General features: G+C 35.3%; 2 protein-coding genes, 1 long non-coding RNA gene and 2 other non-coding genes across 10 annotated transcripts in view; all 5 read right to left on the reverse strand.

The window, feature by feature from the left end:
* The window catches only part of LOC112696898 (valine--tRNA ligase, chloroplastic/mitochondrial 2), a 15262-nt gene extending 6427 nt beyond the window's left edge, over positions 1–8835 (reverse strand). For 2 of the 4 annotated variants that reach the window (XR_003150986.3, XM_025749831.3), the window contains exons 1-13: positions 8448–8835; positions 8230–8356; positions 7548–7631; positions 7107–7201; positions 5705–5796; positions 4774–4827; positions 4069–4121; positions 3924–3985; positions 3142–3217; positions 1813–1896; positions 547–695; positions 342–459; positions 105–221 (exon numbers count right to left, since the gene is read on the reverse strand). Coding sequence is in view for 2 of the 4 variants with exons in the window: in XM_025749831.3 (XP_025605616.1) it covers positions 105–221; positions 342–459; positions 547–695; positions 1813–1896; positions 3142–3217; positions 3924–3985; positions 4069–4121; positions 4774–4827; positions 5705–5796; positions 7107–7201; positions 7548–7631; positions 8230–8356; positions 8448–8725 (1389 nt within the window). In the remaining 2 variants the exon portion in view is untranslated. Of the gene's footprint in view, positions 1–104; positions 222–341; positions 460–546; positions 696–1812; positions 1897–3141; positions 3218–3923; positions 3986–4068; positions 4122–4773; positions 4828–5704; positions 5797–7106; positions 7202–7547; positions 7632–8229; positions 8376–8447 lie in introns of all 4 variants that reach the window. The other 2 variants (XR_011862453.1, XM_072197274.1) reach the window with 1 other exon arrangement.
* A 23882-nt stretch (positions 8836–32717) lies between these two features.
* On the reverse strand, positions 32718–49424 carry LOC112696899 (uncharacterized). 3 transcript variants are annotated; one of them, XR_011862454.1, is made up of 5 exons: positions 49247–49424; positions 49101–49155; positions 48884–49012; positions 47810–48026; positions 47079–47406 (listed from the first exon to the last, which is right to left on the reverse strand). It is a non-coding gene; the product is annotated as an uncharacterized lncRNA (long non-coding RNA). The 3 variants fall into 3 exon arrangements; XR_003810871.2 differs by lacking the exons at positions 47079–47406; positions 47810–48026 and adding an exon at positions 32718–33041; XR_003150987.3 differs by lacking the exon at positions 47810–48026.
* LOC112700128 (small nucleolar RNA R71) lies at positions 40347–40450 on the reverse strand. Its single transcript, XR_003153046.1, has one exon. It is a non-coding gene; the product is annotated as a small nucleolar RNA R71 (small nucleolar RNA).
* Positions 49425–61217: 11793 nt separating the features above from the next.
* Positions 61218–73150, reverse strand: LOC112696900 (cationic amino acid transporter 2, vacuolar-like). Its single transcript, XM_025749833.3, has 14 exons — positions 72705–73150; positions 72437–72638; positions 71434–71518; positions 70947–71087; positions 70739–70857; positions 68714–68810; positions 68462–68634; positions 68001–68067; positions 64224–64382; positions 63344–63623; positions 62847–62952; positions 62592–62704; positions 62349–62424; positions 61218–61711 (listed from the first exon to the last, which is right to left on the reverse strand). Exons 1-14 carry the CDS (start codon positions 72811–72813, stop codon positions 61555–61557), a joined length of 1884 nt encoding a protein of 627 aa, XP_025605618.1. The 5' UTR covers positions 72814–73150; the 3' UTR covers positions 61218–61554.
* Positions 73151–96629: 23479 nt separating this feature from the next.
* Positions 96630–96738, reverse strand: LOC112700615 (small nucleolar RNA R71). Its single transcript, XR_003153522.1, has one exon. It is a non-coding gene; the product is annotated as a small nucleolar RNA R71 (small nucleolar RNA).
* Positions 96739–125936: the final 29198 nt, after the last annotated feature.

The raw sequence follows: 125936 nt of genomic DNA on the forward strand, positions 1-125936 counted from the left end.
TTAAAAAAAGATCGACAACAGTTAAGCAATTACGCCATAATGTACCAATTGATTGTAGAAGTAAATCAACTACGTATATATCAATATAAGTAAACAAGACACACCTTCTCAAATCTTTCTGGAATTATCTTCAACTCTCCTTTCTCAACAGCTTGAAGAGCTTTCTCAGCAAGAGGCTCCATAGTTACAAACCACTGCTTACTGACAAGAGGCTCTATCACCTAATGAAAGAAGGGGAAAAACACCCAGTGGGAGGCAGCATATCCAATACAAGATTTAATCAGTCAATGAACATATTGCCAACTCATTATTAAAAACAAATTATGAAAACATTGTCTCACTTCTCCACCACGCTGAGATCTAGGAACTCGTAAAGTATGTGGTTCCTTTTTAACAGCTAATCCTGTCTCCTCAAGCTCTGCCCATAGTTTCTTTCGAGCCTCAAAACGATCAAGGCCACTAGTAATACAGGTTTTGCATACAAATATCAGAGCCATCACAAAGGACTAAATGTTCAACAGCTAATATGGATCTCTGGCAAAATACCTGTATAAGCCAGCAACATCATTTAGTGTTCCATCCTTGTTCATTACATTGAGTATTGGAAGTCCGAGCTTCCGAGCAAGAAAATAATCATTATGATCATGTCCTGGGCTGATCTTCAACACTCCAGTTCCAAACTCTTTATCAACATGCTGTGACACAAAGCCAACCAATATCATGGAATTCATATTAGATTTATCTGGGAAGCAATGTCTCTAACATTATGCATAAGGCTAAAAGAAACATGTGAAAAATTGTGTTAAGACTTTCTGAAAAAAAAAAAAAATCGTCTTATGTTTACATAGCCCATCCCAAGCCCGGAAAAACGAGGAGGGTTGTTCGGTGTGCAACTGCCAACGCAGAACAATGTCGCATCCCAATACATGGCCATGACGCAATGACGTACTTGAAGCCATGTTGGATTGTGTTAGGCTTGCGACAGCCAACGTAAAACGAGGTCGCATCTTAAAGCATAGACACGAGAGAAAGGGCTCTGATAAGTAAGTAAGTACACAAGGAAAAGAAATAAAATTTAACAATGTACAAGAATCTGAATGATTCTTACAATAGGGAAGCAAAAAGACTTTAAAAAGTCACAAGCTGAAATTGATATTCATCAGACAATGAAGCAAAGCCAAACTGATGCACGAAAACAGCAGTTGACATGATTTAAGAGCCTAATTGGTTTATATTTTCATTTTCAGTGTTTTTTGTTTTCAAGATTTTGTGAAGGAAAAACTGATAATAGTGAAAACAACAGCAGTACCTAATTACAAATTGAACAGTAACTGTGAGCGAGCACTTAATTACAAATGTTTTTAAACTCTAAAGACTAAATTAAAAAAAAAATTCAACTATGAGGACCTATTCACAAATTAGATGAAACTATAGAAACATCCAAAGTAATTAAAAATTTTCTTAATATAATAAGAAAAAAATATTACTTTTTGAAACTTTCACTAAACAAGAAAGCAATAATACCAATGCTGGAGGACAATATATCCTCCTTTATCATAACAAGCAAGAGAAAAATATAAGAAAAAGAAATAAACCAACACAAATGAATAAATAAATAAAGTATTCAAACAACTTAGTATATACAATCAAGAAGACCCTGAAAAAAAAAGTCAACTTTATATTTTCTTTTCAAAGGACCAACTTTAACAATAAAGAAACAACTAGATTACAATAGTATGCATTTATCCAGCATTAGAGTAATATTTTAAAAAAAAGGAGAGAAGGGGGGCTAGACATAGTGGACTTTCATACCTTGTCAGCAAGAATAGGAACATGACGGCCAAATGTCTGAGGCACAATTGCCATCTGACCAATAAACTGAGCATAACGTTCATCCTGCAAATTTAATATATTAGGCATCCTTTCCCCATATGTTTTCTGAACGCTCTTCAACTTTAACATCTCCCATCCATATTAGCTTGTTTGCATGCAGTGAGGGTATTCAATTTTTTTCAGCCTTTTTCCAAATTCAATCTCTAGTTAATTGTAGTTTTAATAATATCAAAGCAGTCATGAGAACCTTAGACCTTAACCAAAATGCTGTTATAACTCTAGGACACACTTGTATTGTATTTAAAGCTTTAAGCATGTAAATGTTTCCAGTTTACAGGATGAAGGTCCTCGGTTGTTTAGGCTTCGATATTATTTTTTTAACCTAATAGACTTTTAACACAGCTGATCTTCCACAGGTTGAGGAGATCAAACATTATCTCCTAACATACCTCTTTGTGCCTTTCTAGCTGCCAAAATTGTGTTCATTAAGATTTGGGAATTCATCAGATATCTGTAATATTTGGGACAAGTTCTTTTAACTTCAAATGTTGGCTGAACAATGGGTTTGTCTTCAAACAACGAGAATATTTTTTACTAGTTTCCAAGGAAGCCAAAACTCTAATATAAGGAAAAAGATGTTTTCCATGTCATATTTTGTTAGCATGAAATAGCATAACTTCATGATTAGCTTCATGCTGATTTTCAGATATCAGAGACTTTAGACTGACCAGTGAGCTCTAAAAATGTGTGTTCAGACAGGTGAGAGATTTACTTGTTTGTATTCAATAGCACTATCAAAAGGTGAAGATTTAATCACAATTTTTAAATTATAGGGATCCAATTGAAAAATGTTCATATAACATAGGGACTTCATTAGAAACAATTAAATTATAGAAACTTGATTGAAAGTTTTTGTCCAATATTTGGGATTGATTATGAACATTTAAACTAAAAGGGAAGCACGGTGCACAAACATCCCACACTATATAGGGTCTGGAGAAGGATCATACAAAGGAGTATAATATAGGCACTCTAACCTTAGACAAGCATCAGTGTCTTATTTCACAGCTTGAACCCATGATTTTGAGGTCACACAAAGACAACTTAAACCATTGTTCCATGAAAATGAGTGAAACTATAGGGACCTTCAGAGTAAATAAACCAGGAAAAAAGAAAATGCAGTGTCACAAAAGTGCTGATGCTAATGCCTTTCAATTACCAACCATTTACCATAACATACATCTCAGCTATTGCTGGTACAAATATTATTAGATGCACAAGCATGCAATGACAAAAAATCTATCCCACCTTTGGATTAACTGCCAAAGCTACATCACCAAATAAAGTTTCCGGTCGTGTTGTAGCTACTGTCAGAAAGTCACTCCTTCAAAATGAGTAATTATCAAATTATCAATGCAAATTGTAATGGAAATCTAGAAAGGTGAAAATATAAACAGCACATATAGCTCATTTCTAAATATGGTAATAATAGCATATTAAACAATAATCAAATTCAAATAGAAAGATCCTAAATCTGGTTCATCATTGACTGACATCAAATCAACTTTTAATATCATGCATCCCCAAGAAAGAAATAGATTCCAAACTATATATTTGCAATTCTGACCAAACTAACTACTTTCAGACACACGAAAGTCAAAAGCAAGTAAAAAACAAATAAAAAAATAACATCATCTTAAACAAGGGAATCCAGCCACTTTGCAAATCAGACAAGGAAAATTGAGAGTTGAGACTTCCCTAAATACTCATGAGAAGAAATGCAAAGAGATTATCGGGTTCCACTAGTTCAGAAAATGAATACAAGAATAAAGGCAAAGTCACATTCTGGATCACAGTTACCACATTAAGCAGGTTCAGCAAACATACTCAAGGATCAGGGAATTCTTCCAAACCAAATATTTGATATTTAATTGCAGAGAATGGGCCACACAAATTCAATGAAAATTGCAAACTTTAAATAAAGATTATTAAAACCTGAGCTAGACCAGAGTTATGTTTAAAACATGCTTCAGGGAGAAAAGCGGGGTTATGGATGAATAACAAAACACAATTTCCTAAAATGTTGATACCTTCCAGCAACGCGATATTTTATATAATATAGGTGTCCAGATTCTTCTGAATATTCTACTTCCTGGGGAAACAAGAAAAACTCAATCCTCACATTGAAGACAAAATCATGCATAAGTACAAGTGAGATGAAAGCTAGCTACTTGCCAGGTCTGAAACAGCAGTCTGTAGAGAAGGAGACCAATTCACCATATATGAACCTGAAATGGGGAGCATATGGGTATTCGTATCATACCCCATTAGTTAATGTATCAGGATAAGTGTTATATTAGGATAATATACATATGAGCAAATTTTGATTCTGAAGTAAAAGATGCTTCCAAAATCAAGGTTAACAATTTTATGAGAAAAGCTTAAAATCAAGCTCCTGTTCTAAGAAGTTACTCTTTTACTACAATCCTTAAAGACAGAAAGTTCAATAATAAGGAGCACTGTTCAAAAAGACTTGTCATATCCAAGCAAGCAGTACGTCATTCCTATAATATAAGACCCTCTATTTGGATAATTTTATGCTTATACAACACTCTGGATATTGGATAAACAGATTTCAATAATAAAAAGAAAATAACAGCAAAATGACAACTAGCCCCCTGCATGTGGTAGTATTTATTAGTGGGGAAGGACTAATAATTAATCCATAATATCAAATACATCAATAGTCCATAACAGATATTGTACATTCCTGATGGGATTAACCATTTTATTTGTTAAACTTTTTTCATAAAAAAAAATATCTTTAAGATTTAATAAGTCTTCCTTTAAACTGTTCCACAATTCCAGTTTGCTACTAGCATCATGGAAGAACTAGAACCCAATGTGATGTTACTACCATATTTTAACTTCATCTTATACCTTGATAAATCAAGCCTTTTTCATGAAGCCTAATAAATGCCTCAATTACAGCTTCTGCAAAAATTGTAAGGCAAGGTATCAGTACGTAGTGGAACATGAATAAACAACAGGCTAGAGGTGCAGGATAAACAACATCAAGACAATTTTAGATACATTATGTTGACATTTGGAAACTAGTACAGAGTAATAGAATGTTTGAAAGCGATAAAATGTGCCAGAAATCAAGAAAAACTTATGATTTGTCTGGTTTCTATTTTCATTTTCAATATTTGATTTCAAAATTTTGTGAAGAAAAAGGTGAAAGTAGTGAAAACAATATAATTCCATTTTCAATTTTCATTTTCTACTTCACAAAAGCTCAAAAACAGAAAACATTAAAAATGAAAACACGAAAAGAAAATAAGTGAATAAACTAGAAACCAAGCAGACCCTCAGTATCATCAACATCCTTGGGTTGATATCCACGAGAAATAAGATGTGAAACTCAAGACAGTTCCTGGATTTAAAGGGACTGTGCCACTCCCAAATGTCCACAATCCAATGCTAGCTATCACACACACTTCCCCCTAATTTAAAATACCCCTTTCCCAGCATTCCCCAATTCTCTTCCCCAACTAACTAGAAAACAGCTTGGCATTTAGTAATGGGGGAGTATGCCCCTCCTCAAAACCAACTCAATTTTTTTAATGTTTTCTCCAATTCTCTTAATCCCCCTATTCTTTTGCTGCCCAAGAACTTCTTCCCAATCATACCAAGTCTAGGACGAGTTTCTAACTTTCTATGGAAGAACATAATGTAATTAAGTTATCCAAAGAGAAAAACAAGCAACAATAATTGTTGCCTTCTTATTGTGATCACCATAATTTTTTCAACACAAGCTCATAGACTTTCTAGGTTAGCTAGAGTTCCAATTAGTAGAAAACTGCCTTACGACTTAGCTGTTCATCAAGGGTAAAGTGCTCTCTAGTCCAATCACAAGAAGCACCAAGTCTCTTTATCTGATTCGTGATGGTCCCACCATACCTGATATATAACAGAGTAATATGAACAATATGAAAAGAAGGAGGTAGAAAGTGTTTTTGAATAGAAGAAAAAATTTACTAAGATGCAGAGAGAATTAGGAAGGAGTTTGGAGGATAAGGAACCCTTCTAATCCAAAGAACAAATCATAAAGATGAAGGAGAAAGATCATGTAACAATATTTTAATTCTTCATCATCTCATTTAAAGAATCCACATCAAGACATGGGCTTTACACCAAATATATACTACTGCCTGTCTAAATTTTAGTAATCCTAGACAGCAATTCAATAATAGGTGACATCTTTTGAAAACTGTGAAATACTCACGTGGCATATACAAGTGCCTTGAATGTTAGCCTAGTTCAATGTAATTTTTATATCCAGGGGGAAAAACCATGTCGGATTAAAAGAAACCATGTTGTCATACTGTTGAAACAAGATAAACACAAAGGATGGTTGAAGGAAATCCTAGTGGAGAAGAATAGAGGATTGCCCTTTCCAAAAGACTTGTGGTTTTGCCATGGGGATCCATGGCTCTAAAGCTTCGAGCTCTGAGAGAGAGAGAGAGAGAGAGAGAGAGAGAGAGAGAGAGAGAGAGAGAGAGAGAGAGAGAGAGAGAGAATAACGAGTGAAATTATCTTTTTGTTATTCTAGCCTCATAATAAAGTATATATAGAATTGTATTTGGATAGCTTGCTCAGCAAGAAACATGGGCAAAGTGGTAAACCTATCCTCCAGTAGGTACGGCAGTTAATACAGGTCCAGAGGGATCTAGATTCTCTGCAGTAATCCTATGGAACCTATCATACACTCTATCATTGGATTAGAAGTTCTGCTTGAAACAATTATTTCAGAAAACACTACTAAAAGGAAACTTTCTAATCGCTTAAATACACACTCGGTGGATATCACCCATGTACCCACAACAGGGAATAAACTGCCTACAAGGCTAGAAAGTACTTCAACTCTAATAGTAAGCTCAAGTATGATCCATTTAGCTGAAACAAAATGCATAACTTTTTAAGAAACCATCTCAATCTTTAGATAATTATAGTGTAGAACTGTCTTTATGACCTCCCATCAGTGCTCAGCCCATGGTTTCTTCAAGGGAATTTTGCCAACAGTAACAGATACTCAGAGAACCTGGTATTGTTGATAAGGCTGCTTGTATTTTATATTTTTCATTGAGATGACATTGTATGCACAGACACACATTGCTATTATACAAAAACTGAAACATATGTTTCATTGGTTGTGCAATAACAAAATATAGATAGCAGAAAGATATGCAAAGATGCAAGATAAAACATACTTTTCTTTCCACTGCCAGACTCGTTTTGTGAATTCGTCTCTACTCATTTGAGCTCTGCTTATTCCTTCAGATGCTAGCATTCTTTCAACAACCAGCTGGTGGAAGAAGAAAATAAATTCAAAGTGGAAAAACAACAGCTTCAGTGAATCAATACTAAGAACATGTTCCACTTGTTTTTTTGGAATTCCTAAAGCATATTAATAAAAATCCTCCCAAGGTACACAACAAACTCACTATTACAGGTAGTTCCAATAATCAGACACTACACATTCCAGGAACCTATGTTTCTTGGAGCCATGAAAATACGTAATTTAATGGATGCTACAGACAACCTTGTTAGACCATTACATCCACTAAACAAAAAGAAATTAGTAACACATCCCACAGAGTACTACTAAAAACAAAAATAGCCTTGCATTATTTGAACGTTTGATGACAAACCTGAGTAGCGATACCAGCATGATCAGTCCCAGGAAGCCAAAGTGTTGGCCTTCCCTTCATTCGATGGTATCTTACCATAATATCCTGCAAGAAAAATCACAAGAAGAAATGTAAGTTGTTATTTTAGTAGTGCACGATTCAAACGAAAGCAAGAAGAACTTAGTACCACCTAACATAAAAAACGACAAAACCTATAAAAATAGCATCACTATGTGATCAAGCAAGCAGAGCTAAACATAAAAAAGAGGAACAAAAAATCTTTTTTCCTTCTTGTTTTCCCAGAAATGCTATCAACCACACATCATGTCCACATAAATTCCAAGCAAGCATATGTTGAAGACTTTTAAGAATGCAAGAAACTAAAACCAAAGCTGACAAAACTGTACCAGTTATTTGAATAAATTTCCAAAATTTGCAAATTGCACCAATCATTTTGCTAAATTTGCAAAACAAAATAGCACAAAATCAGGAAAAAATGGAAGCTTGGAACTATGGAAATAGAGGAAAGCATTATAAACCCAAACAAACAAAACTTGTAGATGCGTCACATGGGACATTTCCCATGGCGTCAATTGAAACTTAAGTACACAGTACATTATTACATGAAGTTATGCATCAACATTTATGAATTTAAACATAATAAATAGCAGGAAGAAAATATATTTTTAAAGAAAATAAGGACCTCAAGGGTGACAAACATGGCATGTCCCATGTGGAGGGAACCGGTAACATTAGGAGGCGGCATTGATACCACAAAAGGATCGCTTCCTCGGTCGAAATTTGGCCTAAAATACCCTTGAGACTCCCACCTATCATCCAATCCAGTAACTGTAATCAAATCATTGTTTCCATTTTGAAGACATTTCAATACTCAAAAAACAAGTAGTGATGAAGGTGTACCAACTGTATATACGTTCCTCCGAAGCAAAGTCGAAAGATTTTGCAATCTCAGGAGAAGAATTGTTGTAGGCTCCATTCTCCGATGCAGCAACTGAAGAGAGAAGGCGAGGTCTGAGAAAGTGAGGGGTGAAGTGGGAGTGGGAGTGAGAGAGAGGCAGGCGACGACGTCGTTTGTAGAAGAGGAGAGAGTTGAGGGCGTTGCGTTTGGAGAGGGGAGAGAAGAAGAGTGAGTAAGAGGAAGAAGCAGAAGAAGATAGAGCGAGTTGGAGGGTGCTCATGACTTAGCTTGAGAGAGGTGAGGTTTTAGTGGATGGCACTGGGCGGAAGGATGCGAGGGAAGGGAACTGAAACTCATTCATTGCTTACAAGTTACAAGGATTTTAATGTAGCTGTAAAACGGCAGGCTGCCGGGTTGGAGCTAACTCCGGTTCGAGCCAGCTTCGGAGTTAAAAAAAATGGATTTGGATCTTGAATTTCACCTTAAAAAATAAAGTATAATTTTTTATTATTTATTTTATAAGTAAGACAAAAAATAAATATAAAAAAAATTATTCAAAAATAGAAGATTATATTTTTTTCTCCAACACTATATTTATATGAGTGAAATTTGAAAGGAAAGAAAATATAAGAAGCAAAATCGACTCTAGTTCACAAAATAAATTAAATGAAAAATCAAAAAAAAATATGTGGGTCCATATAAAAGTTTTTCCTCAACTTTGCCAAGAAAATTGGTGGAGAAGGAGAAACATAATTAAAATTCTATATTTACCCTTCTGGTTTTAATAATTTTAATATATTATTATAATAAAAAATTATATTTAAATATTATATATATATTAGATAAATAATTTAAATTAAATATATAAAATTATAATATTTTATAATATTTATAAAATATATAAACATATTTATATTTTATTTTATTATAAGAATATTAATATAATTTTATATTATTATAATTTTTTTCTCATTTTTCTTTTAATCTAAACGATATAAAATTTTTTTCTATTTTCTTTTCATCTATTTTCTCTCAATCCAAATAATATACAAATAATTCTATTTTTCCATCTATTTTCTTTCTTTTCATTTTCTTTTCTTTCATTTTCTTTCTTTTTATTTTTTTCTCTATATCCAAACAAGTCTAAAATAAAATTCAAATTTTAGAGAATTTAAATTCAAAATGAATAGCTTGGTCTGGACCCTTAGTACACAAGAAAATCTATTTGTGGGAGCTAACGACTAACAGGCTAGATGGATTAACTCCTTTGAGTTTTTTTTTCTATTTTTTAACCTAAAAAAAACTAAATTAAGAAAAACTTTTAGTTAAGTTCAGTTTTTTAATTTAGTAGTATATTTTTTTTTTGTGACAATCTAGTAGTATATGTGACAACTGACAAAGGACATCCGACAAAAAAAAATTATAATTAGCCCACAGAACAGAAGGATCGAAATTATATTGTTAGAAATGTTATTACAATAATTAGGAATAAGTATTGTTTTGGTTCCTAACGTTGAGGGTCAGAATCGAAACCATCCCTAACGTAATTTTCGATTTAGAATTATCCTTAACGTTTTTTTCGTATTTAAATCGTCATTTTTAATAAAATTTTTAATTTTATTCCTAAACTATCCCTAATTTAATAAAAAATTATAAAATTTAAAAAAAAAATAAAACAACGCGTGTGTGAGGGGGAAGAGGAAAGGGGAAGGGGAAAGGGGGAAGGGAGATGGCGGCGGCGAAGCTTGGAGCCGCCGTCGCCGTCGCCATGGCTGTCGCCGTTGGGGATTGCGAGGGAGAGAAGAGACGCAAGCCACTGCCACCGCCTCGCTGCCTCCGCCTCGCAACCTTGCCGCCTCGCCTCCTTGCCGCTTTGCCATCTCATCTGCATCGCTTTCTGCTTCTGCATCTTACTTCTACTTTCTTGCTTTCCTGCTTTCTTGCTTTTGCTTTCTTACTTTCCTGCTTTTTTGCTTCTGCTTTCTTGCTATATGTTTCTGCTTCTTGGTTTGGTGTTGGTGGTGGTGTTGGTGCTGGTTGTGGTGGTAGTGGTATTGGTAGTGGTGTTGGTGTTGGTGTTGGTAATGGTAGAGGAGGTAATTGTGCTGGTAGTGGTGAGGGTATTTTTGTCCGAAAAAATTAAAAGGACGATTTTAATACGAAAAAAAAACGTTAAAATGATGATTCTAAATAGGAAATTACGTTGGGGACGATTTCGATTCTGACCCTTAACGTTAGGGACCAAAACAATACTTATCCCCAATAATTAACTTAGGCTTAGTTTGGTAAACTTTTACTATTTAAAAGTAGTCTATAAAAATTAATTTTTAAAAAATAATTTTTTAAAAGTTATAGTATTTATGTTTGGTAAATCAAATTAAAAATAACTTTAAATAAACACAAGCAACAATAATTGCCTTTAATAAAATAGCTTTTAAAATTTAAAAATATTATAATAGACATAAATATAAGCATTAAATTTGAAAATTAGTTAACATATGAGGTTATATTAGACTTTAAAATTTTGAAAAACATAATCCAACTTTGAAAAACTCTATCTTAAGTGTTTTCAAAATTACTCCGATCTTTTAAAAAATGCAAACACAAGTATGGTCTTTTTTATTTACCAAACACAATATGAATTAAAAAGCACAAGTACCTCTTTAAAAAGCTTTATCAAACCAATATGTAAGAACAAAATATTAAAACTGACAAATTTAACTATAAAAAAATTAAAACTAACTTATAATCATGAAAAATAAATTTTAATAGACAAAACTATCTATTTTCTAAAAATTTATCAAAAAAATTATAAATTATCTTCTCTAACATAATCTAACAACACTTAAACCCTAACTCTATTTCATTTCTAATCTTTCAATTATTTTTTCAAATCATATTCTTTCTAATCAATTCGATTCCGTATAGAACCCTCTTCACATCCATAAATTTAAAAGTATTTTAGATTTGATTAATGAAAGAGTATTTAAATTTTGATGTTAATAGGTAAATTTTGTGATTGTAAAAATTAGTGTGTTTTGTCCCATGAGACTACTAAAATGAATCAATGGCAACATAAAAAATTCTTCATTCAATTTTCCATTAAAGTAAGATTTCCTGTCAATTTTCGTTGATTGAATCCCTTTGTACCACACTTAGAAGAAACTAAAGCCACTTACCCTTGAAGAGAATATTGATCTTAAACTTACAAGTTGCAACCCAGAGACTTGTTGAGCTCTACCAAAAATGTGTGGATGGAAGATATTTAAATTGGAGATAGGATAGAGTTAGAGTTGAAATAGTTAGATTAGATTAGAGGGTAATTTAAAAAAATTTTATAATTTGGATAGTTTTGTCTACTAGAACTTATCTTTTATGTTTATAAGTTAGTTTTAATTTTTCTATGGTTAAATTTGTCAGCATTATAATCTTTCATGGACAATTTTGATAATTTATTCATTAACTTAATGTCAAACTTCAAATATAATTTATTTTTGAGTAGATCATATTTTTTATCATCAAAGATTTGAACGTTGAAGAAATTAATCACAAAAAAATAATTAAACTAATGTTATACCTATAAAAGACAAGTTCTGTTATACAAAAATACCTAATCGTCAAATTTTTGTTGACTTTGTTAAAAAGCAATTTAAATTTCTAAATTACCTTTCAATCCTCCTTTTCAACCTTTTAAAACCTAATTTTTCTTAAAACATCCAAAAATTCAAATCAATTCATCCCCATTAACACAAACCACCATTACCCATTTTAAGGGACAAATTATTAGGAAAAGTAGAGATTATCCAAATTATTGAAAATCCAATCCAACCTTTAATCAAAGTACTCACATGTCTTCAAATCGTTACCCTTAGTTAAAGGAGTAAACTTAGGAGTCAGTGATATGGAAAGCATGGCACTAAGGGAAAAAGGTTCCAATAATGTTAAAGCAGAGTCAGAATGCAAGAAGCATGGAGCGAATAAGGGATGTGGGCATGTGGTAGCACAAAAGGGTCTAATCTTAACATCATCGGAATTGCAAAAGAGCATAGGTTCCGTCCAACAAACTCTAATGTAGATGACGAAAAAGAAAAAGCAACTGTGGCGTCTTTCACTATCACATCCATTTTATTCTTTCTGGTAATAGTGGTGTTTCCTGCTAGTGACGATGGTAATAATTATTTCGTTAGATTAGAGTGTCTCAAAGTGGCACCGTCTAAATTTGTTGGGTAGTGAGATGTGTGGTTGATGTGTTTCAAAGGGCTATCTCCAGTTTTGTTGAGTTCAACAATGGTGGTTTCGTTGATGATTTTGGTGTCTCTAATGCAGTTTTTGAATGTGTCGATGTGCTTGACTTGTCCTTTGATGAGCTTAATTGGTTAGTTTCTGTCTACTTATTCCAATTTAGAGCAACATCACATTTTTCTATCTAATTTTGAAAAACAAATTAATAACGAAATTAAAAACACGCACAGTGTGAGGATGCTTTTTTTAACCGCTATGTCCATTCTTAGCATCGTATTTTTTATTTAAATTAAATAAATATATAAATTACGAAAATACATAAAATGTGATGTATTTACAAAAATGCGTACACTTACTGACTTACACATCTCGAATGCTGAGTGATAAGTTAAAAATTGAACATATCTCGGTGTTTGAGACTCCGTGCTGTGACCGGACAACGCCGAGACATATCCTGAGTGTACCCGGGATATGTGTTATTATGGAGATCGGGAACTCAACACCCAAAATATGTGGCAACTAAAAAAAGGGTCTTAGTACCCAAGATATATAAGATTTGCCTGATTGGGGTCTCAATATTCGAGATATAGTCAATGGTGTAATTTGGATCTCAGCACCTGAGATATGTGTATTATGATTTAGATGTCTTTGCACCTAAAATATATTGGAGAATAACTCTATCTATAGAGCACATTCCTCAATCATCTCCTCACAATTCACAAGTCAATATTTTCTTCCTCTTCTTTCTGTTTTGTTTTGGTGGAGAATACTTAATTCTTTTTTGTTGTGATTTATCCCAATAGGATAGTAAAACACAGTGATGAAGGAGTGATTTTCGAGTCTGATAAGACTGTCATGTTGCGCATCAACCGGATTGATATCCTACATGCGCTAAAGACGGTCATACTAAGCAATATGGGGGGAATAGGTACCAAAGAGGTTGGACAGGTTGCATATAGATTTTTGCACGTACTTCCGAATGGTGGATTTACCAACAGGTTATTTTGGATTGATGGGGATCAGCATGTGAGGGTCATATCCGACGTACATGTACGACTAATGCCACAACATATTATGGAGTTGTATGCTGTAGTCTGTGACGTGGTTGGTGGTAGTGGGTTGTCTCCTTCGAGTCTTAACGTTGTCCCCCTAGAGGCCACACATATCCACTATGGCCAGCCTCATGATAGTCCCAACAACACCGACAATGAGGGTAATTCAACTTATGTTGTCCGGTCCAAGTCATCTAGCGATACTGCTTCCGTTGATGAGTATGTGCCGGAGACTCCCACTGGCGGTGTTAGTCGATTTCTCCTGCCTCCCCCTTGGCCATTCCTCGATTATCAGAAGTTCCTAGTTATTATTACACTTTGAATTTGGACGCAATGCAACTGGATGATCTTTTGAATGCCGGTGAGGGGGAGGATTACAATACGGATGGTGGGATGGAATTCCGAGTTGGCCATAGGTTCAGGAACCATGATGCAGTTCTAATAGCGGTGAAGAATTACAGTATTTGACGAAATATAGAGTACAGAGTTTTGGAGTCAGATAGGCTTAAATACTACTGTAGTTGCAAGCAATTCACTCATAAACCAGTTGGGCGCAATTTGACGTAGCTAGAGATCCTCGTATGGTGTACATAAAAAATGTTCACATAGTATTAAAGTACCATAATTAGGAGCAACATACCAATGCATGAAATAATATAGAAACCAAAAAAGGTCGTACCTGGTTAAATGTGAGGCCATCGATGCGACGACGTAGAGTCTGGATCCTGCCATCATGATGATCTCTACTTTATTGTCCTAGTCCTGCCAACCCACGCAGAATAAAAATATTCAAACAGAATTTAATTAATTACATTAAGTAACACACATTCAATGTCTACTACTTGTTAAATTAAAATTTATTTACAATATGTACATTTGTAGCTGCAAGTGGGAACCTAACAATGTTATATCCCGCCAGACTAAAACACGGGAACCTATGGTAAATATAGGAGATAAGAAGTGACATGCAACCCATAATGTCGGTCATATCACACCCTGTCGCAGTGCACATTGAGTGGTACGTATAACAAAGCAGTGTAGACCCCATGACAACTGGATGCAACGATGGAAATCCCGCAGTAGCGGCAACCATCTCAAAGGGACAAGTGTAGCAGACTTGTCGATGAATAGAAATCCCCCAATAAGCATCATCAAGTAGCACCGGGCGTGATGATGGAGTGTATCCGGAGCTACTTCACCTGGAATCTATGAAACCCTGTCCCTTAGCAAGGTTATCCTCACCTCGAAAACCCGCTTCCCTCCCTTTGGCTGTGATGGCGGCCTGGCGCTAAATAAATCCTCAATCCATTCCAAGGGAGTGTCCATGCCATCATTAGAAGTCTCTGGTACAACCCCCAATTGGCTCTCCATCAGTGTGCAAACCAATGTGATAGGCAACATCCTAGAGCGTAATGCTGACCTCATCCCATGGAAGGTGGAACGTGTGGGTCTCGCGTCTCAACCGCTCGACAAATGCAGAGATCAAAGAATTGTCAAACATGAAATTCCTTAACTCTACTGCATGTCCAAATCCCGTCTTCCTAATATAAGGCAATAGGATGTCCGGTGGGGGAGACCTAGGGTCACATAGCGTGATAACAGTAACCGTGATCTATGCAATATCCATAATATTTACTCTTGCATATTAATCTCGTCTAAACCATTAATTGTATTTAACCATTACTAAAAATATAAACAAGTAGATAAACATCGATAATAAATGCAACAGATACATTATGAATATAATTTGTATTGCTAATATTAATAGCACTTACTAAAGACAGAACTATCAAGCAATATGTAAAAAATTAAAGGAAAAGTATTCGTAACCAAGTTAGAATCTGCCAAGATTTGCCGACAGTAATTAATTATTAATTTAAATTAAAAAAACAAAATTTAAATAATTAGCATTAAATAGAATTTGAAATATAAGGATTAGGAAAATAGTAACCTCTTAAAAAACCTCTCCGCTCCTTCTCATCGCAGCTTCGAAAGTGTCCTGGCTCCCATCATGCAAACCGCCGCATCCCCGCCTCTACAGTGCGCTGCACACATCGTTAATCTCCCGTCGCGCCGCCGGCTGATTTGCGTCACTTGCACCCACGCCGTTCGCCTGTCGCATCTTCGCCACTCGTGACTCGCATACCCAAGGCCAAGCCCGCATTTGCGCTACCGCGACCTACACCTCGACGATCCCTTACGCAGTGCCCGTGCCCTCCGCAACCAACCCCCGTAACCGCAATGCACTCTCTACAAGCGCTATTTCCTCCTCCGCAGGACCACTGTAGCATCCTTCTCCTCGTGATTTGCATTGCTACTGACCACCATACCACACTCCCTCTCTCTCGTGTCCACCTTTTCAATCCTTTCTACTTCCTTCTGGTGAGCCAATTCATCTTCTTTTATTTTTTCTTTTTCGATTTCTTTCTTTTTCCTCTATTTTAATTTAAAAATCAATATTTTTAATTGTTTTGTTTGTTCCAATATACATGTTATATCTATTATATACCATGATGATGAATGTGGCAGCGGTGGATCTGTGTCAAAATTTATGATTTTATTATTTTTTTTCTGGTTGTTGGTTCATTTTAGAATTTGCATTGTTTGTTGATTTTGTGTTATATTGTTGCTAATGAAAATTTAGGTATGAGATCGTTCTTGGTATATGATTCGACCTTTGTTGTGAAGTTGTTGCCCCATGAATAGCAGAATTAAAAATGTGAATATTATAAATTAGATTGAAAGTTTTAGGTTTCAGAATGTGTTTTTAACTCTTAAACTGTCAATCTGTTATGGTCTCTTTTTAATTAACATAAATTGTGATTATCTTAAGGTATAAGCAATATTTTGAAGTCTGTAATATATTGTTTGTGTTGAAATGTAGTTTTCTTTGGATTGAAAATTGAATTCAAGCATGTATAATCTCCTGATTTGTGGATGTTACCTTTTTATGTTGAAAATTGAATTCTAGCTTTTTTTTTTGTTATTTATCTTCCATGAGCAATTAAGATATGATTGTTATATGGTTGGAGTTGTACTCTTCGGCTTATGCCTTCCATAAAAGAGTAGTTAGTTTCTTCAGCTTCTACTTTAAAAGTCTTGAAGCTCTCAAAGCATCAAAGTATCACACATTTATATTTGAGGTCTGCATTCTTCTATGCCATAATGATTTTTGTTCTTTACCTAAATGTTATTTGATTGTGGTATCAATAATTCAACTGTTGCATTTGACTTTCATTCTATTTTGTTGTCATAAGATTCTGTTTCACGGATCAAAGCTAGAGTGGTTGCTGGGATGCTTGTTATTGGTATAGCCAAATGGAATGTAGAGCTGGTGCTTGTTGAGTATGAATTACTTGTGTAAGTAGTACCTTTTGAATTCTGTTTAGGGGGCGATTTGTAATAATATATAGTACATAACCAATGTTACTTTTAAGTAGACAGCAAAAACTTGAGGTTAATTTCTGGTAGCATTGTGTACTATCTTTGGCTATGAATACCCTGGTGAAGCCCATATTTGCAAATACAAATTCATAAAGTATATTATGAATAATTTAAAATTCTATGAAGTAATTAGATAGACTATAGTTACATTTTTCACAATTTCTTCAATAATAATCTTTCTACTAAAACTGTATAATAAGCTTAATGTTGCTAATCTATATGATAAAATCAGTCCGTTCTAATATATCGCAATAGAATTTTTTTTCCAAATCCAAAGGATTGAAAAATCAGATCTAACATGTTCATGTAAGATAATGGATAATCATTTTATTTAGAGTCATCTCAACAATTGGTAAAATGCTCTATAAAATTAAATTCTTAAGAAAATTTTTTCACTTCAAGATTACAAAACTTTGAAAAATCAAAGTTCTTATATATATGATGAACGCAGAGAATAGGCACGTCAACCCAAGAATTAGTCTACAAGTTTAGGTATGGAGTTAGCTAGGTTATCTGCTGCTTCTTGTGAAGATACCTTGGCATACACGCGAACAACATCTTCCGTGCCAGATGGCCGCACAAAGCATTGATCTTGAGAATACTTCCCCTATAAACACACAAGAAAAAGAAAAATGATGACAAAGTTGCAATGTAATAGTACAAGTGTTTAACAAATACAAAATATACACACCAATGTCCTAACAGAGAAGACACATCCACACCAGAAAAAATTCCACAAGAGTCTCAATAGAGACACGCACTAATAAGTCCAACAAAGAAGAAAAGTCTAGGCCTGAAACAAAAGCAAGTCCACAAGTCTCTCAAAGCAACATCGAAGTTCTAATCATAAGACACATCTATTAAAGACATATTCGAGCCAATTTTAAACAGAAGACACATCCATTAAAGACACATCCAATAAAAGACATATCCATTAAAGACACATCCGAACAAGTTTTAAATAGAAGGCACATCTCTATAAGTTTTAAATAGAAGACACATCCATATAAGTTTTAAACAAGTGTTTAACAAAAGCCAAAAATCCAACTAATACTAAATTAAAATAGAATCATAGCTTAAAAAATAACCACCCACAAATAGGTCTATCCATTAATCACATTTCAACTACACATAATTAAAAAAAAACTCAGCAAGAGGAACATAATGTCCGTACCAAGAGCAACTTCAAACATTTCTACATAATTCAGACTATTCAAAGCCTATAAATCAATAAATTTTAAACAAAGACTAATTCGACAAATAAATAATCTAAGTCTCAAGTTCTCATTTTTCAAAAACTCTCAAACCATAGTGGAAGCATCAACTAAGTACAAGATACAACGACAATAAGACATAAAATTATTCAACAGCAACATCCATTAATCAAACTAAAAACTTGGAACATTGAACGAAACTAATTAAATTCAGTTACTGACAATTTCACGTAAAATCTAAATCATGGAAATAAAAGACACCTCTATTAAAGACACATCCAACAAAAGACTCTGATTAATACTAAATTAAAATAGAATTACAGCTCAAAAAACAACCATCCACATATAGTTATGAAAAATTAGTCTATCCATTAATCACATTTCAACTAAACACACAGTTAAAAAAAACTCAACAAGAGGAACATAATCTCAATACCAAGAGCAACTTCAAATACTTTTACATAATTCAGACCATTCAAAGCCTATAATCAATAAATTTCAAATCAAGACTAATTTGACAAAAAAATAATCTAAGTCTCAAGTTCTCCTTTTTCAAAAACTCTCAAACCACCATGGAAGCATCAACTAAGTACAAGGTACAATTACAACAAGACATAAAACCATTCAATAGCAACATCCATTAATCAAACAAAAAACTTGGAATATTAAGATAAACCAATTAAATTTAGTTACTCACAATATTACGTATAATCTGAACCATGAAAAAGTGCATAAAAATGAAATTGAAACAGAAGACACCTCTATTAAAGACACATCTTACAAAAGACACATTAACTAATTAAAGACACATTTAAGCAAGTTTTAAAAGAGGACACATCCATTAAAGAAAAGGTCCAAAAGAAGACAAATCAATGTTTATTGCATGAAGACAATAACACCTAGAGGTTTCTGAATAAGAAGAACTCAACATAACTAGCCTGATCAAAGGATGCTAGTAACAGTAGAGAAGGAAGCACCTCTTAATAACCTTTAAGAAATTAATCAGCATCACAGGTAGAACCAATTGATGATTGGATTTTTGACGGTTTAGAGTTTCACAAATGAATTCTCGTTGCAAGTATAGTTTCTAAACCAACAATAATCCTTTCATAGAAAATATTGTTTGTCACAAGTAACAAACCCCTAATTTTATAAACCGAAGTATTCAAACCTCGGGTCGTTCTCCCTAGGAATTACAATAAAGTGTCTTGTTATTGGTTATGAGTTATTTTGGGGTTTTGGATAAGAAGCATGAAAAGTAAATGGCAATGAAAATAAACTAACAACTATAAAAGGCTCTTGGCAAGGTATGAAAACTAGAAGTCCTATCCTAGTTATCCTTCTCAATTGTGATGAGAATTGTTCATTGCTACCACTTAGTTAACCCTTACTAAATAAAGGAAAGTCAAGTGGATGAATTGACTTGAGCCACAAGTCCTAGCCAACTCCCAAGGAAAGACTAGCTTTAGTGCACTCCAAACCAATTAGCAATCTCTCTAATTATCAATCAACAAAGGAATTAGATAACTTAAGTGTCACTAATTACTCTACCTAGGCCAAGAGGAACAAAATCTACACTAAAACTAAAAGAGACATTTCAACAAACACATAAAGTGCAATAGAAGTAAACATTATTAAATGCAAGAATTAAAGGATTCTACAACTACAAAAACAAGAGATCAACAATAGAAAAGCAAAGAAGACACATTTAGTATGAATTACCTCTTATTGAATTGGAAGAATGTAGAAGGAACAATACTAGATCTACAACAAAATATAAGAACAACATAAAGGAAATTGCAACAAAAGAATGGAAGAAGAATGAATGTAACAACAAGGAATTGAGAAGATAGAAGTAGAAGAAGGTGAATTAAAATCTAGATCTAAGAACTAAACCTAATCCTAATCCTAATCCTAGAGAGAAGTGAGAGCTTCTCTCTCTAGAAACTACTTCTAAAACTAAACTATGACTAATAGTCAAAAGTATGTTGATTTCCCTTCAATCTTTGGCTTAAATAGCATCAGAAATGAGTTGGATTGGGCTCACAAGGCTTCTAAAATCGCTGGCCACATTTTGCTTTAAGTGAACCAGGTGGCAGCAACGGCGCGTGCGCATACTATGCACGTGCGCGCCACCATACGTGTAGCAACTATGGCAAATCTTATATTGTTTCGAAGCCCCGGATGTTATCTTTCTAACCCAACTAGAACCGTATCATTTGGACCTCTGTAGCTCAAGTTATGGTCGTTTAAGTGCGAAGAGGTCGGCTTGGCAGCTTTCCGGTTCTTTCATTTCTTCATGAGTTCTCCAACTTTTCATGCTTCTTTCTTCATTCCCTTGATCCAATCTTTACCTCCTAAACCTTAAATCACTTAACAAACATATCAAGGCATTTAATGGAATCAAGGAGAATTAGATTTAGCTATTTTAAGACCTAAAAAGCATGTTTTCACTCTTAAGCATAATTAAAGGAGAAGTTATAAAACCATGCTATTTCAATGGATAAATATGGGTAAAAGGTTATAAAATCCCCTAAAATCAATACAAGATAAACCCTACAAATGGGGTTTATCACCAATACCATGAAAAAATCAGTTCAAATCAGCAAGTCAAACATGTAAACTTCGTTAAAAATAGGAACATCCAGTTATTCAGCAAAGATTAAAGAACACCTCAATTGAACCACTAATCGTAGTTTATGAATCCTAGGACAATACAGAGAATCATTTAACATTTATTAGATAAAACCCTAAGCATCTACTAACCTATTGGAGAACAATGGAGTGAAGGAGCAGCAGCAGCCCGCGACAAAAGATGGGGAAAAGTGTCGGTGCAACGTGAGGGCAGTGGCGGACTGCATGGAATGATGGTGGTAGTGGTGCAACGTCACTGGTTCGAGCAGAGACGGCACTGGGCAATGTTTTTCAAGCGGATAAAAACGGCGTCGAAAGGAGGTTAGCAACGCGTCTCCGTGGTAGGGAGGGTCAGCAACCAAAGGGGGGGAATGAAAACATACAACGGTGGTGAAGAATAACTAGGTGGAAAAGGTGAGTGAAAATTTTGAATTAGGGTAAACTGAGATGATTGGATTCTTTTTTTTTTGTTTGATAGGTCAAGCCCAATAAAATTGGCAGAAGTTGGCAGGCCCCTGTTGGTAACGTAGCAGAGTTGAAAATGAAATCATTCATGTTGTATTATTCTAACCTAACTATCACATTTGGGCATGATTTCAATTAATTACCTATTAATTTCTCTAATGTATTAATTAATAGTTACCTATTTTATTTATTTAACTTCAATTGCAATTACTTACCTATTTTATTGACTTCAATTAAGTTACAATTAGTTACAATTAATTATACAAAATATCAAACCATACTATACCTGACTAAAAATATATAAATTACCTAACTTTGTCTTGTCACCAAATCCTACCACATTAACTAAGTTACTAAAGTCTAAACATCTAAACTAATTATTCACTAAAAATAAAATAAGAAAAAACGCTAACCTCAAAATCTAAAGCTCCAACCACGTGCCAAGTAGCATTCAGTCTATTGATGTCTCTATTGCGGACATATTTTTGAGGGGTCATATTTAATTAAGGAACTCGAACTTAAGCATTTAGAAACTAACAAAATTCTTAAAAATTATTCAAATGCACAGCAATCTTGACTGTTGTGACCTTATATATGCGTCTGAACATATCTCGGATGCTGAGATTCCAAGTCATATATATCTCGGGTACTGAGACCCCTTTCTCAGTTGCCACATATCTCAAGTGCTCAGTCCCCAATCTCCATAATAACACATATCTTGGGTGCACCTAAGATATGTCTCGACGTCGCCCGGTCACAGTATCGGGTCTTAGAGGCCGAGATATGTTCAATTTTTAACTTACCCCTCAGTATCCGAGATGTGTAAGAGTATCCATTTTTATAAATATTTCACATTTTATGTATTTATGTAATTTATATATTTATTTAATTTAAATTAAAAAATCCTCTTAGCTTCTTGTCAAGTTAAAGAATAGAATTTTGATGAATGTAAATTTTTTGGGTAGTATAAGAAAAGTTAGTTATGTTAATAGAGATAGTTCACATATGAGTTTTGATTTTTTTTCCGATGTTCTTAGAAAAATAGGGTATCAAGAGGTTGAAGATGACGACGGAAGGGTAATCTATAAATTTAAAGTGCTTTTTTAACAATTAATAAAAATTTGAGGATTGGATATTTTTATTTAACAGAATTCAACTTTCATGAGTATACTATTAGTTTAGTTTTTTCATAGTTAGTTTTGTTAGCGTTTAAGTTTTTTATGGTTAGAAGTAGTGGTTTACTCTTTATTTCCTGTAATATTGAAGAGGAATCAAATATAAACCTTTACAAAAAGTCAGAAAAAAAAAGAAAAACATGTTATTACCAATCCAAATAATGTAAAGAGTATATCATACAAGCCATTTCACTTTAGATTTAGTATTTTAATATTAATTCAAACAAAACTATTATACCGTGAATTATTATGAGATAAATTCCTAAATAGTTTTTGAAATTTCTAACTTACATCACTTAAGTCTTTGACTTTGTTAAATGACCAAATTGACCCCTCACTCTTACAAATATAAATTCATGTTAGTTTAAAAGTTATGTGTCGTGTTAATGTTGCTGATGTGTGCTATTAAGTACCAACTTGGCACTCAACAGCACACTGATATAAACAAACAATGAGTTCAACTTAAATTAGTTCATTCTCAATTATAAAAGTCTAACCCTAAATCTTCATCTTCATAATTTATTTTGATATATTCTTCATTTCCTCTTCAGTTGGAGACTGCAAAATTTAGAGAGTGGTGTTAGTGCATTAAAGATGATGATAATGATGCTACTGTGTCTTGTAATTAGTGTTGAAATTGGTTTAGGTGTCTAGTTGTTGGATTTTCTAGTTAACAAGCAGATAGTATGAGTGTGTTGATGATGATCATGTAATGTTTGAAATTGCTTATGTAATAATGAAGATAACTAAAGTTTAGTTAATTATTCCTCACGATAAATTGTGTAAAAATAAAACTAACAAGGATGAATTATAAACACAACAACTTCAACTTAACATTATAATAACCATTACAACAGTATTATTTGTGTAAAAACACACAATAGTATATATTATGCAAAGGAGAACACAAGTATATATATGTTGTCAAAGCCATAAAGCAACAAATGTCCACTATAGAGACAAGATCTAAAGGTTGTCAGTACCTTTTTATATTATTTTTACTGTACATCACGTGAGGCATTTCTTAATTAAGGAGAGTGATTAGGCTTAATATGTTTAATTATTGAAGATGATCATGAGACTTATATTTTTGGGCATTTTGACTTTTTTGTTGAATTTTAAAACATTGAGGGATGAGGGTTGGTTTCATTGTTGTTGGAGCGTATATATACACTGAGTGTGTGATTGTTAGTAGGACATGAAATTTTTGTTTTATAGAAAAGAAAAATGAAATTTGAAATTTTAGGCTTAAAATTTGTGCATCAAATATGAAATTGAAAAATAACATATGACCAGAATCAAATAAAAAAAGGCAAACAAGATACGACAATGAAAAAAATTAAATAAATAAAACAACATAGGGTTAGAATTTTTTTGAAAAGTTTAGTGTGTAGGTTTAGGATTTAGAGTTTAAGAAGTAGTAAAGAATGATGGATTTTAGGGTTTAGTATTGATGGATTAGAGTTAAAGTTTAGGAATTAATATTAATGTATTAATGTTTAGGAATTAGTATTGGTTGATTATAGATAATTTAATTAATATAACTTATAATATCAATATTATGATCAATAATAGTATTATTATTTATAAGAATAATATTATAATGTATAATATTGAACATTATGATATTAATATTATTACAAAGAATATGATAAAAAAATATATAATATGTATACTAATAGGTTGACTTTATTTTATTTTCGTAATTAGATTATATTTGTTTTCGCAATGAGAGAGAATGAGTGGGAGAGAAAACTAGAGAGAGATGGGCAAATGAAAGATCAGTGGCAAGTGGTGAGAAGAAGAAAATCCAAAAGCCATTGGCGGCTAGACTAACCGTCCGCACAACAAAGGTCATGGAGGCAGAGAGATGTTGAGAGCAGAGCTAATGAACACCCACATAGATGGTTCGACGGGATAGAAAGTAAGACAGTGACCGTGTTTGATAATAATCTTCCATTGGACACTACGGTCAGCTGGTTATGGAAGGTTTTTGGCAGTTGGGAAGGTTCTTGATGTGTTCCTATCAAAAAAGAAGAGGGAGAAGAACCCGTTGAGGTTTGATTTCATCAGATACGTATCAAAGATAGAGGCGTAAAGGGCTATAGGACAACTAGATGGTTGGATTGTGTGGAAAAGTAGAATAATAGTACATGAGTCAAAATATAAAAAGGAGATCGACAAAGGAGATGAAAGGAGGATATGATGCGGAACATGGAGAAAACAAAGCAAAAGATACGAGGATGATATTAAATAAAAGGAATGAAGATGCTAATAGTAGAGGAATAAGATCATATAAGAATGCTCTTGAACAAGGAAAATGTATGACAAAAGATGGAATCTTGGATGTGGGGAGCAATATGCAAACCCTGGGATTATCTAAAATTTATTTAGATAGTAATAAGCGGATAATGAAAAAACTAGAGAAAAACTTGATAGGAGAGGCATTACATCCTATTGAGTTTAAGGAGATGAAGGAAAGAGTTATGAGAGACTCGTACACTATAGAAGAAGTTAAGATGATGAGGTTAATAAAGATGCTGATAATGTTTGATTCAAAAGAAAATATGGAGGTTGCAGCCGAATTCCTTTTCTTTTAAAATCATTTCTTGGAAATGAGAAGATGGACAAGAGGAGAAGTGAATAGGTTTAGAAGATCTTAGATTGAATTCTTTGGACTTTGATTGCATCGTTGGACAATGGAGAATATGATCAAAATTGGAAAGGTGTGGGGAAGAGTTATCACGGTGGATGAAAATGAAGTTAGTCTGTTTAATTCTTTTAGAGTATTAGTGAATTCAAACTTTGGTCCAATGGGACAAGCTTTTGCTAATGTTGTTATTGATGATGAGGAATATCAAATTTATGCGAGAGAGTTAGGAGTAATGTATGCATATCCGGAAGGAAGAATGATGAACACTAATGAAGGTGAAGTCAAATTCAGTGACACGGAGAATCTAAGAGAATAACAAAGGACTCATTGCATATTTCAGCAGAATCGCTAAACGTGATTAATGGAGTGGGAGCCGCGATGGTTATAGACACTACAGCAGGAAAAGATAAAAGGTCTAGGGTTTTGGAAACACAATCAGTGCATGGAATGAGGGACAAAGCAGGTCGTGATAGGGAGCAGACGAGAAATTCAAAAAATATGGGAGTGGGGTAATTGGGTTGGGTTAGTCCCTAAAAAACACAAGCCTTTGGTGATGATAAGAGAACTGAGGACGTGTTGTGTGAGATAGAAGTGGGTAGTATACCAAATTCTAATGGAAGGGATAAAGAGAAAGTTGAAATATGGGCTAAAGAAATGGAAAGCAGGCCTAATGGAGCAAATATATCACCACAACAAAGTAATTTTAACCCATCAAATTTATCTATTCCTCTGGGCTTTGAGAATGTGGCGTTGGAAGCAGGCAGTACTAAAAAGAATGAGCACGGAGATATTAAGCATAATAAAATTGGGGGCACGAATAGAAAAAAGAAAGTAAAAAAAATCACCAGAAGAAAAATAAAGTCGGAAATTGGGAAGAAAGCAAGAATGATGACTGGCAGACAAAAGGAAAAGAAGAAAGGAAAAAAAGAAGAAAAAAAGTGAATTTGTTTACATAAATTATAGTGATGATGAGATTAAAGACCTAGATTTTGAAGCAAGCAGAACGTGACTTTTGGAAAGCAAGGTGGGACTCGTGGTGCTTAATGAGAGTAGCCAAGAAGTATCTCAAAGACAAAGCGGAGACAGAAAATACCGTTGCAAGGAACAAAACTTATATAAGAGGCAGAGAAAACAAGAAGAAGCATGACAAAGAGGTAGGTGAATCTGATAACATATCTCAATGATAGTTCTCTAGAATTTTAGGGGGTTGAAAAGTAGAGGTAAGATGGAGTGTGTTAGAAAAATTATTAGTAAAAATTGTGTTAGAATAATTGGATTGGTGGAAACTAATGCTAATAATATAAAAGAGTATGAAATTAGTAGGATTTAAGGCAATATTGAATACCAATGGGAAATGGTTCCTGTTGTAAACAATAGCAATGGGTTGATCTGTATTTGAAAAAATTCCTTTTTCCAAGTCCAACAGATAATAAAGGGAGATAGATGGTTATGTTTAGTGGGACATTGCAAAGAAGTGAATGACTTGGTGCTGGTGGGGCTAATTTATGCTCCTAACTCAGTAAGGGATAGAAGTGAGGTGTGGCAACAATGGTTGGGGGTGAAGAATAGGATAAATGTACTAGCCATAATGTTTGGGGATTTTAATGAAGTATTGCAATCAGAGAAACAAAGCAGTAAAGAGCAAATACAGTAGGAATGCAGGAATTTAACCAATGGATGCAGGACATGGAAGTGGTGGATATCCCACTAGGGGGAGAGTTTACTTGGAGAAATGGGAGGTATGCGTGTAAAATAGATAGATTTTGTATCAATATTCATCGGATCTAAAAGTGGCCAAACTTACAGGTCAGAGCGGTGAAGTGCTCTAAGTCTGATCATGTTCCTCTCATCTTACAGCAAAAGTCAAAAGATTGAGGGGCCAAAGCTATTTTGAGCCCTTGATGTTTGGTTTTCTCATTATCAGTTCAAGAAAATGTTCAAAGAGGAATGGAATAAGGTTGAAGGTCAGACAGTGGCTGAGAAAATAAAGAATATAAAGAACCCTCTAAAGGTATAGAACAAGGAAAAGTTTGGAAATATTGAAAAAAAAATTAAGTCCTTTGAAGAAGAGATCGAGAAGATAGATAAGGAGATTAAGGAAGGTATCAATGAGGAGGAAAACCTGGTCACAAGGGTGGCTTTGTAAAACCAAATTGAAGTGTGGTACAAATGCAAAACAGAATATTAGAGGCAAAATTCAAGAGACAAGTATATCAAAGATGTGGACAAAAATACAAAGTACTTCCATATCAAGACAACTATTAGAAGAAGGAACAATCGGATTGAAGAGATCCAAGAAGGAGGAAGATTGATAAAAGAGCCAAGTAGGATAAAGAACATAGCTAGAAAATACTTCAAGGAGTTGTACTCACAGAAACCGATGCCAAAGATACATATTCAAGACAGGGTGATGCCAAGGGTTACAAAACATGAAGCTGAAAGTATTGAAAGGATACTAACAAAAGAGGATACCTTGGTCGATTTCTCTCTAAGCTCAAAACAACTCAAAACCTCTCCTTTCACAAGCTCAAGCTTCCAAACATCAAATCCTCAAGCCTAATTACCCGAATTTCATTCCAAACCACCAAATTGAACTCCAAATCGACAAGAACACAATCTAATTCACATAATATCACTATAATCATCATAGGTTTCACTAATTCAATAATTTACAAGGATTCAACAATTTCTTACCTTACCCACGAATCAATTGGACAAAACCTAGTGATTATCTGCTATTAGAGTTCACCTAAACAATCAAAATCATTCAATTCCTCGATACTTAAACTCAAAATCCATGAAATTGAGGAGGATAAGAACTGTGCAAGAAATGAAAATTTCTTACCACTTTGTTTAAATAGAATTAAAGAGAATTCCAATACGAACACATGGCCACTAGCGGCTCGTCAATCAAAGCTTCGGATTGAAAGTTATGGGCGATGAAAGTAAATGGTGATTAGCGTCTCGAACCTTTCTCTCATCTCTCTTCATTCAGTAGTGTGAATTCCCTTTCGTTGAGGGAGAAGTGGCTTAAGCCACTTATAAGAGAGTGAATGGGTTGGGCCTTCGGCCCATTTTGGGTCTGGTCCAATCGGTTCTGCTTGTTGGTCTAATTTTAGGCCAAAATCTTTAAAATTAGTGTCAAAATTCGTATTTTAAATATTTCTACTTTTCTAAACTATAAAAATTGAATTTTTTAATTTTTTTTATTAATAATTAATTTATTAACTAATTATTTATTTATTTTGTGGGGTTTACAATAACCATAATGATAATAATAATTGCAATAATATTAATAATCAACAACAAAAATAATAGTAATACCAAAAAAGATTAACTTTATGAACAAAGGTGATTACCTGAACAAACCATGATCTCCTTGAGCAACAACATTTCCACCTTGAGTGGCAGCATCAGCACCTTGAGTTTGCAAGTCTGCTATGCTGTATAGGAGGTAAATATCTCACGTGATTGGCGAACTTGAGTTTGTTTCTAACTATGCTTGTCATAGCAAATCTCCTAACCTCCTCCAACAGTGTTTGTATTGGATTGGACCTGTATGGCTTGGTGGTAGAGTTGAAAATCTCAAACATGTTGCAAACATTATCATTCTTTGGGGTTTCTTTGTAGTAAGCACTGGTCAGAGATTTTTTGGAAATTTTGTCCAGATATGCTCATGCCTTCTCATTAAGACTCCTCAGGGTTTGCATATTTTTGTTGAACTCTGAGACAGTTGCTATCCTGACACATGCCCACAATAAGGATTTGATATGCTTATGTTGAGTTTAAAGAAAAATGATAATAATTTGATGATGACAAACATTAGTAGTTTGGGTTGAAAGCCTAAAAGTGTATGTGATGTGTGTAATTTTTGTGCAGGCCAAGTTTAATAAAATTACAACCAATTAAGCCCAAGACTAGTTGTAAACATTTCATTCTCATGTGGCCCTGACAAATGTTAATGATCACAAACCAAGGAGGAAAGTAACGTTGAAAGCAAAAAAGATTCCATCAAAATGAAAAAAGTGATCACTAAGCCTAAGCATCAAAGAAGAAAAAGAAAAAAAAAGTCAGATGCTGGTGCTAAAAGCAAAAATAAAATCAAAGGTTGATTCAGAAGAAAAATCAGCATAGCAGTCCCATTCTTGTAAAAGCACTTTAGCTTGTTGAAGCCACACTTCTCACTACTGATCATTTTTTGGTAAGAAGAAGAAAATGGAAGTTGTTTCTCTCTACTGTAAATCAAAGGTTGCAATTGAAACTTGGAGCCAAAGAATGAACCAATGGTTCAGATTTTTGAAGTCAAAGAAAAAAGAAGAAAGAGAAACAGCTAGGTAAGGATTCAAGCAAACTTTACAAGCCATAAATCACTGCTGCTGTCTCATCTCTCCTCTCCGTCTCTACTCTGAATTTTGGGAAAGATGAACAAAGTCAAAGGTGTTCAACCAAACTCAAGTTTTGGAAGCTTTACTCTTATTTAAAAAGATAAATAGCCAGAAATTAAAGTAAGGAGAGTGAGCACACTATTTAGGTCTTCATAATTTTTGAGCTATACCTTCTTCTCCTTCATGGTTTTACATTGAATTTTCTGTTCTTCAGTTTTATCCTTCTTTGTTTTCAATCAATGAAAAAATGCAATATGTGAGGTATTAGTAAAAGCCATTGAGAGAAAAAGCAAAGAGAGTAATCATAGAGAAAAACCAAAAAATTATGTCAATCTCTTTTGTATGTATTTCTGCCTTGTATTCATGATTTTGAGAAGATTTCCTTGCTAAGTTGGGTGAGCACTTAGTGATTGAAAAGTCTAGGAGTGAACCTAGCCAAATCAAGCTTAGGTTGAAGACTTGAAGTTTAGTTTGTCCCTGGGATAGATTGGGTAGAATCCTTGGAAATTGGTATTTGTAATCTCTGAGAAAGATAGTGAAAATTCAACCACAGTTGTGGTGAAGACTGGATGTAGGCCACATTGCACATGGTGATTGAACTAGAATGCATAGCTATGTCATTTACACTTCTCTGCCCTGTTTCTATTTTCATTCGGTATAAGACAAAAAAAATTGTCTTCTATATCATCAATGTCACAGACATGACAGCATCTCAGTGTATTCAAAAGTAATGTGTTTGTTTTGTTATTAATCAATCATCAAGAGACAAACAAAATTGTCTCCTGCATAACCAACTCCACAGATTCAACAACAACTCTAATTTAAATCCAGTTTGAAGTTAAAGTGTTCAAGTTTAAAAGAGGCCATAGATTTAACCCCCATTCTCTAGGCCATTGAAAACGTCCAATTTGTCCTTTTATTACTTTTGGAAGTTATGTCATAGGTGTCAGGCATATAACCTGTGATGTACACCAGCATAACCTCCTAAAAACACCGATATGAGGCCATACAAGTAAAAAACTCACCAACATTAAGTGTTCATCCTAGCAGTTATTATGCTCAAAATAGTCCCTAACAATAAAACTATTGATTCAAAAGAGTCTCATACACAATCCTCATTAATTTAAAAGAGTTCAATATTCCATATATTGTGCTTCCAAAAAATACAATAGACATCCTTTTTGCATGCCACTCATGAAATACCAACCATGTTTACTATAGTCTCCAAGATCTTTATGCAAAAGCTCTAGCAACCACTTCCTAGATTCTTTATTCTCAACAACAGCAACAACCCATGCCATTGGATAAATATGTTGTTCGCATCTTGTCCTATGGTACACAGCAACCATCCTCAATAAAAAACTTTAAAAATGAATCATCCAAACTAATTAAGGTCTATAACCTCCAACAAACCTTTTAATTTCTTGCAACCATCAAGACTTACATAGAAATTTTCAAAAGTAAGATCTCTTATAGTTTGTAGACTAACACCTAGATTGACAGTTGATTTCAGATTTGCCCTTAGTAGCTCCTCTGCGTATTCTCTAAACTTAGCATATTGGGCTTCTTCTCATAATCTTTTTAGCTTCTCCTAAGGATTTTGTGATATTAATCCTAGATAATTGCACTCTATATTTTTTTTTGAAGTAATAAAAATTCTCACAATTCCTAAAAGTTTGTTTCCTAACTCTCTTTATAAGGATTTCAATCACTCACTTCCTAGTTGTATTCTTATCTTTCTCTCACAAGTATAGTCATCATTAAACATCTTAATCTACCAAAAAGCATGGCTCTTGTTATTAGAATAATACACTAATCAGGTACACTCGTTATATTTACACATAACTCTAGCTCTAGTTGTGTCATTCTTTAAATACCTAATCCTTAAAATCTTGTGGAGTAGTGTAGTTTGTAATAACTCTCTTGAAACTCTTCTCTAGTTATAAATTCCATCTCCAACTATAACCTAGAATTACCAAACTTGGTAGCATCATTGAAGATGGGGTTCATAACTTGGTCTGCATCGTTCTTAGAACTTGGTGAATTCTTGAGCTCATCTGACTTTTAAGAATCACCCGAAAGTGAATCTATATATTATTAATTAAGTAAAATATATTATATTATTACATGCATAAGACAAAAATATATGTTAAATAATAAAATAATGATTAAATCACTCAATTACCAAGACTCAGCTTATCAGATTCATATCTTTCCTCTTTCTCAGAGTTTGAGTTATTTGTTAGGAGTTTAGATTTGCTTCATAAACAAATTTTTTTCTTGTGTAAAGTGTTGACAGTTTTTTACTTTTTCTTAGATGACTCTACCTCAAATTTACTATTGAATTTTGAAAATTCATGTCGCAAGTGTGGCTTGTACAAATTATCCTCTGCAAATTCATATGAATTAGAGGAGTTATCATCAGCCCCAATAATTGGCCTTTGTAACTGCCTTCTTGCCATGAAATCTTGTCACAGATACAATGTTCTTGGTGACTTTGTTAAAATGTTAAACTTGAAGTCAACAGGTTTGAATAGTTTGTGTATTTTTTCTCTTTCTGAATTCAGGGATTAGGTGTAATTAGGTTTGGTTGAAATATGATTCAATGGAAGTGGAATTTTGTTTGGGAGGAGTGGAATTGGGTTGTGATATGGGCTTTGGTGTGGGCTTCAATGTAATGATGTCAGGTGGAAAAGTTGGCTTAGGTGTACATGCGTTGGTCTTAGGATGAATACTACATAGTTCAATTGCATTTGGGATCTTTTGCCCATTAGGGTCACATAATTGGCTTAAAATTTGCTAGTTTCATTAATCTGCTCTGTAACACCCCACCACACTAAACTTTACGCTTAAGACGTAAAATAGAGGTGGTGCGGTATTACGACCTCTAAAATAAAATGAGTACATATAATAGCAGAAGAATTATAATATGCTAGGAGCCTTGAAGAAAAGAGGAAACAAAAAATTGCGAAGTAAAAGCGCAACGCTCAAGGTACAAGTTAACTTACGTGCTAAGAAAATCATAATTATTAAAAATAAGATAACAGAAGTAGGAATATAGTGCCAAAGGAACAAAATAACAAGCTCCTAACTCATTCTGTGAAGTCAAGACTGGCCGGAGAATATTTACACATATATACATACATATCCCAAAACCGAAAAGTACATATACACAATCCTGACTCTCCAAAAAACCTCTAGGAGGATCAAAAGAACAAGTTATGCAGAGAGAAAACCAAGTACATATATACACATCATAGCATAACAAAATAACCCTATAACCACTCGCTTCAAGGGTCCAGACGCCTAACGAGATGCCTCTTGACCTGCATCTAAAAAATAACAACATAGTATGGAATGAGAACCGGAGGTTCTCGGTATGGTAAAGGTGCTACACACATAATATATAAGGTCCTGGGAAAGCCAGAGGCAATCCTAGAACACCGACACTCAGATTATAGAGCTTAAAGTATTAAACAGAAGCCATAAAAGGTGGTTTACTAAGGATATTTAAACCTAACTTAACTTAACCTTAAATCTAAATCCCATTCTGCCATTCCTCCATACCTCCAACTCCATCATGCATTTTCACGGACAACTAAACAGACAAAGGCAAGCACAAGAAAGTTACAAGTATTGCATGTAACAAATATACATTTAACATGTCAAGTACATTTAGGCACACCTAGTTAATGCACAAGCAAGTAATTCAAGTAATATGCATATGATGCATGCCTGTCCTATGGCTGATGAGGCTCATCTGTCAGTTATCCAGCCAACCCGACAAGTCTGAATTGTCCTTAGACTGTCCCCCGACGTGCATCCCCAAGAGTCTATGCATAGCTTTTTCTCAAATAATCAATATTGCTCAATAGGGGTAACATTCTCGGGAATTTATATAGTGCCGGTCACACTTACGTCGTAGGGTCAACAGAGTATCGAGTTTTCAACCTGGTACACGTGGTGGCAAGCCACGGCACTTGATGCAGGGAATCTCGTATCTCAGATTATTCAAATTCATAAGCCATATAAATAATTCAATTATAATTCATCAACATCCACATCATTCTCAATCGCATCTCATTCATCATTATACGTCAATCATATTCAATCCTTATCCTTCATTATCACACCTCCCATGCCATCCATCAATAGTTCCAATTCAAAACATAATTCATTCTTTTCTAAATAAATCAAACTTAAAACATGCTCATTTTCTTAATAACTCTAAATCAAACCATATAACCTTTGAATCTAAATCTTTTTAAATAATCATATAAACAAAATCTCTAATTTTTATAAAATTTCGGCAGCATCTCCTCTAAAACTCGGACTTGCCACCCTTTTCGGGTCCAAACCTGCATTCTTTTCAATTCAACATACCCTTCCTCATCATCATAGCAATCACCACAATAAATCTACCTCAAATCAACAATTAAACTCGTACAATATTCAAATCCAACAACCAAAATTCAACTAAGAATTATAGTTCACAAATCCTAGGCTTTCAACACAAAATACGTCATTATCACAACAACCTCCACAATAGTTATAACTCAAATCAATAATTCACCACCAAACTAACCATTTTCATCAACAATAACATTCAACTATAATTCTCTCCAAATTAACATAACAACATTCACCATCCAAAATTAATAACTAATTATCCAATAAACTTCAACCATATATATATATATATATATATATATATATATATATATATATATATATATATATTCATCGACAAATTACTAAACATTAAACATACACCTGCATTCCAACTTATCCTATGGTCATCTAGCATAAGTTTTCACAGAACATTATATATTAAATGCAAGAAACCTAAACCATACCTTAGCCGATTTCCAAGTATTATTCCAAGACAATTTTTCTAAAAGAACACAGCCCTCAAAACCTCAACTAATCCGCTTCCTCCAAGTTCCAGTATTCACAATTTCAAGCTCCAATTATTTATTCACAACCTAATACACATTCATAACACATATATACCCAATTTAATACTCAAAGCTCAAATTCAATAAAAATAAAATAGAATTATCGTATCCTCACCTTACCCAAGCTTCACATAAGCAAGAGTGAACGTTTTTCTCAAGCTAATTGGATCCTAAAATATCAAAAATCAAAAAAATTCAACACCCCTTCTCAAAACTCGAAAATTGGAGGAAATGAAGGCTGAGTGTGAAATAACAAGTTACCTATAAAATTGTTCTGGTAGAAACGTAGAGCTCGACGCGGTGAACGCGTGGCCACAAACGGTGAGGCGATCGGAGGAGTTACGGGATTTTGAAATTCACTGTAAAGGTTCGGGAAACTTTCGTTGCTCTTCTCCCCTGGAAGCCTTCTGCTTCATTTTCTACTGAAATGAGGGAGAGAAGGGCTTGGGTTCATTTAATACATTGGTCCGGTTGGACCCATGGCCCAGTTTGGACCTGGTTCAACCGGTTCGGTCCTTTCGGTCTAATTTTGGACCGTTTTCTTCGAAATTAGTGTCAAAATTCTCGTTTCGATGAGCTCTACCCTAATTTAATATAATCTTCACATTTCTAATCCTCCTTATTAAAAACTAATTTATTGACTAATTATCTACTAATTTAACCGGGGTTTACTTCCTACCCACCTAATAAAGAATTTTACCCTCAAAATTCAAATTCAGTTACCTGAAAAGAGATGTGGGTAGTCCTTTCGCATATCTGATTCGAGTTTCCAAGTATGTTCCTCGATACCAGCTCGACTCCAAGCTACTTTTACTAATGATACTTCCCTTCCACGTAATCGTTTAACACTGGTGTCATCAATTCTTATCGAAATTACTGGAAGTGTTAGATCTTCTCTTACTTGGATTGGTTCTGGTTCTAGAACATGGCTTGCATCAGGAGTATACTTCCGAAGCTGTGATACATGAAATACATCGTGCAAATTCGAAAGGTACGGTGGTAAGGCAATTCTATAAGCCACTGGTCGAACTCTCTTCAGAATCTCAAACGGTCCAATATAACGGGGATTCAGCTTTTTAGTATTAATAGCTCTTCCCACTCCAGTGGTTAGTGTAACTTTCAGAAAGACATGTTCTCCTTCTTCAAACTCCAAAGGCTTTCACCTCTGATCAGCATAGCTCTTCTGGCGGCTTTGGGCTATAAGCATTCGACTACGAATCTTCTTTATCTGCTCAGTCGTTTCAGCTATCACCTCAGGCCCTAATAAAATCCTTTCTCAAGTTTCATAACAACACAACAGAGATTGACATTTCCTGCCATACAGAGCCTCATATGGAACCATTCCGATGCTCGCATGATAGCTATTATTATAAGCAAACTCTACTAATGGCATATACCAATCCTAACTCACTGGCTGGTCCAAAACACAGTCCCTTAGCATATCTTCCAAGGTCTGAATAGTTTTCTTTGATTGACCATCTGTCTGAGGGTGATACGCAGTACTCAAGCTTAACTGAGTCCCAAATGCACGCTGAAAAGCTCCCCAGAATCTTGATGTGAAGCGAGGATCCTTGTTAGATATAATGGTAGAAGGCACACCATGGAACCTGACAATCTCTTTGATATATATTCGAGCCAATTCCTCCATTGTGCAACTAATTCGGATAGGAAGAAAGTGAGCTGATTTTGTCAGTCGATCCACAACCACCCAAATAGCTTCACAACCAGACCGGGTTTTAGGCAAATCTATCACAAAATCCATTGTAATACTCTCCCATTTCCATTGTGGAATCTCCAAAGGCTGAAGGGTCCCTGATGGTCTCTGATGCTCAATCTTAACCTTCTGACACGTTAAACATTTAGATACATGCAATGCCACATCATTCTTCATATCTGGCCACCAGAACATCGCTTTCAGATCTTGGTACATTTTAGTGCTCCCTGGATGGATTAAAAACCCGCTGTTATGAGCTTCCTTTAATATTCTCTGTCGCAGGTCTCCAATATTTGGCACAACAATCCGGTTCTTGAACTTCCACAAACCATCCTGTCATTCTGACACTTTCCACTGTTTCCCTTGTTCGACTGCTGGTAATACCTTACATAACGCTTCACTGTCTTGATGAACCTTCAAAAGTTCTGATTTAAAATCACTTGAAATCTGCAACTGACTCAAACACAGGATTCTAGATTCTTCTTTAATTCCCAAATTTAAACCTTGAAATGCCCTTAGTAATTCTTCTTCCCGCAGCATCATCCAAGCTGCATATAAAGATTTCTGACTCAAGGCATCCGCCACAACGTTCGTTTTTCTTGGATGATAATTCAATTCAAAATCATAATCTTTCAGAAGCTCCATCCACCTCCTATGACGCATATTCAACTCTTTCTGCTCAAAAAGATACTTCAAACTCTTATGGTCTGAGAAAACAAGAAACTTAACGCCATAGAGGTAGTGCCTCCAAATCTTTATATCAAACACAACAGTAGCAAGTTCCAAATCATGTGTCGGGTAGTTCATCTCATGCGGCCTTAACTGCCGTGAGGCGTATGCTACAACATTCTGGTGCTGCATCAAAACGCACCCTAAACCTTTTAGCGATGCATCACAGTACACTTCAAACGGTTCACTTGGTTCAGGTAATACCAATACAGGTGCAGTAGTCTGATGCCAGGGCATCTAGGCCAGTTTCACTGACCTTTTCTTTGCTGTTTTAGGGTAGTTTCATGCATTTTCTTAGTAAATAAGGCAAGTTTTGGATGAAAATATACTTACACCTTGATTCAAGTAACTATTGTGAATTTTACACGATTTCATGAGGATTTTGCAAGAATTGAATGACAAATTGATGATGCATAATCTTATGACTTTGGCTAGAGCTTTGATGTACTTTATTTACTTGATTTCAGGACAAAGGAAGCAAGGAAGAACCACGTTAGTAGCCACGTTAATCTAGTTAACGTGACCACTAACGTGGAATGGGAATGAGCTTGCAACGTTAATGAGAAAAGTGATCACCAATAACGCCTGCGAAGCTATCATAAGCCCACGTTAATTGCCACGTTAACTAGGTTAACGTGGTAGTTAACGTGGAGATAAAGAGAGCTCCAGTGTTAGTGGTAACGTGAACACCACTAATGCTCCAAGAATTGGCAATGATCCACGTTAAGAGTCACATTAACTTAGTTAACATGAACTCTAACATGGAAGGGAGGAACAATGTCAACGTTAGTGACACTCACCTTTGTCACTAACGTTGGATCAAGCTAGCATTGCCCACTTTAGTGGTCACGTTAAGACCACTAATGTGAAAGTTAACGTGGAGCTAAGATTGATGAGCCAACATTAGTGACACTCACCTTTGTCACTAACGTTGGAGATGGCATTCACTACTACGTTAGGTTAACGTGAACTCTAACATGGAGAGTAAGGGCGTTTGGAGCGTTAGTGACAAAGGTAAGTGTCACTAACGCTCTTGAAGATAGGCATGCCCACGTTAAGAGTCACGTTAGTTAAACTAACGTGAACTCTAACGTAGGGAAAGAGGGGCATAAGGCAACGTTATTGGGAAAGGTAAGTCCCAATAACGCTTGCGAAGGTTCATAAGGCAACGTTAGTAATCACGTTAGTGCCACTAACGTTGAAGTTAACGTGGACTATATGGGGTTGGAACGTTAGTGAAAAAGGTGATTGCCACTAATGTTCTCGAACCCACAATTTCACTTAACGTTAACATCATTAACGCCCATGCCTAACTCACACCTTTCTGCAAGCTGAGCCCACTAACAATTGTAACTGCTTCAACTCAAGATCTAAGGCCCACACCCAAGACTTGCAGAACTCACTAGAAGATCAAGAAGAGTAGTATATATAGGAGTAGTATTGAACTATAGAGAAGCTTGGTACTTTAGAGAACTACCCTCTATATATTTACTTTTCCGCATTTTGAAGCATGTATTCTTCTCTGCCTTTTTCCATTTCTAGAGCTATGAACAACTAAACCTCTTTCATTGGGTTAGAGAGCTCTGTTGTAATTTGATGGATCAATTATAGTTTTCATTATTCTTCTTCTTTCTTCCCTTTTGATTTACTAGAAAGCTTTCGATCTTAATTCAATTGGTTAGTTGTCTTGGAAAAGAAACTCTCCATAATTGGGTCTCCTCTGAGCCTTGAAAAAGGGATGAGGAGATCATGCTAGAAATGCTTTCTCATGTTGGACCAAATTGGGATCTGGGCGGATATAGTGACATGTAATCCTCCCAACACTTTGATTTGGAAATCATGTGGTATAATCAGTGACCATACTTCATCTCTTCCCATGAGCAATTAAATCAAGGAATTGGGCAATTGTTCAAGCTTAAAGAGATTAGATTGCCAAGGAATTGGGATCCAATCACCTAAGATTGCCAAGGAGATCAATAGATGCATTGATTGAGGAAGGGATGAAAATGAACTTGATCCAGAGAATACAACATCTCCTGAGACCAATGAATTCCCCATTTCTGATCTTACCCATTCTCTTTACTTTCTGCCATTTATTTCCATGCTCACTTCCCCAAATTCCATTTAAGATTCTGCACTTTATTTTCTACTATTTACTTTCCCGCCATTTAATTTTCTGTAATTCTCAAACTATACTCTGTTTAGCTCAACTAGCATACTCTTCCAACTAAATTTGCTTGACCAATCAATCCCTGTGGGATTCGACCTCACTCTATCGTGAGTTTTTACTTGACGACAATTCGGTATACTTGCCGAAGGAAAATTTGTTGAGAGACAAGTTTTCGTGCATCAAGTTTATGGCGCCGTTGCCGGGGATTGATTTTGTATCAACAATGATTAAGTTGGAAGTTCACTAGATTGAGCATTTTTCTTTGGTTTGTTTATTTTATCCAGTCATTTACCTTCAGTTTATTTAGTTTCTTCCTCACCCCCTACCCCTCGTTATCTTCTTTTTTTTCTTTAAATTTACTTACAATTCTGTTCACTAACCCACTAACTGTTTGATAATTTGCACCACTCACACTAACAATCACTCTAACAAGAATAATCACTTCATTTTATCTCTTGTTGTGTGCTCTGTTAGTTGTATGATAGGGAGAAGAGGCGGAGCTTCAACTTCCTTTGATTCAGAACCTGAGAGGACCCTCCATAGAGCAAGGAGGGAAGCAAGAGGGAAAAGAGTTGTTGGTGCTGAGGAAGAGGAAGAGTATTTTGAAACAAACATGGAGGAGAACTTGGAAAACAACCATGAAGGAGAAGCTCACAACCATGCCAAAGAAGGCCCTGCAAATCATGCTGGGTAAGAAAGGAGAGTTCTAGGCTCTTACATCAATCCAAATCTAGGAAATTGTGGAAGTAGCATCCAAAAGCCCACCATACATGCCAACAACTTTGAATTAAAACCTCAGCTTATCACCCTTGTTCAGAACAACTGCTCATTTGGAGGAAGTGCCCAAGAAGACCCCAATCAACATCTAACCACCTTCCTGAGAATATGTGACATTGTGAAGTCTAATAGAGTCCACCCGGATGTCTATAGGCTGATTTTGTTCCCTTTTTCACTCAGGAACAAATCATCCAAGTGGTTGGAGTCCTTCCCAAAGGAGAGCTTAACAAATTGGGAAGATGTGGTGAATAAATTTTTGGCAAGATTCTACCCTCTTCAAAGAATTAACAAGCTGAGAGCTGAGGTGCAAACTTTCAGGCAACAAGATGGTGAGACTCTCTATGAGGCATGGGAGAGATTCAAGGACTTAACAAGAAGATGCCCACCAGACATGTTCAATGAATGGGTTCAGCTTCACATTTTCTATGAAGGTCTCTTTTATAAGTCAAAGAAGGTTGTAGACTATTCCTCAGGGGGCTCTCTAAACAAGCAGAAAACCATTGAAGAAGCCATAGATGTTATTGAGACAGTAGCTGAGAATGACTACTTCTATGCTTCTGAAAGAAGCAACACTCGAAGAGTAATGGAGCTGAACCACATGGATGCATTGCTGGCTCAAAATAAGATGATCACCAAGCAGCTAGTAGATCTTACCAAGAAGGTGGAGGAAAACCAAGTTGCAGCAGTCATCACTTCATCACCAGCTCAAGAAGGAGTGAATATAGGAGAAGAAGGTGACTGGGAACAAGCCAACTATGTTGGGAACTCACCTAGACAAATCCATGATCCGTACTCCAAAACTTACAACTCTGGATGGAGAAATCACCCTAACTTTGGAAGGGGGAATCAACAAGACCAAGACCAAGACCAGAGACGCCACAACCACAATCCCAACAACAATGCAACCCACCAACATACCTCACAGAGATCCTATCAACACCCACCTAACCACCCTTCTCAACCACCTAATCTCAACCCACCATCACTAACCGAGGATAGACTTCTAAAATTGAGACTCTACTTGAAGACATATGCAAAGAAGTCCAAGACAACAAGGTATTTAAGGATGAAGTGCGAGCTAATATCAAAAATCAAGGGGAAACCATCAATAGACTAGAATCCCAAGTAGGGTATCTATCTCAACAGTTTCCCAAACCCACTGATGGATTTCCTAGTGACACAGAGAAGAATCCAAGAGGAGAAACAAGGAAGGTCAGGTGGGGAGAATGCAAGATGATCACCACAAGTGATGAGAGGAGTGTGGAGGAAGTAGACACACAAACAGAACACCTCCAAGACAGTCCAAAGGAAAATCATGAAAAAAGAAACCATGCACCCCAATTCACACTCAGGGAAGAGCTAAAGAAAAGGGAGATCCTGAACCCATATGCACCCTTTCCCCAAAGGCTCAAGGGTGGTACAACAGGAAGAATGTATTCAAGGTTCCTCGACATGTTTGCATCTCTTGATGTAAATATACCATTCATTAAGGCCCTCCAGCAAATGCCCTCCTACATCAAGTATATAAAGGAGCTACTGGCCAAAAAGAGTTCATTAAAGGGTGGACAGACAATAAAGATGAACAGGGAGTGCAGTGCTATTATCCAAACAGGGCCACCTACAAAGAAGAAGGATCCAGGGAGTTTCCACATTCCTTGTGCTATAGGAGATACAATGTTTGATAAAGGGCTCTGTGACATGGGAGCAAGCATCAACTTAATGCCTATGTCCCTCATGAAAAGCTCCAAATCAATGAGCTAACACCCACAGACTTAATCATCAAACTGGCTGACAAAACCCAAAAATAGGCAATAGGAGTGGTTGAGAACGTGTTAGTGAAGGTTGGGAACTACTTCCTTCCCACAGACTCCCACTCACCCCATCATTCTGGGAAGGCCATTCTTAGCCACAGCCAGAGCACTTATAGATGTGGAGCGAGGAGAGCTAGTATTGAGAATACATGATGAGCAGCTCACCTTCAATGTTTTCAAACTCTCACAAGAAGCAGATCATGATAACAAAAATTCAGAGGAAGAACACAAGAAAGAGCTGATGGAAGAGACAAGCATGGGAGCACAAGTACCACACCTGAAAACCCCCCATTGGTAACAACCAGTGTGATTAGAAGGAGCAATAACCAAGTGTAATCCAAGAGGAACTAAACCCATCAGAGTCATATGAGACAAGCAATAGAACCTTCCTGAAAGAGAAAACCACAAGCAACAAGGTGACATCACAAGACACAAAAAAAAAAGTCCCAAAGGGATGGAAAAACAAGAAAATCCCTACAGAAAATTTCTCTCCAGGAGATGAAGTGGTCTCTACATACTTTCCATCTATACCACCTCATCTCCCCACTATTCCATCTCAGCTGCCACCAGTGTAACCATTAACAAAATTTTGTCCTTAGAACATGTGGAACTTCTTAACAAAGCCAATAGAAACATATTCACTGTAAGAGGGGAAGATTTGAAGCACTACCAACCACCCTAATAGAGGCCGAACGTCAAGCTAATGACGCTAAAGAAGTGCTTCATGGGAGGCAACCCATGTTCTATACCCCTTCTCTTTAATCTCTAATAGTAGTAATAAAGCAAAGTTCATGGATTCTAAATTAATTTCGACAAACAATATAAGCATCCCTACATGCAGCATATAGTACATGACAAGTTTGGTGTTCAAGGCACACCAAGAGGGCTTGAACACACTCAAGGGGTATGAGATTCCTTTGGAATCTTGTTGCACCATATGATCACAAACAAGTTTGGTGTTACCAATGTTGCATGCATGGGAAATTGAGTGGTCGATTGATTTGTATTCATGAAAAGCATTTAGTTATTTCAAAAACAAAAGAAAAAGATTTTAATAGTAGCTATTTCACACTTTAATTCTTCCCACCAAAAATTCAATTAATCTTTTTGCATTCCTTTTGTCTTTTATAGGAAATCAAAAAGGGTATTGATGGTACTTGATAGGACAATCAAGGAAGGGAGATTTGGCCACTATACCAAGGAAATCTCACAATTGTCTTCAAGGGGAGTATCTTTGGAAGTGTTGCCATACAACATTGGGAGTTGGATAGCCTTAGAGACCGAACCAAGACCCTCATAAATGGGTGATCCTTGTGCTCATCCAATGGCAACCCCCAACCGTCCGTCACTAAGCAACACCATCAATCCACACCCTTCAAACACTCACCATCTTTATATATAAATGATCCCCATTCTACAACCTCTCCGTACATACTTGTTATTCTCATTCACCTCCCTTCCTTCTCTCGAGCACACACACTTCATTCCCCACCAAAATTTTCATACACACCCTCCTAAGCCACATCCTGTGAGCCGCAACCTTATCAACCATCACTCATGGCTTCATCTAGCTCTAAAAGGCGAAAGGGGAAGGAGCCTATGGAGCAACCTCCTTCCGATGCCGGAAGATTCAAGACCGCCTTCCATGAGCTCTAATATAAATGGATCAAAAATAAGAAAATTTTGCCAGAATTGACATTCCAGTTAAACGAGGATGAGTGCCCAAAGATCAGAGAGAAGATTGCACAGAGGGGTTGGCAAAAGCTCACCAACCTAGAGACAAAGATAAATGCAAACCTCATCAAGGAGTTCTATGCAAATGCGGCTAGAGAAGATAATACTAGGGCTCCCACCTTTAAAAGTTACGTAAGAGGAACAGAGGTGGATTTCAGCCCCAATGCTATAACAAGGACTCTTCAGCTGAAATCGCCACATTTCAATGAACTCAGTTATCAAGTAAGAATAAGCAATGCCCCAGACGAAGATGAACTTGAAGAAATTGTGAGTGATATGTGTGTTATAGGGTCTGATTGGGAAAGGTACTCAGACAAGAGGCCGCGGTTCATTAGGATAGGAGACCTCATCCCGGAAGTCAAGGGATGGTTTGAGCTTGTAAGGAGGTCTATCCTTCCAGCCGCAAACAATTCTGAGGTCAATATTGCTCGAGCCACCATGGTACATTGCCTAGTAAAGGGTGGAAGCATCAATGTGTATGAAATTATTGCCGAAGGGAAATTTGTTGAGAGACAAGTTTTCGTGCATCATAGTCAACCTATGCTTCAATGCTTGAAAACTCTCCTCACACTCCGGAGTCCAGATAAAAGGCATATCCTTCCTAGTCAACTTAGTTAAAGGTAAGGTGAGCTGTGAAAATCCCTTAATAAATCTGCGATAATATCCCGCCAAACCTAGAAAACTCCTGATCTCTGTCACTAAAGTTGGTCGCTCCCAATTCATCACTGCTTCCACCTTAATAGGATCCACAGCTATTCCCTGCTTACTCACCACATGACCGAGAAACTTTTCTTCACTTTTCCAAAACTCACATTTAGATAACTTAGCATACAACTTGCTGTCTCTTAGAATTTGCAGCACAGTTCGCAAGTGATTAGCATGCTCTTCTTCAGTCTTAGAATAAACAAGAATGTCATCAATGAAGACAATAACAAACTTGTCCAGATACGGTCAAAAAATCCTGTTCATATAATCCATAAATATTGTTGGGGCCTTAGTTAACCCAAAAGACATCACTGTATACTCATAATGACCATAACGTGTTCTGAAAGCAGTTTTTGGAATATCCTCGTCTCTAACCCTTATCTGATGATACCCGGATCGCAAATCAATCTTAGAAAACACATCGGCACCCTGTAACTGATCCATTAGGTCATCAATTCTAGGCAATAGATATTTGTTCTTCATAATGATCTTATTCATCTGCCGATAGTTGACACACAACCGCATACTTCTATCCTTCTTCTTTACTAGTAACACTGGCGCTCCCCACAGAGAAACACTTGGTCGGACAAAATGCTTACCCAACAGATCTTCCAACTGAGCTTTTAGTTCAGCCATTTCTAAAGGTGACATCCTATAAGGAGTAATTGAAATCGGACTGGCTCCAGGCACTAACTCAATTGCGAATTCAACTTCCCAGTTAGGTGGAAATTCATTAATATCATCCGGAAACACATCTGAAAAGTCACATGCAACGGGAATCTGCTCTAAACTCTGATCATCACCTAATATCCCCACAGTTAATAACATAATACCCTGAAATTCAGTTCCCGAACAGTTTACTATCATAGAATTCAAATAGTAACTATTCACCACAACCGGTGCTTCTGACCCTTCCAACATAAACTGTACTGACTTCTCAGAACAATTAAGCAAAACTTGATTCTTGGATAATCAATCCAATCCCAAAATGAGATCAAGACTAGTCATAGGTAAACAAATCAAATCATGCACAAATTCACGCTATTGCACTTGAAAGGGAACTTGTGGACATCCTATCCTAGTCACCATAGTTTCATGAGTAGCGTTATATACTTTCAAATCATAACCTAAAACCACCATTCTCAATCCTAACTCATTGGCCTTTTCAAATGCAATAAATGAATGACTTGCTCCTGAATCAAATAAAGCATTTAAGATTTTACCAGCCATTTCACAATTACCTCTAATCAGTGTCTCAGATCCCTCAGCACCTATGGTAGAAGTGGTGTATACTCTCCCCAGCTGCTACACTCTACCAGTCTCATAATTCTTCTTCTCCGGGCAATTACTGGCTATATGTCCGGGCTGTCCATAGGAATAGCACACTCCAAGTCCTAATCTGCACGGAACTCCAGGATGATGCTTTCCGCACTTCTGACAATTCAGATCCTGCTGTGGTTGCTTCCCAAACCTTTTTTCTTGACTAGCATTAGTATTCGGTCTTCTGTAATTACCTTGACCTTGAGTCTGCTGTGGAATAAAGCCTCCACACTTGAAATTCCTACCTCTCGAAGCAAAATTCCTCCCTGAAGGCCCTCTGAAATGGCACCTTCAAACTCCCTTTCTCTGCTACCGCCTTCCTCACACAATCCTCAGCCACCCTACTCTTATTCACCAATTCAAAAAACACCCTGATCTCCATTGGGGCAACGAAGCTCAGAATATCACTCCAAAGACCTCCTTCGTATTTAATACACTTTCATTCAGCAAAATCTTCAGGCGCACCTTGACAGATACGAGAAAAGCGACATAACTCCTCAAATTCGCTAGTATACTCAACAATAGTCATCTGCCCCTGCTTTAACTGCATTAATTCAAGTTCCTTGGCATTTCTAGCCGAATTAGGAAAGTATTTCTTATAGAACTCTGTCCGAAAAACTTTCCAAGGAATCGCAACACCATCAGGCTGCAGGATACGTCGGGTTCCCTGCCACTAATACTAAGCTTCACCTTGCAATTGATAAGTTGCAAATTCAACCCATTGCTCTTCAGGAACCTGTTGTGCCTGTAACGCCCTTTCCATAGCCTGAATCCAATTATCTGCATCAGTGGAATTTGAGGTTCCCCTGAAGGTCGGAGGATGAACTTTCAGAAAAGTAGCAAGTGTCATTGGACTATCTTCATCATTATTGTTCCCATGATTACCCTGATTTATCTGATTACCCAATGCCTCGGCTATCGCCTGCATAGCTGCAGCCATATTTCCTAGGGCAGTCATAAAGTCTACTGGATCAGTCTCTATAGGGGCAGGAGTAACGATACCTGTCCTACCTCTACCTCGCCCGCGACTGCGTCTGCGAGTCAACATCTGGTCCCTATACACACCAAACAAGTGATATTAAGTTGATCAGTCTTAATATCGCAGGTCTAATGCTTTAAGTTCCAAATACATGCTCACAAACGTTTATGCCATATATATCAATCAGATATCCTAATAGCATATACACACATATAAAGAGAATGCACAGAAGTACAATCAGTCTGTCTTTCAGACTCTATAGGAACGAACTGCTCTGATACCATAATGTAACACCCCAACACACTAAGCTTTACACTTAAGCCGTAAAACAGAGGTGGTGTGGTATTACGACCTCTAAAATAAAATGAGTACATATAATAGTAGAAGAATTATAATATGCTAGGAGCCTTGAAGAAAAGAGGAAACAAAAAAATCGCAAAGTAGAAGCGCAACGCTCAAAGTACGAGTTAACTTACGTGCTAAGAAAATCATAATTATTAAACATAAGATAACAGAAGTAGGAATAGAGTGCCAAAGGAACAAAATAACAAGCTCCTAACTCAGTTTGCGAAGTCAAGACTGGCCGGAGAAAATTTACACATATATACAAACATATCCCAAAACCGAAAAGTACATATACATAATCCTGCCTCTCCATAAACCTCTAGGAGGATCAAAAGAACAAGTTATGCAGAGAGAAAACCAAGTACATATATACACATCATAGCATAACAAAATAACCCTGTAACCACTCTGCTTCAAGGGACCAGACGCCTAACGAGATGCCTCTCGACCTGCATCTAAAAAACAACAACATAGTATGGAATGAGAACCGGAGGTTCTCAGTATAGTAAAGGTGCCACACACATAATATATAAGGTCCTGAGAATGCCAGAGGCAATCCTAGAACACCGACACTCAGATTATAGAGCTTAAAGTATTAAACAGAAGCCATAAAAGGTGGTTTACTAAGGATATTTAAACCTAACTTAACTTAACCTTAAATCTAAATCTCATTCTGCCATTCCTCCATACCTCCAACTCCATCATGCATTTTAACAGACAACAAAACAGACAAAGGCAAGCACAAGAAGGTTACAAGTACTGCAGGTAACAAATATACATTTAACATGGCAAGTACATTTAGGGACACCCAGTTAATACACAAGTAAGTAATTCAAGTAATATGCATATGATGCATACCTGTCCTATGGCTGATGAGGCTCATCTGTCGGTTATCCAGCCAACCCGACAAGTCTGAATTGTCCTTAGACTGTCCCCCGATGTGCATCCCTAAGAGTCTATGCATAACTTTTTCTCAAATAATCAATATTGCTCAATGGGGGTAACATTCCCGGGAATTTATATAGTACCCGGTCACACTTACGTCGTAGGGTCAACAGAGTATCGAGTTTTCAACCTGGTACACGTGGTGGCAAGCCACGGCACTTGATTCAAGGAATCTCGTATCTCAGATTATTCAAATTCATAAGCCATATAAATAATTCAATTATAATTCATCAACATCCACATCATTCTCAATCGCATCTCATTCATCATTATACATCAATCATATTCAATCCTTATCCTTCATTATCACACCTCCCATTCTGTCCATCAATAGTTCCAATTCAAAACATAATTCATTCTTTTCTAAATAAATCAAACTTAAAACATGCTCATTTTCTTAATAACTCTAAATCAAACCATATAACCTTTGAATCTAAATCTTTTTAAATAACCATATAAACAAAATCTCTCATTTTTATAAAATTTCGGCAGCATCTCCTCTAAAACTCGAACTTGCCACCCTTTTCGGATCCAAACTTGCATTCTTTTCAATTCAACATACCCTTCCTCATCATCATAACAATCACCACAATAAATCTACCTCAAATCAACAATTAAACTCGTACAATATTCAAATCCAATAACCAAAATTCTACTAAAAATCATAGTTCACAAATCCTAGGCTTTTAACACAAAATACCTCATTATCACAACAACCTCCACAATAATTATACCTCAAAACAATAATTCACCACCAAACCAACCATGTTCATCAACATTCACTATTCAAAATTAATAACTAATTATCCAATAAACTTCAACCATATATATATATATATATATATATATATATATATATATATATATATATTCATCGACAAATTACTAAACATTAAACATACACCTGCATTCCAACTTATCCTATGGTCATCTAGCCTAAGTTTTCACAGAATATTATATATTAAATGCAAGAAACCTAAACCATACCTTAGCCGATTTCCAAGTATTATTCCAAGACAATTTTCCTAAAAGAACACAGCCCTCAAAACTTCAACTAATCTGCTTCCTCCAAGTTTCAGTATTCACAATTTCAAGCTCCAATTATTTATTCACAACCTAATACACATTCATAACACATATATACCCAATTTAATACTTAAAGCTCAAATTCAATGAAAATAAAATAGAATTATCGTATCCTCACCTTACCCAAGCTTCACATAAGCAAGAGTGAACATTTTTCTCAAGCTAATTGGATTCTAAAACATCAAAAATCAAAGAAATTCAATACCCCTTCTCAAAACTCGAAAATTGGGGAAAATGAAGTCTGAGTGTAAAATAATGAGTTACCTATAAAATTGTTCTGGTAGAAATGTAGAGCTCGACACGGTGAACGTGTGGCCGCAAACGGTGCAGCGATCGGAACTCGAACGGAGGAGTTACGAGATTTTGAAATTCACCGTAAAGGTTCGGGAAACTTTCGTCGCTCTTCTCCCTAGAAGCCTTCTGCTTCGTTTTCTGCTGGAATGAGGGAGAGAAGGGCTTGGGTTCATTTAATACATTGGTCCGGTTGGACCCACGGTCCAGTTTAGACCCGGTTCAGCTGGTTCGGTCCTTTCGGTTCAATTTTGAACCGTTTTTTCGAAATTAGTGTTAAAATTCTTGTTTCTATGAGCTCTACCCTAATTTAATATAATCTTCACATTTCTAATCCTCCTTATTAAAAACTAATTTATTAACTAATTATCTACTAATTTAACCGGGATTTACATGCTCTAATCCTGACATAGTGAGATCACCCTTAGCTTCTTCCACTAACACTTTGATCATCATTATACGATCACATGACATCTATAAATTTAGAGATAGAGAGACCATGTTCAGGAATGACATTGTCGTTTCGATGACAGAGACTAACCATATTCCTTAGATCTTGATCCTTTTTCAACCTCTTCAAATCAAATTCTAATCCCTCATTAGGGTTCAAATACCATCAAATATTAGTTTGATCATATTCTAAATTCTTGTAGCAACCAGTGATAGTAAATACATCTAGGTAATCTTCAACAATTCTAAGTCATTCATCGATGAGACTGGATGTGTATACAATATGACCATCAAGAGGTTATTCTTTGAACTTTTTTCTATGGTAAAAAATGAGTCCCAGTCAATCACTAGTCTAAAAAAATAGAACAAAATAAACTATCATTATTTATTATAAGAATAAAAATGCTTACAAAAATACTAATCAATAACTGAATAAAAAAATACACATAGATAGCCATTAATAATATATCCTAAACTACAGTAACACATGCATTTATCTTATCAAACAAAATTTTACCCCAAAAAATGATTATAATGATGACACACTCTATAATGGAAACTCTAAACCTTATAAGATGACGATGAATAAAAATAACGAGGGAAAATAAGAATTAATGGACAATGCAAGCAACCTAATCCCACATTATTCATTGATGACCCAACTACCATGAACACAATGCAATCAAGTAACAAGCAAAAAACTTTAACCCTTACCTTTCACGTAAAAAGTTGATTTTGAGTTAATATTAATATTAAAATTAAATAATGGTACATATTATTGTGTTTCAACATTTCTCTTTAGTTTCAACCATTTATTTTGAGTTAATTTAATATTAAATAGGAATAAGTACTATTTTAGTCCTTAAAATTTGGAGTCAAAATCAAAATTTTTAATCTTTTTTTAGATTTAAAATAATCTTCAATATTTTATTTAATATTAAAATTATTCTTTTTAAAAAAAATAATTTTTTAAAAGACAAAAAATCCCCATTGCACCATCACTAACCCTACATTCCCCATGGCCACCACCTCCTTATTCCCACTAACTATTAGCCATTTCTCCCTACAAATATCTATTTCATTCATAATCAAACAACAAAAGAACATTCAAATTTAAGAATCTATCATCAACAACAACACAACATTTAAATTTAGGATAAAAAATTAAAAAATTAAATATTTTAAACTCAATAACATCACAATAATCATATATTTTGAAAATAAGATAGAAAAATATTAAGACAGAGAGAAATAAGAGAGATACAATGAGCTCAATAAAAGAGAAAAACGATAAGAAAAAGAAGAATAAAGAAGAAGGAGGAGAATTATTATTAACTTGCTTCAGATTTTGGGCTTTGGAATATGCTTTGGAGTACAAATGCTTACTATGTTCAAATGTTCAAATATTTACTGCAGCAATAGAAATAATAGAAATAATGGCAGATTGCAACAACACCACGTGAAAATAAAAATATAATAAAAATAAAAATAAAAATAAAACCTCTTGACCCTTAGAGCCTCCACTCTCTCCATCTCTCAATTCTCATAAGCAAAGAGAATTAGAGAAATAGCGCATTTGCTGGAGCTATTGTTGATTTAATTTCTTGTATCCAACAAGTACTTTGATAGCTTACTGCCTCCTTCATCGCTGCCATCAATCTATCACTCTCAGTGGTGAAAAAAACTGCGTTCGCAGCATCTACGTCGCCGCCTTCATCTGTCATTTGCTCATACGATATCGTTCCACCACTTTTAAATGATATATATATATATCACTGATCTTCTCACAACCGTCGAAACTGTCACCGCTGATTTTTGAAACTGTCATTGGAAAAGGAAAATCTAAAGCAGCGGCTCTTCGGCGGAGACGGCGACACTCAATTGCATTGGCGCCGTCCCCTCTCCTCTCTTCTTCATCTTCCACTCTTGTTCACCCTTTTTTCTTCTCTCTTCTTCTTTTTTTTTTTATCTAAGTGTTTGAGTGAGTGAAGAAAGATGAGAGTAGGGGTGACGACACTATCCAAACTCTCAAGTACCCACTCCGTTCCTACCCGCTCGGTGCAGGGTGGGCAGGGTCTTGGGCGGGGCGGGACGCGGTTGGATTTAGGCAATACCCGCCCCGATATATATATATATATATATATAATAATTAGTAAAATAATTAATAATATTGTATTATATTTAAATTTTTACTTTAATTTATATTATGTATGTGATGATGGTTATATAAATTTTAAAATTTAATTTTATTTGTTAGATTTTAATAATTATAGGGGGTTAGAGTTCAACTTTTTACTACCCATCGGTAGGAGTGGAGTGGATTCTGTGCGGATTGTTATAGGGCGAAACAGGATCGGATAGGGCAAAAACCCGCTCTTACCCGCCACATTGTCACCCATAGATGAGAATAAGATTATTGTATAAGAGTAAAATCGTTAAAAGAATGATTTTAAAATTAATTTTAATGTTAAAGATATTTTAAATCTAAAAAAAATTAGAGATGATTTTAATTTTAAATCTTAATACCAAAATAATATTTATTTCTATTAAATAGAGATATTAGTACCTGTTATAAGAAAAGAGCATTAGTATACTATAACAATAGTATCTAATTGAAAATTTACAAATGTTTTTGTATTTCTAAGTTTAGGAACTCCAACAACTTTAAATGGTGTAAGTTTTTTAACTCATAATTTAAATGGGCAAAACTGTTTACTTTGTTTTTTTAATTAATTAAATATATTTTCTTATTTTTATGACTTTTCTATATATGAATCTTTAGATTGTTGCTATATATTTTTCAACTCTTCTCGTTGGATTCAAGGTGTGAAAATAAAAATGATTTTTTGGATATGACCAAATCAATAGAATTGAATTAAAAATTAATTAGTTATTTTGGTTGTAAGGTGAAAGAAAGTATTTGTTAAACAGAAAGGAAAGAAAGTATTCGAGTTGTATTATAGTTATTAGTTTATATTAGTTTATTATCAATCAATGGCAGAGGAATATAATAATGTTCATGGAAGATAGATAATGCGATTGTGCTGTTCGTTGCAAATGTGAATAATTAGTCTATTTTAGAGATATAATTATTCATGTTATTTTTTTATTTATTTAAGTTTTTGTGAAAAATAATATCATATCTTATTAGAATTTGTTAGTTTAATTCTCGATGAATTCTAAAAATAAAAAATAATATAAAAATATAAAACGAAAAAAGGTCTATATATATAAATCAAATAAATCCAAAAAAGAGGTTTTTGATTCAGGAAAAATATTAGAAATATAATTATTTATATTTTCTCTTTCTATAAATTTAAACTTTTAAAAAAGATTCAGGTCTTTATAGTTTTACCGAATCTTCAATTAAGTTTTTATACTTTTTTTTTACTTTTAAAATACCTTATCTTAAGAATATAAAAAAAGAAATGGATAAAACGAAATAGAAATAGTAGTAATAAGTATATATAAAATTCAGTTTCCATTGTTCAAGTATTCATTATGATCATGTAACATTTTACATTTGTGTAAATTCATAGACTCCTAACATACGTTACATATATAGTTAAAGGGTGGACCAAAATCAAGAGAGTATCCATAAGTACTATTACTTTCATCCAAGAATACGTGTCTTTTTACCAAAACTTACAAAGAAAATAAAAATTGTATTCAACACAACTTTTTTTTCTCTTATCTCAACACATTTCTATCTTATCTCTGTAGTCTATCTCTATACACTTATCAAACACAATTTAGAAGACACTTAATTTTGGACAAAAATAAATTGAAAAATACCTTGGTAACAATAACAGGTGAATTGCCAATCGGGTTTATATTGGTTATTGGTTCTTTCTCTTCAAGAAAGTACTTTCTTAACACTTTCTTATACTTCTTTAGCTCAATATAAAAAAAAGGGAATGCAGCTCCAAGATCATCTCTAGCTAAGTTTGAAATTGGCTTGACAATTATATATAGGAAAAGTATGAAAAGCCAATGTAATTGTTATACAAGGTGTACAATGGAGATATTTTGTAATTAAAATCAAATGATAATTAAAGTAATTAATTATTATTTATTTCAAATTTCAAATTTAACACAAATAAGGATTTCATACCGTCAACAATGCAAAATTAAAAATTGCCAACCCTCTCCTCCATTTACAGGGAATTGCTTCTCGAAAATTCTGACCTTCTCTCAACGGTGCCACCCCGCAACCCGCAATAGCCGCTATCGTGCATAGCCTTGGGAGACACTGCCATGCACACCACGAAGGACCGTGCAACACTGTCGCGAGGGTTGCTTCGTTTGTGTAGTCGTAGAAGTCCTAGTCGGAGAAAACATTCCCCTAACTGGCGATGGTTCACCCTCTGACATTGTCATTCATCACCCATCGCGGCTTGAACACGTAAATGGAGTGCAATTCAGTGGAACCGCGATGCCATCTTTCATCTTCAATCACTGACGACAATTCGACGCATGCAATCGACAACTATCTCAACCCTTGTGATCTGGTGGGTGAGCTAGTGAATAAGGTTAGCAATGTATGTTCATGCATCGTCACCGGGTAGTTATTCTATTATCAATTAGATGTTTATTCTTAGTGCAAGTGGAGCGCTCTATTTTATATCAACAGATTAACTAGAGTCAAGATAATATTTGACGATGCATTCAAGATAATAATGAACCATGTCATATATATTTGATGTTGCTTGAAACTCTTTAAAGTTTGTAATCTCGTACATAGTACGTATGTATGTATTTATTTAGTCCAATTTTTTTTATCTTGCATGTATAAGCACAAGACTTGGCTTCATTGAACACCTTGTTCTTCAATGAGTAATCATCGATGCTCCTATTGATGAACGCCGCAGCCCCCTGTAAACTTATTAGTATATTCTATTAAATAACAAAATTGGTTATTGATATTATTATTATTAATATTATTGCTAAAATTGTTTATTAAATTGACAAAGATATAGTAATTCCAGCATGTGATTTTTATGTATGTGCTTCCATGTCAAAATATTTATGATGATTGGCTTGATTTGTGTGTTGAATTAATTTGGCTGCTTAGTGAAGATTTCTATAATTGCTATTTAGTTCATCGTGCAGTATATAATTAGTCATTTTGTTTTGGATTTGTGTGTTTATTTGCGAATGAATGCCATGCAAGTTTCGAATCTTATTCAGGTTGGAAGTGATGAGACAGATTTTAGTCATCAGGTTGGAATATAGTTTAATTTTGTTTTGCCATGAACTACATGTTTCAATTGAGGTTTAATGACATTGAGTGATGTTTGTTTTCAACTGATAATAGATGGTTATTTTTTTCGCCTGTTAAGTATGTCATGATTGAAAGACATTCTACCAACATATTCAGCCAGCTTCATAAAATGAATAAGCAACCACATGTTAGTCTTCATCAAGTCTCATAAACAAAAGCTCAAGACTCCAACTGGTGAATCAACACAACTTGCATTTTACATTGAAAAAAAAATCCCTGTACATAGACACAATAAACTAACTGGTCAGTTTAATATGGATTTGGATGTTTACTTTTTTAGACAACATAGATGGTTATTTTTGTCGCCTGGTGAGTATGTCATAATTGAAAGATATTCTACCAACACATTTAGCCAAGTTCATAAAATGAATGAGAAATCACATGTTAGTCCTCATCAAGTTTTATAAACAAAAGTTCAAGACTCTAACTAGTGAATTAGCTCAACAAGCATTTTGTATTGGAAAAAAAAATTCCTGTACATAGACACAATAAACTGGATGGTCAGTTTAATATGAATTCGAATGGTTACTTTCACAGACAAAATAGATGATTATTTTTGCTGCCTGGTAAGTATGTCATGATTGAAAGATATTCTACCAATACATTCAGACAAGTTCAGAAAATGAATGAGCAATCACATGTTAGTCCTCGTCAAGTCTCATGAATAAAACCTGAATACTCCAACTCCAACTGATGAATTAGCTCAACAAGTATTTTGCATTAGAAAAAAAATTTCTTGTATATAGATATAATAAACTGGATGGTCAGTTTCATATGAAATTGGATGGTTACTTTCTTAGACAAAATAGATGGTTATTTTTTTTTGCCTGATAAGTATGTTATGATTGAAAGATATTCTAAGAACACACTCAGCCAAGTGTATAAAATGAATGAGCAACCACATATTAGTCCTTTTCAAGTCTCATAAACAAAACATCAAGACTCCAATTGGTGAATTAGTTCAACAAGAAATTTACATTGGAAAAATAAAATCCCTGTATATAGACATAATATATTGGATAGTTATTTAAATATGAAATCTGTATATAGACATAATATATTGGATAGTTATTTAAATATGAAATCGAATGGTCACTTTCTTAAATAAAATGGATGGTTATTTTTTATGCCTCGTAAGCAAGTCATGATTGAAAGATATTCTACCAACACATTCAGTCAAGTTCAGAAAATGAATGAGCAACCACATGTTACTCCTCATCAATTCCCCAAAACAAAACTTCAAGATTTCAACCAGTAAATAAGTTCAATAAGCAATTCTATTGTAATAAATAAACTTAAATATGCTATTTTTCTCCTGTAGACATTTTTAACATGTGTTAATCCTTCGGCCCGTTGTCTCAACGCTCTTATGCTAGGTGCTGTGAATGGTGAAGTCACTTCCTTACGCTTGTTTCGTGGTATGTTGCGGCGTCCAGTTTCAGCTTTGTCTTCCAAAATCGAAATCACCTGATCAATCACCTGAGCAGCTCAATTCAGGGTGCATCACAATATCAACAAGCGCACAATATGACACAATCGACCAGCAACACTAGTTATCCACTACAAACACCAACAAGACTCCTAAATTCGATGATTCATGACAAAATTACAAGTTCATTAAATAATCTAAGAAAGACATACACAAACACTAGCTTAATTGAAGTTTTAAAATGACACAAAGAACCAATATGCACAATTGCTATTAACAGGTATATAGAAAAATCATGTTTCTAAAAATCCAACAAAATGCAAAAAAAAAAACCCAGATCACTTGAGTTCAAAATAACCATCCAGATACATTTTAAAGTAACCATTTGTCTTATGTGCACTAATTAAATCACCTCAAATAGAGATGAATCAAGATAACCACAAGCGCACAAATCATTATAGTCACCCATCAGCACTTGTAGACTGCTGCAAACACCTAGAAAACTACTTAAATTATGCGGTTCATAAAAAAATTACTAAGTTTTCAAATGAAAGTAATAATACAAAAATACATAATTGAAGTAAATAAAGGCTTTAAAGGGACTCAAAGACCAATCTGTGAATTTGTTGTTTAGGAAAAAAAACAGATAAAATAATAATGAACAACAAAACAAATATGAACTATTAAGTCATGAAAGAATGAAGAAAGTAAAAAGAACGCAAACCAGCACAACCATATAGATGACATACCACCATATGAAAATCATGATATTAATCAAATCAAATAAACACAAGCCATTTACTTCTATAAGCAATACAAGCACGTTAACTTATTAGATAAATTATCACAAACTACCATAAGAAATGCCATACACTTAACTTGATAAGCATTAAAAAAATCAAAATTAATTAAAAGTGATCACAGAGCATTGCAATTAATACGTATTCCTAACCATGATTCAAACAAAATCTTACCTAACAAAATCATAACTAACAAAATTTACCTAATTCAAACAAGTCAAGAAAAATAAAAATAAACACAAATCAATTGCTTGAAAACCAGGACTACTGTCCTTACTAATTCGAGCATGAACAAAATTTTCCGCGCTAAAGAAAACACCAATGTAGCCATCAAGAGCATCAACTTGAACAATACGTTCCCAAAAAAATTCAAATCCCTACCATGGTGTTCTAATTTAGAAAAATAACCTGATCAAACCCAGGTATAAATTTTACGCATGAACATCAGTTACAAGCAAAATAAAATTCATCATGTAAGCATATTCATTATCCAACCTTATCAGTTGTGGGAGATGGTGCCGTTGCAGCAAATAGGGCCGAGCTGTTCGCCGTTAACCTCAAGGATGAGATGGAGGTAGAACGGGACTACAAGGATAGTTGTTGCCGCGGGAGAGAGGGCCGAGCCACTCACCAAAACGCGCAACTGAAACGACGACGGAGGGGCTTGAACTGCGACACTGTCGGATAAGATGGAGACCCGCGATAGGAAGAAGGCCGGTGTGAGGGAGGAGAGGCGTGTTCCGCAGGCTGAAACGCGCATGCAAGAGAGGCCGGTTGACTGTGGCAGAATCTACACTCCGATGGGGCTGGATGTTCGGTTGAGAATGGGGTGGATCGAGGGCTGAAAGGTGATGAGGGAGATGCGGTGTCAGTCAGCAGCGCTGTAGTGGGATGGTTATCGGAGGTCGCGAGGGAGGGGTGAGAATTAAAGTGAAACTAAGGGGTTTTGTTACACTGTACTAGGGGTAAAAAGTGAGTCCATTTTTAATTTTAACTTAAATTGGGCCAAATAAACAACCCATTGTATACATTGTATATATATTCCATTAGCTCCCTAGTGGGATTCATATATATATGATCTAGCTCTGACATCAATATGTAACTGAAAATATACAGTACAAATAACACTAACAAAAGTCAAAACCCAAAATTCCTTTAACAAAATAATGATTCAAAGTATAGTACATAAAAATTTGAAGTTGAAAATAATTCCATATTCTTCTTAACTTTTTTACAATAACTTTTAAATACCTTAAAAGAAAAATAGTATATGCATTTACTATTTTCTTTCTGAAATTAGATAGTAGCCGGGACGAATGAAATCCAAAACATTTTACCCAAAAAAAATGCAAGACATATATAGCACTTAAAATACCATACTTCAAGAACAAGTGCAAGGCATAACATTTATACAAATTATTCACAAATTAAAGCACACATTTTCGAGTTATCTAATTCTATAATAACACAACATAATGAACATAACCTAATTATAACTTGTAACAGAACAAACACACACACTTCATAAGAGGAAGGAATGAAAACCAAATTATAGCATTAATATTTGTGTACACTCTTTCTTTCAAATAATCAACTTAAAATTTTCAAAATTTAACTGTTCACTTACAATAATGTCATGAATTCTAAATGTAAAGCATCAATTTTTTTCAAAAAGTCAAAGCATCCAATCACCAATTTCCTTTTGATAATCATAAAAAAGCAACCATAAGAGAAACACAATTCAAAACCCCAAAAAATAAAAACTAAACCAAAAAAAAGGAAAAAAATCTTATCCATGCCAGCTGACAAAGGCTGAGCCACAAAGGTAGGGATCTCATCCATGAACTGATCAGGCTTTCTAGAATGAAGAATCCTGGTGAAGCCTCGAGTCCATTATCTAGCAGCAGCAATTTAAAAATTTTGCCTATCTATGGCTGAAGGTGTGCGCATTGATAAATTTGGGCAAGAAGGAGAGAGAAAGTTGACGTTGATTGCAACCCTGTGCTGAGACTTGTGGAGAGAATGCTGAGATATTTGAAGGAGAAAGAACCACAACTCAAGTCATTTTTGTTACGACATTGAAGCTCCAAGATTTGTCGCTAAAACTTCCAACTTTGATTCATCTTCGTTCCATCGACTGCTGCTGGTAGTGGATGAATGGCCTTCTTCTAGTGGTGACGAGCACGAGAGGAATGCCGAGTAGAAGAGATGCCGCAAGACAGGACCATGCGGTGGATTCGGCGAGAGCTCAAGAAATTAGGACTACTGGATTAGGACTAGGTGAGTATAGGACAAAATAATAAGAATCTTTTGGAAATTTTAAAAATATGAGAGTGTCTTTTATTAGATTTCTTTTTAAATTGTGAGAATATTCGATTTTTTAACATAATATTCTGTTATTTCAAACGTTTTTGTTACGGTAAGGACTAAATTAAAGAAAAATATATAATATAAAAACCCAATTAAAAAAAAGTATAAAAACCTAATTAAAAATTTGATAAAATTATAAAATCCTACAAAATAATTAAACCTTTAAAAAAATAGTGTCATGATAGTCTAGGTTTTTTTCCTTCTTCCTTAAAAATTTGCTTGCAACGTAGAAATAATTGTGGTGGGCTCGTATATGATCATTTTTCTATATAAGATGTCCATATTTTTATAGTTTTACCTATCTCATGCTTTCCATATGATTAGATAAACAAATATCCAAGCTAACATTAAAATATGTAATCCTGTGGTCGTTGAATTTTGACATTATATTAATAAACAATTTAGTCATTGCTAATTATTATTAATTTTTTCAACGATATATGGGTGTTGATAAAAAAAGCCGAATTTTATCAATGGAATTTTTATCCACATTTTAAGTTGTTCTTAAAATTGATTTCTGACGTTTTGATCATCAATAAGACCATTAGATAGTATTTAAAAAAGGAATAGAGATTAAAAAATTGAGATTAAAAGATAAAGATTAAGAGATAGATATTAAAATAAATTTTAATATTGTGTTTGGTATAAAGTAGAAAATAAAAAATAAAATAAAAATAAATTTTTAATTTAATTTATACAAAAAATAAAGTTAAAATTAATTAATTAAAATAGAGATATTTTAAGTATAAAATATTGTTAAGGTTTCCGTCTCCGTTCCTAAAACTTTCAATCTTTTGAGTTCTTATTTTTTGAAGGTACTAAAATAATGAAATTTAGAGATAAAAACTGAAATTTTAGTATCAATTTTTAAACAAACAAACATGATACTAACTCCCAGTCTTTCAGTGTATATCTCAGTCAATACCTCAAAACAAATGGTATCTTAATAATAGTCTTCTTGTAGTGCTTTAATAAATTAATGAGAAATATTAGGAGTCAACACTTTTTATCAATGTTAGTCAATATTTTTTTAGTCATGCTACATGTACACTAAAATTATCTATCAAAATCAGCTACCAGTATAAATTACATGCTGAAATATAAATACATATTGAAAATAAATTAAATCACACATATATTTATATACAAATACATTGGTGACTGATTTTAGTGTAAAAATAGTATTTTTGATATTTTTTTACTAATATTCATTATTTTTATATTATTAAAATTTAAGATTTAATATTTAAAATTTAAAATATAGTTTTCGGTATTTAAAGTTGATTAAATATTAGTCAAAAATAATAAATTTTGTTAGTTAGATAACATTATTTTAAATTAATTAACGACAGAAATATACAGATAAAAAGATACTTATTAGTTATTACTTAATGTAAAATTTTCTTAAAAAACTTAACTGCTGACAAATAAATAATGTGAGCGCCATGAGAATATTTTATGGTGGATACTATGTTACTTATATATATACCTAATTTATTAAAAGAAAATAAAAATTAATATTTAATTTAAAATTATAAAAATAAATAATTTTTAAATATTTAAAATTTACTATAAAAGATATATAAGTGGAGCAATTATTTAGATACCAAATTTACACACACCAAAAAATTTGCCATATTTTATTATGTGCCTTCCCAATAGAGATACACTTTTAATATAGCTATCATTTTCTGACCTACATTATTTTATTCTCACAGTTTCTCAACGAAAAATCTATTTACAATTTTAGATATTTACATGGTACAAATCTAGCTCTACAGTCTACACTACTCACTCAACATGACATCGTACATATTTAAGTTGAGATAGCAATAGCCTGGCCTTCTTTCTTGTAATAAACAAGTAGTATCTCTAGAAGCTTGATAAGCACAAATTGTAGAGAGATTCTTTTGTGGCATAAATTTCTTAGAGCCTAACGTATTGAGGTTTAAACAAGACAAGTTTTGGAAGCTCGATAAATTTCGTCGACTTGAATTGCTGGCACATAAATGACATCTTTCAAAGAGCTATGAGTTCTGCCATAAAATGCATAAACTAGCACTCCTCCTGCTAGCCATACAGAAACGCGCAACCACGTCCCCATGCTGAAACACATACACAACACCATTATATATTAAACTTCTACATTGAAATTAAATATTCATACAAAATACTACGTGCACTTAAAAAATTAACTACTAAATTAGTTACTATATATTTATATAAAATTATACGTATAATTTAATTTATTTTTAATGTGTATGTTATATTATAATTGATTGTAGTGTATATATAGTATGATTGTTATTCGTACATACTATATAGTTTACGAAAAAATAATATTCTAAAATTTTTTTAATTTAATTTTAATATAATGTTAATGTAAATTTATTTTATATGTTTATCCGATGATGTAATGTCACATTAACAAAATAACTATTTATTACGTTAATTACAAATGATCATCTAAATTTGAATGTAATTTATAAAAATGTTAAATAGTTATTTTATTAAAATTAAACTCTTTTAACAAAAATAGGAAATAAAATTCAATTAGAATTTTTATTTAATACAAATATTCAATTACAAATTTTTAAATTATAAAAATTTCATTCAAAATTTGATAAAATTATAAAAAGCAGGATAATTATCTAGCACCACACCTCAACCTTGGCACCCATATAAAAAAATTTAATTTCTTATATAAAGAAATAAATTAAAATTGTCAGCATTGATACTTACCTAAGATTAACTAGTAAATATGAATTGATGAGAATGCTAACTATGGGTAATAGTGGCACAAATGGGCAGACAAAACCTGAAAAAAGATATTAATATGAGAGTATTAATTTCTTTTTTTATACTAATGATGATAGAATTCAATAGTATAACATTAATTAAGAAGATCTTCATGACATTCCTTATTATATATTAATTAATACGAATGGAACACTCGCTAACAACACAATGTAGCTTGGGCCATACCTCCAGAATGCCCAAAATTTTGACTTGCATCATCTTGCTCCATACTGCTTAGAAAGGCAAGAGTAGATAAAAGAGTAATGCCTCCAACTCCACACAATGTGAAGCGAACAAAACTGGTAAAGTAGTTATAAAAATAATTACAAATAAAACAACTTAATTAGAACATGAAAAAAATGCCCACAATGCCTTAACAAGAAAAAAAATTAACTATATGAGTTCCTGAGAAAATATATGGCAATATTCAATTGGACTAACCTATGAAGAGATAGATTAGAAGATGAATATGTGAGGACAAATGCCCCTAAGCATGTAAGTGCTATCATGCGTCCAGCAACTCTTCGCCTATTTTCGTTATTTACATCTTCACATAAAAATAAATAAATAAATAAAAGTTCAGAAATTACAATAAAGTAATTATATATGGTCATAATTTGGCAGAACAGTACACAAATATCTCAAGTTAATGCAGAATCTGAGAAAAGACCATAACCAAAAAGAATGTAAGTAATCTAATTGATAATTACACCAGTGACTGATTTTAACTCAGAAAACTTAAGATTACAGAGACAACTTGATTGTTACCCTAAGTCTCTTTATATATGCTCATAGTTTGAATCAAATTAAACCCCAATGTGTGTATTATGAACAAGAAAGGTATTTGCTACTTAAATAACACACATTACAAATCTTGAGCACTAAAATCACATTATTTATAGGTTACTAAAAAGTAAGAAGTAAAGGTCAAAACTCACAGCGTTTGAGGGTAAAATATTCAGCAAAAAATGAACGTTCAATCGCAACATCATCATCCTTGAGAATTAAAGGTTTTGTGTCCTCAGAAGTACCAGCAGCTTTTGTGTTTTCATATTTTGAATTAGTCTTTGCATTGTTTATATCATCATATTGCTTTGACACTGCAGCAATAGAGTCTTTGAGAGAAGGGGGCAATGGGACTTTATTTGGAGGAATATATCTTAGTATTAATACAGATGCTGCCACCATGGTGAATGCAAAGAGTGTACCCAAACTAACCTGCAATACACAGATGCTACATTCGGATTAATAATAACACTAGTTTCATGCCATAAAAATTGCTACTGAAACCATAGACAGAGATAAAGAGAGCTTTTGGGATAATATCAGTAAATTTCATCCCATAATATTAGAGTCTTTATGAGTAATAAAAAAAATGTAAATAGTCGTTTGGCATCTAAAATATTATAATTTTAATAAAATGGACTCTAAAATATGCAAATGACAAAATGATGATCTCAAAAAATATACTCTATTTAATAAAATAAACCAAAACTTATATAAATATATAATAAATTGACGAAATGTTTGATTTAGTTTGTCAAACAAAATATATATTTAAAGAGTCACTTTATCATTTGTATCTTTTAAAATTTATTTTATCAAAATTTTAATATTTAAAAGTCAAATAGTTATTTACACCTAATAAAAAGTTTGCATAAAGTAAAGATAGATTTATATATAATTTACATTTTTGACACATATATAATTATTCAAAAATATTATGTATACACAAAATATCAGTTATCAAATTAATTATTATGTGTATTTGTGTGCAAATATATACGTACCTAACAACAATTAAAAAAGAGCACTTACCATCCCTGCTAGTTCAGAAACTTCCATAAAAAATGCTAGGATTGCAGCACCAAGGCCAGTAACTATTGTGCTCTTCACAGGAATCTGAGTATGCTTATTTATGTCAGAAAAAAATGGTGGCAGTAATCCATCCCTTGCCATGGCCATCAAGATTCGTGGCTGAAAAATATTAAAAAAGAAAATTCAAATTTTTCTGGCAAATGAAATACTTTATAAGAAAATAATGGTGGAAATTTTGCAATGACATGAACAAACAACTTAAACAAAAAAAAATGTTTGTGAGCATGAAAATAAGCCAAAAGCAATTTATAGTTATTTTATATTCATTCATTATTAATAAAATAATTATTGATATTAAATATACTAAATATGTAATTATAAATATTATATTAATAAAATTATAAATATTAATTAAATTAAATAATTTTAAATTATTATCTCCTTAATAACTCCGCCTATTTTATACTTGCGGTACATAGCCGGTCCCAAATCCGGATAAAGGAGGAGGATTGTGTTAGGCTTTCGACAATCAATATAAAAACTTATTAGTCGAATCTTCATAACATGAATCAAAAACGTTATTGCGCTAAAGCTAGGCCGTTGCCCGGAAGCAATATGCTATATGGCTCGAGTACAGTGTTAAATGAGCAAGAGCCGCTGCATCGGTATCCGGATGTAGTGTTAAATGAGTAAGGGTTCCCGCGTTTCTGTAAACGGACGAGGATAAATAAGCTAGTTCACAAAGTAAAAGGTAAAGGTCGGAGCGACAGAATGTTGAGATTTGGGACATGCAATATAGGCACCCTAACAGAAAAATCCATGGAGGTGGTGGACACCATGACAAAGAGGAAGATTAAAATTATGTGCCTACAAAAAATAAAATGGGTTGGTGTGAAGGCTAGAGAATTGGATATTTCCGGATTCAAACTTTGGTATACAAGAAAGGTGAAGAATAGGAATGGGGTAGGTATTATCATGGATAAGCAGTGAAAAAAGGACGTAATGGATGTCAAGAGGGTAGGAGATTGGATCATTTCTATCAAACTTGTGGTGGAGGGAGGTACTTTTCATGTGATTAGCGCCTATGCACCACAAGTGGGTTCGGACGAACAACACAAGATAAGGTTTTTGGAGGATCTAGAGAGTTTGGTCCAAGACATACCTCCAGAAGATAAGATTTTCTTGGAGGAGATTTAAATGGCCATGTTGCAAGAGAAGTGGCTGGATATGGAAGTATTCACGGAGACCATGGTTTCGGGGTGATTAATGCCGAGAATAAAACTATTTTGGACTTTTTCTCAACCGTTGACCTTCTCATCGCAAATACATATTTTAAAAAGAGAGACGAATATCTTATAACATATAAGAGTGGCATGACAAGCTCTCAAATCAACTTCTTCTTATTGAGGAGAGTCGATCGAAAATTTTACATTAATCGTAAAATTATCTCGGGAGAGAGTTTAACAATACAACATAGGATGCTCGTCATGAATTTTCGCATTGAGCAAAAATTGAGAAAAAGATATCATACGAAATACCCAAGAACGAGGTAGTGACGGATGAAAGATGAGGAACAAAGAAGCTTCCTAAGACGGGTAGAAAAAGAGGCAAAGTAGAATGGGAATGGAAGTGGAGGAGATGTGGAGGGAGATGACAAAAGTTATTAGAAGAACAGCAAAAGAAAGTTTTGGTGAATCTAAAGGGATACGACCAAGAGACAAGAAATGCTGGTGGTGAAATGCAAGTGTACAAGAAAAGATAAAGATAAAAAGAGAGTACTTTAAAGAGTGATTTTTGTACCGCAATGCAGATAATTGAAAAAAATATAAGGCGGCTAAGAAAGAGACAAAAGTGGCTGTAAGTGAAATAAGAACAAGAGCACATGAGGGCCTCTACCAATCTCTAGGTATGAAAGAAGGAGAAAAAGGTATATATAGAATTGCAGAGGGCCAAGAAGAGCGAGAGATTTGGATCAGGTTAAGTACATAAAGGATAAAGACGGAGAGGTGTTGGCTCAAGAGGAGAAGATTAATGAAAGGTGGAAAAGCTACTTCTACGAGTTATTTAATGAAGGGCATAAGACTCTTCCGAGCCTTGGTCGGTTATGCACAAGGGAAGAAGATCAAAACTTTGACTACTACCGAAAAATTTGAGACTTTGAGGTAAAAGAGGCTCTAAAGTAGATGAAAAATAGCAGGGCGGTAGGACCTGATAATATCCCGATTGAAGTTTGGAAGGGTCTTGGAGAAAAAGGTATCAATTAGTTAACCAAGCTTTTTAATGAGATTTTAAGGTCAAAGAAGATGCCTGATGAGTGGAGAAAGAGCACCTTGATACCTATCTACAAGAATAAGGGGGATATACAAAGTTGCGAAAACTATAGAGGGATCAAGTTCGTGAGCTATACTATGAAGTTATGGAAAATGGGTGATAGAGCAGAGGTTGAGAAAAGAGACACAAGTAATAGAGAACTAATTTGGTTTTATGACAGGCAAATCCATCACCGAAGCAATATACCTGTTAAGAAGGATGATGGAGAGGTATCGTAGTAATAAAAGGGATCTACATATGGTGTTTATTAATTTGGAAAAAGCATACGATAGGGTGCCAAGAGAGGTCTTATGGAAGGTTTTAGAAAAGAAGAGAGTAAGGATCGCATATATTTCTGCAATTAAACACATGTATGATATGGCCACAATAAGTGTGAAGACTCAAGGTGGTGTGATAGAGGAATTTTCTATTGGTATAGATTACACCAGGGATCTTCGTTAAGTCCATACCTTTTCACATTAGTCTTGGAAGTATTCACAGAGCACATCCAAGAGCTCGTGCCATGGTCAAGAAAAGACCTAAATAAGAAGTTGGACTTATGGAGAGAAGCTCTGGAAGTGTATGGTCTGCGCATAAACCGTAGCAAGACAGAATATATCGAATGTAAGTTCGGTTTGCGAAGGAAAAACCCTAATATAGAAGTGAAGTTTGGAGAAAACATCCTACAAAAAGTTAAAAGTTTTAAGTATCTTGGGTGCATCATACAGGATAATAGAGAGATTGAACAAGATGTAAATCATAGGATCCAAGCAGGTTGGTCAAAATGGCAGAGTGCATTTGGTTTTATATGTGACAAAAAAGTGTCTTTAAAACTTAAAGATAAATTCTATCGCACTGCTATAAGATTGGTTATGCTTTATGGTACAGAGTGTTGGGCAGTCAAAGGGGAGCACGAACATAAGTTAAGTGTGGTCGAGATGAAGATGTTGAGATGAATGAGCGATTATATGCGATTGGATAAAATAAGGAACGAAGATATAAGGGAGATAGTTAGAGTAGCACCCATTGTGGAAAATATGGTAGAATCGCGTCTTAGGTAATTTGGACATGTGAGAAGAAGACCGACAAAGCACCCAGTCAGGAGGGTGGATGAGATGGAAGATGGAAAAGGGGTGAAAGACAAAAAAAGACCTAAGAAGATCATCCATGAGATGGTCAAACAAGATCTACATATAAACAGTCTCGCTGTAGACATGATACATGATAGAACTCAATAACATCATTTAATTTATGTAGCTGATCTCACTAGTAGGACAAAACTTTATTATTGTTATTGTATTATCTTTTTAATATTTCTGAATTTATACATAGAATATAACAATTTAAATGAAATTCAAATACACTATACTTGAGTTAATTCAATACCCCACATTATCCATTTAAATGTGTGACTATAGTTACCATTCATATATAAAGCAAAGCACAGCAAAATTACTACTAATTTACCTGAGGAAGTATACCACCCATCAATGCTGAGCAAAGAGCTGTAAAAGCTCCAACATTAATAATATATCTGCAATCAAATAATAAGAAATAAAGTTTATTTAATGACAAATTAGACACGAGTACACAATAAAAGTCTCAAATTCAAAATATAGAATAACAGAAAATTTTGGAAGTCACTAATTTTAGCAATTTTAGTTAATATTTAGCCGATATAAATATTAAATTGTCTTTAACAAATAAATTTTACTGATTTATGGATACAAATTATGATAAATGTAAGTATATGATGAATAAAAACTCTGTTAACTTATATGTGTAAATTCTAATAAATATAAATACAAATTATGTATTTTATGTATGCAAATTCTTATAAATATCTATGTAATTTATTAATGATTAAATACTGGTTCAAAATAATACTATTTACTGATCCTATAATATTGTTGATATAATAAACTTACGCTGCCCAGTGCATGCCATGTTTGACAAATGCAGATGAAATTGGGGTATCTGGATCAATAGCATAATAAGGTACTAATCCAACAACAACGATGGAGATCATCATGTAAAGTCCACAACATAGAAACAGGGCTCCACCGATACCAAGTGGTAAGTTTCGCTGAGGATTTTTCACCTGCTCATCCATTATATTTTATGTCTTTATGATGTTTCAACAATAATATATATAATTGAAAATGCGTACAATACAATACCTCTTCAGCAGTGCTAGCAATTGCATCAAAACCTATGTATGCAAAAAAGACGGTTGCAGAACCAGCAAGCATTCCATCAACCCCAAAAGGAAAATACCTATATATAGCATGCAACACAAACAGATCATAATTAAAAAGAAGTGCTCATGTTTTCAGTATTGAATGGAAATTTTATCAAACATTTCCAAAAATATTATTTTAGTTGATAATTTTTTTGTTTTTAACCGTAATAAGAAAAATAACTGTTAATAGACAATTAAACTTTGATCATCTTATATGTTATTAAAAAATTTAGTATCAATTATAATAATCATCAATAAAAATCTTTTTAATTGTTACAAAAACTCTATAGCTTATCACCAAAAATAAGTTTAATAAAAGAAATAAGATTGTAATTTTAATGGATTTGTTAGCACGTAGACAATGACTTTTGTAAACAATAGGTTTTAGAATTGACCCAATAAAATAAAAAAATACTCTATTCTAAATTACCTCCAAAACCTTAATATTAGGATAACCATCAGCGAATTGAATATCTAGCCATTATTAACTATGCATGAGAAAAGAAATAACAATCTAATTAAAAATAATGAACATAATCATATGCATACCTATTGAATTGAATATCTAATATATCTATTATTCACATTGTTAAGTATTTTCATTATTTACAGGGACGGACCCATATAGAATGAAGAGGGGGCATTTGCCCCCACAAAATTTTTAAAAAATGATTAATACTTATATATATATTTGCTTGTTATATTATATTTATTCCAAAATAAAATATAAATGATTTTTTTTGTCTTTTATGTTAAACTTTTTTTGTTAAATTTAACATATAATAATAATAATAATTATATTATTAAATTTGAGTTAGTATATTGATAAAAATAAATAAATAAATAAACTAAAAAAATAGTGGTAATTAACTTCGTTATATTAATTAATTATTTAATAATTAAATTAAAATTTAGTTTTTTAATTAAATATAATTTAAATTATTAGTGATTTTTTTAAAAAATTATTTAAGGTAAAAAAATATTATTTATATATTAATATAGTGTACAAATATTTATTATTAAAGTAGTCTTAATTATAATAATTACTTTGGTTAAAGAATATATTTATACCATATAGACTATAATAAAAAATAAAATAATTTTTTAAGAATCTATATAAAAAAATAATATTGTCATGTTAAAAATAAAAAGAAAACTATTATAAATTATTGTTTTTATTATTTTGAATATTATATTCTGTGTGTGAAAATATTTTTTTATGATTTTAAATACTATAATAAATGATTGTGTTTATATTTTTAGTTTTTATCAATACATATAGATAGTTATAATTTAAAATTTTAAATATATCTAAATCAATTTGGGTTGGTTGAGTAATCAGCTCAGTCGTCGTCCGTTTAAGCAAGTGTTGGGAGTTCGAATTTCATCTCGTACGTGTAGCAATTCATTGGCCAACCACATATTTTTAAATAAAATTTAAATTCATAACGAATTAGTCCTTAATTTGTTGGGTATTGTTAAAAAAAATCTATACCTAAATTTTATTATATTTTTGCCCCACTGCAAAATTTTTCTGGGTCCGTCACTGATTATTTACCTATACTTTTCTAATTTTAATACACACTGATAATACAAAAATATTTTATACATTTATTTAATTATGTCTCACTATATAAAAAAAAAATAATTACTTTCATTCATAATTAATGCCTAAATAATTATGGGTTATGCTAGGTAATCAATAATTTTCTTGAACAACATGAACAACCACCAATTAAATAAAAACACATTATACTTTCAAATTACCTACCTAAATTTTGATATATCTATTACTCACATTGTTTAATATTTTTATTGTCTACCTATACTTTTTCAATAACTATCTTAAAAAATGAATAGATTGAACAACAGTTATATTATTAGTGCATCAAAATTAAATTCAAAAAATAATAACTTGCCACTAAAACAAGTTTTTCTTGAAAGGAAAAGAAAAGATAGATACCCGTTATGAAGATCATATCCAACCCATCCAAACTTAAAACCCAAGTAACTTCCGGCTGTTACGACAAAAAGCAAAGCGCATACATTGATTGATGTAATTGTGCCTTGCACTACTGCAATCTGCATGTATGTATCAAGTATTTATAGTTAAAAATAACTCTTAGTTGGTACAACATATTTGGGAATAAAGACCATTTAAAGAAAAGTACCTCCTTAATCCCAATACACAAGAGTGCGGTTATAATGAATACTAAAATTGCTGCACATGGGTCCACAATAATATCTATTCCAGGAATATGCTGCCGTGATAAAAAAATGGGCAACTTATCTGCTCCTCCAATCAGCGCAGCCTGATTAACGTGAATACTTATATCACTTACTTTAACGAACTTGCATTAAAAAGATTGAAGAAGGCTACAGGGCTATAAAAATATATTATTTTTTATAATTCTCAAATAATTTTTAAAAAAATTTTAAAAAATGAATAATTTATTTCTACACTTTTAAATTTCTTTAAAATCATTCCATTTTAATTTGATAATGAAGCGAAAATTGAATGAACCCGAATTGTTAGAAAAATTAAAAGATCAACCACAAAACATATAGTTGGACTAGGGTGATATAATCAACAGTCCGTAAGTAACAAAAAACTCAACAGAAAAATTAAAACAACACTAAGAATGGAAATATATATACCAAATTAGGGGTTATGCCACGTGCAACAGTAGCGCTGCCAATTGTATATTCCAGTATTAATGCCCAGCCTATTAGCCAAGCAACACTGCAAACAAAGTAATTGCTTCAATTGATGATCAATGTATATAGCCACTGTCAATCTGTAATAACGTATAATGTATATATATATATATATATATATATATATATATATATATATATATATATATCTTCAAACCAAAGTTGCCAATAGATAGATAAAAAAGAAAGCAATCTTTCTTCATTCCCTTGGCTTTTCACATATATTTACATTGAGATATTAAGAGGCTAATTGGTCGGCAACAAATATTTTTATTTTTATTTTCAAATAATTTTCATTATCAAATTCTCATAGTTTAAAACTTCCAATTTTTTATTTTTATTAGCTAAACACTATCTCTTTGGAACGCCCAAATTTTATTCCACATGAAAGGATCAACTATAATAGAAGAGTATGTCATAAAATTACCTGTTTTAGAGTAAATGAAGTGAAAAATTTTATGTAGCAGTACACAAAAAATTATGTCTCATAATGCGTTTCTCTTCGATTCACATTAACAATAATATACCTTAAAATCAATCACTAAAATTAACTATTAATATATAATACATATTAAAATATAAAATATACATTAAAAATAAATTAAATTACACAAATAAATAATAATTAATTTGATGACAAACTTTTTATATGCACATAATATTTTTGAAGCACTTTACATATCTCCTCACACAATTTTGTTTAGTTGATGAAGTGTAAACTATACAATTATTTATATGTTTATTTTTTGTTGACATTAAAATTCTTTCTTTATTTACAAGAATATAGAAAAAAAATCTAACTCTAAACTTTTTTATTATGAAAACTCTAACACTATATCTTCAAATCTATAAAAGTACATAAATGGTTTTCTGTGAAAAAGGTAAGTTATATTGAAATGAAACAAGAAGGATAAAGCAAAACTTTTAAAATGAAATAAAGTACCCTTCTCCAAGGCATATGTATGAATAGTGATATGCACTCCCAGCAGAAGGGCAGCGACTTGCAAGTTCTGCATAACAAAATGCTGAAAGAGCAGCTGCTATTCCCGCCAACAGAAATGAAATTGTCAAAGCTGGTCCTGCTTCCTCTCTTGCAACCGTTCCAACAAGAACATACACTCCAGCACCAATTGTTGAACCAACACCTAATATATCATCAATCAATTAAAGAATGAAAATAATAAAAAAGAATTATTTAATGAATTCATTACCAATTGCAATTAGATGAGGAACAGTTAACTCCTTGGCAAGGAGACCCTTGGTTTTGACTTCTACAGAGTCAACTTGCTTTCTTCTGGTAAAAAATTTGAAGGACCCCATGAACAAACCCAAACACCCATCAAAGGTTAATAACACATAAAAAGGGAACAAACTCTGCTCAGCCCACAATAACCAACCTACCCAATTACATATTATACTTAATCAGCTTTTAGCAAAAATGAATTATGGGCACAAAAAAAGTGGTTGTTATTATTGTTGATGACGACCATGTGGGGTAAAACACACTTTTTCTTTTAAACAGTGTGTTATGTTGTGGTCGCTGCTTCTGGGTGACAATATTGGTTTGTTTCTCACGTTATTTGTGCCTAAGAAATGATTATGCAATGCAAGGAAGATGATGACATGGAGAAAGGGATAAGTTGACGAAGATGGAGAAGTTGTTGGGAAGCATGCTCTACATTCTATGCTAATACATGAACTGCGTTTATCCACAGGATTGCTTGCAAGTAGGGGGACTCAAATATAGGCATTTCCTAATTTTGTATCATTTTGGGCGCCCGAATTTCATTCTACGGTGATAGTTTTTCTTTTAGACCCAAAAAATTAGATTAATCACTAAAAATACTAATAAAAAATAATAAATTTTGATGATTTTTTAACTTTTATTTGTTAATATTCTAATAGATGATTCGTTGTATTTAAAAGAATAATATTAGGTAATTAATTTTTTTAGCTATCAGTTATCATTTTTTAAATTGATTTATTTATTTTAAATTTTAAATTTTAAACATAAACTTTTAATCATATATAAATTCTAAATTTTAAACTTAAACACTAAAATTGACTAATAAAAATTTAGTTTGTTATACTTCCTCTTCATATATTGGCCCATAACTTAAAATGGCCCAAAAGAAATAAAGTCCAAGATATATTCTATAAATAATGTTCAACTCTATACTGCTATTAACTTGATCTTAAAGAGTCGGACACAATGACATGGGCCTAACCCTACTTTCCTAAATAAATAACTAACATCTACAATCTCTTCTACTCATCTAAAAAGGAGATCTTATCAAGCCCTACCAGAAGGGAGTAACTAATCCACCATTAAAGGTGGAACTACTTAAAAAGTGGTTATTAGTCCACCATCTACAACTATAAATACCCTGACACTCTCAGGTACTTTTCGAACTCTAATCTACTAAAAAAACATGCTAAAACTGTTGCTAACTTAAGTATCAGAATCTCTTGCATGTACCACCTTCCATCTTCACTGAGGCGTCGAACGGCGGCACCTCGGCACTAGAAGACATTGGATACTACCCCAATAGGAGTTTGGACCTCACATTCAGACCCAATTCACGGTTCCAGATAATTCTCGGAACATTGGTACCATTACGGGGGACCTGGTAATCAACACTGTACAATGACGGATGACATCCCAGAAGATGGACATATGGCTTCCGATTCAGAAGCCTATGAAGAAGAATAACACAACGACGATTGCACACTTGTCATATCTCTTTGACCCGACAAGAAAAAAGGTGTTGCTGGAGATACACACCCTGTAAATCAAGGAGGATGAAAAATAAGCTCAGAAGTCCATCACTTAGGGGGATTAGGAGAAAGAAATTCTACTAAGCTCATGGGACTGGTTCACGGGAATCAAGGTTAGTTAAGATCGGTTTGAGAATGATTTAGAACGACAACGTGAATTGGAATGAGCTCTACAAAGGAAAATACGATGGTAAAGAGAGCTGGAAGAAAAACTCGAGAAGCTGAAAACCGACATCAAAGGTAGGAGAGTCCGAGCCAATCGAGAAGAAATGCCATTAGGAGGCAAACACCCATTCATAGAAGAAATCATGCGGACTAAAGTGTTTAGAAACTTTAAAAGCCTGGACATGGATCTCTATGATGGAATGACTGATCCGAGGCACCATTTGAGTAATCAAAAGTCGCATGTATCTAACTGACGCATTGGATGCAACTCACTGTAAAGCTTTTCCGACTACGTTAACCAAGCGGTAATAAAATGGTTTGACAGTTTACCACCCAGGTCAGTCACCTGTTTTGACGATTTGGCGAGGAGTTTTCTTACTCGATTCTCCATTCAGAAAGACAAGATCAATCATGCTCCAGGTCTCTTGGGAGTAAAACAAGAGGTCGGAGAATCTCTACGAATCTATATGAAAAGGCTCAACAAAGCATGCTTGGAGATTCATAATCTATCCACAGAAGCAGTCATTGTGGGGTTAGTCAATGGCCTCAAGGAAGACTCGTTCTCCCAATCCATATTAAAGAGATATCTATTATCTTTATATGAGGTGTAAGAGAGGGCGGAGAAATATATCAACATGGAAGAACAACAAGGCTAAGGGAACCCATATCAGAACAGAGCATTGATCCAATATCAAGCCTGGGAAAAGGAAAAAGAGGTTAAGAAAAAAGAAGAGTACAACTCCAAAAGGCATCGAAGATATCATTCTTATACCCCGCTACGAGTCTCCTTTGTTGAAGTGTATAAAGAAATCTGCCACACTGAAAAGATACCGCCTCCTAGACACATTAAAAGCAAGAAAGGTGAAAATTGGTTAGAATATTGTGAATACCACAAGATATATGGTCATTCCACCAACAATTGCTATGATTTAAAAAATATCATTGAATAACTGGCTAGAGAAGGTCGGTTGGATAGGTATCTTGCTGAAAGGTCCGATGATCATAGCAAAAGAAAAAGAGATGAAGATCGGGACAAGCGAGACCGACCTCAACGAACTCTTGAAAGGCATATCCACATGATTATTGGAGGGTTCGCAGGATGGGGATAACAAAATCCTCCCAGAAGAAGCACCTAAAAGAAGTGTTCCAAGTAGGTAAAGATGCTAAAATGCCCGACCTACCCAAAATTGCCTTCACCAACAAAGACGCACAAGAGTGACGTCCGGGCATGACAAACCAGTAGTAATCACAATGATCCTCGTCAATGCAAACTTTCACAGAACTCTGATAGATCAAGGGAGCTCGGCAAATATTCTATTCAAGCTAGATTTTGATAAGCTAGACCTAGAGAAAATGGACATGAAATATACCTAGATACTCTCTTCGGTCTGGGAGATACTCTTATCCAACCTCTGGAGTTTATCTCTCTCTACAAAACTTTTGGTAAGGGCCTAAAAGCAAGAACCTTAAGCATAAATTACATTGTGGTGGACCTGGTATTTTCCTTCGATGTCTTTATAGTTTGGACAATATTAAACCGACTCTCGACAGAAGTTTTAACTCCCTACCTCTGCATAAAATTTCCTACACCCGAAGGAGTAGTAACTATAAGGGAAGATCAAAAATTGGCAAGGAGGTGTTATAACAAAAGCCTGAACCAACGAGAATGTGCCAAAGAGAAAGAAGTCAATACCATAAAAGCTTGGAGGTGCTTGAGTTCAAGAGGAATTGAGACCCCAACCTGAAAGAAAGATTGAAGAGGTCCAATTCATAAATGAGATTCAAAAGACAATAAACATAGGGGCTAACCTGGAAGAGCAGCTAAAATAAGAATTCATTAAGCTCCTACGAAAAAATTCTGACCTTTTTGCCTGAAAAGTCTCAAACATGGCTGGAATTCATCCTGATCTCATGAGTAATAGGCTTGTCATATACCCGGGTTCACAACTTGTGCAATAAAAGTGACCAAAACTTAGCCTCAAAAGAGCCAAAGTCGTAGAAGAACAGGTACAGGCACTACTAGAAGCTGTGTTTATAAGGGAAGTAAAATATCCATTATAGCTCAAAAATGCGGTATTCGTGAAGAAACATAACAAGAAACGGAGGATGTGCATGAACTACACTGATCTTAACAAAGCATGTCCCAAGGATCCCTACCCTCTACACAGTATTGATGCTCTGGTGGACCTAGCTTTGGGCTACAAATACCTATCCTTTATGGATGCATATTCAGGATACAATCACATCTCGATGTACAAGCTGGATCAAGAGAACACATCTTTCATCACTCCTAGGACAAACTACTACTACGTAGTAATACCCTTTAAGTTGAAAAATAATGGGGCTACATATCAACGGTTAATGAATAAGGTGTTCTCATCTCACTTCAAAAAATTGATGGAGGTCTATGTGGATGACATGCTTGTCAAAACCAAGGAGAAAGCCAGTTTGTTACCTAACCTTGCAAAAGTATTTAACACGATAAGGTAGCACAAGATGAGATTAAATCTCACAAAGTGCACTTTTGCAGTAGAAGCTGTGAAGTTCCTGGGATTCATGCTCATTCAAAGAGGTATTGAAGCCAACCCGGACAAATGTAGGGCCATCATGGAGATAAAAAGCTCGACCTATCTAAAAAAAGTCCAACAGCTAAATGGCAGACTGGCAGCTTTGTTCAAATTCTTGGCGGGATTGGCCTTGAAGTCTCTACATTTGTTTGCAATTCTAAGGAGGGGATATAAATTCCAGTGGACCTAAGAATATGAACAAACTTTTCAAGACTTCAAATACTTTTTAAGCTAACCACCTATACTTACCCAACCTGAAGAAGGAGAAGAGCTCGTGTTATATTTAGCTGTCATAGACAAGGCTATAGTCTCTGCCCTCGTCCAAAAAAATAAGGAGGGCAGTGACCTGTCGACTTCACGAGCAAGGTAATGCATGGGGTAGAATTAAACTATCAAAGGAACTCAGATAGAAATTTTACTAAAATTTGAGTTTTCAGTCTCTAACAACCAAGCTGAATACGAAGCCATGCTCGTAGGCTTGAGGTTAGCCAAAGAGGTTAGGACATCAAAAGTCACAGTATTAAGTGACTCCCAAGAAAGAACCTCTCAGATAAATAGGGATTACCAAGCCAAAGATCCTAACATGAAAAGGTGTTTGGAAAAAATACTAGAATAACTAGCCCAATTTCAAAAAACAGAGGTAAAGACATAACTCGGAAACTCAATTCCTAAGTTGATGCCTGGTGCGCGGAATTATACTTTGCACAACTGAACCAACAAATGCACTAGGTCGTCCAAGTAATACCTGAGTGAGTCAAGGTCGATACCACGAGGATTGTGATTTGAAGCAAGCTATGATTATCTTGTAGATCTTAGTTAGGCAGATAGAAGAGTTATTTGTTTGTTTAATTCACATAAAAAGAAAATAAATAAAACGTTACTCAGTTGATGGTGAATGCAATGATATGAAGATGGTTAAGGCTTGGAGATGCTTTGTTCTTCTAGATCAATCCGATTTTACTGTCTTCTTTAACTGGGAATGATTTCTTCTATGACAGGCTGTATGTGATCAACGCCTTTCTTAAGGGATTGCCAATACTCTCCCAGATCTGAACCCCAGGGTTAGTGTGGATCCAGTCTGATTGAGGGTGAAACTCCTGCAGTTCATTCTCCTTAGTGATCCTACTCAAAACGCCACAAATAAGGTCGAATCTTCCGAATCAGAGAATGTTGCACCTTTAGTTCTAGCCTCTACCACAAAGACTTTAATCTCCCCGTACCTCGAATGAACTGGTATCTCGAGAAGCCCCCACGAAGTCGTGGATTAGCCTTCTAAGAGATATATGATCAAGCTAGTGGTTCATCATTGTCTGATGAAAGACTTACTCTGAACCCACCTTGTGCCAGTTTAATGCATTCATAATGATGAAGAACGGATATACATCTTAGAATAGAGAATCAAACATGTATTGAGATAGAACAATAGTACTTTATTAATCCATAAAACTCAGCAGAGCTCCTCCCCTCAACCTAGTAGGTTTAGAAACTCATACTGATAGAAAATACAATAATAAATGTGTAAAGTGTCAAAAGGTCTCCTTAAGATTGTAAAAGTTCTCAAATAAATACTAGACTAATGAATAAGGATTACATAAGAAGGGTAAAACAGTCTTTTAGTGAGAAAATCTACTTTTGGGGCCCACTTGGTGAGTGTTTGGGCTGAGCTTGATTGAGATCCACGTGCTAGGAGGCCTCTAGAGCATTGAACATTGGCTAGGGGGTCCTTCTTGGGTGTTGGATGCTGGTCTCTTCACCTTTGGGCGTTGGACACCAGAATAGAGCAGGAGGCTAGCGTTGAACGCCAGTTTTGGGCCTTCAATTCTGAAGCAAAGTATAAACTATTATATATTGCTGCAAAGCTCTAGATGTTAGCTTTCTATAGTCATTAAAAATGCTCCATTTGAACTTTTGTAACTCCAGAAAAGCTCTTTCGAGTGCAAGGAGGTCAGATCCGGATAGCATCTGCAGTGCTTTCTTTGTCTTTGAATTAGACTTTTGCTCCAACTCCTTAATTTCAGCCAGAAAATACTTGAAATTGCATAAAAACACAAAAAAATCAAAGTAGAATCCAAAAATGTGAATTTTACACTAAAACCTATGAAAACATAATAAAACTGAAATAAAACATATTAAAAACTATATGAAAATGATGGCAAAAAGCATATAAAATATCCGCTCATCAATTCTCTCTCAAAACTGGCTAGCACCAAGCTAGGGAAAACTATAAAAATCTAATCCAAGAAACTCTCCATACACCATCAGTGACCAAGGAAGTCGACAAGTCAGACACCATGACGATCTCCAATCTAAACTTGCGTTGGATGACTCGCATAATTGAATATATCAAATTCGATGTCCTCTCTAAAGAAGAAAGGGAGGAAAGAAGATTTATAAGAGAAGCACAGAACTACACTCTGGTACACAACATCCTCTATAAAAAAGGAGTATCTACACTCTTACTAAAGTGTGTTCTGACCTCTAAGACAGAAGAGGTCCTAGAAAAAATTCACAATGGCATCTGTGAAAACAATCTAGAAGCAAGGTCGCTAGCTAAAAAGGTGTTACAAGCTGATTTTTATTGGCCGACCTTATAGAAAAAAGTAGTCGACTTCGTCAAGGAATGCTCACCCTGTCAAATGCATGCCAACTTCTACGTGGCGCCACCAGAGCTCATCAGCACCACTACACCATGGTCTTTTGCAAAATGGGATTTAGACTTGCTCAGACCATTTCCTCAAGCACTCGAGCAGGTGAAATACCTCATAGGAGGAATTTACTACTTCACTAAGTGGATTGAGGCAAAACCTTTGGTGTCCCTCACAACACAAAGAAGTAAGAAATTTTTCTACAAAAATATTGTCATGTGATTTGGAGTCTCCTACTCTATCACCACTGACAATGGTACTCAATTTACCGATTCAAATTTCAGAAGCTTGGTGGCAAGCCTTAAGATTAAATATCAATTCACATCAGTAGAGCACCCTCAAGCCAATGGACAAGTAGAAGTTGCAAACAAAGTCATATTGGTCGGACTCAAAAGAAGGCTACAAGATACAAAAGGAACATGGGCAGAAGAACTCTCCCAAGTTCTATGGGCGTGTCAGACAAACCCTTATTCTACAATAGGAAAACCTCCATTTCAACTTGCTTATGGCATAGAAGTCAATGGAGAGAGTCTAAGGGTAAAATTCTACAATAAAGTAGGAAACATCCAAGTTTAAAAAGAAGAAATCGACTTCCTTCCAAAAGTCCAGAACAAGCTTGGATAAGGAAGGAATCATTGAAACAAAGAATGTCCACAAGGTATAACAAGAAAGTCATCAGAAGAAACTTTTCCACCAACGACCTTGTTCTGATTAGGAATGATATCGGGGTACAAAGGTCGGGCGAAGGAAAGTTGGCTGCAAATTGAAAATGACCTTACAAGATCATTGATGTCTTGGAAAAGGGTTACTACAAAGTGTCCATCATGCAGGAGAACAAGCTCCTTAGGTCATGGCACGCATACAACATGAAGAGGTACTACAACTAAAATGTGAGTCTTGCTCCCTAGTATAACTTTTTTTCTGACTTCACAATTTTTTCTTAAAAAAGATTTTCCTGAAAGGGGTTTTAACGAGATATCATAGCAAGGGCTAGAAGTTAAAATAGAAAAACTTTTAGAAGCAAATAGTGAATGAACATGTTAATCATTTCTCATTAATGATATTCTTTATATTCCATTTTCTATGATTATTTATTTCACCATACCCACCAATTAAGCTCGACAAAATGAAAAATTATTATCCAACCTCAGTGGTTGGTAAGATAAAGTAACGAGGTCTAAATTAGTGTAAGAAGTTATACAAGTAGAATCGTGGTCCCCCTCATCAAGCCACTTATACAAAAATGAGTTGGCAAAAGAGAACAAGCCTAAAATGAAGCGAAAAAGTAACTTGATAAAATATGAACGATCTCTCAAGGACGAAATAAACATAATTGAGTTTTGATATTAAGAGAACAAAACCTTAGCCTGACCTTATAACAATTTGCTTGAAATAGATTGTTAAAAGAGGGTGATTTAAATAAGTGTCCGACCTACTTAGCTCGACATGATGGAAACAAGTTATCTGACCTCATAGAATGGCTCAACCAAATGAGTTGAAGAGAGAATCTTGTATTGTGAAGAAAAGAACCAATCTCACATGGTTGGGGCAATTAAGAGAACTACAACACTACAAGGATTTCCAATAGCTCGAAGCCACCGAGGCATACAAAACATATTTTGCAAAAGGGACATCTCAAATTTCTAAAGTGTTTGTTGTAAAGTGATATTTGAAATCACAAAAAAGGCAAACAAAAACTACTACTACTCAAAAACTATAAACACTTATAAAAATACAAAAATAAGTGTGAAAAGTTAAAGAGTCAGAGCATTAAAAGCTCAAACCAGGGCAAAGCAGTATCCAAACTTCGACTAGTACAAAAATTAAAGTGTTTAAGAACCCAACAAAAGGGCTACCAAATTTTATAAAAATTTAAAGTAAAGCTAAGAAAGAGGAGGATTATGTTCTTCACCAATCATGTTAGCTACCTCATCAACTCGGATTGGAGAGGAGGGGAGGTTCTCATCAGTTTGGATAGAGGAGTCCAGAAGAGTCTCATCAACTCGGGTACCAGAGGTCTTTGAGTCCTCAGCAGGAATGGCCTTAGCCTCAGCAGAAATAATTTTTCTATCAACCACAACTTTGTCGGGATCAATGGGAGTGAGATCCACCTCAGGTGCAAGAATTTGAAATTGAGCTTTGAATTTCTCTGTCATCTCGTCCATTCCTTAAGCCACAGACTCCTCCAGATACCTATATTTTTCTTTAAGTCTCTCCAAAGACATGATGGTAGCTCTCCTCAGCCTTCTCTTGCAATCCCTCTGCCATAGCACAAAATGCTTCAAAATGCTTCCCCCTTTCACGATGTTGGAAAGATCGGAAGAAAGAATTCCCTTTTCAGTCTCTAGTTCTGACATGGTCTCCCATAAAGAAGCTACCTCAGAGCAAAGGTCGGCCAATTCCTTTTGGGTAGCAATAAGAGGAGTTTCATTAAGCTGCCTCAGAAAGGCTGCGCATACCCCTGCTGTTCGAATTTCTCCTCAGGCCATCACCTCCAAATGTTTCTCCAAAGAAACATCATCCATGCTTATGATATTATGAGAAAGAATGTATTCCTCATAGAAATTAATGGTGTCAAAACTCGGGTCGTAATCACTACCAAATTTGAAGGATGAAGTCTTGCATTTTTGGGAACCCGATTCAGTGAAAGGAGGCACAGGGGAACAGTCTCGGGTAGAGGCTGTGTAATTGGAGGAGGAAGAGGTATCGATTTGGCCAATTGGGATGAAGATGAGTCCGACTTAGAAGGAGAGGAGAGATCTTCCGATTTCTCAATTTCCTTTAGTTGTACCATCTAAACTCTTACATTTTTCTTTGTAACCCGAAGCCGTTGAAAGGCACGAGACCCATTAGTTATTTTTGCTACAAAAACAAAGTAAATAAAGAGATTACGGTTACAAATCAGGCAAAAGAAGAGAAATATCTACTAAAGGCAAAAAGCTAACTACCTAGTTCAGCACAAACATAGTTCGGGTTGCCTATAAAAAACTTCTGTGTTAAGGTAAGTAGATCAATCCCAACACTCTTGAAATAAGGCCACTACACACTTTTCTATCTCATCCAAATCCTCAAGTTTGTATTTTATGACACTGGGGACCTCCTTCCAGTACAACTGAGAAACATGATCTTCTTTCTCATTAAGAAAAAAGGTCGAACACCCTCTACAGATTGAACCTTAAAGAAATAATTCTTGAAGTCATGAAAAGAATCATCAAAAATAATAAAAACTTTCTACCCTAAATAGCTCAGAAGGAAATTTAGTGTTGTTTTTTAGAGCTAAAATGTTTAGTAAATTGAAAGATGTAAAAGAAAATCTTGGAAGAAAGGGGAAGGACGAGTTCTTGACTTATTAATTGGTAAACCTTCACAAAATCCCATGAGTTTGAGTGGAACTCAGAAGGAGCAACTCTACAGATACAAAGGATTTTGGTTTCAATCGATAAAGGACAGTGTCACCCCCAGCCTAATAAACAAACCGTCATACAAAAATAGGAAACGGTTTTTTGAGTCAATAAGTCAGAGAAAGCAAACTCTATCCTCAAGGTCAAGAGCCACTAGCTCATACTTCTTCTCATCCTCTTGGGTTTTACAAATCTTATGTTGTAAATGAAACTTTCTACATACTCATTATCAATTACGGGGATAGTAGAAAGAATAATAACATCTACCCAGTCTAAACTAGGAGGTAATTTAGACGACATGTTGAGAACTACCGAACGAGACATAAAGGGTTATTATACCTATAAAATAGCAAAATAAAGTTATGTCACTACAAAAACTCACAAGCTACAAGTCGGGTACAACAGCACAGCGTACAAATTCTCAAAGAAGTTGGACCATCTTCAAGGATGAGAAATTTAATCTACTCTATCAGAATAAGAAATAAAGTCATTATCCAAAAAAGAAAATGGAACCATTTGGGGGAAAAGTAAAATCCCAGAATTCAACACAAAAATAGATAATCTATAGAAATGATAAATAAGGAAATTTACTACTACAAGAACAACCAGAAGTTACAAACGACAGCAAGCAAGAAAAGGCAGTAGCAAGAAACCATATTTTCAAAGAGACTATTTTCCACAAAAGCACCAAGACAATATCAAAAACATAAGAACTTCACCCATCAAGAAACATCATCTAGCTATAACAATAATGAATAAAAAAAGAAAGAAAAAACAACATTGGTGATGAAAAGGTAAGAAGAGCACTTGCAACAGTAATACAAACGGACGATCACTAATGACTTAGGCAACACAAACGTAGATATATTGGAAAATGATTAATGGAAATGAGGTTATGGTGAAAAACAAGAAATGTCTTGAGAGAAATGAAGTAAATTCTCAGAAGTTAAAACAAAAAAGAAGAAAGAGAAAGAGGATTATATTTATATAACCATTAGGGAGAAAACGGTAAATTTATCCCACATTTAATGGCACGTACGATTATCAATGTAACCGAAAAGACACGTGAATGGTTACGAAAATACGTAATATTCATATTCAAAAACACATCGAGTATTCGACTTGCTCTCCAAATTAGACCAAAAACCCGATTTGATAGAATGAAAGCTACAAGATATCAAGGCTGACTCAAAAATGCTTGAGCCTGAACTAAAGAAGCTCGGCCTCAAGTAGGGACATTATTCATACCCTACCCCATAACTTAGAAGGGCTCAAAGGGGATGAAGCCCAAGCTACATTCTACAGATAATGTTTACCTTTACATTATCATTGACTCAGGCTCATAGAGGTCAGACACGACATTATGGGCCTAGCCCTATTTTCCTCAATAAATAACTAACTCCTACAGTCTTTCCTACCCATTTAGAAAGGAGATCTCAATAACCCTTACCAAAAGGGAGTAACTAATCCACATCAAAGATGAAACTACTTAAAAAGTGTTTATTAGCCCACTATCTACAATTATAAATATCCTAATACCCTCAGGTATTCTTCGAACTCCAATCTATTAAAAAAATCTACCTAAATCCTTGCTAACTTAAATATCAGAAACTCTTGTAGGTACCACCCCCTATCTTCACCAAGGCGTCGAACGACGGCACCTTGACACTAAAAGACATCGGATACGACTCCAATAAAAACTTGAACCTCACGTTCAGATCCAAATCACAGTTTCAAGTAACCTCTAGAACACTTTCTATTTTAAAAATGCTTTTACACGTATAATGTACACAAGTTAAATCTGCAACCAACAGATAGTCTATTAGAGTGACATATATTCATATTTTTAAAAAAATAGTCTCAGGTTCATTCCAAATATATATGGGTTTCATATTTCTACGTCACAAAAACAAATACAATCATCTACTAAATATAAAAATAAATACCTTCTAATTATATTAATTTCATATTATATATTTTTAGTTAATCAATTTGAGATACCAATTTAATTATACTCAAATTTTAGACATATTATCATATTGTTGGGACGTCATGTTTGCATTATAATGCTTTATGTTAGTATTATATTAACGATATTTGAATTTAAGATGAATGGAGATTCATGATTGATAAATTCAAGAAACAATTTTTGATAATTTTCTAAAATAAAAAACTACTTTAATTAGCATTAGGAATTTTAAAGATAAAACTGAAACAAATCAACTACGTATTCTACACAAAATAGATCGACTACTCCACACAACTTCTACTATTTTACATTTAGATAGATAAATATACTTTTGATTGTAATACACATAGTACATTGAAGCTCTTTTTCAACCCCTGGGCTGCGTTTGGAAAGAAGATAGAGACTGGGGTAGCCTCTGTATTGTATTTCGTGTAAAATATACCATACTGACTTATGTCTCATACTCTCAGAATCATATTTAGTTTTAGATAAATATGAGACTAAGGGATAGATTTGGAATTTAAAAAGTTAAATGAGAGTATTTTTTAAAATGTTATTAAAGTGTTAGTCTATATTTCTAGAAATTTCAGTATCTTGTGTCCCCACTTTTTTAGATATATTAATTTTGTGTTTCAAGACTGGAATTTAAGTTCCAATCTCTGATCACTAAACATAATACTCAATCTCATTCTGAATCATCTAGTCTTAGTCTCAGTCCCAAAAAATAAATGCAGCCTTAAGGATCAAATTTGGTGTGACTCTCAAGAAGGCAAACATATTTGCCACGAGTAGACATAACTATTTTTTTCTTAACCATAAAAAGATATCATACTAGTGTGTTTGCTCGTAATAACGTTATAGAAATATAAATATTTTGAAACTATATTGCACTACAATAAAAACACTGAGTACTGTCAGATTTATCGTCGAATTTAGCGATGGTCGTTACCAGTAAATTCAGCGGCGGTTTTTGCAGTGGATACGAGCAAAATTTTGTTTTTGAATTGATTACTATTGAATTTTTTATTCTGCCACTAAATCCGACGGTAATTTGTGGCGCAAAATCGTATTACTAGTGCCAAATTTATCAACGGATTTTTCGTTGGTATATTCCGCTGGTATAACAACTTAGTGAAATGTGGCGTTTAGATACTTTACCGGCAAAAATTTCTGGCGGTAAATTCAACGATAAAATTGGAATAAAATTCAAACGTGAAATCCTTCCCCCTCACATCTACGAACTCCCTATCTCTCTCTCTATTCTCGTCTTCTCTCTCGTCTCTGGCTCACATCTCCTCCATTGAAGCTGTCGTCGTCGCCACTACCACCTGGAGCTTCCACTGTCAATGCCGCTGCACATTGTCCTCACTATTGCTAGAGCTATTTCCCCTATCATCATTGTTGGTGTTCGTGGCCATCGGTGGTGGTCACGTTGTCGTCGTCACTGCCGCCTCTTGTCACCACCATGCTTTCACCATCCTATAGCCACCATCAAAGGTAATTTTGCTATTTTTTATTTTTTTAGATTTTTTTGTAAATTTAGGATTTTGTTAGGTATTTTATTAAATTATTGATTAAATTAGTATAATAAAGTTTGTGATTAGGATTTGCTATGTTAATTTAATATAAATAGAAATAAAATTAAGTTAGGGTAGGTTCTTGTAGGGTGAGATTAAGAGTGCTTGAGCTGTTGGAAGATTTTATTTAATTTGTTAAATTAGTTTTACCTTGTAAATTTAATAAGTTGTCTCTTTTATTAGGACTGTCTTATTTTCTCTGAGATCAATTGGAATTTGCTTCTTCCGTAGTCTGTGCATCCGTGTTCCAAGTTGATTTTCTATCTCTAAATATAATAAATTATTTAAGTTTTATGCTGGACTTACTTTTCTTAGGATAGTATTTTAGGACGGAAGTGAGAGAAGGTCGTGTAGAGGCGCTTTCTTGAAACCTTTATTTGTTGAAAAATTGTGGAGTTATAGGAAACGATTAGGATTTGATGTGTTATTGAATGCATGTTTGTTCTAACTTATTCCTATAGTTGGTTTCTCTATGAAAACTATTAAATTTATTTGGTGGATGTCTCTAAATTAAGAGAAAATTCTGTCTAAATTTTATTTAAATTGTTTAAAACATATTTGGTTTGTGAGAAAATGATAATCAAATTTGGTAGGAGATTCTAATTATAGGAGAACACTATCGGATTTTTTAAAAATTTAAATAAGTTGTGTCATTGGTTGAATTCTAGGGTATTTGCTGCAAGATGATTCCAAGTGATCGTCTGTGGATGTATGATAGAGATAACAGTGGATCGGGGGTTTAAACCTTGAATTCTTTGAGGGAATTAACACGTTTGTTGAGTATGTCTTTAACATGGAACCATTTAGGTCTCAACGGGTATCTAGGTATCAGTGCTATAAGTGTCGGCTGACTAAGTGGTTAGAACCTTCAGATATAGCACTTCACCTCTACTGTAATGGGTTCAAGGATGGGTATTGGATATGGACGGAACATGGAGAAATGGATGAGCAGAGAATTAACCAGTCTGCCTTGAATTTCAATAGGTCTGGGGGTCAATCAACGAGGGTTCAGGTGGCTAGAGAACTAAACATGGAAGGAATAAATTCGGAGCATAACCAAAAGAGATACAATGAGATGGTGTTTGATGTAATAGGTGTTACTGATATGGAAGATGCTGAACAATGCAAGAGCCTAACCTAAAGGCAAAGAACTTTTATCATCTGTTAGAATTTGCCGTGACACCCTTGTACGAGGGGTCTGTTTATTCGAAATTGTCTGCATGTGTTATAATTATGAGTATTAAGTTCGAGTCAAATCACACTTAAGAGTCTTTTGATAAGTGGGCCACCATTTACAACGAATTAGTACCTATCGGGGTTAGTGGCATCTCCCGGAGCCATTACGAAGCAAAGAAGTTAATTTCGTAATTGGGTCTAAATACGGTGTAAATCGATTGTTGTTTGAATAGTTGTATGTTGTATTATAAAGGGGACGTAAATCTAACTGCTTGTAGATTTGTGATAAACTGATGCTTCAAGTCAAAAGAGAACGGATTGGTAAATAGCGGTTAAAGATAATTCCAAACAAATGGATGCACTACTTGCTCTTAATTCTAAGATAAAACGGCTGTATGCATTAATAAGTTTGGTCCCTCACATAACTTAGCACAGTAACAATAAGAGAAATGATAGTTTTATGATGTACCCATTACATGGAGATGCCGGGAAGCACTTTGATAAAGTCCACCCTATATTTGCGAGCAAGGCTATAAATGTTAGATTAGCTTTGTGCTCTGACGGATTTGCACCAAATTATAATTTGGTAATGCGTACTCTTGTTGGCCTGTAGTGGTGACTCCTTATAATCTACCTCCCGAAATGTACATGAAGGACCCATATATGTTCCTAACTTGTATCATACCTGATTCAAGCAATCCAAAGGCCAAAATAGATGTCTTTTTGCAACCCCTAGTGGATGAGTTAATAGAGTTGTGGGTTTATAGTGTAAAAGCGTATGATATTTCAATGAAGACAAACTTTCAACTGCATATTGTATTGATGTGGACCATTAATGACTTTCCTGCATACGGAATGTTATCAAGTTAGTCCACTCAGGGTAAAATGTCGTATCCCATTTGTATGGAGGATACAAAGGCATTTTGGCTGATGAATGGGGATAAGAATAACAATAAGGCAAGGTTAGTTAGGCTTAGTGGACATTTGCAGATGGCCAGATTTGAACTTAAAAAGTCTTGAGAATGGTCAGTGGGCTAAACCAAGGGCGGTGTTCGCTCTAACGAAGGACCAGAGATAATATTTGTAGGTGGATTAGAGGATTGAATTTTTTCGATGGTTACGCCTCTAACTTTGGTAGGTGTGCAAATGTTTCACAATGTAGACTTGTTGGGTTAAAGAGTCATGATTGTCATGTCTTTATGGAGTCATTGCTTCCTGTCACATTTAGAGAACTTTCTACTAACATCTAGAAACTCCTCACATAAATAAGTGAGTTTTTTAGGGAGTTATGTGCTACAAAATTTAATGTAAATGATCTCGTAGTCATGGAGAATAACATTCCAATCATACTTTGTAAGTTAGAGAGAATATTCCCTCCTGAATTTTTTGACGTCATGGAACACTTAGCAATTCACCTGCTATATGAAGCAAGAGTATGTGGGCCAGTCCAATTTAGGTGGATGTACCCATTTGAGAGGATGATTGGATCATTCAAGCGCACTGTGATGAATAGAGCTTGGATCGAGGGTAGTATCTGCGAAGCATTCTTACCTAAAGAAACATTCGTATTTTACTCATTCTATTTGAGTCTCATGTTGAGTTACGTAGAATAGGTTGGAAGGAATGATGAGAGGGGAGAATCCTCGTTAGGTGGACCAACCTATCTAATATTTGTTTTCGAAGGAGTTACAACGAGCACGGGTAGTGAATATTGGTTAGAAAAAAGAATATCGATGCCGCACATTTGCATTTATTGCTTAACTATGACCAGGTTTCACCTTACTTGACATAAGTTTTTAAGTTTTCGTAATTATTGCATTTAGTAAGATACTATCTTAGTCATCTAATCAAAACTTCAGTACAGTAAAATTTTCTTATTTATCCTATTATATCATAGGTTATTCCAAAAAATAAATATTGATATATCACTGAAAAATTTTCACATTGGTTCAGAGAAAACGTTAAAGTGCATCTAGCTGACACAAAATATTGGAAACTAGTTGCACTTAGTTGGGGCCCAGTGAATAAGCGCACTAGCTACCCGATATACCATGTTAATGGATATCGGTTCCATTTTTTACAATGGTCGGTTGAAAAGAAAACAGATAACATCAGAGTCTAGGTTCGTGGGATTCAAGCGGTGATCATTCTGATTAGTATGGTGTGTTGTACAATATAATTTAATTAGAGTATTTTTGTCACACTACGTAGAAGATGTGCGTGTTTAATATGAATGGTATGATCCTAGTTCGTGACAGGAAAAACGAAAGCACAAGGACTACAATATCACTGAAGTAAATATGACTAGGAAATATAGACACTACGATCCTTTTATTCTACCTCAAAATGCACGACAGATTTACTATTTGTCTTATCCTGGGTCATGTAAGTCTAGTCAGATGGTTGTCGTTAAGACTAAGCCAAGATGTCGCATCGAGTTTAATGGGATAGAGGGTCAAGAACCTTTCCAAATTGATGACCCAACTCCTTCAAAAATGGTAGTTAATATTGGTGATCCAATCACCCTTAGGTCAGTTGATATGGATGATGACATCATTGACCTTAGAGTAGATGACGACACACTACCATTGGATGACGATAATTTTCTAGAAGAAGACGGGATTGATGGAGAAGAAGAAGAAGACAAGTTCAATGATAAGGAAATTACCTTAGAACATGAGGATGATGAACCAAAGGAAGAAGATGATGAATCTGAATAAGGTTAATGTCAATATAGTTCTATCTTATGTATTTTGTTTTATCAAACTTTCGTTTCATGTTTTGATTCTGTATATTTGATATTTTACATCATATATAAATCACTATTTTCAGATAAAATACTAATTTATACTTTATTAATTGAGAGTTTACTATCAATTATTAACTATCGGGGTCCATAAATTGAAAAAATAAAAAAATGATGCTATCATTAGATTTACCCATGGAATTTCTCGACGGTAGCGATTATCGAAGTTAATTTAAAAAATAAAAAAAAAATCATATTTATGTCGGATTTATCCGACGATATAATGTTGCGAAGTCTCAACTTATAACGCCAATGTTACCGTCAGATTTTTTTCCGACGGTAACGTACATCAGATTTTCATCGCTGAACCATCATATTCTGCCGCAAGTTACCATCGGATCGAAAAATCCGACAGTAACCAGTTACCGGCGAGGTTTTTACCATCGCATATAATCCGACGCAAAATATGATGGTAAATCCGACTGTATTCAGCGTTTTTCTTGTAGTGTCGGCTTTGTCCTTATATTATACATTAAGGCTAAAAATTATTTATAGAATCAAACTACCTTTATAAAAAGATCATAGAAAACTAGACCAGGGTTTCCGTGGATAAAAAATTAAATAATAAATTTTTTAATTATTATTTTCATGTGAAAGAATTTAATTTTTTACTAAAATTCATTTTAACATTCATTATCTAAAACTTAAAAAAATTTAATGTTTATACTTTTACATTTGATTAGGTGTTATATTTGTAACACAATAAAAATAATTGATTTTTATGCTTATTATTTAGAAAAAAAAAACAATATATATATATATATTGGTATAAAAAAATTTATATATTGATAGTTACAAAATCAATTCAAATTTTTTTTAAATAATTGAATTTTAATTCTAATTATTAGTCACAACATTAGTATTCTCTCCAAATTATATGTAATAAATATTTGAAAAATATAGATTAAAAAGATAAGTAGTGAAAATATGAAACTAAATAAAAATATTAAAAAAGTATGCATATAATAATAATATTTCTTTATGTGAATAATATTATGAAATATTTTTAATTATATTTAATTATAAATTTAATGTATTTTTTATAATATTATGAATTCATTTGAATTATATTATTTTATTAATTTTATTTTTTGTAGAGCAAAAATGTAGAGATATAGAGAAAGAGAAAAAAAGAAAGAGAAAGATAAAGAAGAAGGAGAGAGAAAGAGAGTTTGTTAATTTCGAAGGAAAAGATTTTATTTTAATTGTAATGAAAGAATATTTTGCGACACATTTTGGTTTGTCAAATTAATAATATAAAATATAAATTATAAGTTATATATAGAGTGAGAAGGGTAAAGAGAAATAGAAAATGAGTAAGAGGCAGATAAGAAGATGGAGGAAGAAAGTAGTAATTTTAAAAGAAAATATTTCAATCTCAATTTCAATGAGAGAGTGTCATGCGATATATTTTGATTGTTAAATTAGTAATATAATATAGTTATATTTCAATTTTAATTTCAATATTTTAATTCCAATTTTAATTGCAATTAGAGTATATCATATTGTACATTTTAATTGTTAAATTTATAATTAGTCATTGATAATCATATATAAGAGAGGTAGAATAGGTGAATAAATAAGAGATATAGAGAAAAAGGAGAGAGGAGAAGAAAACTCATTAATTTTATTAGAAAAGATTTTATTTCAATTAAAATGAGAGAATGATATATGACACATTTTGATCGTAAAATTAGTAATATAATATAATAAATAGATAATAGATATACGATAATCCTGATTGAGCATCATATATTTACAAGACTACACAAACTGAACAACTTTAAAATCTCTCCTAAGTACTTTAAAATTCATCCATCCTACCAACGGATTAATCAAAATATCCCCTAACTTATTTTTTCCTAAGTAATTTTTAAACTTAATCCTTTCTTTATTTCCCATTTTTTACTTTTGAACCTTGTTTTTTATGAGAAATAATCCATAAGAAAAAAAAATTGCATATGGTTTCAAAAAGGGTGAGAACAGTATGATAACATAGTATAACATTTAGTGATGGAATGCGATCAGAGCATAGTGCTAAAACTTTCAATCAGATCTAATCCTTCAAGCATGAATACTACCTATAAGCAAATAGTAACATCAGCCATTCGGCCATTAGACTTGTGTGTCAGTCCCAAGTGATACCAAAGCATACGATTTGTTGGTTCGACTATGAGCATAGTGATGAGCGGATAATTTATACGCTTTTTGACATTGTTTTTAGGTAGTTTTTAGTATGGTTTAGTTAATTTTTAGTATATAATTATTAGTTTTTATGCAAAAATCACATTTCTGGACTTTACTATGAGTTTGTGTGTTTTTCTGTGATTTCAGGTATTTTCTGGCTGAAATTGAGGGATCTGAGCAAAAATCTGATTCAGATGCTGAAAAAGGACTGAAGATGCTGTTGGATTCTGACCTCTCTGCACTCGAAGTGAATTTTCTGGAGCTACAGAAGCCCAATTGGCACGCTCTCAATTGCGTTGGAAAGTAGACATCTTGGACTTTCCAGTAATGTATAATAGTTCATACTTTGCCCGAGATTTGGTGGCCCAAACTGGCGTTCCAATTCAGCGTAAAAATTATGGCGTAAAACGCCCAAACTGCCACCAAAATTGGAGTTAAACGCCCAAACTGGCACCAAAGCTGGCATTTAACTCCAAGAAAAGCCTATGCACATGAAAGATTCAATGCTCAGCCCAAGCACATACTAAGTGGGCCCCAGAAGTGGATTCTGCATCATTTATTTATTTCTGTAAACCCTAGGTTACTAGTTCTCTATGAATAGGACCTTTTACTATTGTATTTTCATCATTTTGATCATCTGTGATCTTTTGATCATCTTTGATCTTGGGATCAGGTTTTTGAACCCTTTTTTCATTTGTTTCATGCTATTTGGGAGGATGGCCATGCCTAGACCTTGTTCTTATGTATTTTCAACGGTGGAGTTTCTGCACATCATTGATTAAGGTGTGGAGCTCTGCTGTTCCTCATGAATTAATGCAAAGTACTATTGTTCTTCTATTAAATTCAAGCTTATTCTTGTTCTAAGATATTCACTCGTACCTCAACCTAATGGATGTGATGATCCGTGACACTCATCATCATCCTCCCTTATGAACGCGTGCCTAACAACCACCTCCGTTCTATCTGCGAAAGCTTGAGTGTGTATCTCTTGGCCTCCTGGTTCACGGTGCATGGTTGCCTCTCCTGACAACAGAGCTTTCATTCCGTGCAATCAGAGTCTTCGTGGTATAAGCTAGAATCAAATGGGCAGTATTCTTGAGATCCGGAAAGTCTAAACCTTGTCTGTGGTATTCCAAGTAGGATCTGGGTTGGGATGACTATGACGAGCTTCAAACTCGCGACTGTGGGGCTCAGTGACAGTGCGCAAAAGGATCAATGGATCTTATTCCAACACGATCAAGAACCGACAGCTGATTAGCCATGCGGGAAACCGTAGAGGACCATTTTCACTGAGAGGATGGATGGTAGCCATTGACAACGGTGATCCACCTACATACAGCTTGCCATGGAAAGGAGTATGAATGATTGGATGAAGGCAATAGGAAAGCAGAGGCTCAGAGGGAACAAAGCATCTTCATACGCTTATCCGAAATTCCCACCAATGAATTGCATAAGTATTTCTATCCTATTTTATGTTCTATTTCGTTCTTTTAATTATCAAAACCCCATAACCATTTGAATCCGCCTGACTGAGATTTACAAGATGACCATAGCTTGCTTCAAATCGACAATCTCCGTGGGATCGACCCTTACTCACGTAAGGTATTACTTGGACGACCCAGTGCACTTACTGGTCAGCTGCACGAAGTTGTGCATCACGATTTCGTGCACCAAGTTTTTGGCGCCGTTGCCAGGGATTGTTCGAGTTTGGACAACTGACGGTTCATCTTTTTGCTTAGATTAGGTATTTTTCTCTTCTTCTTCAGAATTTTTAAGAATGAATTCTAGAGTTTCAAGTGACACCTTTATCATCACAGGAGCTAGTTGATTCCCATCAATTTTGCTGTTGTGTGTAATGTCTTGCTGAAGCTTTAGACTAACATTGCATGATTCCTGGAATTCGTATTAAAAATTTTGAGTTTCTTATTTTCTTTTTAAAAATAATTTTCGAAAAAATACAAAAAATTTATAAAATCAAAATATTTTGTGCTTCCTGTTTGAGTCTAGAGTCAAATTTTAAGTTTGGTGTCAATTGCATGTTGTTTTTTCTTGCATTTTTCGAAAACTCATGCATTGTGTTCTTCATTGATCTTCAAGTTGTTCTTGATGATTTTTTTTGTCTGATCTTTAAATTCTCTTGTTTTATGTCTTTTGTTATTTCTCATGTGCATTCTCAAATTGTTAGTGTCTCTAGTATGAAAATTTCTAAGTTTGGTGTCTTGCATGTCTTTCTTTTCTTAAAAATTTTCAAAAATATGTTCTTGATGTTCATCATGACATTCAAAGTGTTCTTGCATGCATTCCTTGTTTTGATCTTAGTTTTTCATGTTTTATTTCATTCTGTTGTTTTTCTCTCTCATCATTAAAAATTAAAAAAATTCAAAATTATGTCTTTTCAAGTCAATAATACAGAGAATTGAAAATTCAGAACATACAGCAGAGGAATCACAGAGAAAAAGATGGGTGTTCAAAATGCCCAGTAAGGAAGGATTTCTGACGTTTAAACGCCAGCCAGGGTACCTGGCTGGGTGTTTAACGCCCAAGGAGGTAGACAAGTGGGCGTTAAAAGCCAGAATGGATGTCATTCTGGGCATTTAATGCCAGGATAGCACCAAGGAGGTAGTTTTGTTTTCAATTCAAATCTTTTTCAATTTTTGAAGTTTTAAAACTAATTTTTCAAAATAAAATCTTTTTCATTTTTTTATATTTTCGAAAATCCTTTCTAATAATTAATGTTGTGATTCAAAAATTTTAAGTTTGTTACTTTCTTGTTAAGAAAGGTTCAATATTTGAATTTTAAAATCATATCTTTTAATTTCTTGTTAGTCAAGTCATCAATTTTAAAAATCAAATCTTTTTTTTTAATTTTCTTCAATCATATTTTTTCAATCATATCTTTTTTAAAATCAAATCTTTTTCAATCATATCTCTTTTATTTTAATTTCAAAATTTTTTTCTAACTTCTTATCTTTTCAAAACTTACTATTTCTTATCTTTTTCAAAACCACTTAACTACTTCTCTCTCTCTCTCTCTAATTTTCGAAAACCATCAACAACTTTTTCAAAAATCTTTTTAATTAACTAATTGTTTTAAACTCTGATTTTATTTTATTTAAAAATTTTTGAAAATTTCCTCTCTCATCTCTTTCTATTTAATCACTAACACTCCTCCTCTCTTAATAATTCGGACACCCTCCCTCTCTATAAGTTCAAATTCTTCTCTCTACATCATCCTTCTATTCTTCTTTTCCTCTAACACATCAAGGAATCTCTATACTGTGACATAGAGGATTCCATACTTTCTTGTTCTCTTCTCCTTCATATGAGTAGGAACAAAGATAAAGGCACTCTTGTTGAAGCTGATCCTAAACCTGAAAGGACTCTGAAGAGGAAGTTAAGAGAAGCTAAAGCACAACTCTCTGGAGAGGACCTGACAGAAATTTTCGAAAAAGAAGAAGACATGGCAGCCAAAAATAACAACAATGCCAACAATGCAAGGAAGGTGCTTGGTGACTTTACTGCACCTACTCCCGACTTCTATGGGAGAAGCATCTCTATTCCTACCATTGGAGCAAACAACTTTGAGCTTAAGTCTCAATTAGTTTCTCTGATGCAACAGAATTGCAAGTTTCATGGACTTCCATTGGAAGATCCTCATCAGTTCTTGGCTGAATTTTTGCAAATCTGTGACAATGTTAAGACAAATGGAGTTGATCACGAGGTCTACAGACTTATGTTTTTCCCTTTTGCTGTAAGAGACAGAGCTAGTATATGGTTGAACTCACAACCTAGAAACAGCCTGAACTGTTGGGAAAAGCTAGTCAATGCCTTCTTAGCTAAATTCTTTCCACCTCAAAAGATGAGTAAGATTAGAGTGAAAGTTCAAACCTTCAAACAAAAGGAAGGTGAATCCCTCTATGAAGCTTGGGAAAGATACAAGCAATTGATTAGAAGGTGTCCTTCCGACATGCTTTTAGAATGGAGCATCATATGTATCTTCTATGATGGTCTATCTGAGTTATCCAAGATGTCATTGGACCATTCTGCAGGCGGATCTATTCATTTGAAGAAAACGCCTGCAGAAGCCCAGGAACTCATTGAAATGGTTGCAAATAACCAATTCATGTGCACTTCTGAAAGAAATCCTGTGAGCAATGGGATAACTCGGAAGAAAGGAGTTCTTGAGATTGATACTCTGAATGCCATATTGGCTCAGAACAAAATATTGACTCAGCAAGTCAATATAATTTCTCAGAATCTGACTGGATTACAAGTTGCATCTGGCAGTGCTAAAGAAGCCTCCTCTGAAGGAGAACCTTATGACCCTGAGAATCCTGCAATAGAAGAGGTGAATTACATGGGAGAACCCTATGGAAACACCTACAATTCTTCATGGAGGAATCACCCATATTTTCTCATGGAAGGATCAATAGAAGCCTCAACAAGGCTTCAATAACAATAATGGTGGGAGAAACAGGTTTGGCAATAGCAAACCTTTCCCATCATCTTCTCAGCAACAGACAGAGAATTCTGAGCAGAGCTTTTTCTAGCTTAGCAAACATAGTCTCTGATCTATCTAAGATCACACTAAGTTTCATGAATGAAACAAGATCCTCCATTAGAAATTTGGAAGCATAAGTGGGGCAACTGAGTAAAAAGGTTACTGAAACTCCTCCTAGCACTCTCCCAAGCAATACAGAAGAAAATCCTAAGAGAGAGTGTAAGGCCATAACCATGACCAACATGGCCGAACTTGGAGAGAGTAAGGAGGACGTGATTCCCAATAAGAAAAACCTCATGGGATGTCCTCTGGACAAAAAGGAGTTTCCTATTGAGGAACCAAGGGAATCTGAGGCTCATACAGAGACCATAGAGATTCCATTGAACCTACTTCTACCATTCATGAGCTCTGATGAGTATTCTTCCTCTGAAGAGGATAAAGATATTACTGAAGAGCAAGTTGCTAAGTATCTTGGAGCAATCATGAAGCTGAATGCCAAGTTATTTGGTAATGAGACTTGGGAGAATGAACCTCCATTGCTCATTAACAAACTAAACGCCTTGGCTCAGGTGAAGATACCTCAAAAGAAACTGGACCCCAGAAGGTTCTTAATACCTTGCACCATAGGCACCATAACCTTTGAGAAGGCTATGTGTGACCTAGGGTCAGGCATAAACCTCATGACACTCTCTGTAATGGAGAAACTAGGGATCTTTGAGGTACAAGCTGCAAGAATCTCACTGGAGATGGCAGACAATTCAAGAAAACAGGCTTATGGACTTGTAGAGGATGTCTTAGGGAAGGTTGAAGGCCTTTACATCCCTGCTGACTTCATAATTCTGGACACTGGGAAGAATAAGGATGAATCCATCATCCTTGGCAGACCCTTCCAAGCCACTGCAAAAGCTGTGATTGATGTTGATAGAGGAGAGTTAGTCCTTCAAGTGAATGAGGACTACCTTGTGTTTAAGGCTCAAGTATCTCCTTTTGTACACATGGAGAAGAAGCATGAAAAGCTTCTCTCAATACAGAGTCAAACAGAGCTCCCACATCAAACGCTAAGTTTGGTGTTGGGAGGCCTGGTGCACGAAATTGCAATCACACTTTTGTAATTCCGCACAACTAACCAGCAAGTGCATTGGGTCGTCCAAGTAATACCTTACGTGAGTAAGGGTCGATCCCACGGAGATTGTCGGCTTGAAGTAAGCTATGGTTATCTTGTAACTCTTAGTCAGGATATCAATAATTCTCAGGTTTAATTGTGAAAAGTAGAAGAACATGAAATAAATACTTGTTTTGCAGTAATGGGGAACAGGTTGAGGTTTTGGAGATGCTCTATCTTCTGAATCTCTGCTTTCCTACTATCTTCTTCCTCATGCACGCAAGGCTCCTTCCATGGCAAGCTGTATGTAGGGTTTCACCATTGTCAATGGCTACCTCCCATCCTCTCAGTGAAAATGTTCAACGCGCTCTGTCACAGCACGGCTATTTATCTGTCGGTTCTCGATCATGTCAAAATAGAATCCAGTGATTCTTTTGTGTCTGTCACTAATGCCCTACAATCGCGAGTTTGAAGCTCATCACAGTCATTCAATCCCTGAATCCTACTCAGAATACCACAGACAAGGTTTAGACCTTCCGGATTCTCTTGAATGCCGCCATCAATTCTAGCTTATACCATGAAGATTCTGGTTAAAGAACCCAAGAGATATCCACTCAATCTAAAGTAGAACGGAGGTGGTTGTTAGGCACACGTTCATGGGTGAGAATGATGATGAGTGTCACGGATCATCACATTCATCAAATTGAGGAACAAGTGATATCTTAGAATGGAAGCAAGCGTGATTGAATGAAAAATAGTAGTAATTGCATTAATCCATTAAGACACAGCAGAGCTCCTCGCCCCCAACCATGGGGTTTAGAGACTCATGCCATAGAAGATACAATATGAAACGTGTAAAGTGTCATCAGATACAGATACAATAGCAAAAAGTCCTATTCATGGTGAACTAGTGACCTGGGGTTTACAAGAATGAGTAAATGACGTAAAAATCTACTTCCGGGGTCCACTTGGTGTGTGCTTGGGCTGAGCATTGAAGCTTTCATGTGTAGAGACTTTTCTTGAAGTTAAACGCCGGCTTTTGTGCCAGTTTGGGCGTTTAACTCTCATTTTTGTGCCAGTTCCGGCGTTTAACGCCGGGAATTTTGAAGCTGATTTGAAACGCCGGTTTGGGCCATCAATTCTCGAGCAAAGTATAGACTATTATATATTGCTGGAAAGCCCATGATGTCTACTTTCCAACGCAATTGAGAGCGCTCCAATTAGACTTCTATAACTCCATAAAATCCACTTCGAGTGCAGGGAGGTCAGAATCCAACAGCATCTGCAGTCCTTTTTCAGCCTCTGAATCAGATTTTTGCTCAGGTCCCTCAATTTCAGCCAGAAAATACCTAAAATCATAGAAAAACACACAAACTCATAGTAAAGTCCAGAAAAGTAAATTTTAAATAAAAACTAATAAAAATATAATAAAAACTAACCAAAATGTACTAAAAACATACTAAAAACAGTGCCAAAAAGTGTATAAATTATCCGCTCATCACAACACCAAACTTAAATTGTTGCTTGTCCCCAAGCAACTGAAAATCAAATAGGATGAAAAGAAGAGAACATACTATAGACTCCAAAATATCAATGAAACTTAGCTCCAGTTAGATGAGCGGGACTAGTAACTTTTTGCCTCTGAACAGTTTTGGCATCTCACTTTATCCTTTGCAGTTTAGAATGATTGGCATCTATAGGAACTCAGAATTCAGATAGTGTTATTGATTCTCCTAGTTAAGTATGATGATTCTTGAACACAGCTACTTTATGAGTCTTGGCTGTAGCCCAAAGCACTCTGTCTTCCAGTATTACCACCGGATACATACATGCCACAGACACATAACTGGGTAAACCTTTTCAGATTGTGACTCAGCTTTGCTAGAGTCCCCAATTAGAGGTGTCCAGGGTTCTTAAGCACACTCTTTTTGCCTTGGATCACTTTTTATTTTTACCCTTGCCTTTTTGTTTAAAGGGCTATTGGCTTTTTCTGCTTGCTCTCTCTATTCTCTTTTTTCTTCTTTTTTTTTTGAATTCACTGCTTTTTCTTGCTTCAAGAATCAATCTGATGATTTTTCAGATCCTCAATAACATTTCTCTTTTTTCATCATTCTTTCAAGAGCCAACAAGTTTAACATTCTTTAATCAACAAATTCAAAAGACATATGCACTGTTCAAGCATTCATCAGAAAACAAAAAGTATTGTCACCACATCAAACTAATTCAATTAGCTTCAGAGATGAATTCGAAATCCTGTACTTCTTATTCTTTTGTGATTAAAACATTTTTCATTTAAGAGAGGTGATGGATTCATAGGACATTCATAGCTTTAAGACATGAACCTTAAATTTTATTAATCATGAATTAAGAACAAGACTCAAAAATAAATATAAGATAAGACTAATAGTAATAGAAAACAAAATTTTAAATGACTCTAAAATAGACTCTTAATGATAGAGGTTATCACAGAGTTAGGACTCAACAACCTTGATTTTGAGAAGTGGATACTCCCTCAACTTGTGGGGTATTTGACCCTTCAAGGGAGAGCTTCTGGCGCTTCAGCTCCTGTAGCTCACGCCCCTGCTTCTCTTGTTCCTTCAGCAATTTGCAGAATATGCAGTTTTGATTTTGCTGTTCTTCCTTAATTTGTTCCATAGTTTCTTGCAGCTTGGCAACAGATGCTTCTAGGCTGGCCCAGTAGTCAAGTTCAGGGAGGAATTCCTGTGCCCTCCTTTTGATAGAGTTATCTTGCATTTGTCCTTCCATTGACTTCTTGGTGATTTGATGTTCAATTGGGATGAATTCATCTACTCCCATCCTCACCCCAGCATCTTTGCATAGCAGAGAGATTAAGCTTGGGTAAGCCAGTTTGGCGTCAGTGGAGTTCTTGTTTGCAATTGTGTAAATCTCACAAGCAATCAGATGATGAATCTCCACTTCTTTTCCCAACATAATGCAATGAATCATCACTGCTCTCTTGACCGTGACCTCAGAACGGTTGCTAGTGGGCAATATAGAACGCCCAATGAAGTCTAGCCAACCTCTTGCAATTGGTTTGAGATCTCCCCTCTTGAGTTGGTTTGGGACACCTTTTGAATTGGTTGTCCACTTAGTTCCAGGAGGCATATGTCCTCTAGAACTTGATCCAACCCTTTATCTACTCTCACCATTCTCCTATTAAAGGATTCAGGATCATCTTGTAGTTGAGGCAATTTGAAGACCTCTCTTATTCTGTCTAGATGGAAGTAAATAATTCTCCCTCTGACCATGGTTCTGTAGGTATGAAAAGCTGTTCCAGTCATTCTCTGCTTATCTGTCAGCCACAGATTTGAGTAGAATTCTTGAACCATGTTTCTTCCAACCTTTGTCTCAGGGTTGGTTAGAACTTCCCATCCTCTGTTTCGAATTTGCTCTTGGATCTCCGGATATTCATCTTCTTTCATATCAAATTTGACTTCCGAGATCACTGACCTCAGACCCATTATTTTGTGGTAATGGTCTGCATGTTCTTTGGTTAAGAACTTCTCTTGACTCCAAAGATTCTTTGGATTATTCTCTTTCTTGCCTTTTGAATTGGTTTGTTTTCCTTTAGGAGCCATGATCTTGATAAATCTTGGCTTAGTGATCAAGGAAAAGCACACCAAACTTAGAGGTTTGCTTGCCCTCAAGCAAAATAAAGGAAAGAGGAGAGAGAGGAGGAGAGCAAATTCGAATGGTGGGGAGAGGGGGATGGCCGAACGTGTATTTATAAGAAAAGGGGGATTGATTTCAAAAATTTTGAAGGAGATTTAAGAAGATATGGAAAGAATTTGAGAAGATATTTGAGTGTTTGAAGAAGATTTGGAAAGGATTTGAAAGAGATTTGAAGAATGATTTAGAAAATTGTTTAATTTTTGAAATTTGAAGGTGAATGATGAAAGTTTGTAATGTGTTTATGCAGAAAATTATGGATCAAAACAAGAAAGTTTGAAAGAATTTGAAGTGGAAAACAAAATCCCTGACCCCTACCTTTCTGGCGTTAAACGCCCAGAATGGTATCCATTCTGGCGTTTAACGCCCAACCAGGTACCCTGGCTGGCGTTAAATGCCAGAAACCCCTTCATCACTGGGCGTTTTGCTAAACGCCCAGGATGCTGCAATCCTGGCGTTAAACGCCCAGAATGGTACCCATTCTGGCGTTTAACGCCCAAAATGGTACCTTTACTGGCGTTAAACGCCCAGAATGGTATCCATTCTGGTGTTTAATGCCCAGAGTACCCTTTACTGGGGTTTTCTTGCCAGCAAACTCCTTTTCTCTGCTTTTTGCACTGAATCCTTCTATAACTTTGTGAATTCCTTTAATTTTGATGATCAATCTTGAAGAATGTATGTCAATATTCTATTAAGTAAAATAAATTACCTGCTAATAGCTGGGTTGCTTCCCAGCAAGCGCTTTTTTATTGTCTTTAGCTGGACCTTTACTGTGCTTCATTCAAGCCTCAGTTTTGAGCATTCTTGCTCAAAATTGCTTTCAAGATAATGTTTGATCCTCTGTCCATTAACAATGAACTTTTTATCAGAATCAATATCTTGAAGCTCAACATATCCATATGGTGACACTCCTATAATCACATACGGACCCCTCCATCAGGATTTAAGTTTTCCTGAGAATAATCTGAGCCTAGAGTTGAAGAGCAAAACTTTTTGTCCGGGCTCAAAGACTCTGGATGACAACTTTTTGTCATGCCACTTCTTTGCCTTTTCCTTATAAATTTTTGCATTTTCAAAGGCACTTAGTCTGAACTCCTCTAGCTCATTTAGCTGGAGAAATCTTTTTTCACCAGCTAACTTAGCATCCATGTTTAGGAATCTGGTTGCCCAGTAGGCTTTATGTTCCAGTTCCACGGGAAGATGACAGGCCTTCCCATACACAAGTTGGTATGGAGAGGTTCCTACAGGAGTCTTGAATGCTGTTTTGTATGCCCACAGAGCATTGACGAATGGATTTTTGATGGTTTAGAATTTCACTAATGAAATCTCGTTGTAAAGTATAGTCTCTAAACCAATCACTAATCCTTTCATACAAAAGATTGTTTGTCACAAGTAACAAACCCCTAAATTTATAAACCGAAGTATTCAAACCTCGGGTCGTTCTCCCTAGGAATTACAATAAAGTGTCTTGTTATTGGTTGTGATGTGTTTTGGGGTTTTGGATAAGAAGCGTGAAAAGTAAATGGCAATGAAAATGAACTAACAACTAACAAAGCTCTTGGCAAGATATGAGAACTAGAAGTTCTATCCTAGTTATCCTTCTCAATTGTGATGAGTATTGTTCATTGCTACCACTTAGTTAACCCTTACTTAAAGAAAGGAAAGTCAAGTGGATGAATTGACTTGAGCCACAAGTCCTAGCCAACTCCCAAGGAAAGACTAGCTTTAGTGCACTCCAAACCAATTAGCAATCTCTCCAATTATCAATCAACAAAGGAATTAGATAACTCAAGTGTCACTAATTACTCTACCTAGGCCAAGAGGAACAAATTCTACACTAAAACTAAAAGAGACATTTCAACAAACACATAAAGTGCAATAGAAGTGAACATTATTAAATGCAAGAATTAAAAGAATCCACAACTACAAAAACAAGAGATCAACAATAGAAAAGTAAAGAAGAACAATTATTGTGAATTACCTCTTATTGAATTGAAAGGAAATGGAAGAAACAAAAGTGGATCTACAATCAAAGTATAAGAACAACATAAAGGAAATTACAACCAAAGAATGGAAGAAGAATGAATGTAACAACAAGAAATTGAGAAGATAGAAGTAGGAGAAGATGAATTAAAATCTAGATCTAAGAACTAAACCTAATCCTAATCCTAATTCTAGAGAGAAGTGAGAGCTTCTCTCTCTAGAAACTAGTTCTAACTAATTCTAAAACTAAACTATGACTAATGGTAACTAACATGTGTTTCCCTCTTCACTCCTTGGGTTAAATAGCATCAGAAATGAGTTGGATTGGGCCCACAAGGCTTCTAAAATTGCTGGCCACGTTTTGCTTCAAGTGGACTAGGTGGCAGCAACGGTGCGTGCGCGTACTATGCGTGTGCGCGCTGCCATACTTGTAGCAATGATGAGCGGATAATTTATACGCTTTTTGGCATTGTTTTTATATAGTTTTTAGTGAGTTTGAGCTACTTTTAGGGATGTTTTCATTAGTTTTTATGTTAAATTCACATTTCTGGACTTTACTATGAGTTTGTGTGTTTTTATGTGATTTCAGGTAAATTCTGGCTGAAATTGAGGGATTTGAGCAAAACTCTGAAAAAGGCTGACAAAAGGACTGCTGATGCTGTTGGAATCTGACCTCCCTGCACTCGAAATGGATTTTCTGGAGCTACAGAACTCCAATTGGCGCGCTCTCAACGGCGTTAGAAAGTAGACATCCAGAGCTTTCCAGCAATATGTAATAGTCCATACTTTATTCGAAGATTGACGACGTAACTTGGCGTTGAACGCCAAGTTCATGCTGCTGTCTGGAGTTAAACGCCAGAAAAACGTCATGATCCGGAGTTGAACGCCCAAAACACGTCATAACTCGGAGTTCAACTCCAAGAGAAGCCTCAGCTCGTGGATTGATCAAGCTCAGCCCAAGCATACACCAAGTGGGCCCCGGAAGTGGATTTATGCATCAATTACTTACTCATGTAAACCCTAGGAGCTAGTTTATTATAAATAGAACATTTATCTATTGTATTAGATATCTTTTGACAGTTTAATCTCTTGAATATTCGGTCACTTGATCATGGAGAGGGCTGGCCATTCGGCCATGCCTGAACCTCTTTCACTTGTGTATCTTCAACGGTGGAGTTTCTGCACACCATAGATTAAGGGTGTGGAGCTCTACTGTACCTCAAGTATTAATGCAATTCTATTGTCTTTTATTCAATTCTCTCTTATTCTTATTCCAAGATATTCATTCGTACCCAAGAACATGATGAATGTGATGATAAGTAACCCTCATTATCATTCTCACTTATGAATGCACGTGATTGACAACCACTTCCGTTCTACATGCAACCGAGCTTGAATGTGTATCTCTTAGATTCCCCAACAGAATCTTCGTGGTATAAGTTAGATAGATGGCGGCATTCATGAGGATCCGAAAGGTCTAAACCTTGTCCATGGTATTCTGAGTAGGACTCTGTGATTGAATGACTGTGACGAGCTTCAAACTCCTGAAGGCTGGGCGTGATGACAAGCGCAAAAGAATCAAGGGATTCTATTCCAACCTGATTGAGAACCGACAGATGATTAGCCGTGCTGTGACAGAGCATAGGAACGTTTTCACTGAGAGGATGGGATGTAGCCATTGACAACGGTGATGCCCTACATACAGCTTGCCATGGAAAGGAGTAAGAAGGATTGAGTTGAAGCAGTGGGAGAGCAGGCGTCCTTGAGCCATACAGTATCTCCATTCGCTTATCTGAAATTCCCACCAATGAAGCTGCATGAGTACTCTATCCCTTTTATTATTTATTTTCTTATTTCTATTTCCGAAAACCCATAAACCAATTTAATCTGCCTAACTGAGATTTACAAGGTGACCATAGCTTGCTTCATACCAACAATCTCTGTGGGATCGACCCTTACTCACGTAAGGTTTATTACTTGGACGACCCAGTACACTTGCTGGTTAGTTGAACGGAGTTGTGTCCACTCGTGCCAATTTCAAATTCCATAATTTTACAATTACGTGCAACTACAGCACCAAGTTGATGAATGCAACTCAAAGAATAGTGATCACAATTTCGTCCACCAAGTTTTTGGCGCCGTTGCCGGGGATTGTTCGAGTATGGACAACTGACGGTTCATCTTGTTGCTCAAATTAGGTAATTTTCTTTTCAAAAATCTTTTTCAAAACTTTTCTTTCCTTTTTCGTTTTTCCAAAAATGTTTTTCGAAAAAATCAATAAAAATACAAAAAAAATTAGAAAATCATAAAAACCAAAAATATTTTGTGTTTCTTGTTTGAGTTTTGAGTCAATTTTTAAGTTTGGTGTCAATTGCATGCTTTGAAAATTTTTTTTCTTGCATCTTTTTGAAAATTCATGCATTCATGGTGTTCTTCATGATCTTCAAGTTGTTCTTGACAAGTCTTCTTGTTTGATCTTGATGATTTCTTGTTTAGTGTCTTTTCTTGTTTTCATGTGCATCTTTGCATTCATATTTTCCATGCATTAAAGATTTCTAAGTTTGGTGTCTTGCATGTTTTCTTTGCATCAAAAATTTTTCAAAATTATGTTCTTGATGTTCATCATAATCTTCAAAGTGTTCTTGGTGTTCATCTTGACATTCATAGCATTCTTGCATGCATTCATTGTTTTGATCTAAAAATTTTATGCATTAAGTATTTTTGTTGTTTTTCTCTCTCATAATTAAAAATTCAAAAATCAAAAAAAAAATATCTTTTCCTTATTTTCCTCCAAAATTTCGAAATTTTGGGATTGACTTGGTCAAAAATTTTCAAAATTAGTTGTTTCTTACAAGTCAAGTCAAAATTTCAATTTTAAAAATCTTATCTTTTCAAAATCTTTTTCAAAAATCATATCTTTTTCATTTTTTTTAAATTTCGAAAATTTCAAAAATCTTTTTCAAAATATTTTCAAAATCTTTTTCTTATCTTTATATCAAATTTTCGAAAATTAGCTAACAATTAATGTGATTGGTTCAAAAATTTGAAGTTTGTTACTTTCTTATTAAGAAAGGTTCAATCTTTAAGTTCTAGAATCTTATCTTGTAGTTTCTTGTTAGTTAAGTCAATTTTAAAATTAAATCTTTTTATCTTTTATCTTATCTTTTTCAAAATTTTATCTTTTTCAAAATTTGATTTCAAAATATCTTATCTAACCTCCTATCTTCTTATTTTTTCAAAATTTGATTTCAAATCTTTTTCAAATCAACTAACTAACTTTTTGTTTCTTAACCTTTTCAAAACCATCTAACTACTTCTCCCTCTCTAATTTTCGAAAATATCTCATCTCTTTTTCAAAAATTCTTTTTGTTTTAAAATTTTAATTTTAATTATATTTTGTCTTTGATTTTCGAAAATTACTAACCTCTTTTTCAAAAATTATTTTCGAAATCTTCCTTCTCTTTTCTTCTTCTATTTAATTATTTAAATACTAATACTTCTCTTCACCTCTCTTCATCCAAAAATCCGAATCCCCATCTTCATTCTTCTACCCCTTTCTTCTTCTACTAACATAAAGGAATCTCTATACTGTGACATAGAGGATTCCTCTTTCTTTTCTTGTTTTCTTCTCTTTCATATGAGCAGGAACAGAGAAAAAGGCACTCTTGTTGAAGTTGATCCAGAACCTGAAAGGACTCTGAAGAGAAAATTAAGAGAAGCTAAATTAAATTATTCTAAAGGTATCCTTTCAGAAATTTTCGAACAAGAGAAGGAGATGGCAGCCGAAAATAATAATAATAATAATGCAAGGAGAATGCTTGGTGACTTCACAAAGCCAACGTCCAAGTTTGATGGAAGAAGCATCTCCATTCCTGCCATTGGAGCCAATAACTTTGAGCTTAAGCCTCAACTAGTTGCGTTAATGCAACAAAACTGCAAGTTTTATGGACTTCCATCTGAAGATCCTTATCAGTTTTTAACTGAGTTCTTGCAGATCTGTGAGACTGTAAAGACGAATGGAGTTGATCCTGAAGTCTACAGACTCATGCTTTTCCCTTTTGCTGTAAGAGACAGAGTTAGAATATGGTTGGATTCACAACCTAAGGATAGCCTGGACTCCTAGGATAAGCTGGTCACTGCCTTCTTGGATAAATTCTTTCCTCCTCAAAAGCTGAGCAAGCTGAGAGTGGATGTTCAAACCTTCAAACAAAAAGATGGTGAATCCCTCTATGAGACTTGGGAAAGATATAAGCAGTTGACCAAAAGATGTCCATCTGACATGTTTTCAGAATGGACCCTATTAGATATATTCTATTATGGTCTCTCTGAATTTTCAAAAATGTCATTGGACCATTCTGCAGGTGGATCTATTCACCTGAAGAAAACGCCTGAAGAGGCTCAAGAACTCACTGACATGGTTGCAAACAACCAGTTCATGTATACCTCCGAGAGGAATTCCGTGAATAATGGGATACCTCAGAAGAAAGGAGTTCTTGAAATTGATGCTCTGAATGCCATATTGGCTCAGAACAAAATGTTGACTCAACAGGTCAACATAATCTCTCAAAATCTGAATGGATTGCAACATGCATCCAACAGTACTAGAGAGGTAGCTTCTGAAGAAGCTTATGATCCTGAGAACCCTGCCATGGCAGAGGTTAATTACATGGGTGAACCATATGGAAACACCTACAACCCATCATGGAGAAATCACCCAAATTTCTCCTGGAAGGATCAACAAAAGCCTCAACAAGGCTTTAACAATGGTGGACGCAACAGGCTGAGCAATAGTAAGCCATATCCATCATCTTCTCAGCAACAGACAGAGAGTTCAGAACAAAACACTTCTAATTTAGCCAATATTATCTCTGATCTGTCAAAGGCCACTTTCAGTTTCATGAATGAAACAAGATCCTCCATTAGAAATCTGGAGGCACAAGTGGGCCAGCTGAGTAAGAAAGTCATTGAAACTCCTCCCAGTATTCTCCCAAGCAATACAGAAGAGAATCCAAAAGGAGAGTGCAAGGCCATTGATTTGATCAAAGTGGCCGAATGCACTAGGGAGGAGGAGGACGAAAATCCTAGTGAGGAAGACCTCCTGGGACGTCCTTCAAGCAAGAAGGAGTTTCCTATTAAGGATCCAGAGGAATCTGAGGCTCATCTAGAGACCATAGAGATTCCATTAAATCTTCTTCTGCCATTCATGAGCTCTGAAGACTATTCTTCCTCTGAAGAGGATGAAGATGTGACTGGAGAGCAAGTTGCTCAATATTTAGGAGCTATCATGAAGCTGAATGCCAAGCTGTTTGGTAATGAGACTTGGGAAAGTGAACCTCCCTCGCTCATTAGTGAACTAGATACTTGGATTCAGAAAACTCTACCTCAAAAGAAACAAGATCCTGGCAAGTTCTTAATACCTTGTACCATTGGCACCATGAGCTTTGAAAAAGCTCTATGTGATCTGGGGTCAGGGATAAATCTTATGCCACTCTCTGTAATGGAGAAGCTGGGGATCATTGAGGTACAACCTGCCTTGTTCTCATTACAATTGGCAGATAAGTCATTGAGACAAGCTTATGGAATAGTAGAGGACGTGCTAGTAAAGGTTGAAGGCCTTTACATCCCTGCTGATTTCATAATCCTAGACACTAGGAAGGAAGATGATGAATGCATCATCCTAGGAAGACCTTTCCTAGCCACAGCAGGAGCTGTGATAGATGTCAACAGAGGAGAATTAGTCCTTCAATCGAATGGGGACTACCTTGTGTTTAAAGCACATGGCCATCCCTCTGTGACAAAAGAGAATAAGCAGGAAGAGCTTCTCTCAGTTCAGAGTCAAGAAGAGCCCACACAGTCAAACTCTAAGTTTGGTGTTGTGAGGCCACAACCAAACTCTAAGTTTGGTGTTCAGACCCCATATCCAAACTCTAAGTTTGGTGTTGGGACTACACTAACATTGACCTGATCACCTTGTGGCTCCATGAGAGCCACTGTCAAGCTATTGACATTAAAGAAGCGCTTGTTGGGAGGCAACCCAATTTTATTTATCTAATTTTTATTTTATTTTGTTCTATTGTTATTTTGTGTTTTATTAGGTACATGATCATGAGGAGTCACGAAAAAATCAAAAAAATCAAAAACAGAGTCAAAAACAGAAGAAAAATTTTTTTCAACCTGGAGGTAGCGCAGACTGGCGTTCAATGCCAGTAAGATGCATCTGGCTGGCGTTCAACGCCAGAACAGAGCACCATTCTGGCGCTGAACACCAGAAACAAGCAACATCCTGGCGCTGAACGCCAGGAATGTGCCTGGAGGAGACAAGCTGGCGTTAAACGCCAGCAACAAGCATGAAACTGGCGTTCAACGCCAGAAACATGCATTACATGGGTTTTGAACGCCCAGAACGTGCACCAATGGGCGTTTGAACGCCAGAATGATGCACGAAGGCAATTTACATGCCTATATGGTGAAGGAATGGTATTTCTTTTCACCTCAGGATCTGTGGACCCCACAGGATCACCTCAGGATCTGTGGACCCCACAGGATCCCCACCTACCATATTCCCACCTTTTCTTTTAATCCTAATCACACTCTCCTAATCCTAATCTCATTTCACTCTTTCCCAAAAAAAAAAAAACCTTCACCAATCACTTCAATTCCTCTTCCCAATTACCCCATTCACCATTCACATCAACCCACTCTTCCCCATAAACACCACCTACCTTCATACAATTCAAATTCAATTTCCCACCCATTCCCACCCAAAATGGCCGAACACCCACCCTCCCCTCTCCCTATAAATACCCTTCCATTCTACTTCCTTTTCACACAAAACAACCCATTCTTCTCCCACATAGCCGAACCTACTTCTTACCCTCTCTCCCATATTCTCTTCTTCTTCTTCTACTCTTCTTTTCTTTCTTGCTCGAGGGCGAGCAAAATTTTAAGTTTGGTGTGGCAAAAGCATAAGCTTTTTGTTTTTCCATTACCATCAATGGCACCTAAGGCCGGAGTATCCTCTAAAAAAGGGAAAGGGAAGACAAAAGCTTCCACCTCCGAGTCATGGGAGAAGGAAAGATTCATCTCCAAGAGCCATCAAGACCACTTCTATGATGTTGTGGCAAAGAAGAAGGTGATCCCCGAGGTCCCTTTCAAGCTCAAAAAGAATGAGTATCCGGAAATCCGACATGAAATCCAAAGAAGAGGTTGGGAAGTCCTAACCAACCCCATGCAACAAGTCGGAATATTGATGGTTCAAGAGTTCTATGCCAATGCATGGATCACTAGAAACCATGATCAAAGTATGAACCCAAATCCAAAGAACTATCTCACAATGGTTCGGGGGAAATACTTAGATTTTAGTCCGGAAAATGTGAGGTTGGCATTTCACTTGCCCATGATGCAAGAAGATGAACGCCCCTACACTAGAAGGGCCAACTTTAATCAAAGGTTGGACCAAGTCCTAATGGACATATGTGTGGAAGGAGCTCAGTGGAGAATAGACTCCAAAGGCAAGCCAGTTCAACTAAGAAGACTGGATCTCAAGCCTGTGGCTAGAGGATGGTTGGAGTTCATTCAACGCTCAATCATTCCTACTAGCAACCGATCTGAAGTTACTGTGGATCGGGCCATCATGATCCACAGCATCATGATTGGAGAAGAAGTGGAAGTTCATGAGGTCATCTCCAATGAACTCTACAAAATAGCCGACAAGTCCTCACCCATGGCACGGCTAGCCTTCCCTCATCTTATTTGCCATCTATGTTACTCAGCTGGAGTTATCATAGAAGGAGATGTCTCCATTGAAGAAGACAAGCCCATCACCAAGAAAAGGATGGAGCAAGCAAGAGAAGCTCCTCACGGCCCTCAAGAAGTGCATGAGGAAGCTCATCATCAACAAATTCCTGAGATGCCTCAAGGAATGCACTTTCCTCCCAACAACTATTGGGAGCAACTCAATACCTCCTTAGAAGATTTGAGCCATAATGTTGAACAATTAAGGGTGGAACATCATGAACACTCCATCATTCTCCAAGAAATAAGAGAAGATCAAAGAGCAATGAAGGAGGAGCAACAAAGGCAAGGAAGGGACATAGAAGAGCTTAAGAACATCATTGGTCCTTCAAGAAGAAGACGCCACTAAAGGTGGATTCATTCCTTGTTCTTTATCTCTTTCTGTTTTTGGTTTTTAGTATTGTGTTTATCTATGTTTTGTGTCTCTACTTCATGATCATTAGTATGTAACCATGCCTTAAAGCTATGAATAAAATCCATTAGTCTTTCACCTCTCTTAAATGAAAAATGTTTTAATTCAAAAGAACAAGAAGTACATAGATTTCGAATTTATCCTTGAATTTAATTTAATTATATTGATGTGGTGGCAATACTTTCTGTTTTCTGAATGAATGCTTGAACAGTGCATATTTTTGATCTTGTTGTTTATGAGTGTTAAAATTGTTGGCTCTTGAAAGAATGATGAACAAAGAGAAATGTTATTGATGATTTGAAAAAAAATCATGAAATTGATTCTTGAAGCAAGAAAAAGCAGTGAAAAAGGAAGCCTGCGGAAAAAAAAATATAGAAAGAAAAAGAAGGAGCAGTAGAAAAAGCCAATAGCCCTTAAAACCAAAAGGCAAGGGTAAAAAGGATCCAAGGCTTTGAGCATCAATGGATAGGAGGGCCCAAGGAAATAAAATCCAGGCCTAAGCGGCTAAATCAAGCTGTCCCTAACCATGTGCTTGTGTCATGAAGGTCCAAGTGAAAAGCTTGAGACTAAGTGGTTAAAGTCGTGATCCAAGGCAAAAGAGTGTGCTTAAGAGCTCTGGACACCACTAACTGTGGACTCTAGCAAAGCTGAGTCACAATCTGAAAAGGTTCACCCAGTTATGTGTCTGTGGCATTTGTGTATCCGGTGGTAATACTGGAAAACAAAATGCTTAGGGCCACGGCCAAGACTCATAAGTAGCTGTGTTCAAGAATCAAACATGCTTAACTAGGAAAGTCAATAACACTATCCAAAATTCTGAGTTCCCAGGGACGCCAATCACTCTGAACTACAAGGGAAAAAGTGAGATGCCAAAACTATTCAGAAGCAAAAAGCTACAAGTCCCGCTCATCTAATTAAATTAATATTCATTGATATTCTGGAATTTATAGTATATTCTCTTCTTTTATCCTATTTGATTTTCAGTTGCTTGGGGACAAGCAACAATTTAAGTTTGGTGTTGTGATGGGCGGATAATTTATACGCTTTTTGGCATTGTTTTTATATAGTTTTTAGTGAGTTTGAGCTACTTTTAGGGATGTTTTCATTAGTTTTTATGTTAAATTCATATTTCTGGACTTTACTATGAGTTTGTGTGTTTTTCTGTGATTTCAGGTAAATTCTGGCTGAAATTGAGGGATTTGAGCAAAACTCTGAAAAAGGCTGACAAAAGGACTGCTGATGCTGTTGGAATCTGACCTCCCTGCACTCGAAATGGATTTTCTGGAGCTACAGAACTCCAATTGGCGCGCTCTCAACGGCGTTAGAAAGTAGACATCCAGAGATTTCTATCAATATATAATAGTCCATACTTTATTCGAAGATTGACGACGTAACTTGGCGTTGAACGCCAAGTTCATGCTGCTGTCTGGAGTTAAACGCCAGAAAAACGTCATGATCCGGAGTTGAACGCCCAAAACACGTCATAACTCGGAGTTCAACTCCAAGAGAAGCCTCAGCTCGTGGATTGATCAAGCTCAGCCCAAGCATACACCAAGTGGGCCCCGGAAGTGGATTTATGCATCAATTACTTACTCATGTAAACCCTAGGAGCTAGTTTATTATAAATAGAACATTTATCTATTGTATTAGATATCTTTTGACAGTTTAATCTCTTGAATATTCAGTCACTTGATCATGGAGAGGGCTGGCCATTCGGCCATGCCTGAACCTCTTTCACTTGTGTATCTTCAACGGTGGAGTTTCTGCACACCAGAGATTAAGGGTGTGGAGCTCTGCTGTACCTCAAGTATTAATGCAATTCTATTGTCTTTTATTCAATTCTCTCTTATTCTTATTCCAAGATATTCATTCGTACCCAAGAACATGATGAATGTGATGATAAGTAACCCTCATTATCATTCTCACTTATGAACGCACGTGATTGACAACCACTTCCGTTCTACATGCAACCGAGCTTGAATGTGTATCTCTTAGATTCCCCAACAGAATCTTCGTGGTATAAGTTAGATAGATGGAGGCATTCATGATGATCCGGAAGGTCTAAACCTTGTCCGTGGTATTCCGAGTAGGACTCTGTGATTGAATGACTGTGACGAGCTTCAAACTCCTGAAGGCTGGGCGTGATGACAAGCGCAAAAGAATCAAGGGATTCTATTCCAACCTGATTGAGAACCGACAGATGATTAGCCGTGCTGTGACAGAGCATAGGAACGTTTTCACTGAGAGGATGGGATGTAGCCATTGACAACGGTGATGCCCTACATACAGCTTGCCATGGAAAGGAGTAAGAAGGATTGAGTTGAAGCAGTGGGAGAGCAGGCGTCCTTGAGCCATACAGTATCTCCATTCGCTTATCTGAAATTCCCACCAATGAAGCTGCATGAGTACTCTATCCCTTTTATTATTTATTTTCTTATTTCTATTTCCGAAAACCCATAAACCAATTTAATCTGCCTAACTGAGATTTACAAGGTGACCATAGCTTGCTTCATACCAACAATCTCTGTGGGATCGACCCTTACTCACGTAAGGTTTATTACTTGGACGACCTAGTACACTTGCTGGTTAGTTGAACGGAGTTGTGTCCACTCGTGCCAATTTCAAATTCCATAATTTTACAATTACGTGCAACTACAGCACCAAGTTGATGAATGCAACTCAAAGAATAGTGATCACAATTTCGTCCACCAAGCAACTATGGCAAATCTTATATCGTTTCGAAGCCCCGGATGTTAGCTTTCTAACCCAACTGGAACCGCATCATTTGGACCTCTGTAGCTCAAGTTATGGTCGTTTAAGTGCGAAGAGGTCGGCTTGACAGCTTTCCGGTTCTTTCATTTCTTCATGAGTTCTCCAACTTTTCATGCTTCTTTCTTCATTCCCTTGATCCAATCTTTGCCTCCTAAACCTTAAATCACTTAACAAACATATCAAGGCATCTAATGGAATCAAGGTGAATTAGATTCATCTATTTTAAGGCCTAAAAAGCATGTTTTCACTCTTGAGCACAATTAAAGGAGAATATACAAAACCATGCTATTTCATTGAATAAATGTGGGTAAAAGGTTATAAAATCCCCTAAAATCAATACAAGATAAACCGTCAAATTGGGGTTTGTCAACCTCCCCACACTTAAACCAAGCATGTCCTCATGCTTAAACCAAGAGAAAGCAAAGGGATCAACATTTATTCAATGAAAACTAACTAAATGCAATCTACCTATATGCAACTATCTACATGAATGCAATTGCTTGGTCAAAATAAATTAATTCCCAAGAAGCATATATAAGCACAAGGGCAAAGGGTATTAACAACCATGCCAAACCACAATTGAATTGAGCTATTAAATATTTTTACAAACTTGCATGAAAGGAGATGATCATTGGTGGAAACATGTAATTGAGCATCAAACCCTCATCGGTAGTGTTTGCACTCTATTCGCTCAAGTGTTTAGGGTCGATTCTCTCAATTCTCTCCTAATCATGCTTTCTAAGATTTGTTTTTCTTCTAACAATCAACAAATATTTCATGCATGCATACAAGTATCATGAGGTCTTTTCTTTGGTTGTAATGGGGCTAGGGTCAAGGTATGATGCATATATGGTTAAGTGAGCTTGAAATTTGAATCTTTGATAAGCTTAAACTTCCCACCTAACCTATGACATCCTATACAATTAAGTTCTAACCTAACTACCCATTTTTCACTTTTTCACATACTCATGTATCCCTTTTCATTTCACAACACTTATGCATTGATCTTTATTAAGCTACACTTTGATTTGGGGCATTTTGTCCCCTTTTTATTTCTTTCTTTTTCTTTTTTTTCTTTCTTTTTCTATTTTTTTCTTTTTTTCTTTTTCATATTATTTTTCTTTTCTTTTTCTTTTGTTTTTCTCATTTTTTTCTTTCTATATACAAGAACCTCAATGCATAAGGTTTTACATTTGATCAATACATGAGTATGTACCCAAGTCCCAATATTTCCAATAATAATACAAAACTACCCTTTTATTCACCCAATGTCCCAAGGTTCCCACACTTGAATGATACTCACACACACTAGCCTAAGCTAATCAAAGATCCAAATAAGGACATTTATTGTTTTCCGCTTTAAGGCTTGTAATGTGCTAAATTAAAGAACCAAGTGGGTTAATCGTAGGCTCAAATTGGCTAACAATGGAATATAAAAGGTAAGGCTTTTTGGATAAATGAGCTAATGAAATGATGGCCTCAATCATATAAGTGCATGAATACACAAAATAATGGACATAAAGAATCAAACAAATCAAAGATTACAATCATAGAAAGAGAATAATGCACACAAGAAGGAAAAATAAGTGGTTATAAGATGTAACCACACCATTAGGCTCAAATCTCACTTGCTTGTGTTCTTAGCTCAAAACATGATCCACAAGATATATAATTCAAGCAAGTTTAATGAAAAGTTTTTCACTCAAATCAATTGGTGTCCTATAGATAGAATTCTTGAAAATTTTCATTATTTTGACTAAGCTTATTGTGTATATATATGCAAAAATTAAGAAAATGCAAGTAAAAATCCTAAAATCCTAGAATGAAATACAAAAGTGTTGGAATTAGAAATTTGTCACCTAAAATTGCCGACCGGTCAGACGACCTCCCCACACTTAAAAGTTTGCACCGTCCTCGGTGCACTCAAAGATGAGCAAGGGGGTACGGCGACTCTCCGGATTGCTACGTGTTCTTGGTCTTGCTTCCATGTTTGCTTGTGGTGCATTCATCATAAAAAAACAAAAATATAACACCATAAGATGAGAAGATATAAAAGCAAGGAAGCATACATTGTTGGAATGAGGTAAATCACTAGAATTGAGTGAGTGAATTAGTGTGACATTAATGACAAATATGTGTGTGAATTCTAAATTGCACGGTTTAGAACACTCGTTAGCATAAAAGTTATGTCACAAAAGAAGCATGCACTTTACTCATTCTACTATGCTTGAGATGCTTTAAATGAACTTGTAAGGTAAAACAAGCATTAAAGAAGCATGAAAGCATTCAAGCCAAACACATATGGATGCATATGATTATGAAACACAATGCATTAAGGTAAATACACAACATCATCCATCATCAAGAGGTTGCCTAATCACAAAATAAGGCTCAAATCACATGGTGGCCAAATCATGTAATTCAAGAAGAGTTACAAGCTCGAAGGCAATTCTCATCACTTGGTATTTTTCAAAAGATAAGCATGAAAAACTCAAGACCAAGTAGCAAAATATAACCTCAATCTAGGATCCAACAAAGATTATCTAAAGACATTAATGCTAAATTAGCATTTAGGCAATAAGGGGGAAGCAATGCATAGTAAACAAAGTCAATAATCCAACACTTATGATGAAAAGAGAGAAAATACAATGAAAACTAAACTAAAACTAACTAACAAACTAACTATCTAACTAATTAACTAACTAAAATAAATGGTTATCAATGGTGTTCGGAAGTGTTGGATGAGGGGTAGGAGGAGGGAAAGAAGAAAGGAGGAGGGAAAGAAATGGAAAGAGGAGAAGAAAAGAAGTGGATGGAAGAAAGGGCATCCACGCGTACGCACGCATGCCGCGCGCGCGCGGATGGCTTATTTCGAGAGTGGCGCGTACGCGTCATGTGCGCGAGCGCGCAAATAGGTTTGTGCCTCAGGCCCAATTTCCGCACAGTGCAGGCCTAACTCTCGGGTCAAGGTATGGAAGGTGGAACTTCTCAATCCACGCGTACGCGTGCATGGCGCGCTCGCGTGGATGGTCCAAAACGCTTGATGCACGCGTACGCACGCAGTGCGCGTACGCGTGGATGGTGCTCTATTTTTTTTCAAAAAATTTTTGCTATGTTTTTGCACCAATCCAAGCATTTTAAACCTCCAAGCATCTACCAAAACAACATAAAACCTTATTTAACATACTATACTACTAACTAAACTTGATAAAACGATAAAAACAAGAAATTAAACTAATTCTACCAATATTTACAAAAGATAAAAATGAAAATGAGAATCTACCTATAATGGCAACTCAATTCACTTATTAACAAACTAAAAGAGTATGGAAAGAGTTTACCATGGTGGGGTGTCTCCCACCAAGCACTTTTATTTATTGTCCTTAAGTTGGACTTATGGGGAGCTTCTTATCAAGGTGGGTTGTGCTTGTATTCATCTTGGAACTCCCACCAATGCTTGGTTCTCCATTGTGCCCCAAGATTTCTCATGGATTGAGCCAAGTGTTGATGGAGTTCTTCACAAGCTTGGGGCTCCCAAAGTTGATCATCTTCTTGTGATCCGGGGTCCCACACTTTGTTTTCACACCCGTCTTGATGTTGATCATCATTATTAGTCCAACCGGGTGGTGAGTAAGGCGAATTCTCTATAAAGTGCCCAACAATCCTTCTAGACCCATCTATTTGAGCACTACTCCATCCTTTATATCTCATGTTTGATGCATCAACCATAATGAGCCTTGATTTGTAACGCCCACCACAAAACTTTTTCCGCTTACGCTTCATCCCGCAAACTTCCCTAAGTTGGCCATCCGTTTCAAGCAAACCATATTCAAGTGGGATAATAAAACTAATAGAAATGAATTTCACCCACTCAAATGAAGGTGTAGATGGCAACCTAGGCAAAGATGCTTCCAAAGATCTTGACAAAGCATAACCAACCCTCGTTCTTCCATTTCTAGGGACTTCCACCTCTTCACAAGATCTCTTAATCTCAATCCTTTGTTTAACAATTTTATCTAAACCGTTTCCTTTACTCAAATCATAATAGGGAGGATGAGAAAAATTTACCTCCTTAACGCTTTCAAATCCAACCGGAGAAGGTTCTTCATGCTCAAAGGATTCTTCACCACTAAGACTTGATGCTTGATCTTCATCACCAAGGGAACTCAATTCTTTCTCTATCCCATCCAAGTCTTCATATGGAATATGCCTTGGAAGGTGTGCACTTTCCTCCCTAGCATCAATTTCAATCATCTTGGAGGGGTTTTCTTCAACTCTATGTTCCCATGGAGGCTCTACATCTCCTAAGTCTTCTACCACTTCTTCCTTGTCTTCAACAATTAAAGCTTCCTCCAATTGTTCCAATACAAAGCAACTTCCTTCATTTCCCACCGGAGTTTCCAATCTCTCCTTCATGCTATGTTCTTCATTCGATTCTCCACATGTAGCCATGGGGGTTTCTTGAGTGTTCAAGCATTGGGAGGCTAATTGATTTGTTACCGCATCCAAGGCGGCCATGAAATTTTGCACATCCCTTTGCATCTCTTCTTGCCCTTGAACAAGAACACCAAGGGTTTCATCCATTAGAGATTGGGGTGGGTGGAAGGATTCATCATTTTGGGGGAAGGGTTCATAGTAGGAAGGTGGTTCTTCTTGGTAGAGTTGTGGTGGTTCAATATTTTCCATTCTTTCCACTTGTTGCACAACACACTCCATGGTTGCTTGAAATTGATCCAATGCTTCCTTGAGATGATCCCTTGACTCTTGTTCCTCTTGGATAATATGATTAGGATCATGTGGCTCTTGGATCAATGGATATGAGTATTCTTCCATGGGAGGTTGGGGTGGAAAGTAGTATTCATCTTGTGGTTGAAAATTTTTGTATATTGGAGGTGGTTCATCTTGGTAATAATATGGATGGGGTGGCTCTTGAAAATGTTGATGTTGGGGTGGTGGTAGCTCTATGTGTGGTTCATATGGCTCATATGGTTGTTGGTAGGATGGATATGAATTAGGGTCATATGAAGGTGGTTGGTGAAAATAGGCTTGTGAGTGTGGTTGAGGCTCATGTTGAGGATATGAATCATAGGCATATGGTGGTGGTTCTTGAAAATCACAAGGTGATTCACCATAGCCATTGGATTGATATGCATCATAGAATGGCTCTTCTTCATAGTGCATTGGTGGAGGTTGTTGCCAAGAGCATTGATCATAAGCATATGGCTCCTCCCACCTTTGGTTATCCCATCCTTGACACACATCTTCATTGAAGCTCTCATTACCTACAACATAGTTGTAACTACACTCATAGCCAAAGTGAGAATTCATAATGAAAAGAGAAAATAAAATTCAAAAGCTAATAGAAATCAAGAGAAACAAAATTCTACGACTAGCAAATAAAGCAAAAGGCAATATATTCACAATATTCACATATATACAATAACCAATAACACAACACCATTGCAACTCCCCGGCAACGGCGCCATTTTGACGAATGGAATTTTGATGGTTTAGAATTTCACTAATGAAATCTCGTTGTAAAGTATAGTCTCTAAACCAATCACTAATCCTTTCATACAAAAGATTGTTTGTCACAAGTAACAAACCCCTAAATTTATAAACCGAAGTATTCAAACCTCGGGTCGTTCTCCCTAGGAATTACAATAAAGTGTCTTGTTATTGGTTGTGATGTGTTTTGGGGTTTTGGATAAGAAGCGTGAAAAGTAAATGGCAATGAAAATGAACTAACAACTAACAAAGCTCTTGGCAAGATATGAGAACTAGAAGTTCTATCCTAGTTATCCTTCTCAATTGTGATGAGTATTGTTCATTGCTACCACTTAGTTAACCCTTACTTAAAGAAAGGAAAGTCAAGTGGATGAATTGACTTGAGCCACAAGTCCTAGCCAACTCCCAAGGAAAGACTAGCTTTAGTGCACTCCAAACCAATTAGCAATCTCTCCAATTATCAATCAACAAAGGAATTAGATAACTCAAGTGTCACTAATTACTCTACCTAGGCCAAGAGGAACAAATTCTACACTAAAACTAAAAGAGACATTTCAACAAACACATAAAGTGCAATAGAAGTGAACATTATTAAATGCAAGAATTAAAAGAATCCACAACTACAAAAACAAGAGATCAACAATAGAAAAGTAAAGAAGAACAATTATTGTGAATTACCTCTTATTGAATTGAAAGGAAATGGAAGAAACAAAAGTGGATCTACAATCAAAGTATAAGAACAACATAAAGGAAATTACAACCAAAGAATGGAAGAAGAATGAATGTAACAACAAGAAATTGAGAAGATAGAAGTAGGAGAAGATGAATTAAAATCTAGATCTAAGAACTAAACCTAATCCTAATCCTAATTCTAGAGAGAAGTGAGAGCTTCTCTCTCTAGAAACTAGTTCTAACTAATTCTAAAACTAAACTATGACTAATGGTAACTAACATGTGTTGGATTGGGTTAAATAGCATCAGAAATGAGTTGGATTGGGCCCACAAGGCTTCTAAAATCGCTGGCCACGTTTTGCTTCAAGTGGACTAGGTGGCAGCAACGGCGCGTGCGCGTACTATGCGCATGCGCGCCGCCATACTTGTAGAAACTATGGCAAATCTTATATCATTTCGAAGCCCCGGATGTTAGCTTTCTAACCCACTGGAACCGCATCATTTGGACCTCTGTAGCTCAAGTTATGGTCATTTAAGTTCGAAGAGGTCGGCTTGACAGCTTTCCGGTTCTTTCATTTCTTCATGAGTTCTCCAACTTTTCATGCTTCTTTCTTCATTCCCTTGATCCAATCTTTGCCTCCTAAACCTTAAATCACTTAACAAACATATCAAGGCATCTAATGGAATCAAGGTGAATTAGATTCAGCTATTTTAAGGCCTAAAAAGCATGTTTTCACTCTTGAGCACAATTAAAGGAGAATATACAAAACCATGCTATTTCATTGAATAAATGTGGGTAAACGGTTATAAAATCCCCTAAAATCAATACAAGATAAACCGTCAAATTGGGGTTTGTCAAGCATCATCCAAGCTCTTTGCCCAATCCTTTCTACGGGCAATAACAGTCCATTCCAAGATTCTTTTTAGCTCTCTATTAGAGACTTCAGCTTGCCCATTTGTCTGTGGATGATACAGAGTTGCTACTTTGTGGCTAATTCCATATCGGACCACAGCAGAGTACAACTGTTTATTGCAGAAATGAGTGGCCCCATCACTGATTAGTACTCTAGGAACACCAAACCTGCTGAAGATATGTTTCTGGAGGAATTTCAGCACGGTCTTGGTATCATTATTGGGTGTGGCAATTGCTTCTACCCATTTAGATACATAGTCTACTGCCACCAGAATATAAGTGTTTCAGTATGATGGTGGGAAGGGACCCATGAAGTCAATACCCCATACATCAAACAATTCAATCTCTAAGATCCCTTGTTGAGGCATGGCATAACCATGAGGCAAGTTACCAGCTCTTTGGCAACTGTCATAGTTACGCACAAACTCTCGGGCATCCCTATAGAGAGTAGGCCAGTAGAATCCACATTGGAGGACCTTAGTGGCTGTTCGCTCACCTCCAAAATGTCCTTCATACTGTGATCTATGGCAATGCCACAGGATCCTTTGTGCTTCCTCTCTAGGTACACATCTGCGGATCATTCCGTCTGCACATATCTTAAAGAGATATGGCTCATCCCATAGGTAGTACTTGGCATCTGAAATTAATTTTTTTCTTTGCACCCTGCTGTACTCCTGTGGTATGAACCTCACAGCTTTATAATTTGCAATGTCTACAAACCATGGAGCTTCCTGAATGGCAAAGAGTTGCTCATCTGGAAAGGTCTCAAAGATCTCAGTAGAAGGGAGGGACGCCCTAGCTACTGGTTCTATTCGGGACAGATGATCAGCTACCTGGTTTTCTGTCCCTTTTCTGTCTCTTATTTCTATATCAAACTCTTGCAGAAGCAACATCCACCTTATGAGCCTGGGTTTTGAATCCTTCTTTGTGAGTAAGTATTTAAGAGCAGAATGGTCAGTGTACACAATCATTTTTGACCCTACTAAATAGGATCTAAACTTGTCAATGGCATAAACCACTGCAAGTAACTCTTTTTCTGTGGTTATGTAATTCTTCTGTGCGTCATTTAGAACACAGCTAGCATAATAAATGACGTGCAGAAGCTTGTTATGCCTCTGTCCCAACACTGCACCAATGGCATGGTCACTGGCATCATACATTAGTTCGAATGGTAATGTCCAGTCTGGTGCAGAGATGACTGGTGCTGTGATCAGCTTGGCTTTCAGGGTCTCAAACGCTTGCAGACACTTTGTGTCAAACACAAATAGCGTGTCAGCAGCTAGCAGGTTGCTTAGAGGTTTTGCAATTTTTGAAAAATCCTTTATGAACCTCCTGTAGAATCCTGCATGTCCCAGAAAGCTTCTTATTGCCTTAACATTGGCAGGTGGTGATAATTTTTCAATTATTTCTACCTTTGCTTGATCCACCTCTATTCCCTTGCTTGAAATTTTGTGCCCAAGGACAATTCCTTCAGTCACCATAAAGTGACATTTCTCCCAGTTTAAGACCAGGTTAGTCTCTTGGCACCTTTTCAGGACAAGTGCTAGATGATCAAGACATGAGCTGAATGAGATTCCAAATACTGAGAAGTCATCCATAAAGACTTCCAGGAATTTCTCTACCATATTAGAGAAGATGGATAGCATGCACCTCTGAAAAGTTGTAGGTGCATTGAATAGACCAAAAGGCATTCTTCTGTAAGCAAATACGCCAGAATGACAGGTGAATGATGTTTTCTCCTTATCTTGAGGATCCACTGCGATTTGATTGTAGCCTGAATAGCCATCCAAAAAGCAGTAATAATCATGACCAGCTAGTCTTTCTAGCATCTGGTCTATGAATGGTAAGGGAAAATGATCCTTTCTGGTGGCTGTATTGAGCCTTCTGTAGTCAATACACATACGCCACTGGTGCACGAATTTGTAATCCGTACAACTAACCAGCAAGTGCACTGGGTCGTCCAAGTAATACCTTACGTGAGTAAGGGTCGATCCCACGGAGATTATTAGTTTGAAGCAATCTATATTTATTTTATTAATCCTAGTCAGGATGCCAATAAGATTAATTGGATTTAATGATAAGAAGTCAAAGTATTTGGAATAAGGAATTGTTACTTTATTAATGGAGAATATGTTGGGGTTTTGGAGATGCCTTGTCCTCTGAACTTCAACTCTTCCTTGAAATCCTTTTCCCACACGCAAGGTTCCTTCCATGGCAAGCTCTATGTAGGGTGTCACCGTTGTCAATGGCTACTTTCCATCCTCTCAGTGAAAATGTTCCTATGCTCTGTCACAGCACGGCTAATCATCTGTCGGTTCTCAATCAGGTTGGAATAGAATCCATTGATTCTTTTGCGTCTGTCACTAACGCCCAGCCTTCAGGAGTTTGAAGCTCGTCACAGTCATTCAATCCCAGAATCCTACTCGGAATACCACAGACAAGGTTTAGACTTTCCGGATTCTCATGAATGCCGCCATCAATCCGGCTTATACCACGAAGATTCTGATTAAGGAATCTAAGAGATACTCATTCAATCTGATGTAGAACGGAGGTGGTTGTCAGGCACACGTTCATGGATTGAGGAAGGTGATGAGTGTCACGGATCATCACCTTCTCCATAATTAAGCGCGAATGAACATCTTAAATAAGAACAAGCGTGTTTGAATGGAAAACAAAAGTAATTGCATTAATTCATCGAGACGTTGCAGAGCTCCTCACCCCCAACAATGGGGTTTAGAGACTCATGCTGCTAAAGAGTGTATAATTCAGATCTGAAAATGTCATGAGGTACAAGATAAGTCTCTAAAAGTTGTTTAAATAGTAAACTAGTAACCTAGGTTTGCAAAATATGAGTAAACTAAGATAATTGGTGCAGAAATCCACTTCTGGGGCCCACTTGGTGTGTGCTGGGGCTGAGACTAAAGCTATCCACGAGTTAAGGCCTTTCTTGGAGTTGAACTCCAAGTTATAACGTATTTTGGGCGTTCAACTCCGGATCATGACGTGTTTCTGGCGTTTAACTCCAGACAGCAGCATGTACTTGGCGTTCAACGCCAAGTTACGTCGTCTATCTTCGCGCAAAGTATGGACTATTATATATTGCTGGAAAGCCCTGGATGTCTACTTTCCAACGTCGTTGAGAGCGCGCCAATTGGACTTTTGTAGCTCCAAAAAATCCATTCCGAGTGCAGGGAGGTCAGGATCCAACAACATCAGCAGTCCTTTTGTCAGCCTAACTCAGATTTTTGCTCAACTCCCTCAATTTCAGCCAGAAAATACCTGAAATCATAGAAAAACACACAAACTCATAGTAAAGTCCAGAAATATGATTTTTGCCTAAAAACTAATAATATTCTACTAAAAACTAATTAAAACATACTAAAATCTACATGAAATTACCCCCAAAAAGCGTATAAAATATCCGCTCATCAGCCACCCTGTAACTGTTCTTGTAGGAACCAGTTCATTATTTTCATTATGAACCACTGTCATGCCTCCCTTCTTGGGGATAACTTGAACAGGGCTCACCCAGGGGCTATCAGAAATAGGATAAATAATCCCAGCCTCTAGTAACTTAGTGACCTCTTTCTACACCACCTCCTTCATGGCTGGATTTAGCCGCCTTTGTGGTTAAACCACTAGCTTGGCATTATCCTCCAATAAGATCTTGTGCATGCATCTTGCTGGGCTAATGCCCTTAAGATCACTTATGGACCATCCAAGAGCTGTCTTGTGTGTCCTTAGCACTTGAATTAGTGCTTTCTCTTCCTGTGAATTTAAAGCAGAGCTTATGATCACTGGAAAAGTGTCACTTTCTCCCAGAAA

The sequence above is a fragment of the Arachis hypogaea genome, chromosome 6 (genome assembly GCF_003086295.3).
Source record: "Arachis hypogaea cultivar Tifrunner chromosome 6, arahy.Tifrunner.gnm2.J5K5, whole genome shotgun sequence".
NCBI classification, from domain to species: Eukaryota; Viridiplantae; Streptophyta; class Magnoliopsida; order Fabales; family Fabaceae; genus Arachis; species Arachis hypogaea.

What these genes read in the sequence shown, in the direction of transcription:
- LOC112696900 (XM_025749833.3), bottom strand. Translation starts at nt 72,813, where the DNA reads ATGGGGTCCTTCAAATTTTTTACCAGAAGAAAGCAAGTTGACTCTGTA. An exon ending in TTTCTGAACTAGCAGGGATG is followed by an intron (nt 63,624 to 64,223) that starts GTAAGTGCTCTT and finishes TGTGTATTGCAG; the next exon opens with GTTAGTTTGGGTACACTCTT. An exon ending in AAATTTTGGGCATTCTGGAG is followed by an intron (nt 62,425 to 62,591) that starts GTATGGCCCAAG and finishes ATCTTTTTTCAG; the next exon opens with GTTTTGTCTGCCCATTTGTG.